The sequence below is a fragment of the Aquarana catesbeiana genome, linkage group LG03 (assembly GCF_042186555.1).
Source record: "Aquarana catesbeiana isolate 2022-GZ linkage group LG03, ASM4218655v1, whole genome shotgun sequence".
NCBI classification, from domain to species: Eukaryota; Metazoa; Chordata; class Amphibia; order Anura; family Ranidae; genus Aquarana; species Aquarana catesbeiana.
Window position 1 is genome coordinate 111,493,639 of NC_133326.1, and position 144,179 is coordinate 111,637,817.

General features: G+C 45.5%; 2 protein-coding genes across 2 annotated transcripts in view; one reads left to right on the top strand and one right to left on the bottom strand.

Moving 5' to 3' along the window:
* The window catches only part of PCLAF (PCNA clamp associated factor), a 7,322-nt gene extending 7,035 nt beyond the window's left edge, over positions 1-287 (bottom strand). The window contains exon 1 of the mRNA XM_073618978.1: positions 128-287. Coding sequence (XP_073475079.1) covers positions 128-182 — 55 coding nt within the window. The 5' untranslated portion in view covers positions 183-287. The remainder of the gene's footprint in view (positions 1-127) is intronic.
* A 45,476-nt stretch (positions 288-45,763) lies between these two features.
* Positions 45,764-114,590, top strand: TRIP4 (thyroid hormone receptor interactor 4). Its single transcript, XM_073618979.1, has 13 exons — positions 45,764-45,965; positions 52,549-52,715; positions 55,748-55,896; positions 62,575-62,793; positions 66,629-66,707; positions 71,924-72,053; positions 72,148-72,363; positions 72,544-72,664; positions 94,590-94,762; positions 98,665-98,789; positions 103,368-103,459; positions 109,356-109,458; positions 114,362-114,590. Exons 1-13 carry the CDS (start codon positions 45,886-45,888, stop codon positions 114,436-114,438), a joined length of 1,731 nt encoding a protein of 576 aa, XP_073475080.1. The 5' UTR covers positions 45,764-45,885; the 3' UTR covers positions 114,439-114,590.
* Positions 114,591-144,179: the final 29,589 nt, after the last annotated feature.

Sequence of the window (144,179 nt, forward strand, 5' to 3'; positions counted from 1 at the left end):
ACCACATAGTAAAGGCCGCCCACCACATGACATGAGAATGCTGGACAAATATAATGACCGGCCTCAACCTTCCTAACAGAGGATAGCCTGTAACTAAACACCGCCCCAATGATCCCCTCAGCCTCACCTTTCCTGTAGCTGCCGGTGGATGTTCCCGCGCTATCTGCCTTAGTCCGCACCATGATCGCCTCACACAGACACACACTCCGTACCACAAGCCGCTCTGCCCGCCTATACCCCCGCGTCCGGATTTAAAGATCCCGCTTTTGGCGCTCGAAATTTCTACCCGCCCACCATGCTACCATTGGATGGTCGTCTCCATACTCCGCCCACCCTTTCCCGCCTGGCCAGTAGAAGCCAAGAAGTTAGCTGTCTGTCATACAGTCTGCCTTCCTTCCCGCCCAAACATCGGACTCGCCTACCGCTGTCAAGGGAGGGGCGGTAGTCGCTCTGTACTTTCCCGCTCAGTTTCGAAAGTTGCCTGAGGTGGTATGTTATTAATGTGAAATAAATAAAAATAAAATTCTTGGGATATACAGTAATCATCTAATACATAGGTGAATAAAAGGAAAGGGGCAGTTCTTTTCAGATAAATACAGTAACAGAGAGGAAGAGGGGAAAAGTTTGAACCCAGTAAAGCCTTTATAATGGCTTTATATAGTTTATATGTCATTTATAGAATGAGGAACAACGTTTGCTATGTACCCAATGTGTGAATGCTGCTCATATGAAATATAGCAATGGAAATGCTTGCTTACACTAACTGAGATAGCAATGCCCACTACATTCTATAGACAGACATCACAACCTGCAAAAACTAATTTCAGGGAGGTGACGCTTCGTGCCGGCGCCTACCCCCCCCCAATAAAATGCAGCCTTAAGCCCAGTACACACAATGAGATTATCGGACAAATGATTGTCTGTTTTTTTTGCATGCTAATCTCACATCAAATCTGATGAGTTTATTAAAGTCACGAAAATTCCTGTACGACAGAAAAAAAATTCGGAAGTGATGTCATGTGTTGTAATTGCATTCTCGAACAATAGATGTACTGATTAAACTAAAATCGTATGATGTGGCATCGTACGAAAAAAAAAATTTGTGCACGTCCAATAGAATAATATCGGATGAACTGTCATGATCAGCTCTCGAAAGCTCTGTACTAACGATCCAATTATCACACGATCGCTTAGAAAGCAGTATTTTCCATATGATTTTATGATCGTGTGTACGTGGCATTACCAGTGCTAATTAAATGCAGCCTGATCAGTGCCAATTAAATGCAGCCTTATCAGTGCCCATGAAATGCAGCTTGATCACACAGCTGCTGGAGCTGGGCTGCTGGTCCTGGGGTCTGGCTGCTGGAGCTGGGCTGCTGGTCCTGGGGTCTGACTGCTGGAGCTGGGCTGCTGGTTCTGGGGTCTGGCTGCTGGTTCTGGGGTCTGGCTGCTGGTCCTGGAGTCTGACTGCTCGGGTCTGGCTGCTGGAGCTGGGCTGCTGGTCCTGGGGTCTTACTGCTGGGGTCTGGCTGCTGGAGCTGGGCTGCTGGTCCTGGGGTCTGACTGCTAGGGTCTGGCTTCTGGAGCTGGGCTGCTGGTTCTGGGGTCTGGCTGCTGGTCCTGGAGTCTGACTGCTCGGGTCTGGCTGCTAGAGCTGGGCTGCTGGGGTCTGGCTGCTGGAGCTGGGCTGCTGGTCCTGGGGTCTGACTGCTAGGGTCTGGCTTCTGGAGCTGGGCTGCTGGTTCTGGGGTCTGGCTGCTGGTCCTGGAGTCTGACTGCTCGGGTCTGGCTGCTGGAGCTGGGCTGCTGGTCCTGGGGTCTGACTGCTGGGGTCTGGCTGCTGGAGCTGGGCTGCTGGTCCTGGGGTCTGACTGCTGGGGTCTGGCTCCTGGAGCTGGGCTGCTGGTCCTGGGGTCTGACTGCTGGGGTCTGGCTGCTGGAGCTGGGCTGCTGGTCCTGGGGTCTGGCTGCTGGAGCTGGGCTGCTGGTCCTGGGGTCTGACTGCTAGGGTCTGGCTGCTGGAGCTGGGCTGCTGGTTCTGGGGTCTGGCTGCTGGTCCTGGAGTCTGACTGCTCGGGTCTGGCTGCTGGAGCTGGGCTGCTGGTCCTGGGGTCTTACTGCTGGGGTCTGGCTGCTGGAGCTGGGCTGCTGGTCCTGGGGTCTGACTGCTAGGGTCTGGCTGCTGGAGCTGGGCTGCTGGTTCTGGGGTCTGGCTGCTGGTCCTGGAGTCTGACTGCTCGGGTCTGGCTGCTGGAGCTGGGCTGCTGGTCCTGGGGTCTTACTGCTGGGGTCTGGCTGCTGGAGCTGGGCTGCTGGTCCTGGGGTCTGACTGCTAGGGTCTGGCTGCTGGAGCTGGGCTGCTGGTTCTGGGGTCTGGCTGCTGGTCCTGGAGTCTGACTGCTCGGGTCTGGCTGCTGGAGCTGGGCTGCTGGGGTCTGGCTGCTGGAGCTAGGCTGCTGGTCCTGGGGTCTGACTGCTAGGGTCTGGCTTCTGGAGCTGGGCTGCTGGTTCTGGGGTCTGGCTGCTGGTCCTGGAGTCTGACTGCTCGGGTCTGGCTGCTGGAGCTGGGCTGCTGGTCCTGGGGTCTGACTGCTCGGGTCTGGCTGCTGGAGCTGGGCTGCTGGTCCTGGGGTCTTACTGCTGGGGTCTGGCTGCTGGAGCTGGGCTGCTGGTCCTGGAGTCTGACTGCTAGGGTCTGGCTGCTGGAGCTGGGCTGCTGGTTCTGGGGTCTGGCTGCTGGAGCTGGGCTGCTGGTCCTGGAGTCTGACTGCTAGGGTCTGGCTGCTGGAGCTGGGCTGCTGGTTCTGGGGTCTGGCTGCTGGTCCTGGAGTCTGACTGCTCGGGTCTGGCTGCTGGAGCTGGGCTGCTGGTCCTGGGGTCTGACTGCTGGGGTCTGACTGCTGGGGTCTGGCTGCTGGAGCTGGGCTGCTGGTCCTGGGGTCTGATTGCTGGGGTCTGGCTGCTGGAGCTGGGCTGCTGGTCCTGGGGTCTGACTGCTGGGGTCTGGCTGCTGGAGCTGGGCTGCTGGTCCTGGGGTCTGACTGCTGGGGTCTGGCTGCTGGTCCTGGGGTCTGACTGCTGGGGTCTGGCTGCTGGAGCTGGGTTGCTGGTCCTGGGGTCTGGCTGCTGGAGCTGGGCTACTGGTCCTAGGGTTTGGCTGCTGGGGACAAGGGTCTGGCTGCTGGAGCTGGGCTGCTGGTTCTGGTGTCTGGCTGCTGGAGCTGGGCTGCTGGTTCTGAGGTCTGGCTGGCTGCTGGGGACAAGGGTCTGGCTGCTGGAGCTGGACTGCTGGTCCTGGGGTCTGGCTGCTGGAGCTGGGCTGCTGATCCTGGGGTCTGGCTGCTGGAGCTGCGCTGCTGGTCCTGGGGTCTGACTGCTGTGGTCTGGCTGCTGGAGCTGGGCTGCTGGTCCTGGGGTCTGACTGCTGGGGTCTGGCTGCTGGAGCTGGGCTGCTGGTCCTGGGGTCTGACTGTTGGGGTCTGGCTGCTGGTCCTGGGGTCTGACTGCTGGGGTGTGGCTGCTGGAGCTGGGTTGCTGGTCCTGGGCCCTGGCTGCTGAAGCTGGGCTGCTGGTCCTAGGGTTTGGCTGCTGGGGACAAGGGTCTGGCTGCTGGAGCTGGGCTGCTGGTTCTGGGGTCTGGCTGCTGGAGCTGGGCTGCTGGTTATGAGGTCTGGCTGGCTGCTGGGGACAAGTGTCTGGCTGCTGGAGCTGGGCTGCTGGTCCTGGGGTCTGACTACTGGGGTCTGGCTGCTGGAGCTGGGCTGCTGGTCCTGGGGTCTGACTGCTGGGGTCTGGCTGCTGGAGCTGGGCTGCTGGTCCTGGGGTCTGACTGCTGGGGTCTGGCTGCTGGAGCTGGGGTCTGACTGCTGGGGTCTGGCTGCTGGAGCTGGGCTGCTGGTCCTGGGGTCTGACTGCTGGGGTCTGGCTGCTGGTCCTGGGGTCTGACTGCTGGGGTCTGGCTGCTGGAGCTGGGTTGCTGGTTCTGGGGTCTGGCTGCTGGAGCTGGGCTGCTGGTCCTAGGGTTTGGCTGCTGGGGACAAGGGTCTGGCTGCTGGAGCTGGGCTGCTGGTTCTGGGGTCTGGCTGCTGGAGCTGGGCTGCTGGTTCTGAGGTCTGGCTGGCTGCTGGGGACAAGGGTCTGGCTGCTGGAGCTGGGCTGCTGGTCCTGGGGTCTGACTGCTGGGGTCCGGCTGCTGGAGCTGGGCTGCTGGTCCTGGGGTCTGACTGCTGGGGTCTGGCTGCTGGTCCTGGGGTCTGACTGCTGGGGTCTGGCTGCTGGAGCTGGGTTGCTGGTCCTGGGGTCTGACTGCTGGGGTCTGGCTGCTGGAGCTGGGCTGCTGGTCCTGGGGTCTGACTGCTGGGGTCTGGCTGCTGGAGCTGGGCTGCTGGTTCTGGGGTCTGGCTGCTGGTCCTGGGGTCTGGCTGCTGGAGCTGGGTTGCTGGTCCTGGGGTCTGGCTGCTGGAGCTGGGCTGCTTGTCCTAGGGTTTGGCTGCTGGGGACAAGGGTCTGGCTGCTGGTTCTGGGGTCTGGTTGCTGGAGCTGGGCTGCTGGTTCTGAGGTCTGGCTGCTGGGGACAAGCGTCTGGCTGCTGGGGACAAGCGTCTGGCTGCTGGAGCTGGGCTGCTGGTCCTGGGGTCTGACTGCTGGGGTCTGACTGCTGGGGTCTGGCTGCTGGTCCTAGGGTCTGACTGCTGGGGTCTGGCTGCTGGAGCAGGGTTGCTGGTTCTGGGGTCTGGCTGCTGGAGCTGGGCTGCTGGTCCTAGGGTTTGGCTGCTGGGGACAAGGGTCTGGCTGCTGGAGCTGGGCTGCTGGTTCTGGGGTCTGGCTGCTGGAGCTGGGCTGCTGGTTCTGAGGTCTGGCTGGCTGCTGGGGACAAGGGTCTGGCTGCTGGAGCTGGACTGATGGTCCTGGGGTCTGACTGCTGGGGTCTGGCTGCTGGAGCTGGGCTGCTGGTCCTGGGGTCTGACTGCTGGGGTCTGGCTGCTGGAGCTGGGCTGCTGGTCCTGGGGTCTGACTGCTGGGGTCTGGCTGCTGGAGCTGGGGTCTGACTGCTGGGGTCTGGCTGCTGGAGCTGGGCTGCTGGTCCTGGGGTCTGACTGCTGGGGTCTGGCTGCTGGTCCTAGGGTCTGACTGCTGGGGTCTGGCTGCTGGAGCTGGGTTGCTGGTTCTGGGGTCTGGCTGCTGGAGCTGGGCTGCTGGTCCTAGGGTTTGGCTGCTGGGGACAAGGGTCTGGCTGCTGGAGCTGGGCTGCTGGTTCTGGGGTCTGGCTGCTGGAGCTGGGCTGCTGGTTCTGAGGTCTGGCTGGCTGCTGGGGACAAGGGTCTGGCTGCTGGAGCTGGACTGATGGTCCTGGGGTCTGACTGCTGGGGTCTGGCTGCTGGAGCTGGGCTGCTGGTCCTGGGGTCTGACTGCTGGGGTCTGGCTGCTGGTCCTGGGGTCTGACTGCTGGGGTCTGGCTGCTGGAGCAGGGCTGCTGGTTCTGGGGTCTGGCTGCTGGTCCTGGGGTATGGCTGCTGGAGCTGGGTTGCTGGTCCTGGGGTCTGGCTGCTGGAGCTGGGCTGCTTGTCCTAGGGTTTGGCTGCTGGGGACAAGGGTCTGGCTGCTGGTTCTGGGGTCTGGTTGCTGGAGCTGGGCTGCTGGTTCTGAGGTCTGGCTGCTGGGGACAAGCGTCTGGCTGCTGGAGCTGGGCTGCTGGTCCTGGGGTCTGACTGCTGGGGTCTGGCTTCTGGAGCTGGGTTGCTGGTCCTGGGGTCTGGCTGCTGGAGCTGGGCTGCTGGTCCTAGGGTTTGGCTGCTGGGGACAAGGGTCTGGCTGCTGGAGCTGGGCTGCTGGTTCTGGGGTCTGGCTGCTGGAGCTGGGCTGCTGGTCCTGGGGTCTGGCTGCTGGGGTCTGGCTGTTGGAGCTGGGCTGCTGGTCCTAGGTTCTGGCTGTTGGTCCTGGGGTCTGGCTGCTGGGGACAAGGGTCTGGCTGCTGGAGCTGGGCTGCTGGTCCTGGGGTCTGGCTGCTGGTTCTGGGGTCTGGCTGCTGGGCCTGGGGTCTGGCTGCTGGGCCTGGAGCCTGGGGCCTGGCTGCAATGAGGCTGGTGAGCCATCCCAGTCAGAGAATTCCCCAGAAGGAAGGGGGTGAGCAGAGGCAGAGAGAAGACTGGGCGCCCGTGATCTGCAGGCTGTAGCAATTAAATGAAAAAATAAACTTTCCCCAGTCAAGCAGACTCTTTCTTTACTTTCGGGTGCCGCCGCACAGTAATCTCCTGTGCGACAAGTACATGACAGTCCCGGTCTGCCTGGCAGATTGATATAGAAGAGACCGGGACTGTCATGTGCTTGTCGCACAGGAGATCACTGCGCAGCGGCACATGAAAGTGGAGAAAGAATCCTCTTGACTGGGGAAAGTTTTTCTTTTTCTTTTATTGCTACAGCCTGCAGATCACAGGCGGCGCACAGTCTTCTCTCTGCCTCCGCCTACCCCCCTCCTTCCCTGATGAATTGGCCGAACTGACCTGACCTTAAAAAAAAAGTATCCATGCAGCAGCCAAAGCAGTCTGAAGACAGCAGTATGGGCTGTCCCCACCTCTGCCTCAGCTCGCAGTGCCTTACATCTGCCAGTCACTCAGCCACAGACAGAGCGGCCATACTCTATTTGGCCGCTCGGGCTGCTCCGTCTGTCTGTGGCTGAGTGACAGGGTCAGCTGGGAGAGCGCCCTGCGCTCGTGGGTGTCCAGGAGCCCGCAGCCAAATCCAGGAGACTCCCGCAGCTCGCAGGAGACTTGGGATGTCTGTATAGATCAAATTATAGTCCAAAAAAGTATAAAAAACACTCTGAGGAAAATGGTGCCAGAAGGCAAAATGTTAAGCCTAGGTTCACACTGAAGTCACTGAAGGCTCGCACGATTTAAAACCTGCATTTCAGTCGGACTTTGGGAGCGATTTCAGAGACATCTGTGCGGGTTCCTGCACAGATGTCTATTGAATTCCAAACCTGAGGATAACCCCAAGAGCAGAGGCAAACACTCTAATAACAATAAATCACAATATGGCAGCTCCAGATTGGTTACCTTTACTGAGGTCGGCTCTATGAGTCCATGCAGGAGGCGAGCAGAAGAATGACCCTCTTTATCTCAGGCCTCTCTCTACTGTCCTCTGACACTACAGGCCCAACTTCAAATACTGTACTCAAATCATTATTTAATGGCTTAACCTCCCAGATAAACTATCCTGCACACCCACTGAATTTGATGATGAAATTGATTCAATGAAATTTCATTGTCTGAGACAGCAAACAGACAACAGGATATAGTCAAAGATGCAAAAGATGGTTAGGCAGGTCCTAAATTGGGGAGGGGGGGTCAGGGGGGAACCTGCCCTGGGCGCCACACCGAGAGGGGTGCCACGGCTGACAAGAGTAGACACCTGTCAGCCCAGCGCTGGGATCGAGGAGGAGAGAGCTGTGAGAAGACGCCGGCTGTGTTCTCTCTCCCTCTCCTGTCACCCGAATGTCAGCAGGTGTTCGGTGAGGGAGCGGAGCGGTAGCAGAATGAGGTTGGTACAGGGTATGCAGGAGAACATGTGCTCCCTCCTTCTCCTATTAGCTCCTGTTGCCGTACCAGTAACCTGTCCTGAGGAGCTCTGGAGAGGCAGAGGGTGTGAGAGTCAAATGCAGGAGAAGGAGATTCCACTTGCTATGCTGTGCTCGGGAGGACACGTGCTCCTCGCCCCCGCTATTTGTGTCAGCTCTGCAGACTGTCAGGCAGCGCTGGGGGTCTGTCCTTGGGGATCCCAAAGTGTCTGTAGTGGTTACAGGAGCCTCTGCAAGCAGGACCGGGTGGAGCACTGTGCCTGTAGGACAGCTGATCCCCTGGGCTCTGTAAGAACATGTCCACAAGGCCGCCCCCCCCCCCAACTCACTCCCACACACACATCGATCTTTGAGCTGCCCCTGACAGTGACAAGAAGAGCTGCAGCTCAAAGATCTGTTCATTGCTACTACAACTGCACTGCCTAGGGCTCTAAAACTCTGCACCCCCCCCCCCCAGTCCTTGGTTGCTCGGACCACTGCTACAATGATGCTGGTAAGGTAGGGGGGCACATTGATGTAAGGGGTACATTGGTGTAAAGGGTAACAGTGATATAAATGGGGAAACTGATGTAAGGCGAGGCTCTGAAGAAAGAGGGGACACTGGTGTAAGCAGGATTTGATGCAAGAGGGGAAATTGATATAAAGGGGCAGGCTGATGTAAGGGGAGGCTCTTAAATAAATAGGGACACTAAAGTAAGGAAGGACTCTGATGTAAAGGGGGGAATGAATGCGGGGGGTGGTGGGGCTCTGAAGTAACTGATGTGAAAGAAAGTCTAGCTACACCACTGATTATATCCACAGTTTCTGACCATCTCTTGTATCATGTCTGTGGCCTCTGCTCATATTCTGTATTATGTCCACAGTCTCTGACCATCTCTTGTATTATATCCACAGTCTCTGACCATCTCTTGTATTCTATCCACAGTCTCTGACCATCTCTTGTATTATGTCCACAGTCTCTGACCATCTCTTGTATTATATCCACAGTCTCTGACCATCTCTTGTATTATGTCCACAGTCTCTGACCATCTCTTGTATTATATCCACAGTCTCTGATCATCTCTTGTATCATGTCTGCAGCCTCTGTTCGTATTCTGTACTATGTCCAGGGTCAGATGGCAAAGTGAGAAGCGGAAGGTGAGAGGAGATCACAGAATAGGAAGATAGAAAAGAAGCACAAAATAGAAGAGGAGAAGGTTCCTCCAGGCCAGGGGGCAGAGGAGATCAGTTAGGGAGGCCCAGGCTGGTCAGGTGCAAGGTTGGAAGAGCATAAGACCAGCACGGGCCCCACACCTTAAGAAATTTAGCGTGGGAGTCATGGAGGATACTAGTCATCTTCTCATTAATCATGATAGTTGTTAAAATGCTCTTCACCTCCGCAAATGAAACAGACGGCTTCTTCCAGGCCCTAACTATTGCACGCTTGGCTGCAATGAATAAGGCTCCTGTAACCACTATGGACAATTTGGGATCCCCAAGGACAGACCCTCGGCACTGCCTGACAGTCTGCAGAGCCGACACAAGTAGCGGGGGTGAGGCGCACGTGTCCTCCTGAGCACAGCATAGCAAGTGGCATCTCCTTCTCCTGCATCAGACTCTGCCTCTCCAGAGCTCCTCGGGACAGGTCACTGGTGTGGCAACAGGTGCTAATAGGAGAAGGAGGGGGCGCATGTTCTCCTGCATACCCTGTACCAACCTCATTCTCCTATCGCTCTGCTCCCTCACAGAACACCTGCTGACATTCGGGTACCCTGCACCCCCACTGCTGTCCTCCCTCAGGCTCCCATGGCATGGAGATCCCGGCCACCAGCATAGCAAACAAACAAGGGGAGCGAAAAGAAACAGCTAGAGGGAGAGAAGACCTGTTCTTCAGTAATGATTGTTTCTGTGTAAACAGGAGGCGGAGAGGGAACACAGCTGGCGTCTTCTCACAGCTCTCTCCTCCTCGCTCCCAGGAGTGTATTCCTGTCAGCCGTGGCACCCCTCTCAGTGTGGCGCCTGGGGTAGGTGTCCCCCTGCCCCCCTCCCCTAGTTTCGGCCCTGAATATAATACAACAGGTGGTAAGAGACTGTGGACATAATACCAGAGATGGTGAGAGACGGCAGACATGATACAGGTGATGGGCCAAACTGCGGACATGTTACTGGAGACTGTCAGATACTATGAACAACTATAGGAGTTGTTGGAGACTGGGGACATGCTTCAGGAGAAAGTCATAGACTGGAGACATATTACAAGAGACTGCTAGAAATCACTGCTACTACAGTGTCTGCAGGGGTCCGTACAGAAAGTGTTAAAGGGCTGCAGGTTGGGCATCAGGGGTTTAAGGCCTCATTCACACGGACGGCAAGGACCGTATACTGCAAACAGGCCATTTTTTTTTTTTAGCCGTGTCCAGGTGCTGCATGCAGGCAGCCTATTCAAGTCTATTAGGACACTGTCTGTGTTCACGCCTCTGTCACATTAGGACAAGCGACTGAACTGAGAAATCTCTGCGTCCTAACAGATTACACTTTGCCTGCACGCAGCACCTAGAGGCTAGAGATGCCGGAAAAAAAATTGTCGGTTCATGGTATACGGACTTTAGCACCTGAGGAGGTGAGGAGAGGCTTTCTCAGCTAAGCACACCCCTCCTGCTTGCATGCCTAAACTTAGAGCAGATGGATTCCATGAAGTAAAAGCTACATTAAACATCCGCCCTTACTCAAGATGGCCACAGCTGGAAATTCAGATTTCTCAATAAAATTTGGATGGATATGCGAGTTTACTGTGAATATTTAAAATGAATTTGTGTTTCCAGTTTGTGGTGTTTCGATACAGTTGAGTTATGTGCAAAAAATTATATTGGCTATACCCACTAGTGCCTATTGTCTCCACTTCTTTTCTTTATCTAATGGATTTTCAAAACAGCAAGTGCAATAATACTGAGGCTGGATTAAATAATTGATGTAATATAACATGCTTGACAGGTATCTAGTACAGGTAGGTGCCAATGGAGGACCGAGAATTTGATCGTTCCAATACTCAGATTTAGAAGATCCCTTAAGCAGTGGTTTATCTACAATGCAGGGGCTCTTTGAATTTTGATTTTAGCAATAAAGCTACCAGTTCTTGATCATTTTATTGTAATCCTATATAGCTGTAATTTGGAAGGACTGGGGCTTCCAATTGGCTTCTATAATTGCCAGTCGGAAATTGGCAGAGGAAGGAGCTCAATGCAATTCTAAGAAACAGGGGTTTTCATTCACATATAGGTACTGAGAATAATGATGTGATTACTTTGCCCATTAGGTGAATAAGGTCTGTGGTAGTTTTGTTGGAGTGGGCAGATTCTAATAAAAGTATGTTTACTGAAGACAGGAGAAGTGTGTATGTCAGGTACATGCCAGTGTGGTACTGTAGCAGAGTGCCCATTTACTCAGCATGTTCAAATGCAGGTCCTTTTAGCTAAACTTCCCACAACTCCCTGGGTTCACCCAGGGAGAATAAATTCCTCTTTTTCCCTTCAGCAGCTCTGAGGGGTCACACATGATGAGGAATGGATCTGCAACCAGCTAAGAGGCCCTCCACTGTCAGAACCAACATGCCAGCAGTCAGGCCAAAGCCTAATAGCATGCAGCTTCTCCAGAAGACCCAGCTACTGTGGGGAACACCTAGCTAATTTCTAACAGAATACTTAACCACTTGAGCCCCGGACCATTATGCTGCCTAAGGACCAGAGGTCTTTTTCCAATTTGGCACCGCGTCGCTTTAACTGCTAATTGCGCGGTCATGCAATGCTGTACCAAAACGAAATTTGCGTCCTTTTCTTCCCACAAATAGAGCTTTCTTTTGATGGTATTTGATCACCTCTGCAGTTTTTATTTTTTGCGCTATAAACGGAAAAAGACCGAAAATTTTGAAAAAAAATGATATTTTCTACTTTTTGTTATAAAAAAAATCCAATAAACTAAATTTTAGTCATACATTTAGGCCAAAATGTATTCGGCCACATGTCTTTGGTAAAAAAAATGTCAATAAGCATATATTTATTGGTTTGCGCAAAAGTTATAGCGTCTACAAACTAGGGTACATTTTCTGTAATTTACACAGCTTTTAGTTTATGACTGCCTATGTCATTTCTTGAGGTGCTAAAATGGCAGGGCAGTACAAACCCCCCCCAAATGACCCCATTTTGGAAAGTAGACACCCCAAGGAAATTGCTGAGAGGCATGTTGAACCCATTGAATATTTATTTTTTTTGTCCCAAGTGATTGAATAATGACAAAAAAAAAAAATATTTACAAAAAGTTGTCACTAAATGATATATTGCTCACACAGGCCATGGGCCTATGTGGAATTGCACCCCAAAATACATTCAGCTGCTTCTCCTGAGTATGGGGATACCACATGTGTGGGACTTTTTGGGAGCTTAGCCGCGTACGGGGCCCCGAAAACCAAGCACCGCCTTCAGGATTTCTAAGGGTGTAAATTTTTGATTTCACTCTTCACTGCCTATCACAGTTTCAGAGGCCATGGAATGCCCAGGTGGCACAAAACCCCCCCAAATGACCCCATTTTGGAAAGTAGACACCCCAAGCTATTTGCTGAGAGGCATGGTGAGTATTTTGCAGCTCTCATTTGTTTTTGAAAATGAAGAAAGACAAGAAAAAACTTTTTTTTTTTTCTTTTTTCAATTTTCAAAACTTTGTGACAAAAAGTGAGGTCTGCAAAATACTCATTATACCTCTCAGCAAATAGCTTTGGGTGTCTACTTTCCAAAATGGGGTCATTTGGGGGGGGTTTGTGCCACCTGGGCTTTCCATGGCCTCCGAAACTGTGATAGGCAGTGAAGAGTGAAATCAAAAATTCATGCCCTTAGAAAGCCTGAAGGCGGTGCTTGGTTTTCGGGGTCCCGTACGCGGCTAGGCTCCCAAAAAGTCTCACACATGTGGTATCCCCGTACTCAGGAGAAGCAGCAGAATGTATTTTGGGGTGTAATTTCACATATTCCCATGGCATGTTTGAGCAATATATCATTTAGTGACAACTTTCCCGCAACTTGTGTCGCAATATAAAATATTCCATGGACTCGACATGCCTCTCAGCAAATAGCTTGGGGTGTCTACTTTCCAAAATGGGGTCATTTGGGGGGGGGTTTTGAACTGTCCTGGCATTTTATGCACAAAATTTAGAAGCTTATGTCACACATCACCAACTCTTCTAACCACTTGAAGACAAAGCCCTTTTCTGACACTCATTGTTTATATGAAAAAGTTATTTTTTTTTGCAAAAAAATTACTTTTAACCCCCAAACATTATATATTTTTTTAAAGCAAATGCCCTACAGATTAAAATGGTGGGTGTTTCATTTTTTTTTTTCACACAGTATTTGCGCAGCGATTTTTCAAACGCATTTTTTGGGGAAAAAACACACTTTTTTAAATTTTAATGCACTAAAACACACTATATTGCCCAAATGTTTGATGAAATAAAAAAGATGATCTTAGGCCGAGTACATGGATACCAAACATGACATGCTTTAAAATTGTGCACAAACGTGCAGTGGCAACAAAATAAATGCATTTTTAAAAGCCTTTAAAAGCCTTTACAGGTTACCACTTTAGATTTACAGAGGAGGTCTACTGCAAAAATTACTGCCCTCGATCTGACCTTCGCGGCGATACCTCACATGCATGGTGCAATTGCTGTTTACGTTTGACGACAGACCGCCGTTTGCGTTCGCCTTAGCGCGAGAGCAGGGGGCGACAGGGGTGCTTTTTTTTTTTTCTTTATTATTTTTTTGCTTTTTTATCTTATTTTTAAACTGTTCCTTTCATTTTTTTTTTTTTTAATCATTTTTATTGTTATCTCGGGGAATGCAAATATCCCCTATGATAGCAATAGGTAGTGACAGGTACTTTTTTTTTAAAAAATTGGGGTCTATTAGACCCTAGATCTCTCCTCTGCCCTCAAAGCATCTGATGACACCAAGATCGGTGTGATAAAATGCTTCCCCAATTTCCCAATGGCGCTATTTACATCCGGCGAAATCTAAGTCATAAAATGATCGTAGCTTCCGGTTTCTTAGGCCATAGAGATGTTTGGAGCCACTCTGGTCTCTGATCAGCTCTATGGTCAGCTGGCTGAATCACCGGCTGCATTCTCAGGTTCCCTGTTGAGACAGGAGAGCCAGAGAAAAACACGGAAGACGGTGGGGGGGGGGGCATTCCCTCCCACGGCTTGTAAAAGCAGTCTAGAGGCTAATTAGCCACTAGGATTGCTTTTACATGAAAGCCGACCGCTGGCTGAAAAGAATGATACCAAGATAATACCTAAACCTGCAGGCATCATTCTGGTATAACCATTCAAAGTCGTGAATGGTGTACCTGAAGACAAAAAAATGGTTAACAATAAAGCACAGTAAACGGTAAAGTATAAAAAATTGCATACCTGAAAAGCAAACATGATAAAACATAATAACAATAAAACATTGCAGAATAGAATACAGTAAAAAAGAGCAGAACAAGAGAGAGAGAATAGAGAAAGAGAGAACAATAAAACGACAACTATTTTTTTTTTTTATTTTATATATATATTTTTTTTTTTTTTTACACTTTTTTTGTAACTGTAACTTTTATAACGGTAACCGGTTCCAGGTTCGGGTCTCTCAAAATGCGATGGCATCTTGGGAGACCCTGTGAAAGTGTGCCTAGTCTGTGCAATGCTGTACCCTACGCTAATACTCAACTAGTGTATGGTAGCGTTCAAAACATTCACCAATGCAAAGACCAGGATTGTCAGGACAGGAGGGACAATAATAGCGGGTGTCACGCCTATATCCGCGCTTGCTGCAGACACGACATCTTTTTTGGGGGGGTTCGTTGGGTAGGGGTACTCGGGAGGACATAAAGAAAATGCCTCTCATGCAGCCGACTGCATTTGGTTGGGGATGTGAATGGGGGAAGTACGGGCGCTGCAGAAGCGGTGGGTTCCCAATTAGGATTGGCGAATGCAGCAGGAAGGGCATTATGGGCACGACGGGCCTGTGTTTGTCTTCTTGGTGGCAGCGGGACACTACTTGTGCTTGCCACCTCACCAGCTTGAACTGCACTTATAGGACTCGCCACGTCACCAAGTGTTACTGCAGTGCTGGTTTGACTACGACCGGGGTGTACTAGGCCGCTGGCGCTTGCCAGTTCAATAAAAAGCTACCAAAAAAACTGTTAGCGATCGCAGGGATCAGGCCTGACTCTGCGAACGCTGCAGTTATGCGTTAAGTGTTTTGTAAGTGACAGTGATTGATCGATACTGCACTTGGGTGGGCTGGGCTGGGCGGAGGGGCAAAATGCAGGTGCTAGCAGGTATCTGGGCTGATCCCGCTAACACTGCGTTTTTGGGAACCCTAAACTGCTGGGGACGCCAGTATAGATCTGATCGGATCAGATATTGATCCGTTCAGATACTATACCACTAAGGGAGGTGTACGGTGCGTGCGTGGGTGTTAGCGGTACTGGCGCTAATCTGACGCTGCTTGGGGCTGGTGCTTGCCAGTTCACCAAAATACTACCAAAAAAACTGTTAGCGATCGCAGGGATCAGGCCTGACTCTGCGAACACTGCAGTTATGCGTTTAGTGTTTTGTAAGTGTCAGTGATCGATCGATACTGCACTTGGGTGGGCTGGGCCGGGCCGGGCGGAGGGGCAAAACGCAGGTGCTAGCAGGTATCTGGGCTGATCCCGCTAACACTGCGTTTTTGGGAACCCTAAACTGCTGGGGACGCTAGTATAGATCTGATTGGATCAGATATTGATCCGATCAGATACTATACCACTAAGGGAGCTGTACGGTGCGTGCGTGGGTGTTAGCGCTACTGGCGCTAACCTGACGCTGCCTGGGGCTGGTGCTTGCCAGTTCACCAAAATGCTACCAAAAAAACTGTTAGCGATCGCAGGGATCAGGCCTGACTCTGCGAACGCTGCAGTTATGCGTTTAGTGTTTTGTAAGTGACAGTGATCGATCGATACTGCACTTGGGTGGGCTGGGCGGAGGGGCAAAACGCAGGTGCTAGCAGGTATCTGGGCTGATCCCGCTAACACTGTTTTTGGGAACCCTAAACTGCTGGGGACGCTAGTATAGATCTGATCGGATCAGATATTGATCCGATCAGATACTATACCACTAAGGGAGGCGTATGCTGCGTGCGTGGGTGTTAGCGGTACTGGCGCTAATCTGACGCTGCCTGGGGCGACGCATATCACCGCCGGGCGATCAGGGGGCTAAACCTTTATTCGGTAATAAACGGCGGGTGCCCTGACACTATAAAAAATAAACAAACTAACCAGCGTCACCCGTAACAGTTATACGGTGATCAGTGGTGAAAGGGTTAACTAGGGGGCAATCAAGGGGTTAAAACATTTATTAGATAGTATATGGGGGTCCCTGTCGCTATAAAACGCTGACGGCGAACCTAAATATTTACCTCACTAACTAGCGTCACCAGCGACACTAATACAGCGATCAGAAAAATGATCGCTTAGTGACACTGGTGACAGGGGGTGATCAAGGGGTTAAAACTTTATTAGGGGGGGTTAGGGGGGTATCCTAGACCTAAAGGGGGGTAATACTAACTGTCCCAACACTGTAACTGTCACAAACTGACACCAATGCAGTAATCAGAAAAAAAAAACAAAAAAACTGCTGGTGTCAGTTTGTGACAGGGGGGCGGGGGGTGATTGGGGGGGGATCGGGGTGTTTTGTGTGCCTGGCATGTTCTACTGTGTGTGTAGTGTTTGTGCACTCACATACCTGTCTTCTCTCCTCGGGCCGGAACGGAAATTACCGAGCCGAGGAGAGATGACATCATTTCCTTTGCTGCTGTTTAGCATACAGCAGCAAAGGAATGTTCTCATTGGCCGGCGGCGATCGCGCGGGGGGGGGCCACGAACGGATGGCCCCCCCCTCATCTCCGATCGCCGTGGGAGAAAAGACGACCGCCTCGGGCACCGGGGGGGGGGGTCCGATCGGACCCCCCACCCGCGGAAGGCAAATCACGTATATGTACGTGATTTTGCCTGTCCGTGCCACCTTGCCGACGTAAATCGGCGTGAGGCGGTCGTCAAGTGGTTAATTTCCAATGCAGTAGGCCTTTGTTTTTAGGCTTTGGATCCCTCTGGATGTTCACCTGTGTTACCAGAGATAGTTTGGATTTCACTTTGAAGGATGCTGTTTTTGAAGACAATTTCAAATGGTCGAGTTCTGTACCCTTCTAGACCCCATTCACAACTGAATATTTTGTAGCACAAAGCTTAAAGTGGTTGCAAACTCTGTTACACCAATTGTACCTACAGGTAAGCCTATAATAAGGCTTACCTGTAGGTACTTTAAATATCTCCTAAACTTGCACTGTTTAGGAGATATTCACTATATGCGCTGCTGCCGACGTCGTCAGCGCATGCGCACTGAAGAAATGGCCCGCTGGTGCCGTTTCTTCAGTACCCGTGCCATGACTGTTGGCTCCGGCCAATCACAGGGCCGGAGCCCCCGAACCAGGTAGTAACTCCGGTAAAAGATGTCGGCCGTGGGAGCAGAGTGCGGGCGGCACTGTAGGGCATCGTTCTAAGGTAAGTATTTCATAATGAGCTAGTATGCGATGCCTTTGTCTTGCATGTTTTTTTTTTCTGAGCTCCAAAATGCTCAGGGAGAAAAAAAAATCATTGCATCTATATGGTGGTGGTTCACATCTCCACTCCAAAACACCTGAAGCCAAAAGCATGAAGCTCCAAAAATGTATGGACCTACATTTGTAGTTCGATTCAGGCAGATTGGTGCGTTTTAAGTGTGGATGAGCTGAACACCTCTCCAGTTCGGTTCGCTGCAAAACATGCGAACAGGCAAAAAATTTGTTCAAACACGCGAACACCATTAAATCTATGGGACACAAACATGAAAAATGTAAAGTGCTCATTTTAAGGGTTAATATGCAAGTTATTGTCATAAAAAGTGTTTGGGGACCTGGGTCCTGCCCCAGGGGACATGTATCAATACAAAAAAAAGTTTTAAAAACGTCCGTTTTTTTAAAATAATGCTTAAAGTGAAACAATAAAAGTGAAATATTACTTTAAATTTCGTACCTGGGGGTTGTCTATAGTATGCCTGTAAAGTGGCACATTTTTCCCGTGTTTAGAACAGTGACTGCACAAAATGACATTTCTAAAGGAAAAAAAGTCATTTAAAACTACTCGCGGCTATAATGAATTGTCGGGTCCCAGCAATACTGATAAAAGTCATTGAAAAAAACGGCATGGGATCCCCCCCAGTCTATTACCAGGCCCTTTGGGTCTGGTATGAATATTAAGGGGAACCCGGAACCAAAATAAAATAAAAAAATTGCTTGGGGGTCCCCCCAAATTCCATACCAGGCCCTTCAGGTAGCCCCCCAAAGCACCTTGTCCCCATGTTGATGGGGGCAAGGGCCTCATCACCACAACCCTTGCCCAGTGGTTGTGGAGGTCTGCGGGTGGGGGGCTTATCGGGATCTGGAAGCCCCCTTTAACAAGGGGACCCCCAGATCCCGCCCCCCCATATGAAATGGTAACGGGTACATTGTACCCATACCATTTCACAAAAAAAGTGTCAAAATGTTAAAAAAAACAAGACACACCTTGGGACAAGTCCTTTATAAAAAAATAAAAATGTCCCACGAAGTCCATTCATCTTCTATGGCTCCGTTGACGAACTGAAAAATAAAATAAAAGAGATCCGCCTCCATGGGAGGCACCCGCCATATGACGCTTCAGCACCAATGACAGTTCTTTTATAACTGAGGGCGGGGCCACACGGTGATGTACCCGGGTGACCCCGCCCCCCTCTGACGCACGGGGACTTCCCAATGGCTTCCCTGTGGCGTCAGAGGGGGCGGGGCCATCTGGGTACATAAACAGGTGGCCATGCCCCCCTCTGACGCCACGGGGAAGCCATTGGGAAGTGCCCGTGCGTCAGAGGGGGCGGGGTTACCCAGGTACATCACTGTGTGGCTCGCCTTTACTTATAAAAGAACTGTCATCGGTGTTGAAGCGTCATACATCGGGTGCCTCCCATGGAGGCGGACCTTTTTAATTTTATTTTTCGGTCCGACGGCGGAGTCATAGAAGAAGATGAATGGACTTCGTGGGACATTTTTATTTTTTTATTTTTTAATAAAGGACTTGTCCCAAGGTGTGTCTTGTTTTTTTTTAACATTTTGACAAATGTTTCATGGTGGAGATGGTGTGGTGAGGGTGATGATCAGTGTTAGTTTTCTGCCACGCATAGCATTTTGCTTTTAGGCTGACAAGTTTAATTTTGGTCTCATCTGACCACAACACCTTCTGCCACGTGTTTGCTGTGTCCCCCACATGGCTACTAGCAAACTGCAAACAGGACTTCTTATGGCTTTCTTTCAACAATGGCTTTCTTCTTGCCACTCTTCCATAAAGGCCAGATTTGTTGAGTACATGACTAAGAAATGACCTGTGGACAGATTCTCCCACCTGAGCTGTGGATCTCTGTAGCTCCTCCAGAGTTACCATGGGTCTCTTGGCTGCTTCTCTGATTAATGTTCTCCTTGTCCTTCCAGTCAGTTTAGATGGGTGGCCATGTCTTGGTAGGTTTGCAGTTGTGCCATACTCTTTCCATTTTCAGATGATGGATTGAACAGTGCTCCATGAGATGTTCAAAGCTTGGGATATTTTTTTATAACCTTACCCTGCTTTAAACTTCTCCACAACTTTATCCCTGATCAGTCTGGTGTGTTCTTTGGCCTTCATGATGCTGTTTGTTCACTAAGGTTCTCTAACAAACCTCAGAAAACTTCACAGAATAGCCTTATTTATCCTGAGATTAAATTACACATAGGTGGACTCTATTTACTAATTAGGTGACTTCTGAAGGCAATTGGTTCCACTAGATTTTAGTTAGGAGTATAAGAGTAAAGGGGGCTGAATACAAATGCACGACACACTTTTTCAGAAATTTTTTTTGTAAAAGATTTTGAAAACCATTTATCATTTTCCTTCCACTTCACAATTATGTGCCACTTTGTGTTGGTCTATCACATAAAATCCCAATAAAATACATTTACGTTTTTGGCTGTAACATGACAAAATGTGGAAAATTTCAAGGGGTATGAATACTTTTTCATGGCACTGTAATGCCCCGTACACACGGTCGGAAAATGTTCTATGGGAGCTTGTTGTCGGAAATTCCGACCGAGTGTAGGCTCCATCGGACATTTTCCATTGGAATTTCCGTCACACAAAATTTGAGATCTGGATCTCAAATTTTCCGACAACAAAATCCGTTCTCGTAAATTCCGATCGTGTGTACACAATTCCGATGCACAAAGTTCCACGCATGCTCTCAATCAATTACGAGACGGAACCGCTCGGTCTGGTAAAACTAGCTTTCGTAATGGAGATAGCACATTCGTCACGCTGCAAATTTTTTAATCTTTTAATGCACCGCATTCTCTTCTTCTTTATAATGCTAGAATAATTAAGTTGTTTTGCTGCTGATATTCACACAGAGTTCTGAAAAAAATATTTCTTTATTATTTCTTGTGATCTCCTGATCTCCTGTTTTATTTATTTTTTTCTAGTGATCTTCATAATTTTTTTTTTCATTTTGTGTGTCAGGTTACCACAACACCATTAATATCTTGTATTTTTTAACCTCAAGGAGGTTAGTTGGTGTGCCTTGTTAATTTGACATTGTATTTTTGAAATGTACCTGCCTACTCACAAACAAACTGTCCTTTTTGAAGTAAGACACATAGGCAAGTATTTTAACAAAAAAGGCAACGCTGGATAAACTGGTTAAATGTGCAAAGCCTTTGTACCCCAGGGCACACATCAAAACTATTTTACAGGCAAAATTTTTTTTTTTTAACAGAGAAAATTTTTATTGAACAAATCAGCATTACATTACAAGATAATTTAGTACCTTCAAAGTAGAAAGGATAATAGCAGTAGAATCTACCTTCAAATTATAGTCTCTGTTTATCAGATATTCCAGTTACATAGATGACAGAAATATCACAGAATAATACCCCTTATTACATTATAGTATTATACCATCGTAGATAAAATTATGTAAGTAACCAGTTTCAATCCAGCCTGATACGGAGTGGGAGGAGAGAAAAGGGGGGGGGGAACGGGGGGGGGAGAGGAGGGGAGAGGAGGGGGGGGGAGGGGGGAAGGGGAACGAGAGAGAGGGAAGGGGGGGCGAGAGGGGACGAGCACAAGAAGAGTAGGCAATGAGGTATAGGATGTCCTCCAATAAGTTTCACAGCATACCAATTATGGATCAGGGGGCTCAGGGACCCCAGAGGCGTCTATCCAAGAGGACCAGATTTTATCAAACTTCCCTGGGCATTGCCTACTTTCATATGTCAACCTATATAGGGGAAGTACCATATTCACCGACCTTCTCCATGATGCCAAAGTAGGAGGCTCTGCTAGTTTCCATACCAGTAAGATTTCGCGCCTAGCATAATATAATGCATAGGTAAGACACAATTTACTATACCTGTCTCCCTCAAGATCCTCCAAATGGCTAAGCAATAGTATCTGGGGATCAACCGGTACATTTAAGCCTGTAATATTGCTCAGTGTGGAGGCCACTGCTGACCAAAAGGGTCTAAGTTTGGGACAGGACCAGACCATGTGCCAAAAGGTGCCCACCTCCTGTCTGCATCTCTGACAATTGGGGTCTCTTTGATTGTAAATGCGGGCCAATCTCTGGGGGGTGAAGTATGCTCTGTGTAGGAACTTAAATTGTATGAACCTATCTTTCGCTGCGATCATGGAAGGAATGTAGGAAATTAAACACTCCTTCCATTCCTCTTCGTCCAGGGAAGGAATATCAACCCTCCACTTTTCCCAAGTCTTAGTTAGTTTGGTGTCATATTCTACCGTGAGATATAAATATAATGTTGAAAGTGGCTTCCCCATCACACTAGAAATCAAGAGCCGTTCAATGGAGTCCGGTTCCAAAACGAGGGGGGCAGGGAACTGAGCTTCAAAAGCATGCTTTAGCTGCCAGTATCTAAATTGGAAGGAGGATGGGATAGCAAATGATTGCCTCAGGGCCTGGAAAGTCATAAGCCTACCGTCCTGAACTGTATGTTTTAGTGTGAGGATACCCTTTTTTGCCCAGATAGAGGGGTCTGGTATACTGTGAAGGTGAGGGAGCATGGGGTTACTCCATAGGGGCATATGCGGTGAGATATGATTGGGTTTCCTATATATCTTTCTAGCCTCCTGCCAGACCTTAACAGTGGTCCGCATCGAGGCTGTCATGGACGGGCTAGCCCTAAGTCCACGAAACGGAAGGTTGCTCAGGGCTGCAAAGGAGCCCAGAATGGCTGCTTCGAGAATGACCGCAGGATTCTGTGCGGGCTGGGAGAACCACCACTGGACTGTAACAAGAACAGCTGCCCAGTAGTAGATTTGAAAGTTCGGTAGTGCCAAACCACCACCCGAAAGTGGGAGATATAGGATCTGCTTGGCCACCCTAGGTGGCCTCCCAGCCCACACAAATTGTATCAGCAGACTCTCCAACCTTCGGAAAAAGGCCCTAGGAATGTGTGTGGGTGTGTTGCGGAAAAAATATAAATATTTAGGAAGAAAAATCATTTTTAGCAGGTTTACTCTGCCGACCGGGGTCAGTGGAAGTGAACGCCAAGCAGCGCACTTAGCCGTTAGCTGTGTCATAAGTGGACGGAGATTGTTGTCCATATAGTCCTGGACCTTACCACTAATTTTAATCCCTAGGTATTTGAAATCCTCTACCCAGTTAAGCTGCGGGTGTGGAACTCTAGGGGTTGACGGGTGAAGCGGGAACAGCATCGACTTATCCCAATTAATACGGATCCCTGAATACCCGCCAAATCGGTTGATCAGATCTAATGCAGTCTGTAAGGAGGACGACGCATCTGCTAAATAAAGCAGAGCGTCGTCCGCATAAAGCGAAATTTTCTCCTCGATTGGGCCCACCCGAAGCCCCCTCACCTCGGGGTCAGCCCTCAGCAGTATAGCCAGGGGCTCCATCGCCAGAGCAAATAGGCTCGGGGAAAGGGGGCACCCCTGTCTCGTACCTCGAAATAATTTAAACTTCTCTGATAAGCAACCATTGGTGCGTATTCTGGCTGAAGGGCTATGGTATAGCATGCGGAGCCACTTCGTGAAACCCGGGCCAAACCCAAATCGTGAGAGCACCTCCCATAAGTAGCCCCACTCGACGGAGTCAAAAGCCTTCTCCGCGTCGAGTGAGGCCACTATTCCCCCGGACGCCCCATCCGCCCTGTCTATATGAGTATAAAGGCGCCTAATATTGATGTCAGTACCTTTCCCGGGCATGAAGCCTGTTTGATCCCTGTGGATCAGGGCAGTGATGACTAGGTTAAGTCTATTGGCCAATACTTTTGCCAGTACTTTTGCGTCCACATTCAGGAGGGATATGGGGCGATATGAAGAGCATAAAGTAGGGTCCTTTCCTGGTTTGGGGATTACCACTATGATCGCTTCACTCATTGTTTCCGGGAGTTTCTCGAGGCGCGTCGACGCAGAGAAGAGGCTCTGAAGTTTGTCTACGAGTTCCGTCGCGTATTTTTTGTAAAATTCTACCGGGATACCATCGGGTCCCGGTGTTTTCCCCGTCTGCATTGACTTGAGTGCCTGGAGTATTTCTAAGGATGTAATCGGGGCATCAAGCTTCTCGCGATACGTCACCGTAAGGATTTATAGAATTCCGCAAAGCAGCCATTGATCTCTTCCGGTGTGTGAACTATCTGTCCCGAGGGGTCCCTGATATGGGAAATGCTCATCCCTCCCGCCTGTTCCCTGGAGAGCCAGGCCAACAGACGGCCCGCCCTCTCTCCCTGCTCAAATATACGCTGAGATTGAGCTAACATTTTTTTCCGAGTAATGAGAGGTACGAAGACGAACCACCTCCGATGTCATAAGTTGTAATTGTGAATAGTGCGCAGGGTCTCGGGTACGGACAAAGAGAACCTCCGCACTACTCGCATCCTGCTCTGCCCTTACCAAATCTGTCCTGCGCTCCCTGCGAACTCTGGCTATGATGGTCTGGTAGTGTCCCCTCGTCGTGGCCTTAAAGGCATCCCAGACAACTGTAGGGTCAGCCGAGCCCACGTTTACCGCCCAGAAGTCAAGCAGCTCCGTTCTGAATTGGGAGTCCACAGCAGTGTCCGAAATCCAAAACCTCGAGAGCCTCCATATCTTGTCTAGCGGACCCAATGAAAGGTCCAATGACAACAACAGGGGGGCGTGATCAGAGATTCCCCTAGGCAGTATTCGTATGTCCGTGACCCTCGGGAGGACCGGACTTGCTGCGAAGACTAAGTCTATTCGGGAGAACGACCTGTGAGAGGCCGAGTGGCAAGTGTATGCCCTGGTCTGGGGGTGTCTCCACCTCCAGACATCAGTCAGGCCATAAGTGTTCGCCCACTCGGTCAACCCAGAGTAGTGATGTCCCGCAGACGTCAGCCTGTCAAGATCCGGGTCAGGGGCCATATTAAAATCGCCCAGTATAACATTGTTATCAGATGCAAAGTCGGCTATCCTGCTGGTGATCTGATTGAGCACCAGCAATGAAGCCGGAGGAGGCAAATACAAGCCCACAATGGTCCACGTTAAAGAATATATTTTAGCATGGATGATAACATAACGCCCATCTGGGTCCAGGGCCAAATCCAGGAGCCGGAAAGGAAGAGATTTCAATATCAGGATAGTAACACCCCTGGAGAAGCTGGAGTGTGTAGAGTGGTAGTGGTAGCCCACCCACGTTTTTTTAAGGGCCAGAACCCTACTTCCTATGAGGTGCGTTTCCTGGAACACACATATATGTGGATTGTATGCTTTAATAAATTGGAACACCAGGGAACGCTTGGTCGGGGAGTTCAGTCCCCTAGTGTTCCATGAAATGATATTAAGGGAGGACATGGTTACTCAGAATGATAATAATATTAGGATTAATGTAGATCACGGCTCCCGGAGCGGACCCCCGGACCCACAACGGACACACCTGGAAACATTGCAATGCTGATGAGTCAAGTTTTTTTTTAGTGCAGTTATAACACAAAAACAAACTAAAAACAGCCCAACATCTAACGTAAATTAAAATAGCCCCGTTAGGGGAACTTTCCCCACCCCCCACCCCACCCCACCCGACCCCCCCAAACTGAGGCGGGCTTCAATCCCAAACCAATTCAGCTCGCCGGCTGCAACAGAGGGTCCGTGGAATAGGCAAGCCCAAACCCCCCGAGGATTCACACGGGGGGGGGGGGCAGGCAGCAGTTCAAGCGGCTTTCCAAATATGAGATCTCCGCTAATGGATTGTAACAGGCTGTGAGGTGTTAAAAGTCAGACAAAGGAGAAGTGGACCATATTGTGACCCCACAGTAAAGTCGATCCATCATTAAGAGGGTATCTAGAGCAAGAACTTCAGTGCTCCCCGAGGGGGCATGCAAGTGCCAAGAAGCTTCATATCTCAACAGTCTCCTGACCAAATTCTTTGGCAGGGGCATTAACTTATAATTTCCTGGTAGGGGATAGTTAGTTACCCCCCTCAATTTCTAACACACCATGGGGTTGAACTGGGCACAACCTGTGCAACAAAACTAAGTCATCCATGGAGTAGTACGTGTATTGACTCAAACCTGGGCCCAGGTTGTTGTAAATAGACAATTGAAGAGGACATTCGGTACGAACTGGTTAGTCGGTCAGCGGATCTGTGGTAATGATTCCAGCCAGGCAGAGGCCTCTCTCGGTGTGGTGAAAAATCGAGTTGTCTCTCCGTCTTGGACCCTCAGACGAGCCGGGAAGAGAATACTGTAGCGAATGTTGCGTGATCTCAATGCCGCTTTAACCTGGTCAAACGATTTCCTGAGTTTTTGGGTCTCCACCGAGTAGTCAGGGAAGATCATCAATTTAGTGTTCTGGAATCTGAGGTCCCCCACATTTCTGGAGGCGCGAAGAACTTCATCCCTGTCTCTAAAATTCAGGAGACGGAGTATGAAGGTGCGAGGAGGGGAACCAGGAGGCCCTGGCTTAGGCAGCATACGGTGTGCCCTCTCGACTGTATAGTAGGGTGACCATTGGGCCTCTGGTAGAAGATCACGTAGCAAGCCTTCTATAAAGGAGGTAGGATTGTTCCCCTCCACTCCCTCCGGCAAACCGATAACACGAAGATTATTGCGCCGATTTCTGTTCTCCGCGTCTTCGGCTCTGTATTCTAGGGCCTTTACTTTAGTTTGAAGTGTACGGATTTGTACTCCATGTTCCGCCGTGGTGTCTTCAGTGGTACTCAGTCTTTCCTCCGTCTCAGTAACTCGCGACCTGATTTTGTCTATATCTTGGCGAATTAGACCCATATCTAGTTGGACAGCTTCAATTTTTGTTGTTAACGTGGATTGGCAAGTTGCGATGGCCGCCATGACGTCCGCCAACCAGGGGGGGCGAGAGTCATCCGACTCCATGATGCTTGTCTGTGAGGCTCTATGGGTATTACGCGTGTTGTGAGCCTCCGGTGCGAGACAGGTGGGCGTTTGAGGGAAGTCCGACTGTGGCGGAAAGGTCAGTCTTTTGCCCCCTTTATTATGTTTTGCGCTAGACGACCTGCGCCTCATTCAGAATTCTTAAGCCCTGATCTGAGCAATATCCAGTGGCTGGCCGTGGGAGCCTGTCAGTGGGTTCTGGGGTGTGCAGGGGGTGGGTGCAGAGCTATAAGTGCCCCCCAGAGAGTCTTCCCCCTCACCTGCAAGTTATGTAGAACAGGAGGGATCCTCTTCAAGCCTCCACAGGCCCACAGGAACATGCAGATCGTCCACAGAGGGCCTCACCGAGGAGGTCAGGGATGGGGATGGTATAGGGCCTGCTCCGCTGTCCAGGGGGAGGCCTCCAGCCGTTTCAGGGCCCCCTCCTCCAGGCACCCAGGATCAATCACTCCCCCAGGCAGTCCGGCGGCCTGGATCCTCAGGAAAGGCCGAGGTTGCGGCCTATTTGTTCGTGGGGGGTGATGGGGAGATCAAGCCCCGTGCAGCAGCTATGACCAGGACCGAGCCCGGCCTTTAGATCCCACCCGCAGCCGCAGCAGGCTGTGATGGATGCTGGAGGCGCCGACCGCGCCAAGGGTCCTCGAGGCCGCGGCGCGGTCCGCTGGGAAAGTCCGCGGCTGCGGCCTAGTGCCGCGAGGTAGGCCGGGGACGTCCGGCGGGCCTCGATCTCTGCCGAGGATGGCAAACTCTCCTCTCCCCTCAGTACACAGGAGATCCACGGGTCCCCCACAGTCAGCAGGGACGTGTCAGCGGAAGATTGGAGGCTGATGGATCCGGATTACTGAATCGGTAAGCGGAGCTCTCTAAAAACGCCGCCGCTCACCTCGCCATCTTGGCCACGCCCCTCTTTACAGGCAAAATTGGTGGCCTGAGGAGTCCATATAATAGTGAGCACAATCCGGTCCAGGAGTCCAAGAGATCATGAACAGCAGCAGATGACATATATGTCCCCAGGCTGTGGTCATACAACAGTCTGCATCTTTTGCCAGACCAGACTGAACCCAGGCCATCACACTCTTGTCTTCCTTAGACGCTTCCTTCCAGGCTGTGGCTCTGTTGTTGGAGTTGTGGCAGGAGGTGGAGGAGGACGATGATGGTCGACCTCCTGGCTGCCACTTACCCCTGTCACCTCCTGGCTGAGGCTTTCCTGTGTATGAAAAAGGGACATAGTTTTATTTTTTTTGGTCATCAATCACACACAATTTAGAGCTCATGACTGTTGCAAATTGAATGTTAACAAATAGAAAAGACTATCATTCTGAGCCCAGCATTTTTCATTCTTGTCCCAATCTTTTTTGGCCACTACTGTCTATTGATATGTAAACCACTTTGTTAAATCAGCAATTAGTGATCAATAATAACATCTACTTAACATCATTAATTTTATGACAAGAAATATGTTGAACAATGCTCTACCTGACTCAAGCTGGGCTCCTCCAAATCTTCCTGCCTGGAAGGCCCAGGTTGGACATTGGAAGCCTCAGCTGAGGTGGAAGGGAAGCCTTGAAGGAAGAGTGGAGAGTGCTGGCCTGGGTTCACTCTGGTCTGACAGAAAATGCAGTCTGTCATAGTACCACAGCCTGGGGACATAAACGTCTGCTGCTCCTGATCTCTGGGAATTCTGGACCTTCTTTCGCTCCCTAAGATAAATACTCCACATGCCACCAATTTTGGTCTTCAAATAGGTGCTACTGCCATATTTGTTTGGTAAACTGCATTTATATCCTGCTACTCCCATCCACCTTAAACTGAACAGACTGCTTTTCAAATGTCTTTGAGGGGATTGTCTGTCTGTGGAGGAAACCTGCCGCAACACTGAATAGAGCTGTAGATGGTGGAACGCACGCCGTTCCGAGAGGAAGATGCGGGTGCGGTACAGGTCCAGCTCATCCAGCCTTTTGTCGGTTGAGACAAGCCAGCAGCCACAGTGCCGGGTAGGCACATTTTAATGTAAGGAGCCATTTAGCTTTCGTGTATTTTTTAGCTTTATGTTTTATTAAACAGTATTATACTATGGGAAGTTTCTTGATTACCTTTGCATATCCTGCCCCACCATTCTGAGGAAGAGGTTTCCTGCACATCTCCAGCCATATCCATATGCGAGCAGGCATTATCCTGCCAAAGCAGTATTTGACTCTCTTTTTAATTAAAGAAGTCGATTACATCTGGTAAGCAGCCTTTACATCTGCTCACGTTGGGTGATTTGCTACTGATTTGGTGAAGGAGATCCACTATCAAGCACAAATTTAGCAACACATATTTTATTTGCTTTAGTTGAATTAAGCACTTATCATCGGGACTGTTTTTTCCACTTTTTTTTGCATTTTTGATATTTACTATTACTTAGTCCCCTATTATAAGGGCTGTATTGGGAATGATTTGTATTTTCAAATGTGAAATTTAAAGATTGCGCATTGGTATATATTTAAATTTTTTATTTGCACACATTATCATAATGCACTAAATGAGCTCCCCCTTTTGCGTACGTATTTCAAATAGATGATGTCTGCCATGGGGATCATCGGCTTCACAAATTCAAGCAGCTTCTCCGGTGCTGCCTTCCTCTTTCTTAGCTTATTAAAAAACGGGTGGTTCACCTGCCACAGACGAGGCAGCTCCCTGAACATGTCAATGAATTTTGCTAGAAATTCCCTATCATTTAATGGATCTATTTTCTCTGCAAGACACAACACAAGACAAACCCTAATGTCAGGCTAAACTCTTCTAATCTTGTCCCAATATAGGCTTCAATCTATAAGCAGTATAGGCCACTGATGCACCAAGTTAAAATTGTACCTTTGTTATCACGATCGGCGCTTCCACTACTCCTTCCTCCGCTCACAGAACTTACGTACGACGCACACGTGTTATGCTTTATATACACTGCGCATGTGTGAAACTTCTGACCTCCTTTCTAGTTTATTCCCCGCCCCTTCTCTTTCTGCAGATTGGGGAGAGCACATGGCGAAGAAAGAGCAAGTGCATGCAGACAGCAGCAGCAACGACGAAAGCCCAGAGCCACAAATGTCCCGATCCGGGAGGAGATTTAAGGCCTCAAATATGTCCTTTATAAAGATAGTGGAGATGGTGGACATCTTGAAGAGGACCGACTATGATGGGAAGCATGGACCTTACCTAAACCCAAATGTGAGAAAGGCCAAGATCATGGCTAAAGTTGTGAGAAGTCTGTACAAGAATTTTGGGGTACGGCGATCCAAGGATCAACTGAGGAAATGCTGGTCAGATCTGAAATTGAGGGAGCACGATCAGTACAGAAGGATCAAGAGAATGCTTCAAAAAAGTAAGTTGTTGTCGTGTGTTCGTATTATTATTATTACTTGCATGCTGCTCCATGTGCTTTTCTTTACTGTTGTACAGTTTAAAATGGCAACTTTCAGGTTTGTGGGCACAGTAATCGTTCGTAGTAAACATCGTTTGCCCACTAATACAATGTTGTTGGCAGATACAGGTTAACTACATTTGTTCAGGCCTATTTGTATTAAAAGAAGTTTATGACATTGTTGTCTAGAATTAAAATGCAAACTTGATTCAGTGTAAGGAGAGGACACTCAGCAGCTGTTTACACATCTGGATGCAGGAGCACTAGTGTGGAACACCAGAACAAACTTTTTAGGGTGTCCCACACAGGTGCTCCAATGGATACTAGGGGTGTCTCCATGTGTGAAAATTGTACAAAAAAGGTAAGTATTCCAGCTTTAGAAAGGGAAAAAAAATAATGTCTTCAACTTGGAAGTGGGTGAAATAGTGACCACAACAGGTGAGTGTCTGAGACCACAGCTTCAGGTAATAGATGGATGCCTGCATATTTATAATACATGGTGTGTTTTTTTATTTTAGGTGATGTGGATGTTGTGGAAGAAGATTTGCATTTCACAAGTGCAAGTGCACATGTCCTTATCGGGGAGATCATGGTGTTCAATCGTGATTTACAAAAGATAAAGGAAGACATCAATGATATTGAAAAAAGACTCAAAAACATCATTGATGTTTTAGGCCGAATCTAAAAAACACCTAAAGTCTTCATTTTTTTGCTTTTTTTCACCAATTCTTTAGGTATCTTGAAAGCCAAATTTTGAAGATGCACACAGTGTGTCAACATGTGCTATCTGCCATCACGGGATATCAAGGTACGCGTTTTGGGGGTGCAACCCCTTCCTCGCAACTAAAGTAGCTGAGAGGAAGGGGTTGCACCCCCGAAACACGTCCATTGACCCCCCATGATGGGAGCTAGCACATGTTGACATTAGCCATGGGATCAGGAGGGAAATCCCCATTTTGACTCTCAATTTGTGTGCATCTTCAAAATTTGGCTTTCATAGGGGTGACATCACATGTCTGATATTGCCTTCATTTTTTCAAAGTTGAACTTTGTAAGTTCCTGAGTTGGGTATTGTTTTATGGTTTTAAACATGCCTATTTAACACAAAAAAAGGCTATTTGTACTGTCTATACCAAAAATGTTATTCATAAAATATGTTGGCTTGTTCAAAAACCCTTTTCTAACGCACATGTGTGTAAACATTTTAAGACTCAACAATGTGTGGCTTCTTCTTTCAATGCTCAATAGCAGTTTTTGGAGTAAGTTGCTGTTTACAGTGACAATGGGGGTTATTTCCTAAAGGCAAATTCACTTTGCACTACAAGTGCACTTGTAGTGCAAAGTGGATTTTCCTTTAAATAAATAACTCCCACAGTGCTTTATAATTTGCCACAATCATGCCATTTCCATGACTCTGCAAAATTCATTCATGATGCTGAAAATTATGTATATTTTTAACTGTAATGCATTACATACATTAACAACAAAAACAAGGTGTGTGTGTGTGTGTGTGTGTAGCAGACCCACAACATAATAATAGTTCTCTGAAGAAGAGATTGTCACCTCATGTATCAAATAAATTAAGTTTGCACTATTGAAGAAAATATAAAAAAAAAACAAAAACAAAACATGGATTTTGTTGTCGGAATGTCCAATTGTGTGTACGCGGCATAAGTGTTCAGCCATTGTTTTGACCTTGAGAAAGATAAACAGAGAGCAAAACCCCTCATAGAAAGAACTGCTTTTTTTTTCTCTTTTGTAACAGTTTCATACATTTCAGTTCAGTTCACTTCATTTAAAATATCTAGGAATATTGTTATACAACCTCAATGCTGGCCGTTTGTGCTCCACGCTGGTCCTGGATACCTCTGAGCAGCTATCTTGCAGCGCTGGACACATCCCGCACTGCAGTACCATATGTACTGCATGGCCAGAAGAGCCCCAGATAATATAACTGCATTCCCAGAAGTACTCTTTTAAAAATGCACAAATTCCACTTAAGAACAAACCTACAGTCCCTATTGTGTTTGTACAGCACCATCTATGCATATATCTAAAAGTGTATGAATATAAGACTATAACCTCATGTATTATATCTCATGAAATAGAGGCAAGTCATGATTTTATTGTCTGCTGGCATGGTAATAATATTGTTAGGTATATGTATTAATTTGATTTAGAAATATACTATATGCACAAATGGGTTAAATATTTAAATTATTGTGTTTAGAAATATATATCCATACAGTTTTCTTCTTCTATCTAAATATATAATTAATCATAATATATATAGGTAAAACATCTATTCCTAATTAATATACTTGTGTTTATAATATTGATGCATTAGAAATGTATACTCAGCTAATGGTGTTACCAGATCTTCTAACATTACATATATATAAATTAGAATTATCACATGGCCACACTTGTATCATGAGAAACTGCACAGTCCTACAAAAAGTCCTACACAAAAGTTATTTAGAACAAATATGTCCCTGGTCTTAGAATGACACTTGATGGTTAAAAGAGGCAATGCCTAATCAAACAACGGAATTACTGGTTTGGGCTTATTATATTTTTATGAACTTATTGTCCAGAATGGTATATAGGACCAGGAGAGAAAGCCATTAGGAATCACTGCACACACTTCATCACTGACACTTGATGACACTTCAGCTCACACTTCACTTGGACACACTTCATACACACCTCCTTCACGGATCATCATCACGCCTCATCATCTAAACGCCTCAGGGACACCAAGACGCAGCTCTACCCTGACGAGACACCATTTTGAGAAAGGCAGCCATCTTAGGGGACTCTGGTAAAAACCATTCTAATTAACAATATATATATATATATAGTTATTGTGGGAAAAATTAATCCTTCATTTCATTCACATTGCTTAGCAAAACTCATCAGCGAGTGTTGCAAATAATTTTGTATTTTATGTAAGATTTTATTTATGTCACCCATAATCTAACTATTTATTGTGAATACATATCAAGTGAATAAATATTCCATATTTTGTCCGTATTCACATCGTTTGATGTGTGCTTTTTTTTTTTTGATTGGTAAAAATACTCGTTAATTATTGGTCAGGCAATTCCTGACGCAAACACACAACAAATATAACATGTAGAATGTGAATTCCTTAAAAATGCATTGAGCAGGGACTGGTGATATCATCATACATGCACACACACTTGGAGCAAAACGGTGATAGAGATTACCCGGGCATGTTTCTTAAAGGAGAAGTACAGCCAAAGCTTGTTTGTCTGTACTTCTCCTGTGGATCACAGTAGTGCAGTTATTTCTGCATTCCAATGACCTGTTTTTAGCAGACAGCAGGCTGAAGCCATTACAGAGCCGGTCCAGGCTAGGGAAAAATCGCAACTATATGTTTTCTTTGCAGGTAAAAAAAATGTGCATTTATTTATTTTTAGAGCCTGTAAAGCATTGCACCAGCGATCAGTAGATTTGCCAGTGTATCTGTGTGCCTGTACATCCCGTATGGGTAAGTAGATACAATCTGACAGGAAGCATGATTGAAATACCACGGTGCTCCACAGCGCTGTGGTAGTTTATTGAATACTAAAGACTGACAGCCGCAAAGGCTGCCGAACCTAGTAATTTTCCATTCACAGGACACTGTGATTGAGTGATGCGGGCAGAGCCCCGCTCGGCCACGCTTTTTTTTTATAATTGTGACAGCTAGCAAGGGGGGACAAGAACCCCGCTATCTGTCAGATCGGGGAGGTTGGGGGGGGGGGGTGATCTATTCGTACCATGTTACACCCTAAGGTTGTAACATGTAACATGTTATGAAGGGTGAACTTATCCTTTAAATCAAAGGCTCGAAGAGCTTAAAAAATGTTGCACAATTGTTTCAGAGATACAGCTGCCCAGGTTACTACAGTGGATACTCGGTTGCATTATTTGAGTGTGATCTGTTTCAGATCAAAGTCTTCAAGCAGTTGTGATGAAGGGCTATTTATTGATGTTCAATCAGCTCTCTTCAGTGGACCTTTTCATAGTTTTTCAAATGATAATGCCAGTGTATCCCTCTTTTGCACATGAGAGGAGGGGGTTATGAGAAATGACCCTCTCTGAATAGGATAGTACACTAAACCTGTACGTAAATAAGATAACCAGAATCTTTACTAAACCAGAGAGTGGATTTGATAAGAAAAAGTATGTGAACTAATCCCCATCTCAGTTGCAAGTATAGATAAACACAATGTGCTTAAAGTGGTTGTAAAGGCTCAAGGTTTTTTCTTACCTTCATGCATTCTATGCATGAAGGTAAAAAACCTTCTGTGTGCAGCAGCCCACCTAATACGTACCTGAACCCCATCTTGAGCCATGCTCCATGTGTGACTGAACACACACAGAGCAGCGGCCCAGGAGCGAGCCTGCTTGGGTGACCCCATAGCAAGCTGCTTGCTATGGGGGAACTCGGGGGACCTGAGAAGAGGAGGATCGGGTGCTCTGTGCAAAACCACTGCACAGAGCAGGTAAGTATGGCATGATTGTTATTTGAAAAAAAAAATCTCTTGTTAAGCTGATAACACACAAACAATTCTAATTTCTTGTGTTTTAATTGAACACACCCATCAACCACTTCCATACCGGACCATAGTGAAATGACGCCAGCAGAAACACTCTATCCCTCCGGATGGATGTCATATCATGTCCGCCCATTCTTGCCCTGGGGGCACGCAGCGCGGCAATTGGGGATGAGGCATGTCCCTCGGGACACAGCCCATCCCCAATCAGTGTAAAGAGCCAATAAAAATGTCTCTTTACTACATCACGATCGTCACAAGCACTGTCCTCATGCATAATGCTTGTGCGCACCCCGAGGGGCACGCAGAGTGGCGATCGGGGATGAGGCGCGTCACTTTGACACAGCCCTTCCCCAATCAGGGTAAAGAGCCAATGAAATTGGCTCTTTACCATGTGACCAGCTGTGTCTAATCACAGCTGGTCACAGAATGTAAACAAACCGTAGTAACTAGCTGTTACCAGGTTCTCCTCCTCACACACCGATCACAGTACACACCAATACACACTGATTGTCCCCAGTAATAAATAGTACCTGTCACCAGCCCAGAGTACCTGTCATCAGCCCATCAGAGTACCTGAGTACCTGTCACAACCCCTCAGAGTACCCAAGAACCTGCCACAACCCCTCAGATTACCCGAGTCTCTGTCACCAGCCCATCAGAGTACCCGAGTACCTTCCACCAGCCCATTAGAGTACCCGAATATCTATCTGCAGCCCATCAGAGTACCCAAGTACCTATCTGCAACCCATCAGAGTACCCGAGTACCTATCTGAAGCCCATCAGAGTACCTGAGTACCCGTCACAACCCCTTAGAGTACCCGAGTTGTCAGGAAAGGTCTCCTCCGCTGGTGATATTGATCATTTGGCATGCAGTACTGAGGTCCACCAGCAGGTGTCTCCTGGCAGTTCGGAGCTGTCAGAAGAGCTCTTTCCTGCAAGTATTCTATCACCTTTGGGCCGCAGTACTGGCGTCCACCAGTGGAGGAATCCTAGCAGTATGGAGCAGATATTCCCCTCTGCAGACAGGTGTCATCTGACTTTAATTAGCAGAACTGTAGTGTAAATACCCGGCAATTGCACACTTATGTTGCCCTGGTATTGTTCCTTGAGCCCTGACCTGTACCCTGTTACCCTGATTCCAGCCTACCCAAATGTATGTTTCCCCATCACCCATGTCAACCGCAGTTGCAGCTCAGTATACGCTGCTGCCGACCAAATACTCATATCCAGTCTCTGCTCCCTGTACCTATCCTGCATTCATCCCACCTGCCTCTTCTCAGCTGCCTACAAACCTACAGAAACTTCCCCCAGCTACTTTTACCTCTTCTCTACCATATCCCAATCCTCCTTTCCAGTCTGCTGCACCCCTACCCTACAGAGCTTCAGTGGCTAAGCCAAAGAAAAAACGAAAGTTTTTTCCAACCAAGACGATCCTGCCAGTAACCCAACCTGCCTCTGCACCAGCTAATCCAACCCAGCCTGAAGTCTCGGTGCCTGCCTTCCAGCCTGATGTCTCAGTGCCTGCCTTCCAGCCTGATGTCTCGGTGCCTGCCTTCCAGCCTGATGTCTCGGTGCCTGACGTGCCTACCTTCCAGCCTGACGTGCCTACCTTCCAGTCAGATGTGTCCGCCTTCCAGCCTGATGTCTTGGTGCCTGTCTTCCAGCCTGATGTCTCGGTGCCTGCCTTCCAGACTGATGTCTCGGTGCCTGCCTTCCAGCCTGATGTATCGGTGCCTGACGTGCCTACCTTCCAGCCTGATGTGCCTACCTTCCAGTCAGATGTGTCCGCCTTCCAGCCTGATGTCTCGGTGCCTGCCTTCCAGCCTGATGTCTCGGTGCCTGCCTTCCAGCCTGATGTCTCGGTGCCTGCCTTCCAGCCGGATGTCTCAGTGCCTGCCTTCCAGCTTGATGTCTCCACTTTCCAGTCTGATGTCTCGATGCCTGCCTTCCAGCCTGATATACCTGCCTTCCAGCCTGACGTGCCTACCTTCCAGTCAGATGTGCCTGCCTTCCAGCCCGATGTATCGGTGCCTGCCTTCCAGCCCGATGTATCGGTGCCTGCCTTCCAGCCGGACGTCTCGGTGCCTGCCTTCCAGCTTGATGTCTCCACTTTCCAGTCTGATGTGCCCGCTTTCCAGTCTGATGTCTTGATGCCTGCCTTTCAGCCCAAAGTCCCGGTGCCTGCCTTCCAGTCTGATGTGCCTACCTTCCAGTCTGATGTGCCTACCTTCCAGTCTGATGTGCCTACCTTCCAGTCTGATGTGCCTACCTTCCAGTCTGATGTGTCCACTTTCCAGTCTGATGTACCCCCTTTCCAGTCTGATGTCTTAATGCCTGCCTTCCAGCCCAAAGTCTCGGTGCCAGTGTTCCAGCCGGAGGTGCCAGTGTTCCAGCCAGGGGTGCCAGTGCCTACTTTCCAGCTTGATGAGCCTGCTTTCCAGCCTGATGTGCCCGCTCTCCAGCCTGATGAGCCCGCTTTCCAGCCCGAAGTACCCGTGCCTGCTGCCTAGTCTGATGTGCCTGCTGCCCAGCTTGAAGTGCCCGTGCCTGCTACCCAGCTTGAAGTGCCCGTGCCTGCTACCCAGCTTGAAGTGCCTGCTGCCCAGCTTGATGTGCCCGCTCTCCAGCCTGATGAGCCCGCTTCCCAGCCTGAAGTGCCCGTGCCTGCTGCCCAGTCTGATGTGCCTGCTGCCCAGCTTGAAGTACCTGCTGCTCCGCTTAATGTGCCCGTGCCTGTTGCCCAGCTTAATGTGCCTGCTGCTCAGCTTGATGTTCATGCTGCCCAGCCTGAAGTGCCCGTGCCTGCTGCCCAGCCTGAAGTGCCCGTGCCTGCTGCCCAGCCTGAAGTGCCCGTGCCTGCTGCCCAGCCTGAAGTGTTCCTGTCCGCTGCCCAGCCTGGAGCGTTCCTGTCCGCTGCCCAGCCTGGAGCGTTCCTGTCCGCTGCCCAGCCTGGAGCGTTCCTGTCCGCTGCCCAGCCTGGAGCGTTCCTGTCCGCTGCCCAGCCTGGAGCGTTCCTGTCCGCTGCCCAGCCTGGAGCGTTCCTGTCCGCTGCCCAGCCTGGAGCGTTCCTGTCCGCTGCCCAGCCTGGAGCGTTCCTGTCCGCTGCCCAGCCTGGAGCGTTCCTGTCCGCTGCCCAGCCTGGAGCGTTCCTGTCCGCTGCCCAGCCTGGAGCGTTCCTGTCCGCTGCCCAGCCTGGAGCGTTCCTGTCCGTTGCCCAGCCTGGAGCGTTCCTGTCCGTTGCCCAGCTTGGAGCGTTCCTGTCCGTTGCCCAGCCTGGAGCGTTCCTGTCCGCTGCCCAGCCTGGAGCGTTCCTGTCCGCTGCCCAGCCTGGAGCGTTCCTGTCCGCTGCCCAGCCTGGAGCGTTCCTGTCCGCTGCCCAGCCTGGAGCGTTCCTGTCCGCTGCCCAGCCTGGAGCGTTCCTGTCCGCTGCCCAGCCTGGAGCGTTCCTGTCCGCTGCCCAGCCTGGAGCGTTCCTGTCCGCTGCCCAGCCTGGAGCGTTCCTGTCCGCTGCCCAGCCTGGTGCGTTCCTGTCCGCTGCCCAGCCTGGTGTGTTCCTGTCCGCTGCCCAGCCTGGTGTGTTCCTGCCCTCTGCCGAGCCTGGTGTGTTCCTGCCCGCTGCCGAGCCTGATGTGCCACTGCTTGCTGCCCAGCTTGAGGTGCCCGCTGCCCAGCCGGACACCATGGACTTTCCCCAGCAATGGCTAGTTGGAGTGTCCGGAGTTCGCTCCTTCGAGGGGGGGTACTGTCAGGAAAGGTCTCCTCCGCTGGTGATATCGATCATTTGGCATGCAGTACTGAGGTCCACCAGCAGGTGTCTCCTGGCAGTTCGGAGCTGTCAGAAGAGCTCTTTCCTGCAAGTATTCTATCACCTTTGGGCCGCAGTACTGGCGTCCACCAGCGGAGGAATCTGGCAGTATGGAGCAGATATTCCCCTCTGCAGACAGGTGTCACCTGACTTTAATTAGCAGAACTGTAGTATAAATACCCGGCAATTGCACACTTATGTTGCCCTGGTATTGTTCCTTGAGCCCTGATCTGTACCCTGTTACCCTGTTACCCTGTTACCCTGATTCCTGAACTTGAAGCCTGATTCCTGGAACCTGTTGATCCTGTTTCCTGTCCGTTACCTGGACCCTGGACTCTGAGCTTTGTACCTGACCCGTCCCTCCTGTGATCCATCCATCCTCTCTTGTCCTGTTTATCTCCCTTCCCAGCTACTGATTCCCTGTTTATGACCCCGGCCTGGCTTAACTACGATTCTGGTACTCCCTGTTGTTTGGTGGTTCACTCTGTATTGGTGGTGTGTTCACATATGCATTTTCCTTAATAAACTTACTTTCACCTATTTATGTCTGGTTCACTCTGTCGCAGTCACACAGTTCTGGTCACATCTGGTTTATGACACGAGCACTTGTCACCAGCCCATCAGAGTACCTGTTACCAGCCCATCAGAGTACCCGAGTACCTATCACCAGCCTATAAGAGTACCCAAGTACCTGACACCAGCCCATCAGAGTACCTGAGTACCTGACACCAGCCCATCAGAGTACCCGAGTACCTGACACCAGCCCATCAGAGTACCCGAGTACCGGTCACCAGCCCATCAGAGTACCCGAGTACCGGTCACCAGCCCATCAGAGTAACCAAGTACCTGTCACCAGCCCATCAGAGTACCCGTGTACCTGTCACCAGCCCATCAGAGTACCCGAGTATCTGTCACAAGCCTGAGTACCTATCTGCAGACCATCAGAGTACCCAAGTACCTGTCATAACCCCTCAGAGTACCCAAGTACCTGTCACCAGCCCATCAGAGTACCTGAGTTACTATCTACAGTCCATCAGAGTACCCAAGTACCTGTCTCCATCCCAGAGTACCCGTGTACCTATCTGCAGCCCACAAGAGTACCCGAGTACCTATCTTCAGCCCATCAGAGTACCTGAGTACCTGTCTCCAGCCCATCAGAGTACACGAGAACACATCTGCAGCCCATCAGAGTACCCGAGTACCTATCTGCAGTGCATCAGAGTACCCAAGTACCTGTCTCCAACCCATTAGAGTACCTGAGTACCTGTCTCCAGCCCATTAGAGTACCCGCGTATCTATCTACAGCCCATCAGAGTACCCAAGTACCTATCTGAAGCCCATCAGATTACCCAAGTACCTGTCTCCAACCCATTAGAGTACCTGAGTACCTGTCTCCAGCCCATCAGAGTACCCGCGTATCTATCTGCAGCCCATCAGAGTACCCGAGTACCTATCTGCTGCCTATCAGAATACCTGCATACCTATCTGCAGCCCATGCCTCATAGAATATACATTGGGGTGTTTGCTTTCCAAAATAGGGTCATTTTGTGGGTAATTCCACTGTCCTGGTGCTCCGGGGCCTTCAAAAGTGTGATAGGCCGTTAGGAACTTATTTGTATAATTTATGCTCCTAGAATGCCTGATGGTGCTCCCTGCATGTTGGGCCTCTGTATGTGGCCGGGCGGTAAAAAAGTCTCACACATGTGGTATCGCCATACTCGAAAGGAGTAGTAGAATGTATTTTGGGGTGTAATTGGAAGTATGCATATGCTGTGTGAGAGAAATAACTTGTTATTATGTCAATTTTGTGTAAAATAAATAAATGAATAATTTCTTCATTTTCCCAAGAATTGTGCGAAAAAATTACAACTTCAAAAAACTCGCCATGCCTCTTAATAAATACCTTGGACTATCTACTTTTCAAAAAGGGGTCATTTGGGGGGTATTTGTACTGTCCTGACATTTCAGGGCCTCAAGAAATTAGATTTGGTTGTCAGTGCATCAGGTGTGATCAATTTTCAATGATTGGCACCATAGCTAGTAGACTCTATGGCTGGCCATACACTGTGCAATTTTCCTATTCAATTTTCTTTAGATTCACCTTTAACTATGTAGTGCAAGGGTCTGCCTGGTTGCACACACATTGAAAGTGTTTAGGTTTGATCTCACATTATATGATTTTGGTAAATCTAAAAGAGAATTGAATAAGAGAATTGTATAATGTATGGCCAGCCTATAACTTTCACAAAGACTAAATTATATCCAGTAATTAGGGTTATTTTTGCCAAAGATATGCAGCAGTATAAATTTTGGCCCAGGTTTATGAACAAAAATTACTTATTTGCAAAATTTTATAACAGAACTAAAAAAAAGTTCTTTTTTAAACTTTCGCTAATATTTCACATATATTGCAAAAAAAAATACAGTGGTGATTAAATACCACCAAACAAAAGCTCTATTTGTGTGGAAAAAAATCATAAATATTTTGTTTGGGTACAGTGTTGCATGACTGAGTAATTGGCATTCAAAGTGTGAGAGTGCTGAAAGCTCAAAATTGGTCTGGGCAGGAAGGGGTATAAGTGCACTGTATTGAAGTGGTTAAACGTTCACAGTGCTGGCAAAAAAAGTAAGTGAACCCTTGGCGTTAATAGCTGGTTGAACCCTCATTTGGCAACAATGACTTCAAGCAAGCACTCTCGGTAGGTCTAGATCAGAACTGCACAATGATCAGGAGCCATTTTTGACCATCCCCCCTAAGACCCCTTTCACACTGGGGCAGTGCGCTGGCAGGGCGGTGAAAAAACACCCCTCTCCATTGAAATCAATGGAAAGCTCTTCAAAATCGCCCAAAAAGCACCTAAAAAGCTCTTCAAAAGTGCTCAGTGTTTTACTGGCAGTTTAGAAGTGCCTCAGTGTGAAAGGGGCCTTGCAAAACTGCTTCAGCTCTGACACATCTGTAGCATTTCTGGTGTGAATGCCTCTCTTGAGGTCATTCCACAGCATCTCTATGGGGTTAAGGCCTGGACTCTGCCTGGGCCACTCGAAACTTAGACCCCTTTCACATTGAGGCGCTTTTCAGGTGCTTTCACGCTAAAAAACGCGCCTGAAAAGCTCACAAAAACCTATTTCCATTAAAATCAATGAATGCTTTCCCACTGGGGCAGTGCACTGGCAGGGTGGTGAAAAAACGCCCCTCTCCATTGAAAAAACTCCAAAACTACTGAAAAGCTCTTCAAAAGAGCTGAATGTTTTACTGGCAGTTTAGAAGTGCCTCAGTGTGAAAGGGGCCTTTGAGTCATTGTCCTGCTGCATCATCCACCTTCTACTAGGCTTGAGCTGGCATACAGCCACCCTTACATTATACTGTAAGATATTCTGGTAAACTTGGAAATTAATTTCCCCCCTCGATGATGGCAAGTGGAGTGGACATACAAAAACCATTAGAAGATATCTTGCAGATGTTTTCTCTCTTTGCAACTAATCAATATCAAATGTTCTGTTTTATCATGTTTAGGTCACTGGTCTTAGGTCAAGGTTCAGATGTAATTAGCCCCCAAAAGGTTTCTACCATACAGTGCTTTACAGAGTCCGTTCATGCATATGGGTACCTATCCATACTCACAATGAACTGTTAATACTCTTCCATTTAACTGACTGTAAAACATGATTTACACACCATTGTCTTTTCCTGCTGATCTGGTGGGCTTTCTTGTTTAGTTTTCCAGACAGCCTCTGAGTTATCTAAAATGTTTGTGCTAACTGCAGCTAAAAATGATGCTACAGCAATCTGCTTTTGACAAGAAAATCATTCAAAACCTCCTAACAAAAACATCCATTTGTCTTGTATGATGGTACAGCCGGGTACACACTACAGTTTTTTTTCATGCAATAACTGACAGCTCCGGTCAGGAGTAGCTGTACTAACCATGCAAGGTTAGTCTAGCATTCTCCCCCTCTGAGCTGTTGTGTTCTCACAGGGGGATGGCAGAACACTACGATCAGCGCTCTCTGCCATTGGCTGAAAGCGCTGATCGAGAGTCGGTCGGCTGCTGGTTTTTCAGTATGCACAGCCTGCTTCTGTCGAACAGACCGACATACACACCAGCAGAATGTCAGCCGGTATTTTTTGTACCGTCAAATGTCTCCCGACATTCTGCCCGTGTGTACGGCGCTTAAGGGTCTACACAAACATTCACATATCTTTTGTATCAGCCAAACAACCTTAGGCTGGGATTAGTTTATCCACATCAACAACCATTACACCACTTGTGGACTAATTAGGACAATAAAACGTCTCAGGTTCAGAACGTGTAATCTTAAAGAACACCCCAACTGAATGACATCTAGTTTCCTAAAGCAGTGTAGTAAACAACTGCAATTGTTTTTTATAGAAAATGTTGTCGCCTTTTTTTTTAACCTTTGTCAAGAATTGGCAGAGGTCAGAGCAGACAGTGGGCATTGTGGTATGAGGAAACCAAAGTCATTGACAGGAAATACTGACAGGCTGATGCCAGGTGATAAAATGATAACAGCTGAAAGAGTGATGACTGGTGCCAGATTGATGACGGGCTGATAACGGATAAAAGACTGTCATCTGTCTATCATTGGTCATCAGCCTGTCACCAGTCCTGTTTATCGCCTGTCACCTGTCATGAGTCTAATATCGTTTATCAGCCTGTTATCGCCTGTCATTGGCCCATTATTGGTACCAATTGCCCTCTCATCAGTCTGTTATCGGTCATCAGCCTGTCACCTGTCATCAGGTGACACTCTGATGGCCGATGACAGACTAATGAGTGGTGACACAATGATAAACAGTGGCAGACTTGCTAAAAGCTGGTGACAGACTAATTACAAGGACCTTGCTGATGACTGGTACCATGCTGATGACAGGGACCATGCTGATGACAGGTGACATGCTGATAACTGGTGACATGCTGATGACAGATGACAGACTGATGACTGGGGCCATGCTGTTAAATAGTGACACATTGATAACAGACTGATGACAGGTGACATCCTGATGACAAGTGACAGACTGATGACAGGTGATAGACTGATGACTGGTGACACACTGGTGACTGATGAAAAACAAATGACAAGTGACAGATTGATGACAGGTCAAGGTATACAGTGGGTAAAATAAGTACTGAACATGTCACCATTTTTTTAGGTAAATATATTTCAAAGGGCGCTATTGACGTGAAATTTTCACCACATGTCGGAAACAACCCATGCAATCCATACAAACAAAGAAACCAAAATAAATAAGTTCAGAAATTAAGTTATGTGTAAAAAAATGGAATGACACAGGGAAAAAGTATTGAACACATGAAGAAAGGAAGCTGCTTAAAAAGGCACGGAAAGCCAATACACCAGCTGAAATCTATCAGTAATTAGAGAACAATTCTGCCCATTGTCAGTGCAAACTAATATCCGCTGGTTCAGTCTCAACTGATGGCCTATAACAAGGTATCTCATTACCAAGGTGTCACACAAAAAAATCTCTTGATGGGAAACAGCAAAGTGCTCTCTCAAGACCTTTGCAACCTTATCGTTGCAAAACATACTAATGGCATTGCTTACAGAAGGATTTCTAAACTTCTGAATGTTTCAGTGAGCCCTGTTAGGGCCATAATCCGGAAGGGGAAAGAACATCACTTCACAATAAACTGGCCACAACCAGGTGCTCCTCGCAAGATTCCTGACAGAAGAGTTTTCTAAGAGCCAAGGACCACTTGTGGAGAGCTTCAGAAAGACCTGAAATTAGCAGGTACAATTGTTTCAAAGAAACCAATAAGTAATGCACTTAACCGCCATGGCCTATAAGCACGCTCACCATGCAAGACTCAATTGCTGAAGAAAAAGCATGTTGAAGCTAGTTTAAAGTTAGATGCACAACATCTAATCTAGACAAGCCTGTGAAATACTGGGAGAATATAGTCTGATCAGATGAGACCAAAATTAAACTCTTTGGATGCCATAATAAAACACCATGTTTGGAGGTCAAATGGCACATCACCTCCAAAACACCCCCATACCAACAGTGAAGTTTGGAGGTGGGAACATCCAGGTGTGGTGCTGTTTTTCAGCATACGGTACTGGCAAACTTCATTTCATTGAAGGAAGGATGAGTGGAAAAATGTACCAAGACATTCTTGGTAAAAATCTGCTGCCACCTACCAGGATGATGAAGATGAACCAGGGTGGACATTTCAGCAAGACAATGATCCCAAAGACAAAGCCAAGGAAACTCTCAATTGGTTTCAAAGAAAGAAAATAAAGCTGCTAGAATGGCCCCCCTATTGAATCCAATAGAAAATCTATGGAAAGAACTAAAGATCAGAGTTCATAGAAGAGGCCCACTAAACCTAAAAGATTTGAAAACGGTTTGTGTGGAAGAATGGGCCAAAATCACACCTGAGCAATGCATGTGACTAGTTTCTTCAAACAGGAGGCGTCTTGAAGCTTGTCATTACCAACAAAGGATTTTGTACAAAGTATTAAATAAATTAAAAATTAAATAAATTTCAGTTAGCGTGTTCAATATTTTTTCCCTGTGTCATTCCATTTTATTACTCAACTTAATTCCCGAACGTATTTGTTTTGGTTTCTTTGTATGTATGGATTGCATGGATTGTTACCGACATGTGGTGAAAATGTCATGTCAATAGCACCTTTAGAAATGCATTTATCTAGAAAAATGTGTTAAATACTTATTTTACCCACTTTATATTCAGCAGCACACCATGGATCGATAAACATCGTCCAAAGGTTTTATTGCAGAAAGTTCACATCACTAAGGATTAGCTCGGGCGTGTTCGCACAGCCCATGTGCAGAGCCACCAGGAAGTCGGCACGGAGCTAATCACAGGCAGTGAGACATTTTCCCGATGTGCGGCTGCAGAGATCAGGAAATGTCTCACTGCCTGTGATTAGCGCAGCACAGAGAGACCTCCTGGTGGGCTCTGCGCGTGGGCTGTGCGAACACGCCCGAGCTCATCCTTACACATCACAATCACAGAGTACCAAGTGCAACATTTTGGAGCCGCACAGGATCCCTTCATCGGCCATGTGATTGCATGCCTGACTAAAGGGTCCTGCATGGCCCCTAAGACTCCATTCACACAATGGCATTTAATTTTGCGGGCAGAATTGCTGCGATTCGGAAAAGCCGCAAATTGCGGGACGCACTTGCGATCCCTGTTACTGTGAATAGCAGCAAAATCGCAGTGTGATTTTGCCGTGATTGTTGCCTGAGGAAGCGCAGTAAAATCACGCAAACAGAATCGCGAGATGCCTGTCGCCCAAAAGAAGTTCTTAAACTGCTTTCTCGCGACAGGCGTCCCGCGATTCTGTTTGCGCCTATTTACTGCGATTCCTTGGGTGCCAGTCGCGGAAAAATAAAGGGGATTGCAAGGGCGTCCCGCGATTTGCGGCGTTTCTGAATCGTAAACAGAATCGCAGAAGTTCCGTCCAGCGAAATGGAACGCCATGGTGTGAATGGAGCCTAAACGTTGCACTTGGTCTTCTGTGATGTGATCTTTTTGCAGTAAGAGCTTTGGATGACATTTATCGATCCATGGTGTGCTGGTGAATAAGTGGATTGATCTGTGATGATTCCAGTTTCCAGCTGGTAGTTGCTTCAGAACCCACTACTGCTGAGCTTATTTCCAGGAACATGTGCGATGGGAATAACAACGCACTGATGACAGGCTGGTGACTGGTGTATTAAGATCATTTCGTTGAAGAAACACAGACTGCTCACCGCTGCCACTCTGTGTCCGCCCCCCAACACACATCGAGTCACTGTACTGATCCCTAGAGGGATCCTCTTACAAAACAGCCCCTCCCACCAATCATCATTACCAAGCATCCATGTGCCGGCTACTTCCGGCCACATGACAGTGATGTCATCAGGCTGCGCCATAGTGTGTGTGTTGTCACCGGTATAGAGGACTGCTGTGTAGGAGATTGGTGTAGCAGGGAGGGACAGGATGGCTGGCGATCTGCTGAGTTGGTGTGTCAGTGAGCTGGAAAGTCGTTTTGGTCTGAGTGTCAGTGAGGACATCGTGCAGTAAGTCTCATACACTGTATGTCTGATAGATGAGCACAGCCCCAGATGTTTGCTGGATGTGTTTTATGGTTTCCACTTCTTGTTAATCCCTTAGTGACAAGTATTTTCTGACACTTAGATGCCCAGGCCAAGGTTAGCATTGTCGGTATGAATAATGCCTCTATGACTGAGTTGTCTGACTGTGGATCTGAGAACTAGGAGCACACACAAGTGCACAGTCCTATTTCTCTGCTACAGACCTAAAGTGGTAAAACCCTAAAGCAAAAATGTATTATATTGTATCTTATCAAATCATTAGATGTGGTGGCTGCATCAGTTTTCTTTTTTCCTCTGTTTCTGCCAGGTGATGTGGCCAGTAACACACACACACACACACACACACACACACACACACACGCCTTCTGTATTAGCGAGACACAATTTTGATAGCAGAGAAAAAACGCTCCTGCGCACAAGTGGATACCCAGACAAATATGTAATGACATAGGCCTTGCTGCCCTCAAGGATGGGGAAATCCTAATAGTCAAAGATAAAAGAGAAACAAAAGGGCGCACCAGCCTGGCGCATTATCTTTGGATAAAAATGTATTCAAAAGATAAAAAAGCCTACTTACAAAACATTAATAATGTGATTCTCCAGAGGTCACGGAGGAAAACACAGAGATTACTGCCAGCTGATGCGTTTCGAGGGGTAAGTCCCCCCTTCCTCTGAGGAAGGGGGACTTACCCCTCGAAACACGTCAGCTGGCAGTGATCTCTGTGTTTTCCTCCGTGACCTCTGGAGAATTGTTAATGTTCAACTGAATGCTGCTACTTGATGACCATTTACTGCGATCACGTTATTAATGTTTTGTAAGTAGGCTTTTTTATCTTCTTAATAAATTTTTATCCAAAGATAATACACTAGGCTGGTGCGCCCTCTTGTTTCTCTTTTATATTAGTGAGACACAACTCTGTAGGAATGAGCACAGCAGTATTGTCAGACTGGGGGGGGGGGTGTTAAAGCACAGCTCCAACCAAACATTCAGTCCGTTTCCTCCAATCAGCTGTCAGAGCTCTGCTCACTGAGTTCTTCCTAGTGTGATTTCAGCTCTCCACACCCCTTTTTTTTCTGACAGCTCAGACAAACTTTTTAAATGCACACTTTAAACTGGTGCAGAGAAGAGAAGATGGCAGATAGACAGGTACAACTTATGTAGGAGGATTTGTTTAATCTCTGTTTATCATCTGAGGCTGTTCACTTCACTGGGTATATGTGAGGGTTTACAAAAAATGTTCTGCCTTGAGCTCAGAAATAAATTGTAAGATTTCTCCAGAGGGAGATGTTTCTCTGAATGAAAGCACACTGCAATGTTTGCACAGCTTCGTAATGTTTCTGTGTGCATTTATTTACCACATTATGTTTCTCTGGTGCAGTGTTGGCACGAAAAAAAAAAATTGTGAAAAAATACCAAATATAACGCTAAATTCAAGTGATAAATATTTAACACATTTGGTAAATAACACACTGTTTTTTTAAGTGAATTGACTAGTTTAGTTTTGAGTCAAATACCGAATACGTTAATTTAACTAAAAAATGTACACAGTATTTATTGCTTAGGGAATTGACCCCTTTTTCTGGAGTTTAGATATAAAGAAGGGCAACAACAATGACCAACAGGGAGGCAGGAAAGATTTTTTTTTCGGGTGAATTCCAGGATAGTCAAATATTCTTACTGGTGCGACATGGGATCCGACTTTTAAGAGTACAAGTCGCATGATGTGTCAAGTTAATTGTTTCCCCATGAGAGGTGTCTGAACTGATCTGACACAAGTCGCTCCAACTTTTGAAAAGGTTCCTGGACTATGTTGGTCCGACTTTGATACAACGTCAGTGCCCCAGAGTGTAAAATGTCACATCAAAGTTGTATTCCAAAGTTGCACTAAAAATCACTCGACTTTGGAGTTGGGCTAGTGTGAACCGATTGATGACCATATATGTGCAGTAATTCAATGTAAACCTGTCTCTGTGCAGGCGCTTCTTGTAATAAAGACCGGTCACAGCTGCTCTCTCTTCTTGTGCAGTGTGCCTGGTCTTGTATCCGCACTACCTGTAGCTTTCTGCAGGCAGCCTGTAGTGGGTGGGGCCTGCTGTGTCCTTCCCATTGGTCTGCTCTCTGTACAGGCTATGTGTAGCATGTGAAGTAAGGATGAGCTCCGGCGTGTTCGCATGGCGCACGTGCCGAGCCCGCCAGGAAGTCGGCACGGCGCAGCGCTAATCACAGGCAGGGAGACATTTCCCGATCTCTGCAGCCGCACATCGGGAAATGTCTCACTGCTTGTGATTAGCGCTGCGCCGTGCCGACTTCCTGGCGGGCTCGGCACGTGCGCCATGCGAACACGCCGGAGCTCATCCCTAATGTGAAGCACAATGATTATGTATCTCCTACTTTTACAAGGTAGTAACTAAGTTTGCAGCAGCATTTGGGGCCTTCAATGTGGCTTGATATATCCTTTACCATTATTGAGGTGTTTATTAAAATAATTTTTTTCTGCCTGTTGTTCAGCTTTAAAGTTGATCTCTGTGTTTCACCACACTGGTTCAAACAAACTATTTACTTCACTATTAGTTGCAGTGGCTGTGTGCACTGTATAAGCTAGTTGTAGCCTCAGCTACACGCAGTATACAGCACCATGTTTCGGCAGCAGGGCGAAAACATTCCATCCTTCTCCCAAAACAATATTGAATCAGGCTGAACAATGCTCAGTCTTTCACAGAAAGCTTTTCATTTAATGAATGAATACAAAGCTTCCTCTGATTGGCCATGGAGGAGAGGCAGGCTGATAATGTCAAAATCTCCATCCAATCGGAGGAAGCTTTGGAATGCAACATTGTATACTGTATGTAGCTGTGGCTGTATACAGCTTAAACAGCGCACATAGCAGCTGCAAATGTTAGTGAAGTAAATAGTTTGAATCAGCTTGGTCCAAACCAACTATTTAGGCCTCATGCCTAAGAGTGGCAAATGCAAATGCCAGAGTGGCCCCAAACATCCTCTTCTGGGGTCCCCCGGCGGCTCTCCCGGCTCCTTCCCACATTAGATAACCCCCTAGGAGAACTGCTCTCCTGAGGGGGTTACTTTGCGAGCGTGCTCCTGAGTCCAGCATTGGGCGTCCATAGCCGACGAATGTATGACTCGACTCGGCCCCGCTACCTCCCCCCCCCCCTCGGCGCCCGCGTCATTGGATTTGATTGACAGCAGTGGGAGCCAATGGCTGCGCTGCTATCAATCTATCCAGCCAAGAGCCAAATACCCCGGGCAGAGAGACAGCGCATCCCTCGCCGGTCAAGTTCCAGGGCTCAGGTAAGTAAAACGGGGGGGCTAGGGGGCCGGTCACTGCCAGGTGTTTTTTCACCTTAATGCATAGGATGTATTAAGGTGAAAAAACACAAAGGTTTACAACCCCTTTAATTCATTTCATTGGTCAGAATAAATTTATTCTGCCCATTGAAATGAATGAATGCTCAGGCATTTAGGCACTTTTAGCAGTGTCAAGCATTTTTTTTTTTTTCTGCTGCTCCTGGACTCAATTGGCAGTGGGGTTCTTTTCTGCCTCTAAGGGCTCATGCACACTGCAGGAAAAAAAAAAAAAAAAAGCTTTTACAGGCATTTCAGCTTTTATTTCCCTGCCTAAAATATTGAAGATGCTTGTGCTTCTTTGTGCTCTTTCATGCGTTTTTGAGCATGTGTTTTTGTCACAAACCCTCCCCACCCTTCTTTTTTTTTTTTTTTTTGCTTTTTCACGGGTTTTTGGGCGATTAAGTGTCCTTTCTGCTCAAAAGAGCGAATTTGGTTGGGTGTTTTTTTTTTTTTTTTTTTTTTTTTTTTTTTTTTTTTCTGCCTGTAAGCTCATATGCATGTAAACTCCTGAAAAAGCCATAGCGTCAGGGAAGAATTCTGAGAAGAACTTTCAAATATATGCCAATATCCAATATGGCCGCACTTATTTGCAAACGGCACAGAATGGTGAACGGGCGTACGCAAAACATGCTAATTGCCAGTGTTCACTGGCCTATATAAGGACACCAGTGGCTCTCACAAATTGCTGGATTATCGTCAGCATTGTGTTCCTGTGCCTTGTGCTTCTGCTTGATTACCCGTTGCCAACCTGGCTTACCCCGCACCTGCTCTGGCTTCTCCCCTGACTATGAACTCGACTTGCTTCACAGACCTGCTCCTGCCTATTTTAGACTGACATTCTGTGTTTGACCCCCTGGCTTGATCTCGACTACGCTTTCTGCCTCTGCTCCTGACTGACTTCCTGTGTTTGACCCCCGGCCTGGCTTTTGACCTTGCCCTGCTTTACCCATCTCTCAAGATTCACCAGCACCTCCTGAGAATTATCGGCTGTGACCACATTCTCTGCTCCTGGGTGTCCCCGCATCTGGAATCATCGGGCAGCTTCACCTTCAGGCAACATGTGTATCTTTGGGCACAGCACCCTCTGTCACCACCTTCAGGGGTACTCTGCACTCAGCGGCAAGGGGAGCCCTCTCGCCACCTCAGCCTCCAGTCTGTTACGTGACACATAATGTGCATGGACACATTGGCTAACATGGAGGGGAGTTTCCAGGCAGAAAAAATTAGAGCTCAAAAACCTGTAGGGCAGCTTCTTTGGGTTTTTTTGAAATGCAGTGTGCATGAACCCTAAAGGCTTCTAAAAGCTCCTGCTACTAAACGCTGCTAAAAGCCTGTGTGCATGGACACATAAGCTAACATGGAGGGTGTTTAGAGGCAGATAAAAATGGCAGACACCCCTAGAAGCAGCTGTAAAAACGTCCAGTGTGCATGAGCCCTAACTTAAATGAATGTGAACATGGAGATCACTGGATCTACTGATCGTGCTCACGCCATTGTGATTCACTGTTGATTATCATGTACACATGCTTTCAGGTAGTTAACCCAAAACAGATTACAGTGGTAGTAAACCCTTACATATACCCAGTGAAGTGACTGGTCTCAGGTGAAACACAGGGATGAAAATATCCTCCTACAAAAGTGTTACCTGTTTATCTACAGCCATCTTTCCTCTCCATCCATTCAAGGTGCATAATTTTACACAGGATCTCTCATCTCTGAAAAGCAGGCAGTGGAGAGCTGACGTTACATCAGTGAGGAGAACTGATTGGAGGATAGGGACAACCCCCCCTTTCACACAGCACACCGGAACAGAGCTGAGGCTGTCAATCAGCTGGAGCTCCCTCCCCTGTCACCATTTTTCTTTTGGTGTCAGGAAAACTTGTCAGAAGTGACTTGTGCTGATAGCAGAGGAACGAGGCAGTGGATAGAATTAACACTTAATGCTCTGGTTTGGGACAAGCACACACTATAGAGGGATATGCTTTGTTCATATATTTTATGTCTGAAGTTTACAACCATTTTTAATATTTAAATACACTGTTCTTGCTAACTAATATACTGTAGGTCAGGATTTGAATATTATGATTCAGCTTTTTACAGTATACTATGATTCAGCTTTTTGATACACTTCAAATAATATAAATTCTACCCTAAGCAATTTCACTTGAAAATAGTCAACAACAGTTTGTTTCCTTCACGGAAGTCCATCACTGCATAGACACCTTAATTAACAAAAAGTTTACTAGCATCCTCTTCGATGCATGTTAGAAATCCATAAAAACCTGGTCCCCCCCCATGGATACAAAGAAGCTCACCCCTCCAAGCCCCCAGCAAGCCATGCCCTGTTATAGGCATTGAAGCCCTAGGTTTCTGGTCAGGGTATCCCAACATTCTTCTTCTGTTCTCCTCTTCCTTCTATTCTGTTCCACCTCCTTACTTCTTCTTTCTCTTTGTGACCTAGGAGACCTTTGCCATTTTGTTTCTTGATCTTTCTCCGCACAGCAAACCTGACTCTCAGCTGAACTCGCACAATTTCATTGCCTGTGTGTCAGTCCCGATTTCGGGGACAATTTCAGAGACATCTGTGCAGGTTTCTGCACAAATGTCAATGGAAATCGCACCCCAAAATCACCAAAAGTAGTACAGAAACTATTTTTGAAAATCGGTGTGACGCCGCACTGATTAGGACGGTGCCATTGCCGGCAATTGCTGCCGATTTGGCATCAAATCGCATCAATGTGAACCAGGGCTCAATCCAAGAATGTCTCCCAGTTTACGGTTAACACATGATTTGTGCCCCCCCCTCCCCCTTTTTTTTTTTTTTCTCTTCTTTTCTCTTCTTTTCTCTTCTTTTCTCTTCTTTTCTCTTCTTTTCTCTTCTTTTCTCTTCTTTTCTCTTCTTTTCTCTTCTTTTCTCTTCTTTTCTCTTCTTTTCTCTTCTTTTCTTAGAATGATTGTACTATGTAAATCGTTACTCTAATCCCAGTATGTAATTTGCCATACTGATTTCTATTTTAACCAAGTTTACTGTCCCCATGGACTTGCGCACTCTGGAATTCTTTCATATGTTGGTTACTTTTACATATTTGTATGGGCCATGCTATATATTTTGAAAAAGAAAATACTTTCCTGTCTTTTTTTTTTTTTTTTAATATATGGACAATTGTGTATTGTTCCCCACAGATACATCCTTTCTATTGACACAGAAGAAGAGATTGATGAGTATGTCAATGACCTGGTCCAGGGCTCTGAGGAGAGGAAGCAGATATTTGTACGTGAGCTTAAACATAGGTGGAAAAGGACCAGACATCCATGCAGCTCCAACTACGCTCAAATCGTTAGGAAAGATGGTCAGTTGTACATAATGTCTGTGAATTTCTGTTTCTATTGGCTAGTCTTCACTACCCAGATGGCAAATGTGTGGTGAGCTCACTAGTTAATATTACCATGACGGTTTTTGGTCTTTGGTAAACTTCAAACGTGGAACTTCAAACGTGGCTTCCACCATCACGTTCCATGTGGTCTTCTTTTTGTCAGGCTAATATTCTGCTTAACATCATGGCTGCCTGTCATTTCCTGGATATCACCCGTCCACCACGTTCTGTCTTTCTCTATCTTGCTCCCTTTTACATTCTTGCATAGCTTCCCATTTATTTCCCTAAAATAAAAAATGCAATAGTACATCTTTTCCCATTGCAGAAAAATGTCACATTCATAGACTGGTTATACTGACAGTAGTACTTTTTTGGTAATATGGGTCTAAAAGACAATCCTGAATGATTAAAGCTGTAGTAAAGCCCACTTTGTGTTTTTTACCTACAGGTAAGCATATAATAAGGCTTACCTGTAGGTAAAATGAATATCTCTTAATCATGCACCATTTAGAAGATATTCACCCTGTATGCAGCCAGTGACGTCACTGGCGCATGCGCTCTGAATGTCCTGCATACCTTGCCGCACCCTTCAGAGCTTCGTGCCGGAACTGAGGGCTCCTAGACGCATGTTTACTACCAGTTTAAAGTGTACTGGGTATATATAGCCAAGTTTTTCTTTTTTTAAATAGCATAGGCAAGTGTTAAAACCAATCTCACTTTTTACATTTCTTTGCTGCTTGTGTCCAGTAGACCAGGGTCAGCAACCCGTCGACCTCGGGCAGGCGACGAGTTAATTGCGATCATGTCCCTGCTTTTTCAATCCTTCCCCCTCTGACTCCACCGCTCACATCTTCACTGCAGAGTACTGGACAGAGGGCGGGAGCTGCCTCAGTAAACCTTTCAAGTTAACCAGCGAGTGATTGGTTGCTAAGACACAGGTTGGTCCTAGCAACCAATCACCAGCTTGTTAACATAAAAAGTTAACTCTTGCAGCTCATGCCCTTTTGTCTCCTATTATTCTGCCCCCTGCTCTCCACTCTGCTGTACACTCGCTGTAAGTTAGGAAGGCCCAACTACACACTGTGGTGTGTTTGTGAAAGGGGCAAAGAGCACTACTGTGGTGTGAAGGGGTCAGAGGACACTACTGTGGGGCAGGGGGGAAAGGCCACTACTGTGGGGGGGGGCAATGTGAAGCAGGGCAGAGAACACTGCTGTGAACACGGTGTTTTTCATGTTGTCTTTTTATTAGGGGCTTGTCCAGTTTTTCTCCATGTTGTCCAGTTAGATCTCAACCTCTGCTCTAAAAGGTTGCCTTCCTCTGCTGTAGATGCTATAGATAGGGAAATTAATTCTCTACAAGATAAATCCCCTTTTAGAGAGTTGTCACCAGAGCAGGTGTCCCTATTGGAAGATTTATTTTCACATCTTTTTCTGGTGACAGCTGGGAAATTTTGAATTTCCTTCACATCTTTGTAACAGTGGCACAAGGAAAAATAGAGAGGGTGACGTCGCCTAAAGGGAACATAGACAGACAGCAATGAAAAATTGACTTGGGTTCTATTCTCTCCCCCATCCATTAACACCTTATTGGATCAAGAAAACCAGTACACAATCTTAGAGTTGGTACAGGCGTTATAAGGCTTTTCATCAATGGAAAGATGTCTTGGCACCTTAGACAATACTTGCTGACTAATTGGACAAATGGACCCGCTGGATTCTAAAACAAACAGCTTAGACCTTTGCTGGGCAGTTCAGAGAGTAAATGGAAGATACCATAGGTAGTGCAGTCCCACTGCAGTGTGCCGTATACATCAAGACGATGCTTCTCTATTTTTTCTTAATGTTGCAGCCTTGTTCAACTGTGCCGAGATAACATCAGAGTATTAAACAGATAAAATCAGAGTATTGATCAGTATCTGTTTTACATTTTTCCATTATTGCCCCAGTATTTTGTTCTACAACTCCAAACCACGGCAGGCTGGAACAGAAATAGGTTACAGTCATTTTCCATTGCTTGACTTTGGTTAGCTCATCACAATAATCATCCCATAACATCCTCAGTTATACAATAAAGTCTTTTAGCAAACATTTTCTGCTTCCATTGATGTCAGCAGTGCAGCATCATTTTAATTATACCTTAGTACGGTGGGTCAATAAAGGATTTTTTTCTTTCCTTTTAATATGTTGAAATAGGTTGATGTCTCGGCCTTTATAAAAACAGCCATTTTATAAAATTGATATGTAGATGGGTCAGACCTTTCTTAAAGCATATTTTAGAATGGCAGTTCTGATGTAGATTTCCATTTCTTTGCTTAAAGAGGGGCGCAACAAATCCCAGGTAACCAGGGCTAAAAGAAATTGAGTCCTGGCGCCTGAGCTGCAGCCCAAATGCTTCAATGCACCCTACTGCTATCTATCCCAGGCTCTGCTTGGCCCATCTGTGGGCCCGGGACCGGCATAACGGGTGTCGCTGGGTAGAAAGGAGGAAAGAGAGCAGACACCCCTCCACTCTCCTCCCCTTCTGGTTGCTCACCCGGAAGTGACAAATATGACATAACTTCTGGGTCCCTGTTGCCAGGTTCCCTGGCCATGAAGGCCGGGAAAGAATGTAATTCAGTGTTATTTGCATTACATTCAGTGGAGCACAGGGGAGACCCCCAGATGTTTCTTTAAAAAGAACCTGTCGCCCAAAAAATCATCACATAGGAGGCTTTTTAATTTGTTACAATTAAAGAAAAAAAAAAAGTTGCACCCGAGCACATACAATCCCCCACCCCCCACATATATGCACATACAAATGTAAATTACCTTTCCTTTTCAATCTGCAGCCACTGTAATTTTCTGAAAATGCAGTTCAATATGGCTACCTGGAGTTGTTCTGTACACAGAGTGTGTACTGACCACACAACACTCTGGATTGTCAAAAATTATTTTCTGCATTATTATAATGCCGTTATAAGATGAAAGTGACCATAGACTTTTTTTTTTTTTTTTTTTTTTTTTTTTAGATACAGAAGTTTCTGGCCCGTTGTTCGCAACAGACCAGCCAAAAAGAGGAGGTAGACGTAAAGGAAGGAACAAGATGGAGCCACTGCCGGTGTATGCTATGACTGAAACTGCTGTAGAAGAGGTCAAAACACCTATGGATCTAGCCAAGGTATATGTACAAATCAGATTATGTTAATTGAGCTGATTTTATACTTTAAGGCCTCATGCACACGGGGCATCTGAAAAAGTCCCTCTGAATGCTACAACTGCTGGGATAGAAAATGCAGCATACAAAATACTCAAAAAGCTGTGTATTGCAGACACATTTATGCGCATATAGCATTTGCGCGTAAATGCATCCTACTCTGGCCATTGGAATGCATTTCCAGGTCTAGAGTTTATTTGCAATTATTCACGTTTAGACGTGTTTAGATGCATTCATGCGTTTTTCCTGCTTTTAAGTTCCTGTCAAGAACGCACCTTTTGAAATCGAGACTCCTCAGACCAGGCAACATTTTTCCAATCTTCTATTGTCTAATAGAGCCTGTGCGAATTGTTGCCTCAGTTTCATGTTCTCCGCTGACAGGAATGGCACCCGGTGTGGTCTTCTGCTGCTGCTGTAGCCCATTGCCTTGAAGGTTCAATGTGTTGTGCGTTCAGAGATGGTATTCTGCATACCTTGGTTGTAACGAGTGGTTATTTGAGTTACTGTTGCCTTTCAATCGTCTTAAACCAGTCTGCCCATTCTCCTCTGGCCGCTGACATCAGCAAGGCATTTTCCTCCACACAACTCCCACATACTGGCTATTTTCTCTTTTTTTCAGACCATTATCTGCAAATCCTAGAGATGGTTGTGTGTGAAAATCCCAGTAGATAAGCAGTTTTTTAAATACTCAGACCAGCCTGTCTAGCACCAACAACCATGTTATGTTCAAAGTCACTTAAATCCCCATACTGATGCTCGGTTTGAACTTCAGCAAGTCGTGCTCACCACATCTAGATGCCTAAATGCATTGAGTTGCTGCCATGTTATTGGCTGATTAGCAGTTTGTATTACCAAATACCTGTTTACCTAATAAAGTGGGCGGTGAGTGTACATTGCTGCAGCACACGTAAATGCAGGGGTATATGTGTTTTGTAGCTCACTGCTATTTTGAATGATAGCCCAACACAAATATATAGTGAACAGAAATGCACAAGCTCTTTGGCATACCACAATGCACAGTGCCAAAAATTGCTCAGGTACTTTTGCCTTTTAACTTACAAGACATTTGTCAGCACCATTTTTTTTCTTCTTTCAAGTTATAACTACAGGAGGCTTACAGATGACACTTGGTAATTATTTATTTTTTTGTGATAGGATAGTCAGCTGGGTTTTGGCAATTACCTGTTCACTACACCACCTTTTTTGAAAAAAGCTGAGTTAGACTTACCGGTAACTCCTTTTCTGAGAGTCTTCCAGGATAGCCCATGAGACCTTGGGCTCCTCCTACCAGGACAGGAAACGCGTCACCCCCACCAGATAAAAGGGCGGTCCTCCAGGCCCATGTCAGTCTTCTCAAGAACCGTAGGACCCTGCAAAACATATGCATAATACACATAACTTCAGACAGAACCGGGTGGGAATCCGGCTGTCCTGGAAGACTCTCAGAAAAGGAGTTACCTGCCTGAAGGACCTTACGACCAAACGCCTGCTCCTGAGCTTATAGGAGATCCAGGCGATAATGTTTAATGGAGGTCGAGTAACTGGACCATGTGGCAGCCCTGCAAATCTGTTCCGGTGAGGCACCAGCCCTCTCAGCCCAATATGTAGACAAGGCTCTAGTTGAGTGCGCAGTAACAAAAGGTGTAGGAACCTCCCTAATTTTGTAAGCTTCAGAGATGGCTTGCTTTATTTATCTAGCCAATGTGGCTTTAGATGCACTATTCCCTTTGTGAACTCCAGAAAAGAGGACAAATAAGGCATCAGTTTTCCTAAAGGTCTTGGTGACTTCAAGATAGACTAAGAGAATCCTTCTTACATCTAGAGAACTACATTTTTTTTCTAGGTCGCCCTGTGGCGAACTACAAAAGGTTGGCAGTACAATGTCCTGAGATCGGTGGAATGTACTTGCCACTTTGGGCAAAAAACCTGGATCGGTTCGTAAAACAACTCGATCCTCAAAAATCGTGAGGAAGGGCTCCCTTACTGATAGGGCCTGCAACTCACTTACCCTACGAGCTGAGGTAACGGCTATAAGGAACACAGTCTTTAATGTAAGCAACTTAACTGAAATACTTCCCAGAGGCTCAAACGGAAATTCCACCAGAGTTTGAAGTACTAGGGACAGGTCCCAAGTTGGACAACTTCTCACCACTACTGGTATGGCCCTAGAGATAGATTTGAAAAATCTGGCTATAGTGGGATTTTCCAGGAGAGAAAACTGGAGGAACACACTAATAGCTGCCGCCTGTACCTTTAAGGTAGTAACTGAAAGACCTTTGTCGACACCCTCTTGGAAAAATTCCAAAATAGACGGAATATCATGGGTTAATCTTTCATTTTCAGATAACCATGAGTTAAACCTTTTTCCAAACTTTGGAATATATGGCTCTAGTAACCGGCTTCCAGCAATTAACGAGAGTCTTGACTACCTTGTCAGAGAACCCCTGGGCGCTCAGTATCGTTTCTTCAGATACCAGGCCGTCAAGTTTAAGGAAACCACCTGAGGGTGTGATACTGGACCCTGCAATAATAAGTCTTCCCTTTTCGGAAGACTCCGCGGAAGCTCTGAAACCAGAGACTGTAGCAGGGAAAACCATGGCCTCTTGGGCCAAAATGGGGCAATTAGAATGAGATCCATCTCCTCTAGCAGAAACATCCCGAGGACTTCTGGAATCAGTCTGATTGGCGGGAAGGCATAGCATAGGCCTGAAGGCCATGGTTTTGCCAGAGCATCGATCCCCAAGGCTTGGTCTGCCAGGTTCATGGAAAAGAATATCTCCGTCTTGCGTTTTTTTCGGTTTGCGAACAAATCCGCTATGGGATAACCCCATCCCCTGGTGAGGTCTGCAAAGACTTCGGGATGAAGGGACCAGTTGTCTCGGTCTATCCTGTGACGACTGAGATAATCTGCCAGGCAATTGTTTGTCCCCCTTCAGGTGTACAGCTAAAATTGAAGCTAGATTCCCCTCTGCCCTCTGCCCGTGGGCAATGGACTGAAGCCTCCGGCTTCTCGTGCCTCCCTGCTTGTTGATATACGCGACTGTCACGATATTGTCTGACAGAATTTGGAGGTTGTGACCTTTGATCTCCATCTGAAAAGACTGCAGGGCTCTCTGGACTGCTAGCAGCTCTCTTTGACTGGATGAGTCACACTTGCCTCCCTCGAGGACCAATCTCCCTGTACTACTGAATTGCTGAGGTGGGCCCCCCATCCCCAAGAACTCGCATCCGTGGTAATTCTTCGGGATATGGGAAAGGACCATGGGAGACCTCCTGCTAGGTGCTGGCCAGTTCTCCACCACCACAGGCTTCCTTTTCATCCTGGCGGGAAGCCGGATCCTTGACTCCAGGGACCTTAAGTCCCCGTCCCAGTTTCTTAATAGAAACATTTGTAACGGACGCTGATGGAGTCTCGCCCATGGTACCGCGGGAAAACATGAGGTCATAAGACCCACTGCCCTCGACACCTGTCTCAGAGAGACCGACTGGTTGGTCTGCAATGCTGACATAGTCTGGAACACTTTGGTAATTTTCTCCTGAGGAAGAAAAACTCTTTGGTTCACTGAGCAAAAATCGTAACCCAGATAAGTTACTTTCTGGGCAGGGATCAAGGATGATTTTTCTTTGTTTATCAGCCGGCCTAGGGACTGTAAAGAAGTCCTGTACAGCCTGGAGATCCTCCAACAGCCTCTGGTATGATTTTGCCACTATCAGGAGGTCGTCCAAGTAAGGGATCACAGTTATCGCCTTTAACCTTAGTGGAGCCAGCGCTTCCCCCAACACCTTCGTAAAGATGTGTGGGGCTGAGGAAAGACCGAAAGGGAGCACTTGAAATTGAAAATGTCGGGTTCCCATACTCGTCTTCACTGCCAATCTCAAAAACTTTTGGAAGGCTGGATGGATAGGGATAGGCATCCCTTAAGTTCAACGTGGCCATAATGCAGTTTGGGTATAGTAGGTTTTTGATTGTAAAAACCGCCTCCATACGGAAATGCTTGTATCTGATGGACTTGTTTAAGGTCCGGAGATTCAGGATAAGTCGAAACTTTACTGACTTCTTTTTGACCACAAATACGTGCGAATAGAATCCCTTGCCCTGCTCTGACTGTGAAACGGGAATCAGGACTTTTTGATCCAATAAGTCTCCAATCTGGAGACCCAGAGCCCTCACTTTCTCCCGGTCTTGTGGAGGAAAGGTGACCAACAATCGTTCTGATGGTTGGTGAACAAACTCCAGCCTGTACCCATTGGTCACTAGGTCCAGGATGAAGGGGCTCGAAGTGACTGCCCACTGTGGGATGAAGGCCCTCAATCTTCCTCCCACCGGGGAACACAAGTCACTGTGACTTGGCGGCTATTGAGGAGGGTTAAACAGCACTCCCCCTTTGCCTCTGCCTTTGTGCCCAGTCCAATGTTTTTTAGGCCTGCCGTCCTTTTCTCTAGGACTCTGTTGCCTGCCTTGGCCACGAAAAAAATATCTGGCTGTCGGGATCCTCTTTTTCTGTGGAAACGCCTTTTTCTTATCAGCCGTGCGTTCCAGAGCCTCCTGCAGTCCTGGGCCAAACAAACGATCGCCTGTTAAGGGAAGCCCACAAAGGCGTAATTTGGAGGCTGGGTCCCCTGACCAGGTTTTAAGCCAGATGCTTCTCCTGACCGAGTTCACTAAAGCCGAAGTCCTGGCCAACAGTCTTACCGACTCTGCGTAAGAATCTGCCAAAAACCCTACAGCCTGAAAGAGGAGAGGAAAGGACTTCAAAATCTGCTCTCTCGAGGTACCCGCTGACAGGTGTGACTGAATCTGAGTCAACCAAACCTCCAGATTCCTGGCCACACAAGTGGAGGCTAGAGCTGGTTTCAGGGTCCCAACTGCTGAGTCCCAGGCTCTGTGGAGAAGGATATCTCCCCTCTTGGCCATCAGATCCTTAAGCGTGCCCATATCATCGAACGCTAGGTCTGAATTTTTTGAAACCTTTGAAAGAGGTGCGTCCAACTTCGGTTTTTATTCCATGGCTGCGCTGTGTCCTCATCAAAAGGGAACCTTCTTTTTAGGTTACTAGAGAAGAATGGTTATCTCTCCGGGTTATCCCATTCCAGTTTAACAGTATCAACCAACGAACTATGGACTGGAAAAACTCTGTTTTTTCTTATGCAATCCCTTATACATAAGATCGTGTTTGGATAACTGAACCTCCTCCCTCTTTAAATTCAAGGGTGGTATAGATAGCCTTTAACAAGTCATCCACATCCTCTGCAGATAACTTTAAATCTCGAGCCTCAAGTGGATTCTCTATCCCTGGGCTCTATATCTGACCCTGAATCTTCAGGGGAAGAATGGGTAGATCTGACCTCAGCCTCAGAGTCTTCACTCTCTGCCTGCTGCGGAGTGCTGACTGAAGCTCTCTGTGTGGACGGACCCTCAACTGGGGTCTGGAGCTTGTCAATAAGTGTTCTAAAAGAACTAAAGGTGGACGCAAGCTCGTCCCTAACCGAGGTTAGCATTTTCTGACAAGAGGTAACCGGGTCATCCTTTACAAGGCCATCTATACAGCTGCGACAAATGGCTTTGCTCCACAAGGAGCTCAATTTGTTTGCGCACACCACACATTTCTTTTTAGGTGGCTGCGCTTGAGTCTCTTGTCTAGGGTCTTGGTCTGTAAGACAAAAAGATAAGTGACCCCTAATGAGACTCACAGCCACCCCACCACTCCAAACCACCATGTGCAGGAGGGAGGAAATGTGTCCCCTTAACCCACTACTACAGAGAGGGGAGGGGGAGGGAACACTCACAGGGAGAGCAAGATGGTGACATAACACTTCAGGCTTACCTGTGAGGTGCTGGTGTTGGGCGCATCGACTGCCTGTGTAGGAACTGCAGATTGATCCATCTTGCCCCTTTCTGGCTTTCCACAGCCTGGCTGCTTTCACCAGAAGACACCAGCGGCCAGTGTCTCCTGTTTGCGCTGTTTAAGGAGACTGGAACCGGCGCCCGGCGATGATGTCATATGCCCCGGAAGTGACCTGCTCTCAGTACTTCCTGTGGGCCAGCTTGTAGCGCAGAAGCCCCGTCTCCTCTCAAGCACCGCAGTTTCCTGCTTCTCCTCACACAACTAGCCACGCTGCCTGTGAGGAGAGGAACCGCTGCTTTCCTAAGAACAGCGCTATGGGAGCTGACACCATGCCGGTCCTGGCCCTTTGCAGGCACTGAGACACAGGAGACCGCAGCACAGCCAACCTCTCCAGCGGAGTGCTGCTACTGGCAGGGGAGAGGTTAGTGAAATGCCCCAAATAGCCCTATAGAGCCCCTGCTCGTGAGACCTAGGGACCAGGTTCCAGGAACATGTTACCCATCCGCCCCCCCCCCCCCCCCCCCCCCGGCCGGAGGAAACACAAATAACTGACATAAGCCTGGAGGACCGCTCTTTTATCTGGTGGGGGTGACGTGTTTCCTGTCCTGGTGGGAGGAGCTCAAGGTCTTATGGGCTGTCCTGGAAGACGCTTGGAGAAATCTTTCTATGTATCAAAACTTACAGAGACCTGTCCTTTAACTCATATGATGCCTCTATCATGCTTCACCTGTGTGTACATCATTATGGTGCCTTGTCTATTTTATCATGTAATCAATCCCTTTTTATTTGTCATCAGGCTCAGGAAACAGCCTCTCTCTCGTCGTCAAAAAAAAAACAGAAGTATGTCAATTTGTTCACCAAAGAGGGACAGGACCGACTGACTGTGCTGATTCCTGGGCGTCATCCATGTGAGTGCCTGGCCCAGAAGCATAGGCTCATCAACAACTGTATGACATGTGGACGTATTATATGTGAACAGGAGGGGTCTGGACCTTGTCTGTATTGTGGAAACTTGGTAAGAGAGTTTCTTTATAGAAATGCATGGTGTTCATTTTTAAATTCACAGCATTCAAGATAATTCTGCTAAAACACTAAATGGATCACATTAACAGTTGCTGACTTGATTAATTAGAACATGCAAAAGACTGGACCTGTAAAACATATAAACACCGACAGCACTCAAAGTCACAATAAAGGAGAGAAAAGTCCATCATGTTCATGTGATGACTAGGGAACATCAGAAACAGGTGGATGTCAGGCTCTGGAAGCTTTTTGTAGATCAGGGAAGGATCCCTTTATAAGCATGTAAAGGAAGAGAACCACAGGGCGCCAGGTTACAAACCGATAAAATCACCAATTTTTAATGTGTAGCACACTTGCATTTAAGAACTTGTATAACCGCTCCACTCCCCAGGGCAGAAGATGCATAAAGAACAGCAGGAAAGTCAGGGTGGACTGATGATCGGCTGCAGGGGCATAGGTCACCCCGCTGCACATGTGTTCTGTGCACTTCTGTGTACAGCTAACATTTGCCAGCCCCATACTTAATGGTAATCACACAAATTGTGCATTTATTGCTTGTTTTTATTAGTTTCTTGTCTTACGCTTTTGCCACGCTGGGCTTTGTGGTCAGCTAGCGGAGTTTTTTTATTTGGATGCATGCGAGTCCTGTGTCCTCTGTGTTGCCGAATCTGCCCACCCCATCCTATTAGTTTAACAAAGCCAGTCTGACAGGTCTTGTATCCCTCCCTCTCTGGGCGGGATAGCTTTTAAAAAGTAGGTGGGGACTCGGAAACGCATCGCGGCCCGCCTGTTCAACTGTCATGGCTTCTAGTACTTGTCCAGAACGAGGGCTAGAGATGCTGCTGTTCATTTCCATCTCGGCGGGTTTTGCCTATTCCCCTGCAGCCGATCATCAGTCCACTGCTGTTCTCTGCTGTTCTTTATGCATCTTCCACCCTGGCGATTGGTGAAGTTCTTATATGTAAATGTGCTACACATTAAAATTGGTGATCTTATATGTTTGTAACCTGGCGCCCAGCTGTTCTCTTCCTTTTCAAGAGACTAGAATGCATTGCAAGCAATAAGCAGCCTTTGCTTAAAGCAGTATATTACCAGTTACACATTCTTTGCAGAAATATTTGGTTCACTAATTAAAAGTATTTACAGTAAGGACTCATTCACACAAGGCATACTAAAGTGTACACCCGTGGATGGCAGTGTTTACCCACATGGGTATGCACAGGTTTTGTATGCAGTCCCATTGATGTGAATTTGGATGTGCTAGCTTCAGACACTGCTCCCAATTTGACGTTCGTGTGGGTGCACAGTGCAAAATGCTGAACGTGTGTGTGTGGTAACCAGCTGTAAAATAGTGCATTGCTGCAAGCCATGCTAAAGTAATTGTAAAGCTTGATTGGCACAGAGGCGTATCTAGTGAAAATGGCGCCTATGGCAAGCACTGAAACTGCGTCCCTGTCAAAAAAAAAAAAAAACGCTAACAAAACTACAAGTCAAGCTCTTTAATCTTTCTTAACAAATTATGGATTAGTACTACATAAACTGCCCAATGGATCAGTTCGCCCCTGGTCATTAAACATTCTACATTCAGTGAAAGTTCATGCAGTGCAAACTTTGCACTGCATGAACTTTCACTGAATGTAGAATGTTTAAGGAGCTTGTTACACAAATCACTTTATTAAACTTTATGATATCTATTTATTTAATCCATATTGAGCACTATTTGATTGTGTGTATATGCCAAGCAGAAGCAGCCAATCAAATATGGTGCTCAATATGGATTAAATTAATATGCATAGCCATAAATATCAGAAATAAAAGTGTAATAAAGTGATTTGTGCAACAGCAGGTACTACTTTTAAATAGACTGCGAATGTGACTACAGCTGATGACCAGACTGCGAATGTGACTACAGCTGATGACCAGACTGCGAATACAGGAGATGACCAGAATGCGAATGCGACATACTACAGGAGATGACCAGAATGCGAATGCGACATACTACAGGAGATGACCAGAATGCGAATGCGACATATTACAGGAGATGACCAGAATGCGAATGCGACATATTACAGGAGATGACCAGAATGCGAATGCGACATACTACAGGAGATGACCAGAATGCGAATGCGACATACTACAGGAGATGACCAGAATGCGAATGTGACTACAGCAGATGACCAGAATGCGAATGGGACTACAGCAGATGACCAGAATGCGAATGGGACTACAGCAGATGACTGGACTGCGAATGGGACTACAGCAGATGACCGGACTGTGAATGGGACTACAGCAGATGACCGGACTGTGAATGGGACTACAGCAGATGACCGGACTGTGAATGGGACTACAGCAGATGACCGGACTGTGAATGGGACTACAGCAGATGACCGGACTGCGAATGGGACTACAGCAGATGACCAGACTGCGAATGGGACTACAGCAGATGACCAGACTGCGAATGCCACTACAGGAGATGACCAGACTGCGAATGCCACTACAGGAGATGACCAGACTGCGAATGCCACTACAGGAGATGACCAGACTGCGAATGCCACTACAGGAGATGACCAGACTGCGAATGCCACTACAGGAGATGACCAGACTGCGAATGCCACTACAGGAGATGACCAGACTGCGAATGCCACTACAGCAGATGACCAGATTGCGAATGTGACATACTACAGTAGATGACCAAGTAGCCAGTTTTAAAATTTAAGCTTTCAGCAATGCACAGCTATACAGGCGGATAAAGATAAAGAACAGGGAGGGTTTAGTAACACTGAGTCTATAGGTAGAAAGACCTACCTGACCAGCCAGGCTCACTTCTCAGAGGTCCGGAGGCGGAGCTTTCCGCTGTAGGGGGCGGAGCTTACATCGATAGGGGGCGGGAATATTCGTGGTCCAGGAGAGGCGATGTCAGTGCTCTGAGCACATACAGATTACATGGGGCGGGGCAGGGTCAGAGCGTCAGTGGAGCTCCCTGCCCCTCCCTGCTGACAGAGCCTCCCTCAGCCTAAACCGAGCCCGACAGCCATCTGATAGAACACCAGCGCCGCGATCCTGCAGGCTGGCCGCGGCGCCGGGGGCTATATTAGTCTGGGAGGACAGGTGGGGGTTTTTTGTCATGCAGAGGGCGGCTTTTTGCCGCCCCTTCCCCCCCATGGCGCCCATGGCACTTGCCATGGCTGCCATATCTTAGATACGCCACTGGATTGGCAGCACTGATTGGTGACCCTGATTGGCGGCACTGGTGGACACTGATTTGTAGAAATTCAAAAGAAATAATACCGATTGATCCTGCTATTAAGGTCCCCTTTTGTTTTGGGGTGACAATGCTCTGTCTCTTTCTCCCGATTGTTCTGCATTTTCACCCTGTCATATGTGCTTCTGCTTGAGGCTATAAGTGGCTAAAGAGTTGAGGCTAAAGAGTGCCAGCACTCATTATGCAGGCATGTTCCATTGTTTTCACCCTTACGAAGTGAGTACATGTAGACAGGTGTGGTTGAAAAGAGCTTAAGGAGATCAGAACCACTGACTTGCAACAAGATGAAAAAAATAGTGAAAACCCTATTTTTCAAAAAAAAAAACATGAGTTGTTTTGAAATGCTGGAAGAGGACACTACTACTTTCCAGGATATGGGTTTTTTTGGAGTTCTAATATCCTGGAAAGTAGTAATGTTATGGGCAATCTGTCATGTTACTCCTTATTGGTGTGAGAAACCTTCCATTATAGTTCTATTCATTCTATACAGAAAGAGAGGGCTGTACATTGTGTGTATACTTTATACTAATGTTGACATTTTTGTTTTTTGTGCCACATGCCTTAGGTTTGCACAAAGGAAGAGCAAGATATTTTAATGAGAGACTCAAACAAGAGCCAGAAATTAAGGAAGAAACTAATGGGAGGTAAGGTAGACTTTGTTTTGTATACACTTTAGGCTTACCATAACGTACATGTTAGTATCTTTTGCCTTTTGGATTTACTATAATTATGTAATATGAGGACCTACTTGAACGAATCGACCCTTATTCAATCAGACAGGCCCTTGCATTACACATTCAGCACTCTACTGCTTCTTGAATGGGGAAACCTCTTCAACAGGACAAGTCCAGTTAAATGTTATTTACTACTAACTCTAGTATGAGTATATAATTTACTGTTGGCTAATGTAGTAAGTTACAGTCAGTAACAGAAATTTCCATCACGTATGATCTGCTCTCACATGTAATTCGTTATATTTATCTTTGTGGTAATACCTATTCAATTAAAGAAAACGCTAAGTTTAGTTAAATAATGGAAGGTTGGGTCTGGATGAGTGGATAGAATTAAAAGTATATGGCTCAAAAAAGGTTAAAAAAATATCAATATTAGTGAACTCTAAAAGAAGCTGTGCCCAAAAATAGAAAAGCAGAAAACCGGTCAGAAGTTTTGCCTGTGAACTCACTGCTTTAGCTTGTTATTGACTTAAATGTGACACTGGGGGTGATTTTACTAAGAAGAAGGCACTGCACTAGTTCATACATTTAATTGGTGCGCTGGAAAAGTCTTAATCGAACATATTAACCACTAGAGGGCAATCAAGGGGTTAATGTGTTCCCTATTGTGTGTTCTAACTGAAAGGGGGTGGGGACTGTGTAGGGAAAGAGATCGCTGTTCATACTCTGTATGAACAGACGGTCTGTCACTTCTCCCCTCAGAGAACCGGAAACTGTGTTTACACACACAGATCCCGGTTCTCTGTGTGCCCTGAGCAATCGCGGAAGCCTGGCGGTGGTCGCGACCGCCAGGCACTCGCATCGGCTCAGTGGGCGAGAGCCTCTGGCAGCTTGCGCACACGCCCCCTAGTGGCCACACTGAAATCAGTTAGATCTTAAATAAATTAGATTTAGTGCAAGAGCCTGTTTATTTTCCTATCATTTTAATTAATTGTTCAAGTGCGTCTTCCTATTACTTATTTTGCCTAAATATCGAGTTGTATAGAGATTGGCCAATCTGATTGCATAGTGCATGACCATCTTAAGTGCCAAATTTGGAATGTAGATGTGCCATGACCCACTTGTCTTTTCCGAACGATATTTCCTGGGCATTATGCATTATAAGGCACATGAAAAAAACACCTTTTTTCAAGACATGCTAGATTGGTCAGGAATCTTCAATCTATGGCTCTCCAGCTGTTGCGGAACTATACATCCCATAAGGCATTGTAAAACTCTAACATTCATAGACATGACTAGACACGATGGGAATTGTAGTTCCTGAACAACTGGAGGGCCGTAGTTTGAAGACCCTTGTGTTAGACCATTATTATGCCTCCAGAATTGGAAGTGTGGCATCTAGCTAGCTAGCTATCTAAAGCAGGAAGAGTAGGTGTGTGTTTTGAGGCCAAATCATTTAGACATACACACATGACCCACACAAACACCACCACATGTAAAAATAAATCAAAAAGTATCTTAATTTGCAAGGATCATCTCTTCCTCGGAGAACAGTGAACGGGCATGGTGGTGGGATGAAATTAGCAGCAGTACAAGCAACTTCCTGGAGGGGCGTGATGTCGTTCCTGTGTGCTGGCCACCACTTCCGGGAACCAAATATGCGCCACAGATATATACCTCCGCGCACACAGCAATTGCACATCTTGCATACACAGCGGTCACGCATCTAGCTGCAGGAACCCAATTTTTATGGAAATTAATAGTAAAGCAGATGCAGATTTCTAGGACTAGGCTAACAAATGTTTATAGTGAAAGGCAACTGGTGTTTTCTATTAAACAAGGTCTAAATGGGCCATTGACATGCATCACAGTTGAACTTAGGAAAGTGTCTTTGCAAAGTTAAACTAAATTAAATCCTTTCTTATTTTTGCTTGGGGATAGAGTGCAGAGGGATTGGAAGTCTTGTCAGATTTTTGGATGTCTGCACCCCGATAGGGTGAAGATGCCTCCCAAATTTTGCTAGTTTCTCCTTTATTTTATTCACTTCCTGTCACATAGCCAAACAGGAAGCGAGGGTAAAACCCTACCAATGTCTTTCCTTGGGGACACACAGATCAATCTAAATAGTTTCCCCATTAGATAAATTGCACTCTAGCATTTTGCTCTGTACACTGTAAAATGCATTACTTGGATTGGGCATGCATCTGCAAAACAAAAACACATAAAACACATAAAAATTTGCTACAAATTGTATTGGTCAACAAAACAGGACTTGGAAAAGAGCAAGGAAAGCAATAAACGCATGTATGTTAATTTGAGACACTAACAGAATATGGTTTTGAGGTCTGACCATTTTGCAGAGGAAATTAACAGGAGTTAAAAGGACTGCGCCCACAAACGGACATTCTCTTAAGGATTTAAACGTTTAGTAGTCACAACAGCTTGAGGAAGATTTTGCAAAATAATGCAGCACAGACAATTAAATCAAAGTGAAACTAACAACCTACAAACACAGATTGACAACATCAAAAATATTTCAGGGAAAAATACTTGCTCTAAAACACTTTGTATTTTGTTTATGTCTTTGCAAAAGAAAAAAAAAATACATGTGTTACAAACTCTATGGACACCCCAATGTACTCTCTTGCGCCACACACACACACACACACACACACACACACACACACACACACACACCATCAAGCATTCTGGCCTCTTTTCAGGGCAAGGTAAAGAATGCTATCTGCAAGCTTTATATAACATAGGTTTGTGTGTTAATGAGGCAATTGAAAACACGTGCACAGTCAGTGAAACACACAAAATGCAAGTTCACCCAATGTAGAGACATTACTTCAAAGTGGGTACACCTGTTAAAGATGTCCTTAAATTACTAACCCAAAAAACACACTCTCTAAGCATGCCCAGAAAAATCCAAATGCCTTTACAAACACAAAAAAGCACAAAAAAAACCCCAAAGTCCCTGAGCATGCCCAGAACAACCCAGATGCAACTAGCACAAAATAAGCCACCACCCTGTCCAAAATTAAGCACATCATCCAGTATGCAAAAAAATTACAGATGGGACAAACGCCACCCGGTCCAGGGGGGCAAACAAAGAGCCTAACATGGGCAAAAGTTATACAACAAATACCATTGCAGTCTATGGGAACTGACTTGTTAATTTTGCTGGTCCCCACTTGGCTGACTTATATTCCAGTTGTTGGCCTTAAAATGGGTATGGAGGCCCAGGTCCCACCCTAAGGGACATATATTAATGTCACAAATTTGGACAACCCCAAAACCGAAACACGGAGCTGTGCCTTTAAAAATGCAAAATTGCTTAAAAGCTAGTAACTTGGGTATTTTGGATAGGAGTATCCAAAATGCTGCTTCAAAGATGTACAGCTTTACAGAACTTACAAATCTACATTGCAGCTGCAAGATTTTAACCCAAAACAAAAAATAGCCTCTGCCCCCTCCCCCCCCCCCCCATACATACAAGGCAATTTGGGTCTGTCAAGGCTTTAAAATGAGAACCCCCCCCCCCACTGTGAAAAATACCACCACAAACTAAAAAAATATTGTGCCCCTCCCACACACTACCAAACCCCTAGCCAAACGCACAACAAGCCAGCCCATGAAAGGGGAGTGGATGCTTGAGGGCAGGAGGGGCTCGGGCACCCTAAAAGTCAACCACCTTGTTTCCATATTCAGGGGGTCAAGGACCTTTTCCACGCAACCCTAGGCTGGGGTTGTGGGGGCTGCAGACAGAGGGCTTTACGGAATGTGGAAAGCCCTTTTAAACTAGTGAGTACAAGGTGCATTGTAGTTGGTATTGGGCTGAGCCCAACATGCCCCAAAGGCAGCCAGCTATGTTGAGTGCGTGTGATCTTGTATGATTCAGGAGGGGGTTGGGCGATCGCTCTTCTCGCTCCTTTCCTAGCTGGCCCTGTTGTATGCTCTGAAAAAGCATGTGGTTTGGATTGGTGAAGGCTGCTAAGCCTTTTAAGAATGGAGTGGAGTGTTGAGTTCCCCTTTTTAAAAGCAAGTTAGCCCATGGAAATCCAAGGGATTAGAGGGGGGGGGAGACAAGCGCATTGGAGAATGGAGTGTGGAGTTCCCCTTTAAAAGCAAACGCTAGCCCAAGGAACTCATATGCATTAGAGTGGGAAGGTTAAATGCCCTTTTAGGAGGAGCGAGAGTCTTTTTACATAATTTTAACAAGATGCATGTCACATGTTGGCAACGTAACATGCTAACGTGACCTGTGTGCAAATCTGCTTATAAAAAATTCATAAAGGTGAACCAGCATAAAAAAAAAAAAAAAAAAAAAAAAAATTGTCAAGTTTAGAGGTGCGCCCGTTCAACCCATGCAATAGCATGTATGTTGCTTAACATTTACTACGATTTTGTCTGCGCAGTGAACAAACTTGTGTAAACGAGTGCAAGAGTCGCTTGCGCATGCGCACTGCTTACATCGATCTCACGCAGTTCTAAACATACTTGCGGGCACAGCAGGCTTTCTCGGAAAAAGTTACCTTCTCATACTATTTTGGGCATATTTTGTTACTTGGGCAGTTGCAGTTACTAAACTTCTTCACATCACCCCATAATATTGGCACCTCCATCTTCTGTCAATATTTAATTGGAGATGCCGTGCGCCATGTCCATAGTGGCGCACAGATTGCATTCTCCTGTGCGCCAAGATCGCTATAGTAAATGGGAGATTTGCGCTCTGTTACCGGTGCACCATTTCGTAAATATGGAAATGTGCGTTACGCCTCACCGTGCACCTCTACTGATGGGGCACGGCTTTCGTAAATCGCCCCCACTGTGTCTTTGCATGCAGGTGGCCTTCTTGGTAGAGGCAAGGCTTGGATTTTCATGTCAGAGCTACTAGCAAGGAGAACAGTGAGCCGCACCATAGTGACATCACCAAATATCATTAGAGGTAAGGGTCAGCAATGCCTTAGATCATACACTACAGATGTACAACTATGAATCTGTAGGTATATGGGGTACTTAGGCACTCTTACATACTAGAAAGTGCAGTGCTATTGTTGTTGTTGGAGGAATTTGCAGATAAAAAGCACATTTTTAGGGGACTGCTTAGGCATAATTAAGGTCTTATAAATGTTCCCTATAACATAGCAAACCACTTTTTGGATTTGGTTTTTCAATTCCAGTTTCTGATGTCTCTGTAAAGATGGATGGCTCTTCAAGTGATCTACTCCCACGTCAAGAAATGCGGATGAAGGAGGGTTTAGCAAGGGCTTTGCAGCATCGTGATAAGCTTCTGGAGTATGACAAGACTAGGTATTTGTTGCTTTTACAATATTCCTCTAAACACAGTAGAGGGAAAAAAACCCAGTTGGCCTTATTTTTTTCAATTTCTCTTGTTGTCTTGCAGTGTACGTCGCACACATGTGATTGATGATGAGTCGGATTACTTCTCCACTGATTCCAATCAGTGGTTGTCCATGGCAGAAAGGGAAGTCCTTCGTAAGAAGGAACAAGAGCTGCTAGAACTGCGTCATGCTTCCAGACTCTCTCGTAAAGTCACTATTGACTTTGCTGGCCGTAAGGTTTTTGAGGAAGGAGACCATCTCACTGAATATCACACACGGTAAAGAAAACTAGAATATATTACTGGGTTTTATGTGAACACCAAATGTTATCAAGTACCAAAGTGCGTGAGAGAGTTTTATATCAACAAATAATAATAGTTATTCACCTTCAACGATGCAGTGCTTATGTTCTAAAATACAATTCTCTATCTTACATACTGAATTTATTTTCTGGACAGATTTGATGAGACCGTACAGGCTGTTAACTCTGGGACAATAGTGAATCTAAAGAAGAATCCAGGAGATTATCGGTGTGATTCCAGTCTTCTGAATCCCCAACTGATGATGCCACCACCTGTGGTAAGCCACTGTATGGTATATTCAAAAGCTATTTCACTTTGCTGTTGCATGACACAGGTGTGGCATCTTTAACAGATTTGCTAATACACAAGCATGGTCAAATCTAAAAGTGTTGAGCCCTAGTATGGAAGTATTAGAAAACAAAAGGGAGCAATAGATGTTAGAATAAATTGTCCTTTAAAACCAAAAAACTGTAAAACCTTGGATTGAGAGTAACTTGGTTTAAGAGCGTTTTGCAATACAAGCACATTTTTAAAAAATGTTTTTTTTATTTAATAAATTTTGACTTGTTTAAACAAGCGATATCTTCATATAAGAGTAGCGTTATGTCACAACTGAGTATAAAAGAGAAGAGAGGTGCCTTTAAGTTTAGCAATATGGTTACATTTATTGAAGGTACAACATTTAGCAACTTACATTGTTTATGATTAAAAGAGGCACATCTAAGTATGCAGGCATCTGGGGAAAAGCTGTCCACATTGACTGTCCTCCACACTGCCATCAACATCATCCCTTCCACACTGGGCTTCATGAGCGCTTCAAGCCTTGCTTTCAGATCGCTGTACTGCAGGGTAGTCATCCCGGTCACGATTGCAGACTGACAGCGGTAAAAGCCGGCGGTGCGGAGGACGGTCTATGTGGACAGCTTTACCGCGGATGGCTGCATACTTGGGCCCCTTTTACATGTACGGATCTGTATTCAGCCATCCGCTTGCTCAGCTGGGATCGCTCCGTTGATCCCTACTGAGCCAGCGGATGACAAGTCTGTCTCTGCACACTGTGCAGGGACGGACCTGTCAGATCTCCACTCTCTTCTATGGGGGGGGATCGGATGATTACGGACTGCCTGTCCGTTTTCATCCGATCCGCCAGATGGATGAAAAATAGGGTTTCCATACGTCTGGATTTTGTGGATCGGGGCGGATCGAATGTCAGCCGTCACCGCTGACTTCTGTTGCTCCATAGAGATGTATGGAGCGACCGTTCAGATCCGCCTGTCAGTTTTTTTTCAGCGGATCTGAACGGTCCGCACGTGTGAAAGAGCCCTTATATGTGCCTCTTTTAATCATCAACCATGTGAGTTGCTAAATGTTGTACTTTCATTAAATGTAACCATATTGCTACACATAGAGGTGCCTCTCTTCTTTCTTATACTCTGTAGCTCCTGGTGGATTTTGCTTATAATCCCCTTGTGGAGGCTTCTATTTGTGGATGGACATTTTATAGTTACACAACCTATTACATTGCTTTAATATTTTTATATGGACTATAAACTGAGGGACTTATGAATAAATGGTTGAGGAACGTATCATCTGAGTTTTCATTATTTCTTATGGGGAAATTCACTTATTCACTGATATAAGAGTGCTTTGGATTACAAGCATGTTTCCGCAACGAATTATGCTCGCAATCCAAGGTATTACTGTAGTAAGCATCCTGCATGGGACATTATTGCCTGCAAAATATGAGCTCATGTATCAATTGTTTCAAAGGGGATTGTCAACTAGACCTGAAATTTCATTTTTGTGTGACTGTTGGAAAGTTAAATCACATGCTGTCCTGTAAGTTTTGGGGGAACGTCAGAGTCAAGACAACCCCATCAGCATTCCCAGTCCCTCTCCTTTGCAGCAGCATTACAAAACAATATGATGTGTAATGTTTTTTCTTTAAAATAAAGGTTCAGCCTATAGTAATTGGTTAATCCAGATGTTAAATCACATCTCAAAATAATCATGAGATTCATAAATGGATTCAAATTTTGTCAGAAATTGCATATTACTTCAGCTGCCTTTTATCCCTGTAGTTACACACTAATTGTTTAACACTTGGTTTACAGCTAACTTTTACTTGTGTAGTCTTCATATACTCTCTTTGAATTACTCAGCTTCTCAACAGATTTACATTATTTATTTTTTAAATTATATAGACATTGTGCGATTGTCTTGGTTTGATGAAATCGAACTCCAGGCAAGTAGATTTTAGTCATTACTGTTGTCTAAAAAGTTACTGCTAATGATGTGTATCCCACATCCAGAATCACTGGCTATTCTTGCATGGCATTAGCTATATTTTTCAGATAAATAAACGTAGATTTACAAGAATGGTAAGCGTTCCTTGATGGGGAATGCACCTCAGCAGTAATATTTTATTTTTCACAACAGTAATAACTAAAATCCATATGCCTATGTTCCTGCCTAAATAAAGAAGGCCATAGATGAGGGGTAGGCAACCTTTCAGAGTTGGAGATCTACCTGGACAACATAGAAGAGATCAAAGATCACAGGATGCTGCGCCCTTTGTCTTTAAAAAAAAAATAAAAATTACTGGCAAGCCCCCAATGATAAGTATAGACTGCATAAATAATACGTAAAAAAAAAAAAAAAAAAAAATCTTATAAAACTACTGTGATTGTAGAAATATAAATTTAGCCTACCTTAACATTTTAGCTTCAGCGAGAAACTCTGTATTTACTTTCATTCAGAATTTTTTTTTCATGTCTGGGGAAGAGTGGGTTACCCCCACAAGGCTGATGCTGGATTTCATCATGAAAGCAGAACGTCTGCAGGCTGATTTCTTCAACTAGTTTCAGGCCTGGCTATCTGCTCTGATTCCTGGCCAGTGTAAGTAGTATGTAGGGCAGTGTACAGAGGTCGGTAAGATGTAGAGCGGTGTCCAGGGGTCAGTGGGATGTAGAGCGGTGTCCAGGGGTCAGTGGGATGTAGAGCGGTGTCCAGGGGTCAGTGGGATGTAGAGCAGTGTCCAGGGGTCAGTGGGATGTAGAGCAGTGTCCAGGGGTCAGTGGGATGTAGAGCAGTGTCCAGGGGTCAGTGGGATGTAGAGCAGTGTCCGGGGGTCAGTGGGATGTAGAGCAGTGTCCGGGGGTCAGTGGGATGTAGAGCAGTGTCCGGGGGTCAGTGGGATGTAGAGCAGTGTCCGGGGGTCAGTGGGATGTAGAGCAGTGTCCGGGGGTCAGTGGGATGTAGAGCAGTGTCCGGGGGTCAGTGGGATGTAGAGCAGTGTCCGGGGGTCAGTGGGATGTAGAGCAGTGTCCGGGGGTCAGTGGGATGTAGAGCAGTGTCCGGGGGTCAGTGGGATGTAGAGCAGGGTCCGGGGGTCAGTGGGATGTAGAGCAGGGTCCGGGGGTCAGTGGGATGTAGAGCAGGGTCCGGGGGTCAGTGGGATGTAGAGCAGGGTCCGGGGGTCAGTGGGATGTAGAGCAGGGTCCGGGGGTCAGTGGGATGTAGAGCAGGGTCCGGGGGTCAGTGGGATGTAGAGCAGGGTCCGGGGGTCAGTGGGATGTAGAGCAGGGTCCGGGGGTCAGTGGGATGTAGAGCAGGGTCCGGGGGTCAGTGGGATGTAGAGCAGGGTCCGGGGGTCAGTGGGATGTAGAGCAGGGTCCAGGGGTCAGTGGGATGTAGAGCAGGGTCCAGGGGTTAGTGGGATGTAGGGGCATGTCCAAAGGTCAATAGAATGATTAGAAGTGTACAGAGGTCAGGAGGGTATGGTGCAAGGGGATCAGGAGGGCACGTTGCAGTAAGGTCAGAAGGGCATGGTACAGGGTGTGGGGGTCAGGTGGGCACGGTATTTGTGGGGGGGGGGGCAGGAGGGCATGCTACTAGGGGCTCAGTAGGGCAGAGTACAGGGGGTTCAAGAGGTTCCTGGAGGCTAAGGAGGGCAGAATACAGGGAGGGTCAGGAGGGTATGGTGCAGGGTTCAGGATGGCAGTGTATGGGGGGGGGGGGGTCAGGAGGGCATTGTGCAAGGAGGTTAGGAGGGTATAGTATTGAGGGGTCAGGTGGGCAAAAAGTTCTTTACTTATGCAGAGTGGCATGTTCTGATCCCTGTCGGCCCTCCCCTCGCATATCACCCGCAAGTGCTTTGGATGGTGCGGAGGTGCACGCTGCAGTCAGCGGACAAGCTTGGGCATGTTGGGTCACATGCCTAAATCCTTCCTGAGCTATTTTCGAGGCTTTCCCTGCCCCGCATTTGCATATATGCAAGGGGCAGGGACTGTCTCTGCAGGCTGGAATTGGTTGAGCATGCGCCTGCATGCTCTAAAGCTGTGGGGCGAAACACACAGGGTTAGCAGCCTGGGGATCTGTTCGCGATCCACCTGTCACTTGCATCACAATCGACAGGTTGCCAATCCCAGCCATAGATGATACGATTTTCTTTCCTTTCACCCTGGAAGCATTCCCTATACAACACAGTCAGTGTTGATGCGGGAATGCCTCCCACTGCACTATTGTATTCTGCCAGCAGGGGGCGTGGGGAGCTTTTCCAGCCGGCAGAATACAACCGTATATAGATAAATTTGACAGGCTGGTTGTACCTTAGTTTATCGAACTTCAGCCGGTTCCTGCTGAACTAGCCAAATTTCAGTCCATGTATGGCTGACTTAAGAACTGTTACTATGTTGCCTCACAGCCACCAAATTCAAACTTTCACTGATACTGACAAAGAACGATACTCTATTCTCAGTGGATGATGTGCAGCAACAATGGACATTTTTTGCATGATATCCAAGGGGATGAGGCCTAAATGTACTTGATGTTTGGCTTGTGTTTGGATCTGTCTGTTTTCAGCAGTATCCTGCAGCGAGGAAAAGGTAAGAGAAAAGCTTAGGAACTGCAAAGTCCACCTATGACTTTTCTTTCATATTAACATTGTAATGCCTTAAAGTCTCCTCTAGAAGGAGTTAAAATACATATACCCTTTCAATCTGTGCTACAAACAGCGTATGTCCTAGCAGCTGGAGGGGGGTTCTTTAGTTCTCTCCCCCCAATTGGGGAAACTGAGTCGCTGGTACAGGTACTGTAAAGGTACATTAAACATCATGTAAGCAGTGGGCAGTGTGACATTTCTCAGAAAACAGCACACTTATAATAGCCTCAGACTGCTAAAACCGCCAACATCGAGGGGTGCGGGGCCGCTTTCTTAAAAAGAAACATTTACTTCCATTTGTTTTTTTTATAGAAGGCCTTCTCTCCCCTCTGGTCTGCTGCAGCCTTCTCTCCTCCCTGGTCTGTGTCTTAGACCTGTAGCGTGCCGCGCGAGCTGTGTCTTACCTTGAAAGAGGAGGAGGAGGGCGGGTCGAGAAAATGGGGCGTGACTAAAGCGTACGGCAACGTGTGCGGACTCAGCGTCGTGAAGCACACGGCGCACAGGCAATCAGGTTTACACCTGAGAAGGGGGGGGGGTGATAAAAGCTGCTGATCTTATCACTATATGTGTCTACAGAGCAGCTGAAGGAGAGCTGCTACAGGACACAGGCGCGCTGGAGCATGTGAGAGGTGTACACAGGCATTTTCAGTACAGGAAAAGACAGTATTGTTTAGCATCAGTTTAATATGTACTGTCATTGTTTTTTTTCTTACTATTGCAGTAAATAGTACATTCTTAGAGTGCCTCTGCTTTTGTGCTTTGCACTATGGTCTTCATGGTTACTACTAAGGCACCAAAAGTTTCACCCCCAGGCGCTGGGAACTCCAGTCATGCCTCCACACTGTCATCCTCTCCGGAGATGCCTGACATGGCAAGCCAGGGTGAGTCTTTGGAACCGATTGGTGGTGCAACTGCTTTTCACACTTCAGCTCCTGTATACGTGACTGAAGATGCATTTTCCTCTGCCTTGCAAGGCTTAGAAGGAAGATTACCGGCTTTAATTGCATCCTCCATTCAGGATAGGAAGCGTGCTAGATCCCTCTCCCACTTCAAACCCTTTACCAAGGGAACAGTGCGGACAGGATGAGGTATTACCCTAAGACGATCGAGAGGAAGAGCAAACCGATCATTCCTCTGCAGAGGAAACAATTGATGATTCAGCTTCACAATCCAAAGTACAAATCCTTATGAAGATAGTTCGCTCTACTTTCATGCCACCCCTAACAGAGTCAGCTGAAAGTCCGGTTCCTTCTTCGGGTTGTTTGAAACCTTCACAACCTTTGCATGCATTTCCTGTCCCTGCATTACTAGAGAAGCTTATTTATGCCAAATGGGATCATCTGGATAAGCATTTTTTCCCTCCAAAGAGATTCTCAGCTCTCTATCCCATGGAGGAAAAATTCACCAAAAGATGGAAAGTTCCAACAGTTGACGCTGCGATTTCCAGTGTGAATAAGAGTTTGACTTGTCCAGTAGACAATGCGCAAATGCTTAAAGATCCAACAGATAAAAAGTTGGAAATCCTGATAAAATCCTCTTTTTCCTTGGCAGGGACTGTTGCTCAACCTGCAATCGCCACAATAGGCATCTGTCAGTCCTTAAAGGACCAGTTTTGCTATAGACGCTATGAAAGATTGTATTCACCAGGCGTCCTGCCTTGTGCTTGTGCTAATACACATGCGTAGAACCCTTTTGGTTAAAGAATTTGGCAGCCAAAGCACCTTGTAAAAAGCTTTTGACTACTTTCCCTTTTCATGGGGCGTGACTATTTGGCGATGATTTGGATAAATACATCCAATTTCTAGTGGAAAGAGTACTCTTTTGCCAGTCAAAGGAAAGTATAAACGTCCTTCATTTAAACCGACTTTTTCTCCTGCGCCAGGGGCATCCACCTTTAGGCAGTGGCGATGGCCTCCGCCGTCAGACTCTAGAGGAAGACCTCAGGGTCAGACCCAGGCTCAAAAGAAGTCCTGGGCCTGCAAATCTGCAAAGCAGAGCACTAAAGCCTCATCATGAAGAGGTGCCCCCTCACCACAGTGGGGGGAAGACTTCTGAAATACTCAGAAGTCTGGCAAAGGGAAATTCAGGACAGATGGGTTCTTTCCATAGTGTCTCTAGGATACAAACTAGAATTCGGGGAGTTTCCACCGTCTCGTTTTCTGAGATCAAAAGTTCCCAAGGATCCAGGGAAAAGACTATCCCTGTTTCAAGCACTAGACCGGTTATTGGCTCAAGGGGTGATCATACAGATTCCCACACGAGAGCAAGGTTCGGGGTTTTTATTCAAACCTGTTTACGGTACCAAAGCCAAATGGGGATGTCAGACCCATTCTAGATATAAGGAATCTAAATCGGTTCCTGAAGATCCGCTCCTTTCGCATGGAATCAATCAAGTCAGTAGTTTCCATCCTACAAGGAGGAGAACTTCTGGCGTCCATCAACATCAGATATGCATATCTGCATGTCCCTATATTCCCTGCTCACCAGAGGATTCTGCGTTTCGGAGTAGAACAGCATCACTTTTGGTTTGTAGCCGTTCCCTTCGGGCTAGCTACAGCACCCAGAGTGTTCACAAAAGTACTGGCCCCACCTCTAGCCAGGCTAAGGGCACAGGGCATAACAGTCTTGGCGTACCTAGACTATCTATTGTTAATAGGCCAGTCAGTGGCTCACTTGAAGCAAAGTGTACGCATTACAACCAGTTACCTGGAAAGTCTGGGTTGGATTCTCAACCTAGAGAAGTCTTCCTTGAAACTGCTAAGAAAGATGGAGTATTTGGGCCTGATCATAGACACAGCCCAAAAAAGGGTGTTTTTACCTCCGGCAAAGATCAGCTCCATACGAGAGCTGGTGCGGATGGTCAGGTCAAAAAGAGATCCCTCAAGTCGCCTTTGTATGAGGTTGTTGGGAAAGATGGTAGCTTCAATCGAAGCAGTTCCCTATGCACAGTTCCATTCGATACTGTTGCAAAACAGTATCCTGTCTGCTTGGAACAAAATGACCCAAGCTTTGGACTTGCAAATGCGGCTGTCCCCAAGTGTGTCCCAAAGCCTCAGTTGGTGGTTACTAACCCAAAATCTGCTGAAAGGAAAATCCTTCAGACCAATTATCTGGAAAGTAGTAACGACGGATGCCAGCCTCTCAGGCTGGGAAGCAGTACTAGAGAAAACGACTGTCCAGGGACAGTGGTCAAGATCCGAAAGAACCATGCCCACCAACATCCTAGAGAGTCTGGCTTTGAGAACCTGGACCTCCAGGTTAAAGAATTGTCCTGTCAGGATCCAGTCCAAAAATGCCACGGCTGTGGCCTATATCAATAACCAAGGGGGCACCAAGAGTCTCTCAGCTCAGAGAGAGGTGAACCATATTCTAACTTGGGCAGAAAAGAATGTCCCATGCCTATCAGCAGTTTTCATCCCAGGAGTAGAGAATTGGCAGGAGGACTACTTAAGTCGCCAGCAGTTATTCCCAGGGGAGTGGTCTCTTCACCCCGACGTCTTTCGGGCTATTTGCCAAAGATGGGGGACTCCGGACGTAGATCTTCAAGCGTCCAGATTCAACATGAAGTTAATCAACTTTGTGTCCAGGACAAGGGATCCATTCGCATGCGGAACAGATGCGTTGGTGACCCCATGCGATCAGTTCTCACAGATCTATGCATTCACCCCTATTCAGTTGCTGCCACAACGTCTTTGCAGGATCAAGCTGGAAAGAAAGCTGGTAATTCTGGTAGCACTAGCATGGCCCAGAAGGTCGTGGTATGCAGAAATCGTAAAGATGGCAGTGGAGCCTCCATGGCCCCTCCCACTAAGGCCAGACCTGTTTTCACAGGGGCCGATATTCCATCCTACTTTACGAACACTAAATTTTAATGGCCTGGCTATTGAGACCCACATTCTGAAGAAACGTGGGCTTTCCAGATCAGTTATCTCAACTTTGATTGATGCAAGAAAGCCAGCTTCCAGAACTATATATTATAGAGTTTGGAAGGCTTACATTTCCTGGTGTGAATCCAAGGGTTGGCACCCTCGGAGATATATCATAGGCAGAATTCTTGCCTTTCTACAATTGGGCGTAGAGATAAAGTTGGCCCTGAGTACTATTAAGGGCCAAGTCTCAGCCTTATCGATTTTTATTTCAAAGACAGCTTGCTACGCATTCTTTAGTCCGGGGTTTTATGCAAGAGGTGGTGTGGATTAAACCGCCGGTTAAAACACCCTTGAGTCCTTGGGACTTGAATTTAGTTTTGTCAGTGTTACATAAACAGCCATTTGAATTGATATACCATATTCCCTTAGTCCTTCTGACAAGGAAGCTGGTATTTTTGGTTGCTATATCCTAAGCAAGAAGGGTTTCGGAATTGGCAGCTCTTTCTTGTAAAGAGCCATATTTGATTATTCATGAGAACAGAGTGTTACACCCTCATCCAGGCTTTTTGCCAAAAGTAGTTTCAGGTTTTCACCTGAACCAAGACATTGTCCTGCTATCGTTTTTTTTCCAAAACCATGTTCCAGGGAAGAAAAGTCACTACATTGTCTTAATGTGGTGAGAGCAGTGGAAATCTATTTAAAGGCAACTGCTCAGATTCGTAAGCCTGATGTCTTATTTATTCTGCCAGAAGGTCCTAAGAAAGGACAGGCAGCGTCTAAATCCACTTTCACTAAGTGGATTCAGCAAGTTAATTATTCAAACTTATTTTTTAAAGGGTAACATTCCCCCTTTTCAAGTCAAGGCGCACGCTACCAGAGCGGTTAGTAGTGCTTGAGCAGTGCGTCACCAGACCTCCATGGCTCAGATCTGTAAGGCCGCAACTTGGTCTTCAGTGCATACATTCACAAAATGTAATTAAGTGGATGTAAGGAGGAATGAGGATATCAGCTTCGGGCGCAGTGTGCTGCAGGCAGCAGTATAAGTCCTCAGGTCTGGGGGTGCCCTATGGGTTGTGCCTCCCTCCCCTCAAATAGCATTTCTATGGAACGTCCCATTAAGTAATTACTTAAGGCTCTGTGTTCCATGATGTACGATAAAGAAAATAGGATGTTTATAACAGCTTACCTGTAAAATCCTTTTCTTGGAGTACATCGTGGGACACAGAGGTCCCTCCTCTCTTTTTATGGGGTTTAAGTATATTGGTTGGCTACAAAAACTGAGGTACTCCTGGAAGGAGGAGGGGTTATATAGGGGAGTCAACTTCCTGTATTGGGTATACCAGTGTCAACACCTGAAGGTGGCCCATAACCCATTTAAGTAATTACTTTAAGGCTCTGTGTTTCATGATGTACTCCAAGAAAAGGATTTTACAGATAAGCTGTTATAAAAAATGAAATTATCATATAGACGTGCAAACATATGCATGAAAAAGGTGTAATGCCAAATAACATTCATGAGGTAGATCCAGACTTTAGGACCCAGTAAGCAGGGAGTGCAAAGCCAAGCTTCAGGAAACCGTGAGCAGAAAGTGTTCCTCACAATAGCTCTTCCACCACACAAATACTCTCCCTCTTACCAAAAGATGTTGATCTTTAGTTATGGAGATCAAAAAGCACTCAATATGTGTATGCACTTTAGGAGCCTCTCCTGCAAGTCAATGCGGTCCTCTGCCATTCTAATCAACCAAACACTCAGGGGTTAATGGATAGCAGAATCATGCATATATCGAATATATTGTAAATGACCACATTTCAGCAAAGCACAAGCAAACACTTACAAGATGATGAGTACAGAGCAGCACAAGCAAAAATGCTGCCACACTATCCAAGTATAGCTGATATACAGATGATAACATCTCTGGCTAGCCACTGCATGACATGTTTCTCTGTCAACAAGCGTTCTTAAGGGAAATGGAGTTCCATTTCCCTTAAAAACGCTCATTCACAGTGAAACATGTTGGGTGGAGCTGACAGTACAGTTCTTTTAAACATTGTCATTCCCAGATAAAACTTCCAACTTCTCCTTTCTGTACACCAGATTGCATCTGCTTTAGAAAAGACATGACACTTGCAGGAAAGAAATTAAACTTTTTTAGAAATTGGGCACTAGTCAAACTCCCTAAAGCTTAACTCCACGTTTAATGTCCCTTTTTAAATAGTTTGTTTGGGCAAAGCTGGCCCAAACAAACAATCTAATACACTAACAGGTGAGAGGAGTCTGCTCACATAATTCGTAATAAAAAAAAATCTTTGCCATCCTGAAGCTTTCCTCCAACCACTTTGCATATTATTTTATATATACTGTGATTCTGTACTTGCCAAATATGTGGGCAGCTGAAGCTGGTAGGTGTGTGTGTATGTATGTGTATGTATATGTGTGTGTGTGTGTGTGTGTGTGTGTGTATATGTGTATATATATATATATATATATATATATATATATATATATATATATATATATATATTATTGTGTGTGTGTATATGGGAGAGAGAGAAATATAATATATATGGGGCGCTGTATACCATCAGTAGGACAGAACCTCTCGTTCCACTCTTGGAACACAATAGTTGGGCTGAGCACTGCTTAGCTATTCACTGGAAGCTTTATATTCTATGAATAAATACAATGCTTCTTCTGGCTGAGACAGGGAGCAGAAGATGGCACAATTTCCACCTCAGCCATTCAGAGGAAGCATTGTATTCATTGAATACAGAGCTTCCCATCAATGGCTGTGTAGTGCTCAGCCCAACTCGGTTTTGTTTCCGGAGTGGAACAGAGTCCCAACACAATGCTGTATATAGCTGATGGGCTACATACAAGTAATACCGTGCTCCCAGCAAGCGTACTTGTTCGTGGAGTAAATAGTTTGTTTGGGGCAGCTTGGCTCAAAGGGACAATAAACGTGGATTTAGACTTTTTGATTTGGCACAAAGGGTACGGCCAGTTAATTAAATGGGCTTATTGGTTTATTTTGCGCACTCGGTATCTTCATATCTGCACATAAATTCTGGCGCGTATGCGAATGGCAATTCCTCCTTTCACATCTATGGTAACATGCTTGTACAAAGGATAATGATATACCATCACTGCTTAGTTCTGTCTAAAATTGATCTCTGTGGTGCGCAGAGTCTCTATTTACAATTTATAAGTAATTGGGTATTTCTATAGTGCGCAATGCAACAGGGATTTCCTTACACATTCTGAATCTTGTACCCAGAAGGAGAGGACATCTGTTCTGAGCAGATGGTGTAGTCTAGGCACAGAAACACTTGAATGTAGACAACAACATTCCGGAGCTTGTTTCTGTTAAGTTCTGCAAGTGGAGTTTAAATAGAAAATGTAGAAATAATGAACACATTCCTGTAGAGTGGCTGTACTGTTTACTATGTTTCTACTAAGCAGCATAAGGAATATACTCTAGAACCTGATTGCTTCTGGATGATAAAATGGTGCAGCTTAGTGGTCCCTGGTTTGATGGCTGCATTTATTTTCCTTTTTCAAGTTTCTGCTTTATTTTCACCTAGTAATCTTGCAAATAAAATGCTTCCTCTCTCTAGGTGGCATCCACTCCCGCACTGTATCTATGGGGGGAGCCATGGTTGTCGCCCTAGGCTGCCCTCCTGCTATAGACTGCAAATATATCTGTATCTGTTTGTCTCCAGGGCAGGGCAATTGGTAATTTACAAAAGATAGCTAGTAAGGAAGATATTCTTCAATGCAGCACACAGGAGGTCCCATGGACACCCCATCTCTGGCAAGATCAATAGGTATTTTCTGTTGGCTTATAAAAGGAAACTAATGCAGCCAGCACATCTAAGGACTGTAACCTGTAGTACCTGTGTATTCAGGCCCAGATTTACTCCCTTTGCCGGGTCCTTCATTGCCGCTCCCCCCCGCCCGCGAGGGGTAAGGATTTTTCGCGGGCAATTTTTCAGGGCAATGGCTGGTGTTAGTGCTTCAATCATCCCCGGCACCATGGTTGGTATGGTGTCAGGATGATTGAAACGCATTATTTCTATCATTACATTGTAATATAAAATGAAATAGTTCAACTCACCATAATGCAGAATCATTGGGAGCCCTGAGCGTGTCACTTGCCACCATCGCTTGTCACTTGCCACGCTGCCTGCCACCAGATGGGGATGTCACTTGCCACGCTGCCTGCTACCAGATGGAGATGTCATTTGCCACTATGCCTGCCACCAGATGGAGATGTCACTTGCCACGCTGCCTGCCACCAGATGGGGATGTCACTTGCCACGCTGCCTGGCTGCCACCAGATGGAGATGGAGATGTCACTTGCTACTATGCCTGCCACCAGATGGAGATGCCACTTGCCACGCTGCCTGCCACCAGATGGAATTGTCACTTGCCACTATGCCTGCCACCAGATGGGGATGTCACTTGCCACGCTGCCTGGCTGCCACCAGATGGAGATGTCACTTGCCACGCTGCCTGGCTGCCACCAGATGGAGGAGGGCGGAACAGTGGTGCGGGCAATGAGAGATGTCATCTCTCTCCCCCGCCACCGCCCCGCTGACATTACTGATCTCCTCCGCGGCCCGGCAGCAAAGGCGCCGCGGCACACAGGTTGGAGACCTATCTTTTCAAAAAATGGCGCCCCTGCACCACTGCCACACCGAGGCCTGGCCTTGTGGCAAATCCGGCCCTGTGTGTATTTAGAGCTACTTTTTTTTCTCCCTTCGCCTTTCAGGACAGCACCTTGGAGAGAGCGTAGCTCCACCTCTTAGACAGGAAACACTGCGTGACAACGCCCCTTTAAAAAGCAGCTGCTTCCACCATGCCATCAGTTTTAGTGTTTCCTCCGCCATGGTGGAAGCACTGCTTGGGGAACCAGAGGGGCTGCGCTCTCTCCAAGGAGAGGGTTTTGGCAGGACCTCCACGTTTGGGTACTCAGACCAACCCAGCTCCTTCCCTTACGTGAGGAGGGTGCTCCGGTGTCCTTTCCTTCTCCGGCTCACAGGAGTAATGGTCTGCCGGAAGTTTTCCACCCGGGGTGTTCGGGGGGCCGCGGTTGTGCTCAGTAAGAGCGTCCATGCCAGGCCTCTGCATGGCGGCGCCGAATCCCGGACAGCAGGTGATGTCAGTTCCGGTGGGCGGATACTTCCGGCGGGGCGTAGCAGCGATTGGTTCCTGCTGCTGGAACGCAGGAGGAAGGGGCGGGTCCTCTGGCCGGGACTTCCTTTTGTTTGGCACATGGAGCCTAGTACACAGTGCAGCAGCTGCGGATTGCACTATGGAGACAGCGGAATCATCAGCAGCAATGGCGGATGCAGGCGCCCAGGTTCCCGGCCAGGCCCAGGTAGGAGAGGTGCGGTGGCACCTCTTTCCTTTTATATCACTGGGTGTTTTATCTTTGATGTGGTTATTCAAAACCTGCTGCTGTCTGCTATGGGGTAACAGTTTCCATTAGCAGTTCAGCAAAGGAGTGAGACTCTGGGCACTTAGGGTGTTGGCTGGAGGTACTACTTTTCTCTGAAGCCTTAGTTCTAAAGGACCTGGGTTTTTTCTTGTTTCTCTGTTTCAGAAAGCTACTGCCAAATCAGAGAGAACAGGGAGAAAGTGCCCCTCATGCAAAAATCCTTTAAGGGACTCTTGGCCCAAACCACTGTGCAAATCCTGCATTGTGGATTTAGTAAAAGAAGAATCCTCACAAGAGTGCAAAGAGCTCTTATCTTCTGTGAGGAAGGAGTTAGCAGAGGCCCTAGGGACAGTGCGTTCCCTTGTAAAACACGGCCAGAGTTCCAGCCAAGAGCAGAGTTCTCACTCCAGTTTCCCTCAGTCCACTTCCAGACAGGTGGAAAGTGAGTCGGAGGAGGAAAGGGAAAGCATTCCACCCTCAACCATTGATTCTGAGGAGGAGGAGGTGGAAGAAGAGTCAAGATCATCTAGATATAAGCTGTCACTTGAGGAGGTGGATGAATTACTCAAGGCAATTTATACTACCCTGGAGATCCAGGAAGAAAAGGCTCAGCTGTCTGTGCATGATAAGATGTACCTGGGGCTGGAGGAAATTAAACACAGGGTGTTCCCTGTGCATAAAGTGTTAACAGACACTATTAAAAAGGAATGGAAGAACCCAGAGAGAGGACAGTTTTTTTCTAAAACCCTCAAAAGGAGGTTTCCTTTTGAGGAGAATGAGGAACTATTGTGGAATAAAAAACCAAAAATAGACGCTGCCTTTTCTCAAGTATCTAGGAAGACTGATTTAGCTTTTGAGGACATGGGTATTCTCAAAGATGCTATGGATAAGAGGGCAGATGGGCTACTGAAGAAAGCCTGGGACTCATCTCTAGCTAATCTTAAGCCAGCAATGGCGGCTACGGTTGTGGCTAGGAATCTGGAGTGCTGGTTAGAGCAACTTAAAAATCATGTTGTGGCAGGTACCTCCAGAAAGGACTTATTGGAGTCCTTCCCTACCCTGCTTAAGGCAGTAAAATATATGGCAGATGCCTCTGCAGAATCTATCAGGATGTCAGCCAGGTCCTCTGCGCTTGTTAACTCAGCAAGAAGAGCACTCTGGCTAAAGACCTGGTCAGGGGATTCAGCTTCTAAAGTAAAACTGTGCGGAATTCCCTTTTCAGGAGACCTGATGTTTGGGCCAGAACTAGAGACTGTCCTTGACAGGACAGCAGACAAGAAGAAAGCTTTCCCACAGAAGAAGAAAACGGTACAGCAGAGGAAAAATTTTCGTCCTTTTCGACAAACCGATAAGGAAAAGGACCACACACAGAAGAGACCCTGGTCTTCTCAGAGAGGAAGAGGTAGAGGTGGGGTACTCTTTAGAACCCCAGAACAAACCCCTAAAAAACAATGACCATCTAGTAGGGGGGAGACTACAGGACTTCTTACCAATCTGGGAAAAAACAACAGAGAGTCCTTTTGTTCTGGGGTTAATCAAAAAGGGTTATCAATTGGAATTCTCACAAAGCCCCCCAAGTCGGTTTTACATCACAAACCTGCCAAAGGATCGGGAAAAGGCTCTGGCCATGAAGTCTCTGTTACAGGAACTGATGCAACAGAAGGTCATTTCCCAGGTTCCGAAAGATCAAGAGGGGAAGGGGTTTTACTCCCACATTTTTATGGTCAAAAAGCCATCAGGAAAGTTCCGCCTGATTCTCAATTTAAAGGTTCTAAATCGATCCATAAAATACAAAAAATTCAGGATGAATACGATTTTCTCAGTAAGGAATTTGCTAACCCCCAAATGTCATATGGCTTCCATCGATTTGAGAGATGCCTATCTCCATATACCAATAGCGCCCCCATCACAAAGGTTCCTGCGTCTTGCAGTCAATCTGGGGGGAGGGGAGATTTGGCACCTGCAGTTTCGGGCTCTGCCTTTCGGTCTTTCCTCTTCTCCCAGGGTATTCACAAAAGTGATGGCGGAATCTTTGGAGCCCCTGAGACTGAAGGGGATTTCAATAGTACCCTATTTGGACGATCTGCTACTGTTTGCAGACTCAAGGGGTCAAGTAGAGGTCAACCTACAGACAGTTCAAACACATTTAAGAGGTTTGGGATGGCTTCTCAATCTTCAGAAGTCAAACTTAATTCCATCTCAAAGGGTAAGGTTTCTGGGGTACGAAATAGACTCGATAGAACAGAAAATTTTTCTACCCCAGGAGAAAATAGAGAAGATGCAGTTGACCCTGATAACACTTCAATCCAACGCAGAGATCTCTGTAAGACAAGCCATGTCTGCTCTGGGTCTGTTGACAGCAGCAATTCCTTCGGTACAGTGGGCCAGATTGCATTCCCGTCCTCTGCAATCGGATATCCTGATGAATTGGTCATACCAGGAACCTCTGGAGAAGAAATTCAACTTGGGGGCAAGAGCAAAAAGGTCTCTCTGGTGGTGGAGGAACCTAGGAAACGTTTCAAAAGGGCTTCCTTGGGTCTTTCCGGTAACCAGAAGGCTGACTACAGATGCCAGCGCCTGGGGATGGGGAGCTCACCTGGAAGAAAAAACGGTTCAGGGAGTTTGGACCAAACCAGAAGCAAGAAGATCTTCAAATTGGAGAGAGTTAAAGGCTGTTCACTTAAGCCTCCTCTCCCTCCAGGAATTTCTAGTGAATCAACATGTCCAAATATTGTCAGACAATATGACGACAGTATTATATTTAACAAAGCAAGGGGGCACAAAAAGCAAAACCCTAATGGGTCTAGCGCATCAGATCCTAAGATGGGCAGAGAACAATGTGGCCTCTCTATCAGCAGTCCATCTAAAGGGGACGGAAAACACCTTAGCAGATCTCCTCAGCAGGAAAGAAATAAGGGAAGCAGAGTGGTCTCTCAATCAGGAATTATTCGAAAAGATTTCCAAGAGTTGGGGTCATCCCCAAGTGGACCTCTTTGCAAAAGAGGAAAATGCAAAAATACCAGTCTTCTTCTCTCTTCAGAGACGGGATCAAGCTCTCGGAGTAGATGCGTTAGCTCACAAATGGGACTTCCATCTGTCCTACGCTTTTCCCCCGTTCCAACTGATACCAAAGGTGTTAGCCAAATTCAGATTGGAGTCCACGGAGCTAATATTAATAGCTCCTTATTGGCCAAAAAGACCCTGGTTTTCAACCTTGATGAACCTCTCAGTGAAACCTGCTTGGAGATTACCAATCAGGACAGACCTGTTGAGTCAGGGCCGAATTCTCCATCCAGATCCAGCTTACCTCAAACTAACAGCTTGGTTTCTGAAGAACAAATCTTAAGACGAAAGGGTTTATCAGAGAGGCTTATTTCTACCCTTCTTGCAAGTAGAAAAAAAGTGACGAGAGACATTTACTTTAAAGTCTGGAAGATCTATAATTCTTGGTGTTCCAGTAAAAACTTTGATTTTCGTACCACATTTTCAGTTTTGGAATTTCTTCAAGAGGGATTGGAGAAGGGGTTAGCAGCAAGTACGCTCAAGACGCAGGTAGCTGCTTTATCAGTTTTTTTGGAAAGAACCCTGTCAGGGGAACCTTTAATAATCAGATTTTTTAGGGCAATGGCAAAAGTAAAGCCTAGACCTGTTGTTAGTTTTCCCAAATGGGATTTATCTTTAGTTCTTCAGGGTCTAACTATGGCACCGTTTGAACCCATAGAAGAAGCATCATTACGTTTCTTGACGTTAAAGACTATTTTATTGGTAGCAGTAACTTCCGCACGTAGAATTAGTGAGTTACAAGCCCTTTCAATTAAAGAGCCCTTCATGAGATGTCTACAGGATAGGGTAGTCTTAAGGACGGATCCAGCATTTCTACCAAAGGTGGCTTCAGTTTTTCACCGTACACAGGAAATCATTCTCCCTACTTTTTGTCCTTTACCTTCGGGAGCAGGAGAAGAAGCTTTCCATACCCTTGATGTCAGGAGGTGCCTGCTTAAATATCTGGAAAGAACAAAGGAAATCAGAAAGTCATCCTCACTCTTTGTTTTAATGGAAGGTACTCACAAAGGAGGTAAAGCTTCCAAAAGCACCCTTGGAAGATGGTTAAAGCAGGCCATCAAAGAGGCATACATATCTTTGGGTCTGGAACCTCCGGAAGGGGTATTACCTCATTCTACTCGAGCAGTGGCGGCATCATGGGCAGAAAGGGCTGGGGCATCTCCTGAGCAAATCTGCAAGGCTGCCACATGGTCCAGTTTTTCGACCTTCATAAGGCACTACCGCTTGGATCTACTAGCAGCCTCGGACCAATCATTTGGTAGGAAGGTTTTGCAGGCAGTAGTCCCACCCTGAAGTAAGTTTCTCGGTTATCCTCTCCAAGGTGCTGTCCTGAAAGGCGAAGGGAGAAAACCTTAGTTAGACTTACCGGTGACGGTATTTCTACGAGCCTTTCAGGACAGCAGCCTACTTCCCTCCCTTGGTTATCATATGTAAAGTATAATTATAGGACCTGGTAATTGTCTGATTATATTTTCCAGCATGTCGGAGGATTTCTCGGTAACAACTGATGGCATGGTGGAAGCAGCTGCTTTTTAAAGGGGCGTTGTCACGCAGTGTTTCCTGTCTAAGAGGTGGAGCTACGCTCTCTCCAAGGTGCTGTCCTGAAAGGCTCGTAGAAATACCGTCACCGGTAAGTCTAACTAAGGTTTTTTTTTTTTCTTTAGAAATTAGTCTAGCTCCTGATTCCTGTCCACTTAGTTTGTTCCTCTCCATGGAAATGTTTAGTGAAAGGCAAATGATTTATTCGATCTATAGAGAAACCAAAGTATTAAAGCTGGCCATATAATATTATTATTATTATTTTTTTTTTTTTTTTTTTTAGCCAGTGAGCTGAATGAGAAAAATAGATTCCTCAATCCACACAAACAAGGTGGATAGAGGAATCCCCCCCCCCCCCCCGCAGGGGTATTGTATCCTGACAACAGGACCCAACGCTGTCAGAATGCAGTTATCAGTGGTTGTTGGCGCTGTCAAAAGTTTTCCAATTTGTCAGTTTGGCTGAACAGGGACAGCCAAACACTAAAAATTCAGTCGGTCCCTGTTGAGGCAGCCAAACTTGGATCCATCTATAGCAGGGGTAGGCAACCTTTAAAGAGGTGATCTACCTGAACAACATGGGAGACGTCAAAGATCACTGGGCAGTGTCGCTTCCTCAGACACCATTTTTAAAACTCTAATTGCCGTACTACCATGTCCCAATCGCATGCATTGCACAGCAATCATGGCTTTAAATCAGGTGGTGAGGAGGCAACATATCGCCTCCTCACCAACTGTCAAACACACTCAGAACGCTTTTCAGAGAAGCAGCAGTGCCTCCGCACTTGTGAATGAGCCCTTAGTTGCATTCGGCAGCGGCACCCTTAGGGCTCCAAGCTCCAACACACTAATTCCTGTAGAGATGGCTGTATTTGTAAGTGGGTGCTGAGGTGACCACCGGCTGGAACCGTGTGTAGTCATAGAGCGCAATGTCACCAGCACACCAAGATATCTAGCAATGAGTCCAAAGCTTTAATCAGAGATCACATTGTGGCTTATGGATCACACCCTTATGGCTCGCTCACGCATGGCGGTCGCTGCAACTTTTTATCTTGCACAGTATTTGTGCAGCAGTTTTTTAAACTGTTGTGTTTTTTTTCTTTTTTTTTTTTTTTTTTTTTTTTTAGAAAAAAACTGTTTCATGCATTAAATAAAAAACAGTAAAGTTAGCCAAATTTTTTTTTCACATAATGTGAAAGATGATGTTACGCAGAGTAAATAGATACCTAACATGTCACGCTTCAAAATTGCACACGCTCGTGGAATGGTGCCAAACTTCAGTACTTAAAAATCCCCATAGGCGACACTTCAGTAAAATATTTTAGTTACATGTTTTGAGTTAGAGGAGGTCTAGGGCTAGGATCGTTGCTCTTGCAATAACGTTCGCGGCGATACCTCACATGTGTGGTTTGAACACCGTTTACATATGTAGGTGTGACTTGCGTATGCGTTCGCTTCTGCATGCGAGCACACGGGGAAAGGGGCAGAAAAAGAATCACAGGTCCTGTTTACAGTGAGATCTGGGAGTCAATAAGTCCCCAGATCTCACCTCCTAGGCTGGGAAACCTGAAAAAAAAAACTCTGCTTCAACACATGGGCCAAAATGTAGTTTTTTTTTTTTTTTTTCTTGTTTGTGGTTTTTTTTTTTTTTTTTAACCGGCCGATATCTTCTGACATTCTGCCCTTGTGTACCCTGCCTAACTGTATTATTTTGTGGGGTTCATTGGCAGTTTATAAATTTATTTTACCTGTCATTGCACTTTAATTTAGACATTTGTCTGTAGGTTACATGAAGGATAAGGATGATTACCAGATTGTTTTGGCTGGTGACTTTGAAAAAGGATAACGGGCACTTGTAGTCTGTGAGCGATGTGGGCTGAGCATGGCAACCACTGGTGGATGTGTGGGAGGAGGAAGGAATTTCATATGGTGACACCCTTATTATAACCATGGCACCTACTTCCTCCTGAATTTACCTAGTCTAGTGTACTAAAAGGGTCATGTACATTGGATGTGTAGCTCAAAGAGTTAACGTAGTCAATTGTGTATCGGCTTGATTCCTATTTATTCAAAGAAAATGTGAATTGAAAGTAGAACTAGAGGAAAAACTTCTTCCCTTTTTTGTTTTCTTTTTGGATAGAGTAAGGGAGGGTTATAACCCCTTTTCAGGTGTGTTTTTTTTTTTTTTTTTTTTTTTTTTTCCCTCATTTCACCAGAACTACTGTCCCAATTGGAAGCTTCCCCCTCTTGCTGTTCTGGGGACAACCCAAAATGTAATTTTGTATTTTTTTTTTTTATATTCACTTTGATGAGAACGATAAACAGGAAAAATAGAGAGGGCGACTCTCCCTAACAGGAGCAGAAGTAGCCAAATCCTTAAGTGGATCCTTTTCAAAAATGTCCTAGATTTGCAAATTGTCTATTCCCAGCTCTCAGATTAGAAAGCATGTGCGTAAAGCTTATCTTAACTTAAAACCAAAAATGTAATTTATTGCCAGCGCTTAGATGAGGTGACTGCATTTGTTTTTTCTTTTCAAGCTTCTCTTGCTGTATTGTCACCTGATGATGATTCTGTGAATTACACAATTCCTGTCCCTGGGTGGCTGTACGACCCCTGCAGTGTAGATGTGGAGAGAGCCATTGTTGGCACCCTTGGCTGCTTTCCTATATAGACTACAGACATGTCTGTATTCCTTCATCTACATTACAATTTGGTTATTTACAGAAGGTCACCAGGAAGGAAGATAACCTTGGATGTAGCTCACAGGAAGTGACAATTACATTTCTGGAAAAAAAAGAAAAACAAATGCAGCCAACACTATAAGCTGCAGTATATTACTTATTTGTTTTTAGGTGCGGATATACTTTAAAGCCGAACTTCACGCATTTATATAAATAATTTTTTAAAAAATGTATGCATTTAAGAATTCATAAATAAATAAATAAATGGAGGTGGTGAAAGTACCTACATAGCAGCTTTCGGACCCCTGCTTTCCAATCTGCGATGCAATCCGTGGGGCCATATGCAGCCCTTTGGCACTTTTTGTGAGGCCCTTGGGGCCCTTGCAGACACTAACCTGTGTTTCACTATTACCTGGTATAGCAATGATTTCTAGCAGTCTTATGCAATATGTCTCCAGCCTGCATGTTGGATGCAGGCCAGAGAAAGTGGTGTCACCCGACAGGTTTTGCTGTTTAGCAGGGCTGTGTACATCTTGGGAATGGATGGACTAAAATGCTAATCTTTTGACAGGTAGAAAAACTTCCATATATTTAATTTATCTGTGTATTTAGCCATTTGCCTGAAGCCCAGCTTTAAAGCAATTTTCTCTTTTCCTTTTTTTCCAGTGGGTAGATCAGGCGACAAACAGAAGACAAACATTTGTAGAAGCTACAGCAGAGAACACTGACCGGAACAGGCTTCGAATACAGGACCGGGAATTGCAGGTGATCAGTGACCAGGGAATGTGTTTAAGCATGCATCAACCCTGGGCATCTCTCCTTGTTGCAGGCATTAAAAGGTTAGTTGGACTTTGTGTTTTGTGAATAAGGCCTCGTTCACTCGGGGTATACAACTCCCTGTGCAGGCAGGCCCATTGATGTCCATTGGGAGACAGCAGCTGCATGGACACACCCACTATGTCCCAATATGACATCGTTGTGGGGTGCAGGTCCCTGTATTCACACGGTGTTCGGGGACCCGTACCCACACAGATCTCTTATTGGGACACATCAGCTGTGTCCATGCAGTCACTGTAGACATCAATGGGACTGCCTGCATTGGAATGTATTGAACACCTGTGCATCCCCATGCAAGGGCCATGTTTACCTGTACGATGATGTGTGAGTGAGGCCTTGGGGCCAGTTCACACCGACGAAACGCATTCCAGATGTTTCCCTGAATGCGCGTTTTTGACGCGTTCCAGTGCATTTTTTTTCTCCTCCTCCTTTTTTTTTTTTTCTCTTAACCTTAAATAAGGATGTGTGTGCCGGTGCGTTCCAGGATGTTTTTGATGCGTTTTACAGCGTTCCAGTGCAGGAAAAATGCAGCATGTTCTACTTCTTTTTCTGGAACTGCAAGCACTGGTGGGAACTGTGCCAATGAAAACCATATAACCTACATTCCATGCATTTTTGCTGCAGAAAAAAACCACACTGGACTGCATGTGGTGTGACCTGGCCCTTAATCTAACCATTGTCTTTTGCTGTTGCGTCACTGCTATTTTTAGATACATTTTTATCTAATGTCAGCATCATCAAGCTTTTTCAGCACAGGTGTATAAATGATGACAAATGTATGGCTTTTCGTTAAGGCTCTATTTACACTTGTACAACTCAAGTTGTGCCGACTCTGGACTGCAACTTTGGATGGGTGCAACTTGGATATGACTTGCTTTAGTGAACATTTAGTTAAAATTGGCATAATACATTCCAGGTGCATCAGAACAAAAGGTGTGCAAAGACTAAAGCCTAGTACACACGCGCCAAATGGGCAGCATCTGGATAATAGAAATTGGCCAACATTCGGCCCGTGTGTATGGCAGCCGGGTCATAACCATAGTAAAGCTGCCGACTGGCTCCTGATCGGCGCTCTCAGCCAATGGCTGACTGGAGTGTTCTGGCGGGGGGCCGTTCCCTTGTCAGAACACAATAGCACTGCAGGGGAGATCGCTGTACTAACATCAAATTGTTAGTACAGCCGCTCCGACCTAAGCTGGTTGAACAAAAAAAAACAAAACTAGTAGTCCTGTACGAGGCTTGAAAGCTTAGTACACACATACCAAAATGTGTTTGGTTCAGCAGGAACTTGCCAAATTTCGGTCTTTGTGTAGCCCTCTCTGTTCAAAAGGTGCAGATCATTAGATTGACTGCTGTTGAACGGTCCTGCTGAAAACCAGCATTCAGTCAGCTGCTGCAGCTCTGATCAGTGTTTTCCGACAAGGCAGGAGTCCCTGCAGTCACAATTCAATAGCCCAGCAGGGGAGTTTCCTGCATTCACAATGTTTGTGTTGACGGGGAAATCTTCCTTTTTTTTTTTTTTTTTTCCCTTTTCATTCTTTTCACTCAGTAAGCAGCCATGACCTGAAAAGAAAAACCTGCCCCCTGCTGGAATACTGCAGAGTTTGCTCTATGTTCTCAGTGTGGAAGAAGTAGCCTTACAGCAGAGGTCTGACATGGCCCCTGTTGAGTTAGGCATAAAGCTTTGCAATCGGCAAAGCTCACTTTCTTTACTGATTGCAGAGCTTGATGCACAAGTATTTTATTCAGCTGACTTTAAAGTGAAAATCTGCAGAACTTTAAACTGCTCTTTAAATCTGCTAAAGAGCTGTCTAACATCTCCAGCACTGCCATATCATCTACTGCTAAACAGTGAGATTTCTGGTACCATTGACTATAGAGACTTTTCCTTATAGTGGTCACTCAGGAGAGCGCAGCAACGTGATCTGTGACCGATGGACACAGAGGATCACTGATCATTGTACTGGACCGCTTTGACAAGCCTGGTACCATGTGATTGCTGTGACCAATCACAGCAGCACGGTTGCAGTAGTAAATAAGGCTGTCATTCCCGAGTAAGAAAAACATGTTTTTCATAATTTGTGGTATTTATTTTTTGTTTAAATAAATAAAAACCCAGAGTTGATTTGATTAAATACTATCAAAACATAGCTCTGTCTCAGAAAATGATAAAAACTTCATTTGGGTACATGAGTAATTGTTTAAAAAAACTGAAAATTGGCTTGGACTGGAACAGTGTGAAAGTGTCTGGACTGGAGGTGGTTAACTAACTCAGGGCTTAGCAGACTTCAAATCATTTTTCTTTTTGTTTTTTTTAATTAGTCAAGACCACACCTTTAATCATAAGTTAAAGTTGTAACCCTGAAAAAAATAAATAAAAAAATAAATAGATCCTGTTCCCTTATAGTAGATTAAACAGCACAGTGCTTGTCCTGTCTAATTTGTCCCTCTCTAAGCTGTAAAAAAAACCTGGTTGATCCTGCCTGTTCCCAAGTCCCCCTTGGTGTGCTGACCATGGTTATCATGGCTGCTGATCCATAATACCATGGTCAGGTTATGTGCCTCTGTCATCCCACTGCTCTCTTCTCTCCCCCTCCCTCCTTGCCTGTCAGCTCATACGTGTGTGTGAGAGGTGATCTGCTTCCCGCCCCTCCTCCTGTCGCGATTAGTAGCTGGCAGTAAAGGTAAAGAAGTATTACTGCTAGCCCCACTGTTCTATCAATCCATTCTACGCTCTGTACATGTTTGTATAAAACTATGCCTGTAAACACCTCATCTCAGATCTTTTATGGCCTGTCAGGTGACCTCTGGCCGCTCCCCTCCCCATCTAAGGGCTACAGTGGGAGGGGCTGAGTGGCCAGCACAGTGGTCACGTGACCTCTCCAGCTGACGTCAGAGGGGGATCTCTGTCCCTCCCACTGTAGCCCTTAGATCAGGGTGGAGAGTGGCCGGAGGTCATGTGACTGGCCATAAAAGATCTGAAATAATGTATTTACAGGCATAGTTTTATACGAACATTTACACAGTGTAGGATGGATTGATAGAACAGAGGGGCTGGCAGTAATATTTCTTTGCATTTACAGCCACTTTAATCTCAAATGCAAGATTTTTCTCTGATCTTCAGTACAAATGGGAAAAAATAGAATCCATTTCATCGATGAATATTATGAAATCAAGTACCTACACATTTGGTCTGCTTGGCTGCTTTATGCTGATACAAGGCAATAGATTTGTCTCTCCTCTCTATGTAGTACTTTTTTTCTTGTTCCTTGGGTGTCCCCCTGGCTTAGGGACAGGCGTTCTATTTCCTTTACTTTTCCTCTTTCATCTGTTCCATGCACAATGGCTTTTCTTGTGCCACAAAATGCCACTATGTTTTACACTTAATAGATAATTTCCGTATAATAGATAATTGTATATCAGCAACGCGTTATTGTTGGAAAACTACAAAAACTGGCTTTTATTTTTGCTGTTCTATACTTTATGAAATGAATTATGCAGAGCAAGAGTTATATATGCTTATGTGGAACTGCTGACCTAATATTAATAGCTACGTAGAAATCTTTACATATTTTTTTATTCCCTTGAAACTGAGGAAGAAAAAATATATTTTATGTTCTCAATGTATATTCATTATTTGAAGCTCTTTGATAATATCCATATTATCTATAGCATAGTTTCTTTGAGTGGCAGAAAGAAATAATCTTCTGCATACAGTCATTCTGTACACAAGCAATTTGCCAGCGGGACGAAGAATGATCTTTGGCTAAGCCGCACTATCTCTACATCCTTCCCTGCTGACAAACAATGTGATTCGAGTTACTTCATGTTGATTTGTGACTATACAGTTCAGTACTTGTCTGATCAGATTGCTCATTGTGGCTCTCACTTCTCTCTCCTGCAGGGTGGAGGGTAGGACGTGGTACAGTGCTCATCGAGGCCGTCTGTGGATAGCAGCAGCTGCCAAAAGACCTTCCCCACAGGAGGTCTCGGAGATTGAGGCTTCATACCGAGTGCTACTTAACAAAGGTTGAGCTGTCAGACCTTATAGACTGTGAAACAAGGGCATTAACATTGCAACATGAGGAGCTAATATTCAGAATAGCAGCAGTGTATGGTGATAGTTATGTGACGAAGTGCTGTTGAAAACATGTTTCTTTAAGTACTTTCTTTAGGGTTTTAGGTAGGGTTGTCCCATTACCACTTTTTTAGGACCGAGTACAAGTACCGAAATTTTTTTTAAGTACCTGCCGATAACGATTACCGATACTTTTTTTTTTTTTTTTATTGTCACGTGACAGTTTTTCTTTTTTTTTTTTTTTTTTTTTTTTTTTACAATGCTTTCTTTTTTTTCTTTTTCTTTTTTTTTTTGGGGGGGGGGGGGGGGGAGACGGTGTCTGTGTGTTTTTTTTTTTTTTGTTTACGTTTTTATTATTTTTTACAGTAATTTTTTTTTTTTTTAATCAGCCCTGTTGGGGGGCTTTGGTGAGATATCGGGGGTCTTAATAGACCCCTGATATCTCCCCCTTGAGACAGAGGAAGAGACCAAGGATAGAGATTTCCTAGTCCCTTTCGCTGCAGCCTCAGCTGCACTGAAAATGAATGGAGAGAAGACAGTGGCTCCTCTCCATTCATAAACTGAACTGAGTTCAATAGCCAGTGCGGCTCTTCTGCTTGATTCCGAGCATGCGTGGAATTTTGTGCGCCGGAATTCTGTACACACGATCGGAATTTCCGACAACGGATTTTGTTGTCGAAAAATTTGAGAACCAGCTCCCAAATTTTTGTTGTCGGAAACTCCGTCAAAAAATGTCCGATGAAGCCTACATACGGTCGGAATTTCCGACAACAAGCTCCCATCGAACATTTGTTGTTGGAAAATCCGAACATGTGTACGTGGCATTAGTCTGCAATAAATTTGACCTACTTTTTAATATGGTGGTAAAAATTTAAAATTTTTTCTGATTTTGGATTAACCACACATCAAGGTATCTCTGATTTAAAATTTTCAATGATATGAATATCAGTGGGACTGTCAGTCTAACTTCACATACCTTTTTGACTTGAACCTACAGGTAGGCCTATAATAAGTCTTACCTGTACAGTGAGGGGGAAAAAGTATTTGATCCCCTGCTGATTTTGTACATTTGTCCACTGACAAAGAAATGATCAGTCTATCATTTTAATGGTAAGTTTATTTTACCAGTGAGAGACAGAATAACACCAAAAGAAAATCCATAAAAACGCATTTCTTAAAAGTTTTATAAATTGATTTGCATTTTAATGAGTGAAATAACTATCTGACCCCTTCGCAAAACATTGATTTGTACAGGTGGCAAAGCCATTGTTGGCAATCACAGAGGTCAGATATTGTAGTTGGCCACCAGGTTTGCACAGATCTCGGGAGGGATTTTGTACCACTCCTCTTTGCAGATCTTCTCCAAGTCATTAAAGTGGATGTAAACCCACTCTCCTCAATTTTAAAGTAATGGCATAGTGCTGAACTATAAGGATATACATGCCTCCTGCATGTATCCTTACCTTTCAGATATCTCCCCCTTCTCTATTTGGAGCCCCGAAAAACTCCAGATTCAGTGGGCGGGTCTGTTTGGTGGCGCTCGGGGGCGGAGTCATGACATCAGCAGACTCCCCGCCCACCTCTACACTCCCCTTGGCCAGAGCGCTCACAGTAGAGGCAGAGCTGGGCAAAAGCAGAGCACGGCCCCCTGTCAGTCATGCACACATACACGTGAATGTCCAGTGACAGTCGGCAATGATTGGTGCGGCGGGGACAGCTGTGAGTACCGATCCCCCCTGCATGGTTTTTCAGCTGACAGCCACAGGAGGGAGAGAAGGAGAAGCGGGTGATTTGAAAAGCCATGCAGGTGGATTGGTGCTCACAGCTGTCCCTGCCGCACCAATCATTCCCCACTGTCCCCGTGTCTTCCTCCTCCAGCGCCCATGTTCTCCTCCAACACCCCCCTTCATCTCTGGCCCCCTCCGTGTCGTCGTCCTCCACCCCACTTTGTCCCCTGCAGCCCACTTCCCTCCATCTGTCAGGATGGAGAGCGGAGGAAGGTCCCTTCCTTTTCTGAATTGGACATAGAAAGCATTCGTTACTGATTTCTCTCAGTGTCCTGTAATAACTGAGCGTTATGTGCTACTCTGCTTCAGTTTATGAATGAAGGGGGGGTGGGAAATGCACAGAATGCCTCTGTCACACTCGTGCATGAGATATGTAAATCACCTGTCACTCACAGCAAGGGTGAGAAACGGACATCTATTTCTCTGTCTGACCGTTTTTATCTCACTGAAAAAAGGTAAGAGGATTGCTCAGAGCTGGATTAACTATTTGTGGCAAGACTCAGCACAGATGATATGAAATCCTATACTGTACAAGGTACAAGCCTTAATTAAAAATTTTTTTTTCGGATTTACATCCACTTTAAGGTTTTGAACCTGACATTTGGTAACTCGAACCTTCAGCTTCCTCCACATATTCTCCATGGGGTTAATGTCTGGAGACTGGCTAGGCCACTCCAGGACCTCAATGTGCCTCTTCTTGAGCCACTCCTTTGTTGCCCTGGCTGTGTGTTTTGGGTCATTGTCATGCTGGAATACCCATCCATGACCCATTTTCAATGCTGAGGGAAGGAGGTTCTCACCCAAGATTTGACGGTACACGGGCCCCCTCCATCGTCCCTTTTGATGTGGTGAAGTTGTCCTGTCCCCTTGGCAGAAAAACACCCCCAAAGCATAATGTTTCCACCTCCATGTTTGACAGTGCGGATGGTGTTCTTGGGGTCCTCCCCCTCCAAACACGGCAAGTTGAGTTGATGCTAAAGAGCTTGATTTTGGTCTCATCTGACCACGACACTTTCACCCAGTTCTCCTCTTAATCGTTCAGATGTTCATTAGTAAACTTGTGCTTTCTTGACCTTGTGGGTGCTGCAGGATTTTGGTCCTTCCTGGCGTAGTGTGTTACCAATTGTTTTCTTGGTGACTATGGTCCCAGCTGTTTTGAGATCATTTACCAGATTCTCCCGTGTAGTTCTGTTGATTCCTCACCGTTCTCATGATCATTGAAACTTCATTAGGTGAGATCTTGCATGGAGCTCCAGACTGAGGGAGATTCATAGTTTATTTTGTTTTTCTTCCATTTGCGAATAATCGCACCAACTGTTGTCACCCTCTCACCAAGCTTCTTGGCGATGGTCTTGTAGCCCATTCCAACCTTGTGTAGGTCTACAATCTTGTCCCTGACATCCTTGGACAGCTCTTTGGTCTTGGGCATGGCGGAGAGTGGAATCTGATTGCTTCTGTGGACAGGTGTCTTTTTATACAAGTAGCATGCTGAGATTAGGAGCACTCCTTTTAAGAGAGTGCTCCTAATCTCAGCTCGTTACCTCTATAGACACCTGGGAGATAGAAATTTTGCTGATTGATAGGGGAATCAAATACTTACTTCACTCATTTTAAAATGCAAATCAATTTATAACTTTTTTGAAATGTGTTTTTTTTTTCTGGATTTTTTTGTTGTAATTTTTTCTCTCACTGTTAATAAACCTACCCTTAAAATGTATAGACTGATCATTTCTTTGTCCATGAGCAAATGTACAAAATCAGCAGGGGATCACTGTAGGTACTGTGAATGCCTCCTAAACTTGCAGTGTTTAGGAGATATTAACGCTTGAAGCAGCTGGTGATGTCACCTGCACATGAGCACTGAACTCTGAATTGAAAGCATGCTATGTGTGCTGTCCATTCAGAGTGCTTTGCCGTGACTGTGACTCCCGTGTGCATGCATTTAAATAGCTGGAGAGCGTGAACCCAGAAGGAAAACTGGATGAAGATGAAAGTGGTGACAGCACACCGCTTGTGGGCTTCCCTTTTATAGTGGTTGAAAGACACAGGCATAATGAGCGAGTATGCATAGCATACTCGCTCATTATGAAATATTCACCTTCGATCGAAAAAAAACCCCTGTAGCGGTCCCCGTACACCGCTCCAGCTGGCTACATCGCTCCTGGAGTTACTTCCGGTTATCGCAGGCTCCGGTGCTGTGATTGGCCGGAGCCAAGATGATGTCACTCCCGCGTATGGACATGGGAGCTGCCGGCAACGGCACACTAGCTGAAGCAACGGCACGAACCGTTGCTTTAGTGTGCATGGGCCGATGACGTTGGCACATGCTGATACAGGGGATATCTCCTAAACCATGCTTATTATAGGCTTACCTGTTGTAAAAAAGTGGTCTGTAAGGGTTTACAACCAGTTTAAGGTCAGTCTGTCAGAATGTTCTAGTATGCATTTATTTAAAGGCAGTATGGTCCATGTTTAACCAATACATTTTTGTGCTAACTGATTTTAAATAAAGAGTTAGCATTGTTTTCTTATTTAATAGTTTAGACTTCCTACTTTATATGTGTAAAAGAAAAAAAATACATAATTCATGAAATAAAATGAAAATAATAATAATGATTGAGCTGAGACCAGGGTAAATTAGATGTTTATAAATAATGTAGTAATCATGGGTTATAGCACATTATTATTTTTTTTTTATAAATCCTGTGTTTACTGTTAACCAAACTGCTTGTACATTTGCAGGTATTCATTTTCCAAAGGATTATCCAACTGGCTGTCTGCTGGGCTGTGTGGAAGTGGCTGACTGCTTATCACATGAACAGTTTGAAGAACAGGTAATTTGGCCCCATCCTTCTTTTTGCATGCAATAACAAATCTGGAAGGACAGACACATATGCTTCTGGAGGTAGAACAAAATGTTTCAAGCAATTTTATTTTATGCGGTGAGACTTTTTAATATAAAGTATTCTAAACCTACGCCATTACCAGAAAGTTCATCTACAGTGGGGAAAATAATTATTTGATTCCCTGCAGGTTTTTTAAGTTTGCCTTCTTACAAAGAAATGAAGGGTCTATACAGTTTTTATCATAGGCATATTTTAAATGATTGAGACAGAATATCAACTAAAAATCCAGAAATAATACATGATACAAATGTTATAAATTAAGTTGCAGTTCAGTGAGTAAAATAAGTGTTTGATCCCCAAGCAAAACATGACTTCGTACTTGTTGGCAAGCACAGAGGTAAGACGCTTCTTGTACTTGGTGACCAGGTTTGCACACATCTCAGGAGGAATTTTGGTCCAATCTTTAAATCCTTAAGGTTTCTTGGCTGTCGCTTGGCAACTCAAAGTTTAGGTTCCCTCCATACATTTTCTATAGGCTTAAAGTCTGGAGCTTCTTCTCGAGCCACTCCTTTGTTGCCTTATGAGTCATTGTACAGTGGGGACGGAAACTATTCAGACCCCCTTAAATTTTTCACTCTATGTTATATTGTAGCCATTTGTTAAAATCATTTCATTTCTTTTCCTCATTAATGTACACACAGCACCCCATATTGACAGAAAAACACAGAATTGTTGACATTTTTGCAGATTTATTAAAAAAGAAAAATTGAAATATCACATGGTCCTAATTATTCAGACCCTTTGCTCAGTATTTAGTAGAAGCACCCTTTTGATCTAATACAGCCATGAGTCTTTTTGGGAAAGATGCAACAAGTTTTTCACACCTGGATTTGGGGATCCTCTGCCATTACTCCTTGCAGATCCTCTCCAGTTCTGTCAGGTTGGATGGTAAACGTTGGTGGACAGCATTTTTAGGTCTCTCCAGAGATGCTCAATAGGGTTCAAGTCAGAGCTCTGGCTGGGCCATTCAAGAACATTCACGGAGTTGTTACGAAGCCACTCCTTCCTTATTTTAGCTGTGTGCTTAGGGTCATTGTCCTGTTGGAAGGTAAACCTTCAGCCCAGTCTGAGGTCCTGAGCACTCTGGAGAAGGTTATCGTCCAGGATATCCCTGTACTTGGCCGCATTCTTCTTTCCCTCGATTGCAACCAGTCATCCTGTCCCTGCAGCTGAAAAACACCCCCACAGCATGATGCTGCCACCACCATGCTTCACTGTTGGGACTGTATTAAACAGGTGATGAGCAGTGCCTGGTTTTCTCCACACATACCGCTTAGAATTAGGCCAAAAAGTTCTATCTTGGTCTCATCAGACCAGAGAATCTTATTTCTCACCATCTTGGAGTCCTTCGGGTGTTTTTTTAGCAAACTCCGTGCGGGCTTTCATGTGTCTTGCACTGAGAAGAGGCTTCCGTCGGGCCACTCTGCCATAAAGCCCTGACTGGTGGAGGGCTGCAGTGATGGTTGACTTTCTACAACTTTCTCCCATCTCCCGACTGCATCTCTGGAGCTCATTCACAGTGATCTTTGGGTTCTTCTTTACCTCTCTCACCAAGGCTCTTCTCCCCCGATAGCTCAGTTTGGCCAGATGGCCAGCTCTAGGAAGGGTTCTTGTCGTCCCAAACGTCTTCCATTTAAGTATTATGGAGGCCACTGTGCTCTTAGGAACCTTAAGTGCAGCAGAAATTTTTTTGTAACCTTGGCCAGATCTGTGCCTTGCCACAATTCTGTCTCTGAGCTCCTCAAGCAGTTCCTTTGACCTCATGATTCTCATTTGCTCTGACACGCACTGTGAGCTGTAAGGTCTTATATAAACAGCTGTGTGACTTTCCTATTCAAGTCCAATCAGTATAATCAAACACAGCTGGACTCAAATGAAGGCGTAGAACCATCTCAAGGATGATCAGAAGAAATGGACAGCACCTGAGTTAAATATGAGTGTCACAGCAAAGGGTCTGAATACTTAGGACCATGTGATATTTCAGTTTTTATTTTTTAATAAATCTGCAAAAATGTCAACAATTCTGTGTTTTTCTGTCAATATGGGGTGCTGTGTGTACATTAATGAGGAAAAAAATGAACTTTAAATGATTTTAGCAAATGGCTGCAATATAACAAAGAGTGAAAAATTTAAGGGGTCTGAATACTTTCCGTCCCCACTGTAATGCTGGAAGACCCATTCACGACTTCTCTTCAGTGTTCTGGCTGAGGGAAGAAGGGTCTCATCCAAGATTTTACAATACATTGTCCCATCCATTGGCCCCTCAATGCTTCAAAGTCAGCTTTGCACCTTTAGCAGAGAAACGGCCCCAAAGCATAATGTTTCTACCTCTGTGCTTGACTGTAAGGATGGTGTTCTTACGGTCATAGTCAGCATTTTTCTTCTGCCAAACACAAGTCCAATGCCAAAGAGCTCAATATTGATCTCATCGGATCACAGCGCTTTCTCACAATTGTTCTCTGAATCATTTAGATACTCATTGGTAAACTTCAGACGGGTGTGTACATGTGCCTGCTTGAGGAGCGGGACCTTGCAGGCGCAGCAGGATTTCAATCCATGGTGGTATATTGTGTTACCAATGGTTTGTTTGATGACTGTGGTCCCAACTGCCTTGAGATCATCCACAAGCTCCTCCTGTGTAGTTCTGGGCTCATCCCTTACTTTTCTCATGATCATCCTTACCCCATGAGGCAAAATCTTGCATGAAGCTCCAGATTGAGGGCGATTGATAGTTATTTTGTATTTCTTTAATTTACGAATAATCACTCCAACAGTTGTCTCCGTCTCACCAAGCTTCTTGCTGATGGTCTTGTAGCCTATTCCAGCCTTGTGCAGGTTTACAATTTTGTCCCTGACATCCTTTGACAGCTCTTTGGTCTTGGCAATGGTGGTGAAGTTTGAATGGAAGAAAGAGATTCTGTGGACAGGTGTCTTTTATACACATGAGTTGTCATTAGGAGCACCTTCCTAAATTAACAGGACTAATCTGTGTAGCACATGAGCACGTACTGTAGCCAGTCTGTGGGAGTCAGAATTATTGTTGGTTGGTAGGGGATCAAATACTTCTTTTACTTACTGAACTGCAACTCAATTTCTAACATTTGTATCTTTTTTTTTTTTTTTTTTTTTCTGGATTTTTGGTTAATATTCTGTCTTTATCATTTAAAATACACCTATGATAAAAATTATAGACCCTCCATTTCTTTGTAAGTGGTCAAACTTACAAAATCTGCAGGGGATCAAAAAATAATTTTCCCCACTGTAAATGTTGCCCCTCCTGAATAAACTATATATCTTAGCCCAAACCAGCCAATAATTTTGATGGGTAACTTTAAATTTGTTTATATTACTGCATATACCTTTCTATACCGCCATTAAACGTTTTGGATTAGACAACTGTCTGAGGAGTTCCATTTCTGAGAAGAGATCTCTTCACATGTCCTGATACTTCTCGAGACAGGAAGTGAGGGACAATCTCCCCAATGGGCCATAGAATACAAACAAAATAAGATCAGTTCCCAGGTCCACTCTGCTCCTCCAGCGCTCACTGGAGTGACGCATTGAGAGGCTGGGCCAGCTGCTGATCAGGAATCTGGGCAGATCCCGACATTGTTGGGATCCCTGCAGAGCCTGGATAAAACTCTGTGACATTAGTCGACAGTTGGCTTTAGCACTCACAAGACTGCAGAACTAGGTGCACTCACAGGAGAAGTATGGCCAAAAGAGCCTTACGTCTCCTCCTTTAATGCACTACTTAAAGTACTTCTAAAGGCTACACTTATTTACCTTAATGCATTTACTGCATTCAGTTTTACAGAAAAGTCCCAGTACTTTCAGAAGTATGGCCAAAAGAGCCTTACGTCTCCTCCTTTAATGCACTACTTAAAGTACTTCTAAAGGCTACACTTATTTACCTTAATGCATTTACTGCATTCAGTTTTACAGAAAAGTCCCAGTACTTTCCCCCACAAACTTGCCTACTGTCCTTAACGCAGCCACTGAGTCCGGGCTTCATCAGCACAGCTTCCTGATCTTCCTGGATTCTCTGCAGTCACTGAGGGCAATAGGGTGATATTCACCACATAATCGCACTGCATAGCACCAAATTAGCACAGGACCCTTCCCCAAAGTTGCATGGCAGCTGCACTGCATTGATGTGAACTAGAGGTCGACCGATATGGGTTTTTCTCTGGCCGATGCCGATGCCGATATTTACAAATCGCGGTGGCCGATGGCCGATATGTGATGCCGATTTTTTTGGGCCGATATATTAGGCCGATTTTTTTTTTTTTTTTTACCTTCATCTCATAAAATCTAACAGTTAGACCCCTTTCACAATGGGGCGTTTTTCAGGCGCTTTTGGGCTAAAAATAGCACCTGTAAAGTGCCTGTCAAACGGCTCCCCTGCAGTCTCAGTGTGAAAGCCCGAGTGCTTTCACACTGAGGCGATGTGCTGGCAGGATATTAAAAAAAGTTCTGCAAGCAGCATCTTTGGAGCGGTGTATACCGCTCCTCCACCACTCCTGCCCATTGAAATGAATGCGCACCGCTGTCGAATCGCCTGCAAAGCGTTTCGGCAGCAGCGCTTCAGGGGTGCATTTAACCCCTTCCTCGGCCGCTAGCAGGGTTATAAGCGACCTGCTAGCAGCCGAATAGCGCCGCTAAAATGACGGTAAAGAGCCGCTAAAACTAGCAGTCTTTTACCGTCAATGCATGCCCGCTCCAGTGTGAAAGCAACCTTCAGTGATACGGAAATTTTTTTACATTTAAACATTTATTAAACAAAACAAACCTCCAATCAGTTCACTTGTATGTAGAATTTAGATTAAAAAAATATAAAAAAAACCTCTCTTAAATATTAAATACACAAAAACAGGTAATCAAAACTTCTGGATGAAACAAAATGGGCTAACTTTACTGCTTAGTTTTTTTTTTTAATTTATTAGTGTATTTTTTTTTTTTAAATTACATTTGAAAGACTGCTGCGCAAATACCGTGTGACATAAAATATTGCAACAACCGCTATTTTATTCCCTAGGGTCTCTGCTAAAAAAAATATATATAATGTTTGGGGGTTCCAAGTGATTTTCTAGCAGAAAATACAGGATTTTTACTTGTAAGCAACAAATGTCAGAAAAGATTTAGTCTTTAAATGGTTAAACTGAGAACTTCTACACACAGAATTTAGTTCATTCAGAAGTGTAAACATTGTATCCTTCAGGTTCTTTTTATCAGATTTGGCAGGCTGCCCAGAGAGGGGGAGAAGTCGCTTCACACAGGCAACTTACACTGACTTCTATTACAGAAGTCTTTTGCAAGTCGCGCTGAAGCTATATCGGCTTTTTTATCAGCACAATCGGCCGATGCCGATTAAGTAAAAAACACCAAATATCGGCCGATATATCGGCCGGCCGATATATCGGTCGACCTCTAATGTGAACGACGACTATTGAAAACAATGTGGCTTCCATTGTCATGCGATACTGTGACTCAAGCAGCATCAGAAATCGCACTAGTGTAAACCAGGCCTTACACAGCATAGAACTTTTATAAGGCTCTACTTGCTGACTGCAAGAGTCAAAATTAAGACTTCTTATGAAATATGTGTTTACCTGATTATCAAGAAACCAAAAAAATGCATTTAAAAAAAAAAAAAAAAATTTAGTTTTCATTAGCAAAGAGTAAATTGGTTTAGGTATTTTTTTCTAGACTCACTCTGTATTTAGGATATGTTGGTTACCCATAAGCTTTTACTTTGGAAACGACAGGATAGCAAGCGACACTGCTGTGCTTTTTTATATGAATATTCTACTTTTACTTACAGTATCCTTCTCTTCGCCAAGAATCAGCATCACCCTTTGTATTTATTTGTACCAGCCCTCAAGAACTGCCAATTAAATTTCCCATTAAGGGACAACACAAGATTTGTAAGTAATCATATTCAATCACCTGATGCATGTAATAGTAGGCTATTTATACGTTTACACTTTTATGCCCCTCAAACTAATAGATAAAAACAGAAGAACTTTATATGTATAGAAAAAAAAATTCACATTTAAAACCTCCGGATGCTTTAAGTGATAATGTCACTTTAAGAATACTCAAGGCTGCTGTCAGATATGAAGTGCTATTACCCAGAGGTGCCTGTACATGCCTGCAGTATCATTCAGTATCCTTTGCCAGGCCATTCTGATTGGGAAAAGCTATGACACTTGAGGGGTAATGTCAGAGCTTTTCACTAGGCCTTGCCCTTCCACATTTAAAATCGGCAGGTAACTGTGATAAGCTGCTTTAATGGACAATAGGAAAATATGTAACGAGTGATGGGGTTGGCAAGCTTTAGCTTTATAATGAAGCACTGAAACTTTGCCCCATCAAAACCCCTGGCATTTGAGCGAAGCAGGGGATACCAAAATCTGCTGCTAGTTTCCTGCATGTACCTCTAAGTGCCTGCATTTTATACCTGTCTGCAGCTGTCTGTGTTCTTGAGTTGACAGAGGCTCCTTTTGCCACTGCTTTATTACTATTAACCATGAATATATTGCTTTCATGCCCAAAAATCAATTGGTTTAATATTTAATTTGTGAGTCCACCCATATCCAGTAATTCTCTTAGATGCTGATGGTCTGAATCACACAATAGTATCTCCTAAAGACCCTGAGTGTTAGATGTTTCTCGTTGGAGTGCTCAGTGCTGCCCACCCTTACTTACACATCTCCTTTTGTACAAGAAATCTCAATCCTTCGTCTTTTTTTTTTTGGCTTCATAAAACAATATAAATAATCCAAAACCCTTGTAATAGATATCGTACATAAATAGAATTGGAAACTCAGCTGCACACACGTTGCCTGCAAAGTTTTAAGACCTTTTGTGTTATAGGGTAACTCCACTTGGTTGAAAAAACCCTACTTAACACATATAATTGCACATCAATCTATTTTGTGGATTGCAAAGCACAGAGGTTGATTTACTAAAGCTAGAGAGTGCAAATTCTCTTGCAGCTCTGTGTTGAAACCAATCAGCTTTCATATTTTTTTTTTTTTTGTTCAAAGCTTAATTGAACAAGCTGACGTTAGAAGCTGATTCCATGCACAGCTGCACCAGAGTTTGCACTCTCCAGTTTTGGTAAATCTACCCCACTGTGGTAAGTCTATTAACCAAGATAAGGGACATTCTTCTCACTGACCCACTGAAACAAAGAACACATTGCAAAGAAGGAACAGACACTTCATTACATTGTAGTATGGGGGTGGAGGTTTATTGACTAAAATGGACTACTGGAAGCCATCTATAAACCCCAGCTCTGTGCATGCTTTTCCATGTCATGCGCAGCAAATTAAATATACATAAGTGTACAACCAACTGTGTGATCGCCTCATTAAGAATAACCTTCTTGATCCCCTTTAATTTGGATTTCGCCCTCAACGCTCCACAGAAACTGCTCTTTTAAAACTCACAAATGACCTACTAACTGCAAAAACCAATGGACACTATTCTGTACTACTACTTCTGGACCTTTCAGCTGCCTTTGACACGATTGACAACCCTCTCCTCCTCAAAAAACTTTACTCCCTCGGTCTCCGTGACTGTGCTCTTCAGTGGCTCTCATCCTACCTATCCCAACGCACCTTCAGCGTCACTTACAATTCTACTTCCTCCACTCCTTTTCCCTTCTATGTCGGGGTCCCCCATGGTTCTGTTCTTGGACCTCTTGTATTTTCAATCTACACCTCTTCCCTGGGTCAGTTGATAGCCTCTCACGGCTTTCAATATCATTTCTATGCTAACAACACCCAAATCTATCTCTCCACCCCTCAACTCACTCCATCAGTCTCCTCTCGCATCACTAACATACTAACAGACATATCTGTATGAATGTCACACCACTTCCTCAAACTCAGCTTGTCCAAAACCGAGCTCATAATATTTCCTCCCCCATGTGCCTCTTCCCCTGACTTATCTGTCAAGAGCAATGGCACAACCATCCACCCATCCCCACATGTTGGTGTGCTAGGTGTTATCCTGGACTCTGAACTCTCCTTTCGGCCCCACATCAATCACTTTCCAAAGCTTGCTGCCTCAACCTCCGCAACATCTCTAAAAGAGATCCCTTTCTAACCAATGAAACCACAAAGCTCCTGATTCACTCCCTGGTTATCTCTCGCCTTGACTACTGCAACTCCCTCCTCATTGTCTTACCTTTAAATAGACTATCCCCCATCATGAATGCTGCTGCCAGACTCATCCACCTTACAAACTGCTCAGTGTCTGCTACCCCTCTCTGTCAATCCCTCCATTGGCTGCCACTCGCCCAACTAATTAAATTCGTAAATGTGGTACAGCGCTGCGCTAAAAACAAACTGGGGGAGCAGCCAACACACCCGTAGACTCAAGGGCAGAAATACCAACGAAAAAATATATAAAGTGTGGCGCTAATAGTAGCAATATATGAAACTAAGCATTGGGTAATATCACACAATAAAAATGTGAAACAGAATTAACACGTGAGCACAAATGACAGTGACTAATGAACAGAGATAATAAGTAAATATATGTGTTCAATGCAAATATAATCTAAAGCAATAAGGGAAATATGTGATAACAGTGCATGAACAGTTATCTAATGTAAAGTCCAAAACACCAAAAAAACGTGACAGCAGTGCATGAACAATATTAGGCAGGTGTTTTCTCATATGTGTAGAAAAACTTTCAATCCAGTAGCCTGGTAAGTACGTAGACTATAGAGGACCCGAGGTGCACAGAAGTTTGAAAACAGTGCCAGGACCATCACCAGAAGTTATGGAGGCTTACCGGAAGGTATGGCCTGAAATGGCGTATGCCATACAGGTCAAAAAGGCTTAGTGACCAACAGGTCTTGTCCTCAGCACTTCCACAGATCTGGGCGGCGGAGTTATACACATGACACCGAATGATCGTGCTGCTCAAGGAACGGATACAGAGAGCGGCTGGTGGTGGCGGTGGATGTGGGCAGCACGATCATTCGGTGTCATGTGTATAACTCCGCCGCCCAGATCTGTGGAAGTGCTGAGGACAAGACCTGTTGGTCACTAAGCCTTTTTGACCTGTATGGCATACGCCATTTCAGGCCATACCTTCCGGTAAGCCTCCATAACTTCTGGTGATGGTCCTGGCACTGTTTTCAAACTTCTGTGCACCTCGGGTCCTCTATAGTCTACGTACTTACCAGGCTACTGGATTGAAAGTTTTTCTACACATATGAGAAAACACCTGCCTAATATTGTTCATGCACTGCTGTCACGTTTTTTTGGTGTTTTGGACTTTACATTAGATAACTGTTCATGCACTGTTATCACATATTTCCCTTATTGCTTTAGATTATATTTGCATTGAACACATATATTTACTTATTATCTCTGTTCATTAGTCACTGTCATTTGTGCTCACGTGTTAATTCTGTTTCACATTTTTATTGTGTGATATTACCCAATGCTTAGTTTCATATATTGCTACTATTAGCGCCACACTTTATATATTTTTTCAACTAATTAAATTCAAAATACTAACAATAATTTACAAAGCCATCCACAACTCTTCCCCCAGCTACATCGCTAGCCTAGTCTCAAAATACCAACCTAATCACCCTCTTCGTTCCTCCCAAGACCTCCTGCTCTCTAGCCCCCTCATCACCTCCTCCCATATCCGCCTCCAGGACTTCTCCTGAGCCCCGTCCATCCTCTGGAATTCACTACCCCAATCTGTCAGACTGTCTCCAAATGTTTCCACTTTTAGGCGATCCCTGAAAACTTTCCTCTTCAGAGAAGCCTATCCTGCCTCCATCTAACAACTGCATTTTTTTCTCCATTAGCTCATCCCCCACAGCTATTACCCTTTTGTATAACATGACCCTCCCTCCTAGATTGTAATCTCTAACGAGCAGGGAACTCTAATTCCCCCTGTGTGGAATGGTATTGTATTGTAATTGTACTGTCTGCCCTAATGTTGTAAAGTGCTGCGCAAACTGTCGGCGCTATATAAATCCTGAATAATAATAAGTGAAATAGGACAGGGAGTTTAAATTGTCCTAGTTATGGGCTTGCTGGATACCTCCATGCTGAGATAACCTAAATGACGACAGCTCCAACGTATAAATTGTAATATGTACTTTGCCGAACAGGACATTTCCATCACAAAAATGTTTTAGTTCATGAAGGCTCATGTATTATTTAAAGCGGAGTTCCAGCCTGGGGGAGAAAAATATTAAGTCAGCAGCTACAAATACCGTAGCTGCTGACCTTTTAATATGAGGACATTTTGCCTGTCCAGGAAGCCTGCGATGTCAGCATCTGAAGCTGTCCTATCTGCTCTGGGTGCAGGGGCCGGCATCCTTACTAAGGGAAATGGGAAACTAAACCTTGCGTCTTCACAGCCTGTTTTCTACTGCGCATGAGTGAATCCCGCTGCGCTTTCTGGATGGTCTCGCTGTCTTCTGGGACCTGTGTGCATCTCCTAGAAGTCAGTGGGGGTGGGGTGCTGCAAATGACGTAGGATGCTGCGGCGTCTTACACGGAAGTGGGATTTACCAGTAGCTGAGTTATTTGCAGAAGTGTTTTCTACTATAGTTTATAAATACATACAGAATCAGTTTGTCTCTCTTGATTTATTTTCTGTACAGATGACTATTCGTGTCTGGCAAATACAATGAGCATTATTAACAAAAAATATAGCAGAGGTGTTTTCGTAGGGAAAAAAAGCAAATGCATCTGTTTACTTGCTAACCTTTCCTGTTAGTTTTGTGTGCTCATTTTATGATGCATTAATACTATACTAATAAATTCTTCTTTTTTCTAGGGAAGCTGGATTCTAAAATTCACCAAGGGGCCAAAAAAGGGTTAATGCTCAGAAAAGAGAAGATGGCACAACAATGAAACCAGAAAGTAGAGCCAGATGGAAGTCTGCAAAAAAGCAGCCAGATTTTGGTTTAATAAATATAGTACACAGTGTCGTATTTACATATGCTGGACCAAGTACTTTCTGTAAACCAACAGAAAAAAATTATAAACATATTTTATTATATGCATCCCATTGCTGTCCTTATTACTTGTATTTCTGAAACTGCCTGTCCTCTTGGTTATCAAATTCTATAGGAAGTGATCTGTGATTAAGGGATTGGATAAGGAAGTTGCATCACTGTGTTACCACCCCCTCCTGCCATAGAGAAATACAGATCATGGATGAAGTATTCCACTGTGCTGTCCATTTTATCCTTCACTAGCAAAATTTACATTCTAGAGGAAATGTGGAATTGTGTCACACCTGTCAACTGCAGAATCGCCCTTCCAGCAAAATGTAGTGCCCACTGAGACTGCCAAATATTCATACAACAAATCCACCTGTCAGAATGGCCTGAGATTTGGTCATGACATGCAGTTCGGGAAGGCTACTGCAGGTATGTGCAGGTACCTCTAGCTGCTGGTTTGCTCCCTCCCTGTCCCCAGTGACGGAGTCTCTTTAACTTTAGCTGTGTAAATCTTACAATATGGGGGAACATTTTTGTTGCATAAAAGTATAGTCAATCTAGGAATTGGATCTACTGTACTTAGAAGGGTTAAGTGGCAGTGGCCAAATTGCTCATTTAAACATTTAGGCTATTAGTATTCCTTTTTCTGCACTGACCTGAATAAGTGCTGGGCTAGCTTGCGGCAGCTGGTTAGTGAGTACCAAAAGCCTTGCCTTGTACCCTGAGCTGCATTGTGCCTGCGTCGCATTGTTCCTCATGTCTAGAGTCAGACATGTTGCAATCTCGATGTACTGGGTTCTTCTGGCTCACGATCCACTAAAGGTTTTGGTGCTGCCTGCATTATTCCCCCTAAAGTGCCTGACCCTGACAGCGTGGAACTTTGTCCTCTGCTTGAGTCTGCCATCCTTCTTTCTGGTTCTATCCTGGTAAGATTTTACCTCAGTCATGCATGACTTTATGGGCCAAATTGCAACTCTGATTGCTGACACTGACTGCAGCCTCAATAAGCGTACTTCCACAAGCCCTCACCTGCCAAGACTATCTGATGTCTAGTCCTTAACAGAGGAATATACACCTGAGGAGTCAAGGGCAAACACTAGCAAACTCTAGCTAATTGGGCAAAAGCTATGAGAAGAGATCTGGCCTCCTTTCAAACTTTTTGCTGATCATTTGGAGCTCATGCCTGCAGCCCTTAGCTGCTGTGTGGATGGTTTGCTTGATGTCTCCTAACTCATTTCTTGTCTCCCGTTGGATAACATGAAGAGAACTCTTTGGTTAAAGTGCTGGGCTGCAGAACAGGCATGTTAAAAGTATCTTCTGCACATTACGGAGCTGCCCTGGACACCCTTGAGTGGTACTGGGTTAGAATACTCACCTGCCTCAACAGTAAAAGGCCCACCCCTTCTCAGAGGTCAAGAAGCATTCCTTTCTTTCCTCTCGGGCTCTAAACTACAAAGCCAAGCCCCAATCTGGTTCATAGACTGCCCATAAATCCTGGGCCCCCAAGATCCCCATACTCTGATAAACCACCTTCAGCATGAAGGGCCATTTCCACTTTACAAAGAATCGGTTAACCTTTGTGGATATTTGGACAGTCAGCCTCTCAGATGTCTGGGTTATAGGAGGTAATTTTCGTGGACTAAAAGCTGGAAATCTACTCTTAGCCTCCTGCTTGGTTTATGTCTTTCAACTTGCCTGTGTCACCACACAGATTAGCAGATCGATCTCCATGCAGCTTTCACAAGTTTTTTGGAGCGGAGGGGATATCATCCTAATGCTTGTAGCAGAAGAGTTCCAGATCAATGTTTCCACACCAATAGAAAAGGGGGCATCTGTCCCAGCCTTGATTCTGAAGGCCCTAAATGTCTTGATTCTGGCCCAGAAATTCTGCATGGAATCAACCAGGTCTGTCATAGCCTCTCTTCACCAGGGAGGATTTCTGCCCTCTGTGGACAACAAGGATGCATTCTTGGAAGTACCCATTTTTCCAGGGGATCATCAATTCTTTCAGTCTCCTGTGGGCACTCAACACTTCCCCATTTTGTGGCCCTGCCTTTTGACCTATCTTATACACTTTGAATGTTCCCAAAGGTTCCAGTCCCCATGCTAACCTTGATATGCGCTTATTACATCTCCATTATAGGGTACCTGGATGAAATCTGCCCAGGTTCTGACTAAAAATATAGGCCAAACTGTCCAGACCTTGAAGAGGTTCCGCTTGGTCCTGAACCTTCAGAAGTTAGCACTGAAACCAGCTCATTGCTTGGACTATCTGGATCTTGTTCATGACACAGTTTTTTTTTTTTTTTTTTTTTCCAGGAAAAACTTCAAACCTACTGCTCTCAAACACAGACTCTTCATTCCAAGAATTGCCTGAATCTCTTTGCCTCTGCATGAATGTTCTGAGGCTGATGTTGGCCTCCTTCAAAAGGCAGTTCCATTTGTCCAATTCCAATTTAGACTCCTTTAAAATGAAAAATATTCTGTCCTTGTTTAAGGACTGGACTGATTTGTCCTGCAGACTAATCCACCTAGGGGCAGTCACTTCCAGCGCTAAGAGGTCCTCCATGGTTTGATAGGACTGTGCACTGCCATGCAGTGCAGGATGCAAGTACTCCGATCACGCCCCGCTGTGGTGTCAAGCTGACGCATTCCGGGGGCGCACCTGCCGCCTCAGAGCTTAAGCTTAGCTCTAAGGAAGGGGGTGCACCCCTGAAACGTGTCAGCTTGACATCACAGCGGGGTGTAATTGGAGTACATGCATCCTGCACTGCATAGCGTCTTGTAGTTTATTGGCTTTTACAAGTTGCATTTTGTGAGTATCCTTTTAGCAGTTTTTATCGCCTCAATAAATTGTGTAGAAATCCCTGTGTGGCAATATACAGCGATGATATCAAGGGTCTGATGGTATCTTACATTTTTAGTCTGTAGGAGTAACCAGGCAGCTTTATAACAGAATGAATGTGGGACTGGAAAATTAAAGTCAAAGTCTACAGCTGCAACAGCCAACTTTTTGAGTGCCATGATGTGTTGCATATTTGGCTAAGTGCATCCTTTGTATAATTTTAAAAATAAACTGCAGGGCTCTTCCTTGAGTTTTGTAGAGCATGGAAACCCATACAGATCCCTTTTGCTAGAGAGAGGGAGCATGTACTTCCTTTTACTCATTTAGCTGTGTGTCTGTAAGGAACATACCTAAATCACAGATGAAATAACAGAGGCTATTGACAGTTTATCAGTAAAGTATGTGGGGAAAAAAAGAGGCGTGGCATGTGAGAGCATGTGTCTCACAGAGCTCCCGTCTTAGATCCTGCTCCCAGCCTGTGAAATCATTGGCTTTCGGTCCACAATCCTGCTGGACCCACCTCTGACACCCAGTTCAGTCACCAGACGCTTTGGACACCATGCATACCTGTAAACAGACGGAGACCGGGGGTCCTTCCGAATTCCAACATGGTGTTGCAGCCTCCCTCTCCAGGTACTCACGTGGAGCGGACAAGCCGAAGGATGCGGGTAAGCCTCCCAAGACAAACGGAAAGGACCCCCTCAGGGACATGTTGTATTACACACAAAAACTGTCTGGGCTTATGGGGCAGAGAGGGGAGGAAGATATGGATGCCACTCCAGCTATATTACATGCAGCACTGACGGGGGAGCAGCTCTCACAGGCCCCCTCTGACACACAGGAATCAGCTCTCACTGAGATTGAGGTGGAGGAGGGGGGTGAAGAGGCAGCACAACTCACCCTGGCAGACATCCTCAGAGCGGTACATAATTGCACAGCCTCTGCATACTTTGCAGGAGAAATTTGGCAGCATGAAGGAGGAACTGGGCTTTATCCGCCATGACATACAAAAGATTAGAGAGTGCACCACTGCTGCAGAAAGTCGCATCAGTGACATAGAAGACAAACTGGCCCCCCTAATCAGAGACACTCAGATCACAGTGAGACTTATGAAGGCAAACAAGCTTAAGTCAGAGTAACCGCCTGAGGAGGAGCAATGTGCGAATAGTGGGGCTTCCCGGAGAAGACGGAGGGCAGGGACCCCACAGAATTTGTGGAAAAATGGCTGCTCGAGGTCTTTTGGGAGGGATGTGTTCACCTCATTGTACTCGGTGGAGCAGGCACACAGAGTGCCATGCAAACTTCTCCCACCAGGCCATCCGCCTCTTACCCTTCTAACCAGAATCCTTAACTATAAAGGCAAGGGAACGGCGCAACATACAATTTAATGGTGAATGCATTTCTTTTTACCCTGACTACTCTGCGGAAGTACAGTGCCACAGAGAAAGATTTGCAGATGTTAAAAAGAGGCTTCAACAACTCCAAGCTCCATACGCCATGCTGTTCCCGGCACGACTCTGCATCAAGGTAAGAGGCCAAGCACACTTTTTTTAAATCTACGGCTGATACATCTGCATGGATTGATGCCAACGAAAATGTTATCCGTCAGACCAGGATGGCAGTGGTGGAGGGAGACTGACATCGGGCTCCACTGTTCCCGGAGGTGGGATGAGCAAAGCAAAAGCTACCTTTTTATCCTGTTTTTCTTCAGGACACCGGCAGTTTGACTGGGAGACTAAACTGTTTTCTCCCCACAGCGTTGTGAGCAATGTGAATTTTCCAAATTCTAAAAGTTTACCAGGAAAGAACTAGTTGATTCCCTTTATGAGTTTTGCCAGTTTTGCTGCTCGAAGCAACCCTATGTTCTCAGTTTGTTTATTTTCAGTTATCAACCGACCGATTTAAGTCAGAAATCGGTGGCTAGTGAATGTTTCCTCAGTAACACAGTGATGGAGAATCTACTGTTCCTAGTTCTCAATTTTTCTTCACAGCTCAGCTAAGCTGCTGCTATGATTCCAGAACTATTGACCTCGTTTCCAGCCACCACGCATTCACTGTAAAATTATGCCTTGAAACTTACCCACTGCCCTGTGACCTACATGCCGGTATATTATACTCAGCTGTGCAGAAATGTGTATTGCCCTGGGCAAGAAGGCCTGGGGCTCCTTTCACCCTATCACAGATACTTTATTGCTTCTAGATGAATACTGTCCTGAAATATTAGGGGTCTCTAGGACCCACTCAAATGTACCATGGTGTCCACCGTCCTCAGGAAGCACTCACCCGCTATTTATGCCCTCAGGAAACCCATTTGTATCTTGTGTTAACTTTTCATGGGTGGGATGGGCGTACCATTCCACGCACACCTCCTACTCAAGGGGGGGTGAGTGTACTGGTACACTGATCGGTGGATTTCCAGGTGTATGAAAAACTGATTGACTCTGAGGGGAGGTATGTAATCCTGCTATGTAAATTGTACCAACTGAAATGCATTCTGGCTGCTTTATATGTTCCACTCCCTTTTAACTCAGAGGTGTTGAGAACCCTCCTGGCATTTCAGTTAAGAGACCCTGACCTACCTTTTGATTGCTGTGGGTGACCTTAATTGCTACATGGACCCTGTCCTGGATAAACATCCCCCTCTGGGTGACTGGTCGCGCAATTGCCTGAATGGCACTGCGGAAATTCACAGAGGTGGGATGGATAGACCCTTGGCGGGGCTGCAACCCGCAGTAGAAACAATTCTGTTTTTCTAAAACAAATCTCTCCCTCTCTAGGATAGATCTCTGCCTATGCACACCCCAAACGTCCCCCTACCTACATGACGCCTAGTCAGGGGTATCTCCGATCATTCTCCCTTATTGGTCTATTTGATTTCCAAACCCGACACGACCCTGCCGAGGGCCCCTTGGAAACTCAATGCCTTTCGGTTAAACCTATTTCCCTCCCATGATGGCATAACCGATGCAATTGCAGAGTTTGGCTACATCATGCGGATCACCCTAATCTGAATACAGCTTGAGATGCCTTTTTAAAGCATTCCTGAGAGGTATCCTTATTACTAAAGTTATTAAATATAAAATAAGTGCACAGAAGGAGCAGGCGGAGCAATTGGTGAGCCAGCTTGAGACATGGTTTATTGGTGGCCTTAGTGATTCTAATAAGGAGGCCTGGCTGGCCGCGTAGGAGGCGGTTGATCGTATTCAGTTCAGCAGCTGATGGAAAGAGATTTTTCAATAGACTTGCTTTTTACGAAGAGAGGGAACAGACAGGCCGTCTACTTGCAAAAATTGTAAAGTCTTCCCAGACCTCCCCCTCTATTAGTGCTCTATGTACCAAACAGGGAAGGATGGTCAATACTCCTACCCAAATCATGCAGGAGCTGGTGGAATATTACTCAGATCTCTACCAGTCTCAGGCGGGCTACTTGGAGGCGGAATTGCAGACCTACCTATGGGCCGTTGAGCTGCCCCGCCTCTCCGCATCCCAAAAAGCACTTCTGGACACCACCATTAGAATAGAGGAATTAGCCTCTCCCCTAATTCCAAGGCCCCGGGGGACGATGGCCTCCCGATAGCCAGACATTTATAAACCATATGGGGGACCCATTCTACCCCATCTCCTTAGAGTACTTAATTCAGCAAGGGAATGTCAATGTCTGCCAGTATCTATGACTAGAGCCAATATTGTGCTTATACTGAAACCGGGTAAGGACCCACTGGATCCGGGTTCGTACAGACCAATAACCCTTTTACAAAGTGATATTAAAATCCTAGCCAGGGTCCGAGCCTTGAGACTCAATAAGGTTATCTCCTCCATCATCACCCGGACCAGTCTGGTTTTATCCCCCAAAAATCAACTGCCATAAATCTCCTCAGACTTTTTCTTAACTTGCAAGCCCAACCGAATAATGTGGGAGACAGGGCACTGTTGTCATTGGATGCCCATAAGGCTTTTGAGTGGCAATACCTCTGGACGGTTATGGGCAAGTTTGGATTTGGGGACACATTTTTGTCCTGGGTCCGGCTGCTCTATGACTCCCCACAGGCAGTTATTAGAGAAGCGGGCCACATCTTCTTAACTTTCCATCTCCACGGGGGTACCCGACAGGGCTGCCCATTGTCCCCATTACTATTTGCCATCGCGATGGAGCCTATGGCTGCCTTGATTAGGTCTAATCCATCTATCAGTGGTTTTAAATACAGGGGACTTCACAAAAAACTCATGCTCTATGCCAACGACACCATGTTAATCTTGGGAGACACTTCAGACTCCCTGAGGACAGTGATGGCAGTCATCGAGAAACTTGGAGTGTACTCCGGCTTAGCGATTAACTGGACCAAATCCTCATTAATGCCAATAGATGGAGGACCTGATAGCTAGGGTCCTGCACTACACAAAGTGCCAGTGACCTCGAGCTTTAAATATCTGGGGGTATACGTCACCCCTAAGACACGAGATTATTTTCCTCTCAATTTGTCACCCCTGCTAGGTCGCATTCGCAATAGAATCAAAGTATAGACCTGGTAGGTAAAATAAACCTCATAAAAATGATCTTCATGCCACAATTTCTCTATATTCTACATAATACCCCAATAGTGGTCCCCCTTAAAATATTTTGTATTATCAACTCCGTCTTTAGGTCCTTCCTGTGGCATGATAAGAGTAATGGCCCGTACACACGGTCGGATTTTCCGATGGAAAATGTCCGATCGGAGCGTGTTGTCGGAAATTCCGACCGTGTGTGGGCTTCATCGGACATTTTTCATCGGATTTTCCGACACACAAAGTTGGAGAGCAGGAGATAAAATTTTCCGACAACAAAATCCGTTGTCGGAAATTCCGATCGTGTGTACACAAATCCGACGGACAAAGTGCCACGCATGCTCAGAATAAATAAAGAGATGAAAGCTATTGGCCACTGCCCCGTTTATAGTCCTGACGTACGTGTTTTACGTCACTGCGTTCAGAACGATCGGATTTTCCGACAACTTTGTGTGACCGTGTGTATGCAAGACAAGTTTGAGCCAACATCCGTCGGAAAAAATCCATGGATTTTGTTGTCGGAATGTCCGAACAAAGTCCGACCGTGTGTATGCCCTATTAGAGTTATGCTGGAACAATTGCAGAAACCCAAGGACGCGGGAGGCCTGGCTCTACCTAATCCGTGGATTTGCTATGTAGTGGCCCAACTACAGTATATTGCTCGGGCTATGTCTCTGCTGCAAGGGGAGGTGGGGGGAAACTCAGAAAACAGACCCTATCAAGGCCCTTATCTGCCAAGTAACGGGGGTTAATGACGTAGCAGAGAGATTGGAGGCCTTGGCCTATGCGAAAATCAAATAAGACGTTCCCCACATTTGCTCTGCTCCAAAAGATATGGAACAAGGCCAGACACTTACAGGCCGTCGAAGGCTTTACCAAATACAGCCCAGTTTGGGACAATGGTTACTATCCAGAACTGCAATCCTTGACATGTGGGGCTCAGTGGAGGAAACACTGAGTCACACGCCTGAACCACATTTTTGTGGCAGGCAAATTGAGCTCTTTTTCCGACATGCGGGAGCGATTTAGACTCCCACAGACTATGTACTTCTACCATATGCAGCTGCAACATGCTGTTAGGGCTCAATCCAGTGAGACTCCGTGGGTGTTATCCCCAACCCCCATATTCCACTACATGGAGGAGGTGTCCTGTTTCAAAGGCTTTATTTCTAGCTGTTATTCAGTGTTATTGTCTGTATTCCTGGTGGGATTCCCTTTGGGGGCGGTGAACAAGTGGGAGAATGGCTTGGGCACTTTTGAGGAAGAACAGTGGGAAGAGGTCCTCCAGGCTGTCCAAATGTCATTCCTCAATGTAGCGCAACGCCTATCCCAGTTGTACATCGTCTTGCAGCTGCATTGTACGCCTGCAAGGCTGTTTAAAATGGGGGCGAGACCAAACTCTGACTGCCCTTGGTGCGCTAGAGATCATAGAGACTTGATCCATATGCTCTGGCGTTGCCCCAGCCTTCACCTATACTGGACAGGGGTCCTGAACACTATTAACAAGGCCTTTTCAGTTAATATCCTGACAGATCCCAGACCATGCATACTGGACGACCTCCCCCTTGAGGATAACTCTAAACCACCTATTGCAAGAGCCCTTTTTCAGGCTCGCCTGCTTATCCTTCGGTGATGGAAGGCAGTTGACCCTCCCACACTCAAGGAATGGATTAACCGGGTGGGTGACACTTTATGGCTGGACAGGTTTATCTTCCAGCATAGAGGACGCCCTGGTAATATCGATGCATTGTGGTCACCCTGGCTGGATACCCGGGACTCTCCCCAGTGGACCTCATACTGGACAGACTATTAATCTAAACTAGTTGCTTAAGGTTTAAAATCTGTAACGTTGCTTAATGTTAGACAGCGCAGTGGGCCCTGTAGGGTAGTGTGTTGAAGGTGCATAATGATAATACCATGTTGAGTGCTGGTGTAAAGTGATACTTGTGATAAAGTGTAACTTGTTGAATCTGGAATCTATGCCATGTCTGTTTTTGTGTTTTGTAATTTCAGTTCTTTAATACTTTTTTTTTCTCTCAAAGAAAATTATGTGAAAAGACAGTATATGCATCCTCCAGTGTGCTTCTTGCTGACTGAAAGTGGTAATGTTTTATATTAACGTACCTCAAAGGACATTTAAAAGATGCATGTATATTTAGTTCAGGAGATACTATATACACAACACTGTGTACATTTTTTATATTTAAATATATATATATATATAATTTTTTTTTTTTAGATATGCAAGTAAGAGACCATAGTTCCCACTCACATCATGCTTTACTTTCTTGCTAGTGTCCTAGGGGAATGGACTCCTGAGAGAGAGAGAAGCAAACCTATTTCTCTTGATATTCTACACTTTTATGATGATCATTTTTCTTTTAAAAGATTCTCCAGATGCTGCAGAGCTAGGAAATTTGCAGCTTTGTGTATCGGCTAATCCTCAGCTTAAGCATGTTACCTAGTCCTTGCTGTAAAAAAGGTATGGGACCATCCTGGGATTGTGGCCCTCTTCAGACACTATGTTGGCACTGCAGTACTCCAAGTCTGTCATTCACGTCTTCAGGAAGTGTGGAATGAGATATGGGAGCTGGGATTTAGAGTTGAATTGTATTGTTGCTGTATCGTCTCCTTTTATATAGTAAAGCGCTGCGCAATCTGTTGGCGCTATATAAATCCTGTATAGTAATAATAATAATATTAAAACTCTCTGGATCTGGGGCCTTCCTAATTTGAATTGTTGGCTCAAATACTGAATTATGACTGACTGTTAGGGACAGCATCATAATCTAAGTTTGAATGGAGGCTGTATTTTTTTTAATAGAAATCTTAAAATTCAGAGGCTATAGATTTGGGGTTGAAATGTTTGGTCCTTGTGTATGATGTAAACCAGGCATGTCCAAAGTTCAGACCGCATTCCGGTTTCAAACGGCCCGCCTTGTAATTTTGACATGTATATCTTTTGTGGCCCCCAACGAATCCCTGAATGCCAGGGGGCCACAAAAGATATATATATGCTGGCTGCCTTGGAGGGTACGGGGCGGGACGAGTGCCGTACATACAGGAGTATTTCCTGTTTACACAGCGGCCTCTGTAAAAGGAAGTCCCATCTCCTGCGCTGCCATTGGACGACTGTTCCATCCATCATAGGAGGCAGAACTTTCTATTAAAGAGGTCGCCGAGAAAACAGGAGTTTATCCTGTATGTCTGGCGCTCGTCCCGCCCCCTCCCCATCTCCTCCAAGGCTGCAGATGGGCATGAATCAGGCTGCACTGATGGCAATGGGGCTGCATTCATGCCACTTCCGAGGCTTCAGATGGGCACTAATTAGCCTGCCTTGATCGGCACTGACCCTTATTTTGCTTCACACTTTATGTAAAATTTAAGATTTTTTTCCTGAAACTTCCCTTTTAAAGTGAAGGTGCGTGTTATAAGCCGATAAATACGGTATATCCAAATAACACGCCCGAGCTCATCTCTTCACCACACACAGCCACAAAGGCAAGATAATTCTTGTTGGGCAGTGTATTCGTGCTCTGATGAACACAGACCGAATTTTAATGGTTTTAAGAATGTCAGGCAAAATAGTTGGCCCTCACGCATGTTCACTTCATCAAATCTGGCCCCTGATGTAAACAGTATGTTGCCTATAGACTGTAGTGACCAGATGGGGGTCTTGAATGACATAATTACCGTATTTATCGGCGTATAACACGCACATTCATTTTAAGAGGTAAGTTTCAGGAAAAAAATTTACATTTTAAATAAGGAACTTGGAAGCAAAATAAGGGTCAGTGCCCATCTGCAGCCTCACCATTGCCATCAATGCAGCCTCATCAATGGCCATCTGCAGCCTCACAAGTGCCATCAATGCAGCCTCATCAGTCCACATCAATGCAGCCTCACCATTGCCATCAATGCAGCAGCCTCACCACTGCCTTCAATGCAGCAGCCTCACCACTGCCTTCAATGCAGCAGCCTCACCATTGCCATCAGTGCAGTCTGATTGATGCCTATCTGCAGCCTAGAGGGGACAGGGAGGGGGGTGGGACAAGCGCCGACAGATTACATACAGTGAGAATCTCCTTTTATAGACAGAATAGTGATCCAATGGTGGCCCAGGAGATGGGACTTCCTATTATAGAGGCCGCCAAGTAAACAGGAGATTCTCACTGTATGTAATCTGAGGGCACTCGTCCTGCCCCCTTCCCTGTCTCCTCTGAGGCAGCTAAAATTGAAGTATTGGCGTATAACACGCACATGCTATTTGCACCCGATTTTCATGGTGAAAAAGTGAGTGTTATACGCCAATAAATACAGTAATTTGAGATTGTTTTTTATGTGCAGAGAAAGTCCTATCATGTGGGGGTACAAAGTGTTATGCATCTATCAGATGCAAGGAGTAGTTCTGTTTTCAGTTTTTTTGAGATGGGAGAATGAGAGGTGAAATATCAAAAAGGGTGTTTTATGCTAAATTAAAGTCACCCCTTGAGAAGTAGTCCTGAAAGTGGAACTTTACCCTAAAATGGAAGTTCTGCTTGACGCCGTTGATTGACGGCGGCAGAATGGCACTCCTGCGCGAATCGCCATAGCTGTACGGCGGAAGCTTTAAGGAGTATAGGGCGCACACGCCACGTGACGTAGGAGCACGTGAGCGTGGTCGGCAGCTGCGATTGCTCCTGAGATGGAGAGAACTGAGATCTGTTAATGTAAACAGACAGATCTCCATTCTGTCAGGGGTGAGGAGAGCGATCTGTTCCTACTGCTTAGTAACAATGATCGGTCTCCTCCCCTGGGCAGTCCCATCCCCCCTCAGTTAGAATCACTCCTTAGGACATACATTTAACCCCTTGATCGCCCCCTAGTGTTAACTTCTTCCCTGCCAATGACATTTATACAGTAATCAATGGCTATTTACATCGCAGATTGCCGCCATTACTAGTAAAAAAAAAAATAATAATAATAAAAATGCCATAAATCTATCCCCTATTTTGTAGATGCTATAACGTTGCGCAAACCAATCAATATACGCTTATTGTGATTTTTTTTTTTTTTTAACCAAAAATATGTAGAATAATACATATTGGCCTAAACTGATGAAGACTTTTTTTTTTTTTTTAATATTTTTTTTTGGGGGGATATTTATTATAGTAAAAAATATTGCTTTTTTTCTTCAAAATAGTCTGTTTTGTTTATAGCGCAAAAAATGAAAACTGCAGAGGTGATCAAATACCACCAAAAGAAAGCTCTATTTGTGGGAAAAGGATGTCAATTTTGTTTTGGTACAGCGTCGCACGACCACGCAATTCAGTTAAAGCGACGCAGTGCTGTATCGCAAAAAATGGCCTGGTCGGGAAGGGGGTAAATCCTTCCGGGGCTCAAGTGGTTAAACACATCCTCCCCCTAGTTTTAGCAGGTACCTGCTCCCACTTCTGCTCTGACCACCTAGGTGGTCGCAATGGAAGTTCTTCCCCCTCCGCTCCTTTCCTGCAACCTTTTGGGACAGGTCACTGGTACCAGAAGGCTGCAGGTCCATTCACAAAGTGCAGCACCACTTGCGCATGTGCAGTGGGAAGCCGGCTGTGAAGCTGCAAGGAGTCACAGCCCGCTTCCCTTAGTAAACATGCCAGGGACCTGAAGACCAGCGAAGAACCAGCACAGGTGAGGACGGATCCTTGGACAGGTCTCCCTTTTTTTTTTTTTTTTTTTTTTTTTTTTAAATGTTAGCAGCCACAGTATTTGTAGCTGCTGACATTTAATTTTTATGTTAAGACCAAAGAACCACTTTAAGTTCCTTCACTTAAAGGGAATAAGGTTTTGTAGAAAAAGGAACTGATCCTTTACCCAGTACGTACAGTATGTGTTCACTAAGGTAACTGGTACATTTCCTTTTTTTGCCTTTGACAAATATATAGCAGCCTTGGTCATTTTTTTTGAGTGACAAATGTCCAGGGGTTATCAATCTAATGATAAGGTTACGAACACCTTTAGATTTGGAGAGCGGCAATGGACTGTGGTACACCCCTGGGAATGTTCGGTATATCATGTTTTTTTTTTTAAATGAGTTTCTTAGAGATATGGAGTCTGAGTGTTCATTTTCTTCCTAGATCTGCAAAAGGGCTGAGTTTCTTTTCAGAACTCTTAGTCCCTTGATTTTGAGGAAAAAAAAGCTTCAGGGAGGGTGCATACGGAATGGGGAGGCAGATATGGGGAATGTTTGTAGGGCTTTGAGACCAGCACAGGGGGTTTAAGGCTAGTTCAACTATACACAAGCCACTGGTTAAAAATTCTCTGTTTCCTATAGGTGGCCTATGTGGGGGATGTTACAAGAGTATAATGGTGAGCAGATGAAGATGTGCAAGAGAATGGCAGGGGCAATAATGTACAGTAAATCCCTGTCTAAAAGGATATGCAAGTGGGAGGTGAGGGAGAAGTGACATACTGATTCCAGAGGTGCCAAATACACCCTAATGCCCCGTACACACGATCGGACATTCCGACAACAAAATCCATGGATTTTTTCTGACTGATGTTGGCTCAAACTTGTCTTGCATACACATGGTCACACAAATCTTGTCGGAAATTCTGAACGTCAAGAACGCGGTGACGTACAACACGTACGACAAGCTGAGAAAAATGAAGTTCAATAGCCAGTGTGGCTCTTCTGCTTGATTCCGAGCATGTGTGGTACTTTGTGCGTCGGAATTGTGCACACACGATCGGAATTTACGAGAATGGATTTTGTTGTCGGAGAATTTGAGATCAAGATCTCGAATTTTTAGGGAAATTCCGATGGAGCCTACACATTGTCGGAATTTCCAACAACAAGCTCCCAGCAAACATTTTCCATCGTAAAATCCGACCGTGTGCACGAGGCATTATTGTGACAAAATATCGCTTTTCGACCTGTTCCCAGCTAGCACTCCAGTCTTCTACTGCTTGGAGGATGGAACCCCACAGGTCTTGCAAAGCTGTAAACTTATCCTGCTTCTTTCTTGGGGTGAGCCCCTTTAAAATGTGGTGCTTGGGGGGGGGGGGGGGGGTGCCATGAAGGCAACAGTGGAAGCCTGCTTCTCCAGTTAAGGTTTAGAAGGAGAAGAAATGTAAAAGATCTGGGCCCTGGCAAAAGAGTTGTTTGAGATACTGAGCAGGGGTTGCCTCGTGCAGAACTCCTGTGGGTCCTTACTCTGCTATTACCAAGTTTGGCTCTGACAATGAGCATCTTTTTTTTTTTTTTCAAATATCTGTTTATTGGCATTTCAAGTGTAAAAAAAAAAAAAACAGACAAAACAGTTAAACCAACGTTCCCAAAAGGCACAGTACGCCCTTGCAGGGGCTGTGCGAGAGAAGAACCCGTAGTTTCAAAAGTCTGGGCAACTGTTACCCGTCTAACCAAATGACTACAGCATGACAATGAGCATCTTCACTTGGAATTTGATTGGAAATAACTTAATGGCAGATGGACAATTTATAGTACAACCTAGGTACCCTCCCAGTGGCAAAGATAAGAATAGTTACGGTCATATTTTATTATAATCAGGGTAGTGTTGAATAGGATCCACCTCATGAAAGAAATCTTTCCTTCTCAGACTTCTTTCTGTATGAATTCTTAGAAAGAGGGCACAGCAACTATCGCTGGATACACACTACACAATTTTCTGTAGATTTTTTTCCTTCGGATTTACCAAAACCATATATAATGAGGTCAAAAAGCGCCTGAAAAAGCTCACGAAAACCTATTTTCATTAAAATCAATGTATACTTTCACACTGGGGCAGTGCGCTGGCAGGGTGGTAAAAAAACGCCCTAAGAGTTTCAAGTTGTATGCAATCAGGCAGGCCCTTGCACTACATCTAAAGGAAATCGGACAACAAAAGTTGTATAGTATGTATGGGGTCTAAGTTCCACCGCAATCTTATTTGAATTATCACCTGTATATAAATATATAGTATCTCACAAAAGTGAGTACACCCCACACATTTTTTAAAATATTTTATTATATCTTTTCATGTGACAACACTGAAGAAATTACACTTTGCTACAATGTAAAGTAGTAAGTGTACAGCTTGTATAACCGTGTAAATTTGCTTTTGCCTTCAAAATTACTCAACACACAGCCATTAATGTCTAAACTGCTGGCAACAAAAGTGAGTACACCCCTAAGTGAAAAAGTTCAAATTGGGCCCAGTTAGCCATTTTCCCTCCCTGGGAACTTCTCTAGTACTACTATCTAGTACTAGCAATAATGAATGTCTGCTGCTGTTAGATGTAAAATCATACCAAAAAAAAAAAATACCGTACATTACAACATGTCCAAGGAAAGTGACTTATCACCATATTTATAAAGGTGCAGGGGCTGTGATTATTAACTAAGGACACACAATTGAGGTTTACCAGTAACTGATTAAGCATAATTTACAAATCAAACCACTGTTACAATACCATGAGAGTGGGTTCTGCTTCTTGGCTCTCTCTGACACCATATGTTAGAAACATCTGCTTACAGGCCTATCTACATAGTGTTGTATGCATATGAGAAGATTAATTTCATAAGTTGATTTTATTCAAGTTTTACATTTTTTAAAGGTGCAGGCAGAGTACAGTGATAACCAAAGTACGGAGACCTTATAAACAGGCGCCAGCAGTGCAGTGAGATACAAAGAAAACCTGACGTAATATGCCAGATTTAAAAACAATAGGAGTTAAAGTGAGTATGCACTGTCTGTATCCACCAAGTGGCAGGCCAGTTCAGGCTTCAGCTTGTATAAGAGCAGTGTGAACTGCAAGATTTTTTTAAGGCTTTATTCACACCTAGGCGTTTTTGGGCATTTTTAGAGCTGAGGCTTAGGCCCCTTTCACACAGACGGATAGAATGGTGCTTTTAGCTGCGGATTTTCTAGTTTTCTACCGCAGCTAAAAGCACACAATGCTTTCCTATGGCCCCATTCACACACTGGGTTTAGCTGCGATTTAGTTACATGCGGTTCTGTGCGGATAGAAAAAATAGAATTGACTGCATTCAGGAGCGATGTAGCGCAGCTATCCGCACATAACCGCAGGTAATCGCAGTGCACTGTGTCAGCTGCGGATAACAGCGCCGAGCTGCTCATCAGGAAAGGAAAAATGTTTTTTCCTTTCCCAATGAGCGACAAGCATGGGGAACACGGGGGGGTGGGTGCTTTGGGGGAAGGGGCGCCCTGCGGCCCTCCCACCCCAAAGCACCTTGTCCCCATGTTGATGAGGACAAGGGCCTCTTATCGGAATCCGGAAGCCCCCTTTAATAAGGAGGCCCCCAGATCCCGGCCCCCCACCCTATGTGAATGAGTATGGGGTACATGGTACCCTTACCCATTCACCTAGGGAAAAAGTGTCAATAAAAAAAACACTTCACAGGTTTTTAAAGTAATTTATTAGACAGCTCCGGGGGTCTTCTGCCGGCTTCGGGGGTCTCTCCGGTTCTTCTCCGCGCTCTCCGGGTCTTCTGCCGGGCTCTTCTGCTCTTTTGCCGCTCTTTTGTTAGCGGTGGCCCAGACTTCTGCCTTCTGCCTTCTTCTCTTCTTCCAATGTTGACACGACACTCTCTCCGGCTGGAATGCTCTCTGAGCGCTCCGATGTGACTTATATAGGCAGTGACCCCTCCCCCTTATGCGTCATAGTCCCTAGGCATGCTGGTACCATGACATTTTAGGGGGCATGGTCAACATCACCCGGTGACCACGCCCCCTAAAACGTCACAGTCCCAGCATGCCCAGGGCTGTGACAGCATAAGGGGGTGGGGTCACCGCCTATATAAGTCACATTGGAGCGCTCAGAGAGCATTCCAGCCGGAGAGAGCGTCGTGTCAACATTGGAAGAAGAGAAGAGGGAGGAAGGAAGAAGGCAGAAGGCAGAAGTCCGGGCCACCGCTAGCAAAAGAGCAGAAGATAGCGGAGGAGCCCGGCAGAAGACCAGGAGTGCATGGAGAAGAACCGGAGAGACCCCCGAAGCCGGAAGAAGACCCCCAGAGCTGTCTAATAAGTTACTTTAAAAACCTGTGCAATGTGTTTTTTTTATTGACCCCTTTTCCCTAGGTGAATGGGTAGGGGTATCATGTACCCCATACTCATTCACATAGGGTGAGGGTCCGGGATCTGGGGGCCCCCTTATTAAAGGGGGCTCCCAGATTCCGATAAGCCCCCCCGCCCACAGACCCCAACAACCAACGGCCAGGGTTGTCGGGAAGAGGCCCTTGTCCTCATTAACATGGGGACAAGGTGCTTTAGGGTGGGGGGGCCGCAGGGCACCCCCTCCCCCAAAGCACCCACCCCCCATGTTGAGTGCATGTGGCCTGGTACGGTTCAGGAGGGGGGGGTGCTCTTTCGTCCCCACCCCCATTCCTGGCCGGCCGGGCTGCGTGCTCGGATCGGGGTCTGATATGGATTTTGGGGGGGACCCCACGCCGTTTTTTCGGCGCAGGGGGTTCCCCTTAAAATCCATACCAGACCCAAGGGCTTGGTATGCCCCTGGAGGGGAACCCATGCCAGTTTTTTATTTAAAATTTGACGTGGAGTTCCCCCTCAAGATTCATTCCAAACAGTGCCGGGCATTGGCAGGGATCCAAGTTGGATCCCCGTTCAATACGAGTCGGTACCCTGTCGGGTTGCTATGGAAATGGCAAACCGCAGCTAAACGCAACCACAGCTAATCGCACTGTACAAATGCAGTTGATCGCAGTGCCTGGAGTCTTGAATTTCAGGAGCCAGCTGAAAAAGTTAGGAGCCAGTTTTTTAAATCCTCTGCCCAGCGCCCAGAACTGCATGTCTGGGGCATCGGGCAATAAGAATTGCTCATGCCTGATGCCAAGCGAAAAAAAAAAAAAAAATATTATAAAAAAAAAAAAAAAAAAAAAAAAAAAATTTTTAAAATTAAACTTTTGTTTGTTATAAGATTTTGCAAATAAGTTTTTTTTCCTCCTTCACTGATGTGCTTTGATAGGCTGCACTAATGGGCACTGATTAGGTGGCACTGATGAGCACTGATGGGCTGCACGGATGAGGCGGCATTGAGGTTGGAACTGATGGGCACCAATAGGCAGCACTGAAGTGCCACTGATGGGAACTGACAGGTGGTACTGATAGGCAGCACTGAGGTGGCACTGACAGCACTAATGTGCACTGACAGGTGGCACTGAGGTGACACTAATGGGCAGCACTGAGGTGACACTGACAGGTGGCACTGAAGTGACACTGATGGGCAGCACCAATGAGCACTGAGATGGCACTGATGGGCAACACTGATAGGCAGAACTGAGATGGCACTGATGGGAACTGATAGGCAGCACTGACAGGTGACACTGACAGGTGACACTAACAGGCAGAACTGAGATGGCACTGATGGGAACTGATAGGCAGCACTGACAGGCAGAACTGAGATGGCACTCTCCATCCACAATGGCGGTAAGCAACGGGCAACTGATCATGCCCGCAACCTCAACCCCAGCTGTCAAACTGGGAAGATGATGTCGGAGGTTGGCGGGCAGTGAGCACGCCATTCTCATCACAGCACCACCCACCAGAGGAGGGCGCTGGTTCGCAGAAAGGAGCGTATATCCCGCTCCAGCAGGCCGTATAGGCCCTGAGGCCTCAATTTTGGCCAGCCCGACCTAAGTCCGCGCACCCGCGGGGGGGGGGGGGGAGGCACATTGCAGGAATCCAGACCGCTGCTGTGGTGTAGCCCAGGCGCCAGGATGCAATTTCCAGTCGCCATTGCGACCTGGCGCCTGGGTTTTGTCGAACCCTGACGTAGGCTCTTTGCCATGTGACCAGCTGTGTCCAATCAAAAATGATTACAGCGTAACCAGGATGTGCCGGTTAATGGCTTTCCTCTATTCGCGCTGACAGGGCACGAGTAGAGGATAGCCGATAAGCGGCACTCCTGGTGGGGGGTCTGCACTGATAATCAGTGCATTGATTATCAGTGCAGCCCCATCAGCAGTGCCCACCAGGATGCTCACCTGGGATGCCATTCAGTGCCCATCAGTAATGCCTGTCAGTGCCATCTATCAATTCCCATCAGTGCTCGTCAGTGAAGGATAAAAAACCTACTTACAACATTGTATAATAGAAACGAAGAAAATCTGTTTTTTTTTTTTTTTTCTAAATTTTAGGTCCTTTTTATTTGTTCAGAAAAAATAAAAAACCCAGTGGTGATCAAAAATGGGGAAAAAATTAAATTTGGGTACAGTGTTGCATGACCGCGCAATTTAAAAATTTAACATTTAAAGCGTGACAGCGCTGATAGCTGAAAATTGGCCTGGGCAGGAAGGGGGTGAAAGTGCAGCACCGGAGGGGGGAGGAGACAGATAAGCGGAACTTCCCCTTTTGGGTGAAGCTCCGCTTTAATGAGCGATATTGGGCTTTAACTGGAACATTTTGTCAGGTCTTTCTGTGCTTTGGGAGTGAAAGTGATATAACAGGCCTCTTGAGATTGTGTAGGAAAAGGTCTGAAGTAGGATTAAAGAGGATCCTTCACCTTAGGAACAAAAAAAAAAAAAGTCAGCAGCTACAAATACTGTAGCTGCTGACTTTTAATAAAAGGACATGTGTCTGTCCAGGGATCCAGTGCCACCCTCACCTGAACCCGTTCTTTACTGGTCATCAGGTCCCCAGGGCATTTTTAGCGTAGGAAGCCAGCTGCGACTCCTTATGGTGTCGCAGCAGAATCCCTGCTGCGCTTTGTGAATGGTCCCACAGCCTTCTGGGATTTGTGACGTGTCCCAGAAGGCTGTAGGCAAAGCGGGGTGGGGGGCTAAACTTCAGCCTGGAAAGTGGGAGTGGGCACCTGTGAAAACCAGGTACCCACTCTCCCCCCCCCCTAAAAAAAAGTGTCCAAATGTGGCAGAGGACATGGGCAGGAGACAGAAAAGCTGAACTTCCCTTTTTGGGTGAAGTTTTAAAGATAATAATTAAAATTGGAACAAGAGAATTGGGAACTTGTCTGTAAAACATACTGATGAATCTGTCAGGGGGTGGCACTTTTTCCAGATGGCAAGGAAATGTATGTGGCTAGTATCTATCTCCTGATCCATAAAGGGAGCTGTCAGGGATTCTGCAGTTTTCGGATCTAGTACCATAAAACCAGCAGATGTTCTATACAGGCACGTAGCTTGGCTTGCCAATCCAGCCCAGAGAGGGTATGTTCGGAGTTAGGAATATTTGTAGAGTTCTGTGTAATATCTTTGGAATGATTCAGCAATTTGCCCAGAGCTATGGAAAATTCTGTGGTGTTGGCAGGAAATATCTGGGATAAAGGTGCAGCATTACTTGGCCTGAATGTTTACCAGATTTATTACTGTACTTGTTTAGAGTACAAAGTACAAAATCATTATAATAAAGGCAGGATTGATCTGTAAGTTTGTGCAATTTGGTACGTTACTAGTTATCATTATCCTTAGTGCATTTATGAGTCGTTCCTAATGTTTGAAGCTCGGTCAATAAAATGCATTTGATGGCTGATTCTCCTCTTTAGAGGCGAGTACCATGGGCTATTGGGATGCCTCCCAAGGGGCATTTTAAGGTCTTCCATCTCAGTGGGGGAGAAGTGGTGTCAAATACATGATTTGACATAAAACGAGACATTGCAGTAGCAATTGCCTCCTGAGTAGTATTGTCTTGTAAGTGTGTTTCTTTAACCACTTGCTACCCAGGCCAATTCTGACACTTCGCTCCTACATGTAAAAATCATAATTATTGTGCTAGAAAATTACTCAGAACCCCAAAACATTTTATATATATATATATATATATATATATATATATATATATTTTAGCAGAGACCCTAGGGAATAAAATGATGGTCATTGCAACTTTGTATCTCAAAAGTGAAAAATAGGAGAACCCCGCGCTATGGCTACAATATACAATATATGAGCTGCTCCCCTCAAAGTGCAAGGTGCTAACTTTGTGAAATGTGGGTTGTATAATATAAGAGGGCACATAAACAATATAATAAAATGAACACTAAACTTAAATAATGTGAAAAATAAAGTGCAAAAGTGCTTAATATTTAATATCGTAAAGATTTAAAGCAGGTATTACCTACGAAGTCACAATTTATATACAAGAGAGCCCAGGTTTACAAAACAGAATTGCAAAAGTCCAGATATATTGAACGAAACAGAAATAGTTACCACGCTCCGGACAGACCAAACTGAAATTCCTCATCCTGCAGGAAGAAGGGAGAGAGCCCCAGGTGCTGGCAATTGCTGGTACAAATGTAGATGAATAAAAAAAATGGAGAGACACTAGGGAGGGAAGAAAGGATTGCTGCTCACCCCTTAGAAATTGGAACGAAAAGAAATGTTTCCCCGCATTGGGTTTTTAGGCAGCACAAGAAAAAATTAGTCACTATAGTATGAAAAAATATACACTTTTATTGAATAGATAACATGTATCATCAGAGTTAAAAAGCCATGAGCTTCAGTGGGTATTTATCTAAAGATTTTAAGCTGAACATACAAAGCAGACATTTGTTCATAGCAATATTGTGTCATGAACATTAGACCTGACGCGTTTCAACCCCTATGACTGGGGTCTTCTTCAGAGGATAGGTCTGCTGGGAAGAACATAAGAATAAGGTTGGTCTACATATACATATTCTAAAAAGTATATATCTAGCAGAAACTACATTAATTATGCAATGCAACAGTACAGTATAGTATAGTTACCAAATAAACGTATGTCCAATGAAAAACATAAATTCCCACATGGATGTCCCTTTTAAAAGTTTAAAATGCTTTATCCTCTTCGCCAGAGGGTGATTCCAAACTCCTCTACCGCTGCCACAACCCAGACCGGGATGGCGAGAGACAACGTGGCTTACGAGAGGCACACTTTGGAGCACCGCCCACCAGAGCAGACAACCAACGGGAGAGCACCAATTACCTGTGATGGAAATTGGCAAGGAAAGAAACATAATAACTAGAAAATCCGTATAAAGATAATTGGGTGTTATCTATGGTCTAAGAAAGCCTTTATGGTATCAAAGACTTTGTAAGTATGATATATATATAGCCCAAGCCAGCTGGGGAATTCTGAACCACAAAGAACAAATGTGGTAAAGGCAATAGACATTGTGCCTGTGCAAAAAAAGGGGAGTGATGATGGTAGTAGGGGAACACTAAAAAGAGGTGTAGTGGTGCTTGAAAAAAGGGGGAAGTGTGTGAAATACAATTGAGTGCCAGTGCGTGAAACAAGGGGGGGGAGGAGGGATGGGGGGGGGGGGGGTGGTTTGTGTGGAGGGGAAAAAAAGTGAGGGAAGGACAAGGGAAGGGGAGAGGGGAGAGAGGGGGGAGGAAAGGAGGAGGGGGAAGGAAGGGAGGGAAGGGGAAGGAAAGGGGAGGGTTGTATTGTAGTGGTATTACCTTAAAAAGTGCTAGATGGCACATGTGATGCATCAAGTTATCCCATATATCTAAACTGTTGCCTACTGGCCACATGAAAGTGGTCATAGGCTGTATAAGACTCAGGTGATGGTATCCAAAAGCTGAGTCAGCCAGTCTAAAAATAAAGAGAGTATATAGTTGTAAAGAGTCTAGCCACATATATCATAGGTGGTCAAAAGACTGTATGTTGTTATAAATCATAGGGGTAGATAACCCCTATAATTTGGGGCAGCATGATGCTATACAACACAGGGCTATAAAAGTGTACTTACTGTGTGATAGAACGCAAGGAGCAACAAAGGGAGTGACAGACAGCAAGATGTGTTTGCAGTTCGCCAGGCAGGAGGAAATTGAAACTATATCACAGATGTAGCTTTTATACCCATGATTAAGGGGCGTGTATACCTTGACTCTTATCTCTCCAGGTGTGTGCAGTCGGTGATGGTCACCTGGTGGGCGGTAAGGCGGCCAAACATGGCAGCCAAGTGTGGTCTCCCCGGCGTTCCGGAAAAGCTACGCTCCGAATTCTCGTCATCCTCGCCGAAAACTCGCGATGTCTATGACGTCACGACGCTCGCGCGGGGCCCGCGCATGCGCGGTGACGCCAGGCATCCGAGGATGTTCCGGAACGCCGCCGGCAGGGAGAAAGAAATTCCCAATGCAGCGCTCGGTGGCCGGCCGGGCGTCCAAGGGAAAAACATGGGGGGGGGGGAGGAGCCGCCTAATAACGGGTAGGCTCGTCCCACCTCCCTCACCCTGCCGGGAAGGCACGTCATAAATCACCCCCGCCCCGGGGATTGACAGCAGGGAGGGTGCTCGAGCTCCCCCAGTGGCGAAAAAAAAAAAAAAAAAAGAGGAGCAACTTCAAAGGGGAAAAAAAAAAAAGGAGAATTGATACAGAATATACACAATGCATTTGTTCACAGTTCAAAATTAACAACATTGTTGTATATCTTATATATATAAGATCGTATGTGGAGCTTCAGTGAAAAAACAGGAACAACTCAATCATATGTGTGGATAATTTTATCCCATCGCTTAAAAATAAAACAGGAAAACAACAACAAAAACCAGATCAAGACAGAGTAATGGTAGATATCATTGGATCAACAACACAGGGAGGGGGTGGAGCAGTAAAAACTGCATGAGGAGGGAACAGGACCTGGTTGCCAATTTCAACCATTCTCTATTGCTTAAGACTATATCATAGCTGATTACAGAGGGGGGGGGAAACCATAATTATTGTGTTTTGCCAGAGACAAAACCTTTTAAGAAAGGAGCAAAAGAGATGGCTTCGTTCAATCCTGGGAACAGGGTGGAATTTAATTTAAATATCCACCTCTGCTCATGCTGCAAAAGAATTTTATCCAGTCGCCGCCTCGCACTGGTATATGAATACGGTCGAGAGCGGCGAAGGATACCATAGGCATTCTGTAGTTGTGGATTTCCCTCACATGTCTCCCAAGGGGCACATACGGGTTGCCAATTTGCATATTTGTCAGAGGGCTTTATTGTGATATCTACATTTTTGCACAGGGAATCAATGGCTGCTGATTCCTCAGTAGTCAGATTTTGAGGGCCTGCTCTTTTGTGTGTAAGTTTTGATATGTCTCTGATTGTTTGTTTTACAAAGATCTCTATGTTTGAATTCAAACTCAGAGATGGAAATTTTCCAGAGGGTTTTTGAAGTCCAAGGTAGGGTTTTGAGTCGGTTCGTTGGCACTTTCAAGTAGAGTTTCTAGGTCTATTTGATCTATGAGGTCTAGGGTGTTGTTTTCTTCAAACAAAAGTGTTAAGTCACGTAAGGCTTTACATTCCTTCATGGTGAAGGTGGCCAATCTGTCATATCTAAGTTAGTGTCAGTCTTTGCATGTAGGCTCTTCAAGAGTAGCCGACGTGCGAATAATTGTAGATCAGTGATTACTTCGAATAAATCGAAGTTTCTTGTGGGCAGAAAGTCAAACCGCGTGACAACACGTTAGTTTCCGCTACAGATAGCGAATGGAGGACAAATTGATCACACTGAAGGATTCGTTGGAATCCGCGTGACATATGCGTCCAGGTTCCCTACTCCCCTGTTTGTTTGGGATGGAGAGAATCCCTGCACCTGGTTTAAAGGGGTCTGTGATCCAAATTTTTGATGTCCTAATGATGAGTTGGGGTGTGTTTTAAGTGCTGAAGTGTTAGATGAGAGATCTGTTTCATTTATAGCTACATTCATTCTGTCAGTTTTCGGTCCAATATTTGTCACTTCACCTATATGGTCCCCCAGGTTAGGCTCCAAATTGGCCTCTATGGTCCGTTTTTTACTTTCTTTTTCTGGGGAGCCCTTGTTGTTGCGGTTTCTCTTAAATTTACCGCGTTCTTTGGGTGTTTTAATTCTGATTGGTGTCAAGGTCTTTTTTGGGTTTCAAGCTATTGCTGTTTTGTTTTGGGTGTTGTTGTGCCACATGTTGTTTGTTTTTTAAGAAGTTTGTTTGGGACTTGCTGTTCCATCTATATGCTCGTCCTTCAGAAAAAGCCGCATGATCCCTCCAAAACTTTGACTCCTTCTTCTGCAGCACATTCCTATTATAGGTCGACAGGCCATTCCGAAGGTTTGCCTGTAGATCCAAATAAAGGGGGTGCTGCATAAAGGGTCTCAAAGCGGTGTCTATGCTGTCAATCTCTTTATCTAATGACCCCATTTGTTTGTTATATTTCTCTAGTGAGAATGGCCATCATTTCCTGGGAACAGGCATTTAGATTGGCCTCCCATTCATTTTACATTCAGCACTAATTTGGTCCAAATTGGGAATATTTGGATCCGTAGACCCAAAGGATTAATTTTATCTTCTTTGTATCTATTTAAAGTTTTAATGTGCCAAAACAGTGCTGATTTTTTCTCAAGTGTTCTATTGAGTTTGTGAAAGAGGGAGGAGATCTGGGTTTTTGCTCTGTCCCCTTGTTCGAAATCTGTTTCGAAGCCTGACATTAGGTTTACCCATTCTGTACCTTGAAAATGACTCATATTAACAATGAAAACAGAGTACTTTTGCAAAAATTATCACAACACATAGACAATTAGTCCTATATACTGAAGCTCATGTTTCCACTCTCATGTGTCATTGGGGAAAGGGTGTTTAACCACCCAAATATATTCGAAAAAATGGAGAGACACTAGGGAGGGGAAGAAAGGATTGCTGCTCACCCTTAGAAATTGGAACGAAAAGAAATGTTTCCCCGCATTGGGGTTTTTAGGCAGCACAAGAAAAAAAATAGTCACTATAGTATGAAAAAATATACACTTTTATTGAATAGATAACATGTATCATCAGAGTTAAAAAGCCATGAGCTTCAGTGGGTATTTATCTAAAGATTTTAAGCTGAACATACAAAGCAGACATTTGTTCATAGCAATATTGTGTCATGAACATTAGACCTGACGCGTTTCAACCCCTATGACTGGGGTCTTCTTCAGAGGATAGGTCTGCTGGGAAGAAACATAAGAATAAGGTTGGTCTACATATACATATTCTAAAAAGTATATATCTAGCAGAAACTACATTAATTATGCAATGCAACAGTACAGTATAGTATAGTTACCAAATAAACGTATGTCCAATGAAAAACATAAATTCCCACATGGATGTCCCTTTTAAAAGTTTAAAATGCTTTATCCTCTTCCGCCAGAGGGTGATTCCAAACTCCTCTACCGCTGCCACAACCCAGACCGGGATGGCGAGAGACAACGTGGCTTACGAGAGGCCACACTTTGGAGCACCGCCCACCAGAGCAGACAACCAACGGGAGAGCACCAATTACCTGTGATGGAAATTGGCAAGGAAAGAAACATAATAACTAGAAAATCCGTATAAAGATAATTGGGTGTTATCTATGGTCTAAGAAAGCCTTATGGTATCAAAGACTTGTAAGTATGATATATATATAGCCCAAGCAGCTGGGGAATTCTGAACCACAAAGAACAAATGTGGTAAAGGCAATAGACATTGTGCCTGTGCAAAAAAAGGGGAGTGATGATGGTAGTAGGGGAACACTAAAAAGAGGTGTAGTGGTGCTTGAAAAAAGGGGGGAAGTGTGTGAAATACAATGAGTGCCAGTGCGTGAAACAAGGGGGGGAGGAGGGATGGGGGGGGGGGGTGGTTTGTGTGGAGGGGAAAAAAAGTGAGGGAAGGACAAGGAAGGGGGAGAGGGGAGAGAGGGGGGAGGAAAGGAGGAGGGGGAAGGAAGGGAGGGAAGGGGAAGGAAAGGGGAGGGTTGTATTGTAGTGGTATTACCTTAAAAAAGTGCTAGACATTGTGCCTGTGCAAAAAAAGGGGAGTGATGATGGTAGTAGGGGAACACTAAAAAGAGGTGTAGTGGTGCTTGAAAAAAGGGGGGAGTGTGTGAATACAATTGAGTGCCAGTGCGTGAAACAAGGGGGGGGAGGAGGGATGGGGGGGGGGGGGGGTGGTTTGTGTGGAGGGAAAAAAAGTGAGGGAAGGACAAGGGAAGGGGAGAGGGAGAGAGGGGGAGGAAAGGAGGAGGGGGAAGGAAGGGAGGAAGGGGAAGGAAAGGGGAGGGTTGTGTTGTAGTGGTATTACCTTAAAAAAGTGCTAGATGGCACATGTGGATGCATCAAGTTATCCCATATATCTAAACTGTTGCCTACTGGCCAACATGAAAGTGGTCATAGGCTGTATAAGACTCAGGTGATGGTATCCAAAGCTGAGTCAGCCAGTCTAAAATATTAGCCTATGACCACTTTCATGTTGGCCAGTAGGCAACAGTTTAGATATATGGGATAACTTGATGCATCCACATGTGCCATCTAGCACTTTTTTAAGGTAATACCACTACAACACAACCCTCCCCTTTCCTTCCCCTTCCCTCCCTTCCTTCCCCTCCTCCTTTCCTCCCCCCTCTCTCCCCTCTCCCCTTCCCTTGTCCTTCCCTCACTTTTTTTCCCCTCCACACAAACCACCCCCCCCCCCCCCCCATCCCTCCTCCCCCCCCTTGTTTCACGCACTGGCACTCAATTGTATTTCACACACTTCCCCCCTTTTTTCAAGCACCACTACACCTCTTTTTAGTGTTCCCCCCCTTTTTTCAAGCACCACTACACCTCTTTTTAGTGTTCCCCTACTACCATCATCACTCCCCTTTTTTTGCACAGGCACAATGTCTATTGCCTTTACCACATTTGTTCTTTGTGGTTCAGAATTCCCCAGCTGGCTTGGGCTATATATATATCATACTTACAAAGTCTTTGATACCATAAAGGCTTTCTTAGACCATAGATAACACCCAATTATCTTTATACGGATTTTCTAGTTATTATGTTTCTTTCCTTGCCAATTTCCATCACAGGTAATTGGTGCTCTCCCGTTGGTTGTCTGCTCTGGTGGGCGGTGCTCCAAAGTGTGGCCTCTCGTAAGCCACGTTGTCTCTCGCCATCCCGGTCTGGGTTGTGGCAGCGGTAGAGGAGTTTGGAATCACCCTCTGGCGGAAGAGGATAAAGCATTTTAAACTTTTAAAAGGGACATCCATGTGGGAATTTATGTTTTTCATTGGACATACGTTTATTTGGTAACTATACTATACTGTACTGTTGCATTGCATAATTAATGTAGTTTCTGCTAGATATATACTTTTTAGAATATGTATATGTAGACCAACCTTATTCTTATGTTCTTCCCAGCAGACCTATCCTCTGAAGAAGACCCCAGTCATAGGGTTGAAACGCGTCAGGTCTAATGTTCATGACACAATATTGCTATGAACAAATGTCTGCTTTGTATGTTCAGCTTTAAAATCTTTAGATAAATACCCACTGAAGCTCATGGCTTTTTAACTCTGATGATACATGTTATCTATTCAATAAAAGTGTATATTTTTTCATACTATAGTGACTAATTTTTTTCTTGTGCTGCCTAAAAACCCCAATGCGGGGAAACATTTCTTTTCGTTCCAATTTCTAAGGGGTGAGCAGCAATCCTTTCTTCCCCTCCCTAGTGTCTCTCCATTTTTTCGAATATATTTGGGTGGTTAAACACCCTTTCCCCAATGACACATGAGAGTGGAAACATGAGCTTCAGTATATAGGACTAATTGTCTATGTGTTGTGATAATTTTTGCAAAAGTACTCTGTTTTCATTGTTAATATGAGTCATTTTCAAGGTACAGAATGGGTAAACCTAATGTCAGGCTTCGAAACAGATTTCGAACAAGGGGACAGAGCAAAAACCCAGATCTCCTCCCTCTTTCACAAACTCAATAGAACACTTGAGAAAAAATCAGCACTGTTTTGGCACATTAAAACTTTAAATAGATACAAAGAAGATAAAATTAATCCTTTGGGTCTACGGATCCAAATATTTCCCAATTTGGACCAAATTAGTGCTGAATGTAAAAATGAATGGGAGGCCAATCTAAATGCCTGTTCCCAGGAAATGATGGCCATTCTCACTAGAGAATATAACAAACAAATGGGGTCATTAGATAAAGAGATTGACAGCATAGACACCGCTTTGAGACCCTTTATGCAGCACCCCCTTTATTTGGATCTACAGGCAAACCTTCGGAATGGCCTGTCGACCTATAATAGGAATGTGCTGCAGAAGAAGGAGTCAAAGTTTTGGAGGGATCATGCGGCTTTTTCTGAAGGACGAGCATATAGATGGAACAGCAAGTCCCAAACAAACTTCTTAAAAAACAAACAACATGTGGCACAACAACACCCAAAACAAAACAGCAATAGCTTGAAACCCAAAAAAGACCTTGACACCAATCAGAATTTAAAAACACCCAAAGAACGCGGTAAATTTAAGAGAAACCGCAACAACAAGGGCTCCCCAGA

What these genes read in the sequence shown, in the direction of transcription:
- TRIP4 (XM_073618979.1), top strand. Translation starts at nt 45,886, where the DNA reads ATGGCTGGCGATCTGCTGAGTTGGTGTGTCAGTGAGCTGGAAAGTCGT. An exon ending in GTCAGTGAGGACATCGTGCA is followed by an intron (nt 45,966 to 52,548) that starts GTAAGTCTCATA and finishes TGTTCCCCACAG; the next exon opens with ATACATCCTTTCTATTGACA. An exon ending in CCGAGTGCTACTTAACAAAG is followed by an intron (nt 98,790 to 103,367) that starts GTTGAGCTGTCA and finishes GTACATTTGCAG; the next exon opens with GTATTCATTTTCCAAAGGAT.